Genomic DNA, 144,179 nt, shown 5'->3' with positions numbered 1-144,179 from the left:
ACTGTGTAGCCCATAATTTTATTATCATTCTCTCAACACTTATATTATATATTTTCTGGTTTAAACAATGTCTGAAATATTAAATTAGAAGCCAATAAATTCTTTTGACTCAATTTCTATCAGTGGTCGATTACCTTCTACGAATCTGGGCTACGATAGTATCCATAATTGGTTTGAACATAATATGGAACTGCACCTACATCAGTAATGAAGGAGATCTGTATTAAATACGTTGTAATTGTAAGAGAGTGTGAGATGATGATGATATCTATGTGGGGTTGATTGTTGCTAATTGGAGGCAGCTGCGTTTGCTTTCATCATCACGGGATGCAGAAATAGTGTGCATTGCATAATTGAACTATTAAGTTGAGTCCAGACCGTGATGAGCGACCCTTCGTTTGCGTGATCCTTGCTGTGGAAGTGTTTTTGTGAGTGGATGTAGTGAATAATGGATTATCTTGAATATTTGGATTATTACGAACCAATCGAACCGATCAAGTCGGCCAGTACGGTGTCCGAATTTAAAATTGAAGAGAAGTGCTGATTGCTCTCAGATTTTTTGCTGATGTTAGTCCACAGAGAGACTGGCGATTTATGTGAGTACTGCAGCATCATGTCGCCTTGTACATAGTGTTGCGGCTATAGCTATTATTTTTTAGTAAAAATATTACAATGAAAAAATATTACATTGAATTCCTAGCTGGACAATACGCTAGAAAAAATACTAAATTTATGAAATAAATGAAAATGAATTACAAATGAACACCAAAAAGGTGAGGAGTTGTTCATGTGTTCACTGTAACGACATTCTAAATAGTTTAGAAGATTATCTAATCGCAGATGATCATAACGACAGTCAAGAAAGGATCGAAATGAAAAAGAGAGAGAATGGGAGTAAATGGGGGAAAGAGAGAGAGAGAGAGAGAGAGAGAGAGAGAGAGAGAGAGAGAGAGAGAGAGAGAGAGAGAGAATGAGATTGATTGGTTTATTTTCTTCTTCCCCTCTCTCACTCTCTCTCTCTCTCTTAGTGGGGAGGATATGTTTAATATTCTTTCCGAAGAATGGACATTGATATGTCCAAAGCTCCGCCAATTTATGTAGATGCATAACAATATAATTATTATCTATAGTTATTATATTACAAATTGATTTTTCATATCATATACAATTCAATAATTATTTTCTTAGTCTATATTATGTAAATTCTCTATAATTTTGCTGTATTGTATGCTATTGTATATAAGTGTATAAACCAGTATATATATTGTAATCTACATAAATAGAGTACTCAATCAATCAATCTCTTTCTCATTAGGGCATATTATAGAGAGATTGATTGATTGATTGAGTACTTTATTTATGTAGATTACAATATATACTGGCTTATACACTTATATACAATAGCTCACAATACAGCAAAATTATAGATGAATTTACATAATATAGACTAAGAAAATAATTATTGAAAGTATATGATATGAAAAAGTAATTTGTAATATAATAACTATAGATAATTATATTGTTATGCATCTACATAAATTGGCGGAGCTTTGGACATATCAATGTCCATTCTTCGGAAAGAATATTAAAAATATCCTCCCCACTAACTCTCTTCCAAAAGAGAGAGACAGAGAATAAGAAGAAAAAAACAAGAAACAAACGAATGATGGGAGTGTGAGTGAGTGAGTGTAAAAGCAATACACAAAGACAGCGTGTGAGAGCCAAAGTAGCAATAATTCCCCGTGGATTCCTCCAGTTGCGCCTCGGTCTGGCTAAACTTGAGCGTCGGTCTGGCTAAGCCCGCGGATCAAAGTTGCTCTCGATCACGAGATGACCGACGGCTAAACTCGATCTCAGCAAATCGATTTTTTAACCAAGACCAAAGTTGCGCTAGACCAACGTTGCGCCGGGGTTAGCCAGACCCGATCTCAGCAATCGCCCCTGAGTGCCGGTTTTCGAGCTCGGTATTTAGCTAAGTTCTAGACTTTAAACAGCTGGAGTCAGAAAAGAGGATTTTCGGAACGGGGCGTAGTCGCAGTTTTCATGATAATCTTTATTTTCTCATTTTTACAATTTGAAACGTTTTCCCTTGACAAAATGAAACATTCCTAAATAATTCAAAATAGTTGAAACTTTACACTATTTAATCTTTATTTTGTGTTTAATTTTATAGTTTTTCGAAATTCAATTAAAACGTGGAGTGCGTCTACGCCCCGTTTCGGAAAGTCAATTTTCTGACTCCAGCTGTTTAAAGTCTAGAACTTAGCTAAATCCCGAGCTCGGAAACCGGCCCTAAATGTTTTCTTAGGTCTAAGAAAGTAATTCAAATTTAAAATATTGCTGTTCAGAAGAGATGTCATTTCACAAGAATTATTCATAGGATTGGCTCTGGTAAATTTCATCATAACAGCAAACTTATTGGGTCAGTCCAACTTCATCAACGAGTTTGAAAAGTTTTCATTTAACAATTCTGCATTTTCATACTATAGCCCTATTTGTAAAACTTATCAAATTTTAATCTGTATAGATAATTCACTAGGCTATTGGAATAATATCCACTCTCAACACTTTTATGAATAAATAAATAATAATTTCAAAATTTAGTTTGCATTTAGAAGATTTAAATGTAGGCTGGATGACTTGTTTTTGGTTATCACCTGTATAATTGGTTTTAACACGAAATTATTCAATTCTTATCATTGTATTATTTATAAGAAGCATTACTATAATATTTATTATATAGGTATATATTTTTTCCATTTTTCAGTATTGCTAGTAGTACTTCGTACTGTTTGCTTTATGAACTCACAGCTAGCGCACAAGTTTAACTTTGCTGGATGTGCCAAATTATTTAGATCTATTATAATTTACATTTTTATTATGCATTTTGTATGTATCATTCATGTTTTGTAACTATGTAATTTTGGCGAAATAAACATTCTTATCTTATCTTATATAAATAAATTTGTCAATTCTGTAGCTCAGATTCCAGTTAATTTCACATTAATTATTCATAGGATTGGCTCTGGTAACTATAATCATCATGGCAAACAGAAAAATCACTTTCGAATTCCAATTTTCAAAATTGAAGTCTTTCTATAGCAAATGGGAAGAATAGGAATCAATGGTCACAATGCTGAGATATAGATAGTGATGTGGATCGGGAATATTCCCAGTGGGAAGGAACTTATGATTTGGCAATATTTCCGAGGCCAAGAAATTTAGGGAATTTATAAAGTTGTTCTAAAAATGATTGAAATTGATCAATCCCACTCATATTTCACATCAATGAATTATCATTCTATTTGATAATGATCAAGCTCAGCCACATTTTACATTGATATAATCAATAAATCAGCATTCTTTGAGCCTGTTTATGCTCACTCACTCACGTCTTTTAAATACTCGTATAGTCCAGTCAATGAAAGATTATAGAGGGAAAGTTTTGGAACACAATTTTTGACCCCGTAGCCCTTTTAAGGGTAGTAAGGGGTAAACATATCAAAAGTCCTCACTCCTACCCCCTGTGCTAAGGTGGTGGGGGTGGTTTGAATGTGCCACATTTTGTTTTTGCATATCTCTCGAACAATATGTGCCTTTCAAAAATTTTTGTCGAACACAGTCAAGCTAACAAAATTTAATTATTCACCTTTTGGCAAACTAGTTTATTGTAATAATTCCACAAAAATATCATATCTTATTGTGATACATTATACAATATATATGAAATATTGAACGAGCGTTAGCGAAGTTCTTACTTTTGACTTACTAAAGGCCAAAGTAGCTTTTTATCTGTTTGTAAGTTCATAAAGTTCGACAAGAACTTTACAGAGAGTTGATCAAACAGCTTCAAATTTTGTACACGAATTCATCGAACCTTTCTTTTTACAGGTCAAGTTCGTTGGACAACAAAATTGACTCACTCCGTCGTCCTTTTTCAGGATATAAAAATAACATTGAAAGTGCATAAAGAAAAAATTGTTTTGATTTATCATTTATCAGTCAGCTGGAATTATTTGCATGCTATTTTTGTAATTTTTTCATTCATTAAAAAAAAACTGGTGCTATTTGGGAGATAGCACAGACTGTCGTCAGACAGACAGACTTTATGCGTCGACACATGATTTCAGCTGAATAATACACAACTTTAATTTATAAGTTATATATTGACTCGCTTCCGTTAACGTCTGCCTGCCTGTCTGTAACATACACTTAATCCATAATACTACTTTCGATAGCAGTTACTATGAAAATTTTTTTGTTCCAAGTGTTGAATTTGTGAGTAGAAGCTCCTATTAGTGTTCATCAACACTTGATTATTCAATGTATTTAATTTTAATTTAATGTACTCATTCATTTAATTTTTGTATAATTTATTAGTATCTTCAAATGTTGAGATCATTGAAACGGTTTGAGATGTGCGGGTTTCACCATTAATTTTCCTTTGAAATTCTTTATCGAAACCATCATATTTGGATTCAAAATGAAGCTAGATTCGAAATGAAATTGGATCCTTATGACGGAAAAAAGTTTTGAAGAGTAGAAAGTATTTTTCTTCAATTCGAATAGGATCCCCATGGATCCTACTACTGTAATATCATACATGTAAGATATATTTAGCTGTTTCCATAATAATTTCACCAACTCTGTATAATTACAGGTTGCGGATCTCAGAGATCAATACAACATTTTATGAGTGAGTTCTTCAACCCAGGGGGATTCTAGTTAATGTATAATGAATATATTGAATTTCATGAAAATTATTTAGGTTGTTCAAAGTTTTTTTTGCATTTTCTGATGATAGTGTTAGAGATGAGTGAAAAAATAATATGGCTTAGAGGGTAATTAAATTGTTCAGAATTCAAAGACGATCCCTAATATAACATCAACTTTTGTCAAAAACGAAACAATAAAAGAGTTATTGACTTAATCCCGAACTTAAACCTGCCCTCTAGCAGGTCTACGTTGAAGTCTAAAACATCATTTTTCTGCCCAATATTATCTGATTTAAGCTCGGACTTCGGCTAATAAGCCCACCGATATTATCTTTTAGACCGGGGTTAAACCGTCGTTCTCATAAGCCAAACTTTCTAATCCTGGGGTTTATCCATGCGATAATTGCCTTTTACGCCTCAGCTCAGCCAGACCCGAGCTCATAAAGCCGATTTTAGACCGCAGCGCAAAAACCAGTTATTAATCCTGGACTACGCCTCGGCTCAGCCAGACCCGAGCTCATAAAGCCGAATTTTAGACCGCAGCGCAAAAACCGGTTTTTAATCCTGGACTAGAGATAACCCGGAGCTCATAAACCGGCCCTTAATGTATTCAATTTTAATTAAGATACAGTTGTTCTAATTGAGAATGATATACTTATAAAATGATTGCACTTGTCTTTCTGCAGCTCAGATACCATTTCATTTCACTTTGATAACATTCATAGGATTGGCTCTGGTAATCATCATCATAGCTAACAGAAGTTCAAATTCTTGTGTATAGAACCTTGAAATAAAATTAAGTTATTTTTTCTAATTATTCCCAAAGTACAAATATTTCAAAAACTCAATTGATAAATTTTTTGATTACCGCGATCATATAAAATATAACTAGTAATATTATCTCCCTAGCAGAGATAGTAATAATCATATTATTAGAATCTGTTACATTAATCACTTTCTGAAGCTCAGATCTCAGATAGAATGGAAATGATTATACATGTAGGCTAATAATCATAGGATTGGCTCTTTGATAAATCATAGCAAGAATGAATAAATTCATTAGAATTTAAAAAATTCTATTCAGATGAATAAATTAATGTGAAAGAGACTCTTAATTGTTAAAATATAAATTAAAAAAACAACTAGACATTTCATAAATTCATATTACCTCAAATTAAGAAAATTTGTATGAATTTAAATAAATAGGAAGTGAATAAAAATAGGCCTACCTGTCTGCTTGTCAAGGGACTGTTGGAACTGGTTGATTGGAGGGGGAACCTTCAAACGCTTCTGAAGTACAGCCTTCTGCCGTTGAATCCTGATGTATTTGGGCCATTTTACAAAACGACTGAGATCACGTTTGGGTTGGATGTCCTGACCTAAAGAGATAAAATTCATTTTATAAAATACAATTGATGAATAGGCTACATAATGCATTTACCTGATTTGTATCTATTGTCTAAGAATAAATGATAGAAAGAATACTGCTTCTAAAAGCCATTCAACAAACATGAGGCGAATAGTTATGAATACTCATAACAAACCCGTTAAATTGACTAAGTTATAAAATCAAATTTGAAAAACTAGGAAAAAAAATCAACTAAATCTAAATAATATCAGCAAATGAATAACATTATTGAACTTTATGATGTCAATAACTATCTTACTGAAAGTTATTTAATAATTAAAAAATAAGAATAACTTACAAGCAATTATTAAATTTTTTAGAAAGAATGAAAATGAAATAAATATCCGCTCAGTATGTCAAGTTACATCAACAATATCAGGTGAAGAAATTCAAGATTATTCTTGCATCATAGCGGAATAAAAACTCCAAATAATTAATCAATGAAGAAAACTTGACTAGAGTTGCCGAAGCGAAAATGGGTCTCTCAAGGTCACAGTTTCCTCTTGACACCAACACCCGTCTCTACCAACACTGTTGCCACTTTGTACTAGGGGTGGCTAGTAAGAGAGTAAGTGAATGTGTGTGACAGTGAAGTATTGTTCTTGTGAGGAGTATTGTTTGTCTTCTCTGGATTGTTGACTATGACGAGGACAATATAGTTCACGTTTTTACAAATGTATTGAAAATAATGATTATATATTATATATAATACATATAGCTTCCAACAGCTGTGCTGGTGTTAGAATGAGAAATGATCAAATGAGAATTCATGCTAATTGAAAAATGCAGAGGGAAGTGGACACTACAAGAATATTGAATAAAATAAATAAAATTACATCACTCCACTTGGGTCTTCAAGTAACCTTTATGAAGTAATCTCTCAGTTTATAAATAGTTGCATTTATAAAGAAAAATCTAATCATGATTATAAAATTGGATTTCTTGATGTCATGACTCAAGAAAGAGTTATACATTATACATAACAATATTCTTTCCTCCATTTCATGATGTTGTAGAAGATAGACTAGGTAGCGGGGGATGTTATTGTTCTAACTTCAAAGAATGACACAATAAAACTTTTGGAACCTGACGTGCTTAATAGAATTTGTGACAGGTAGTGACGGAAAAGAGGAAGAGGGAAGGTATGAGAAGTAAAGAGCGATCTTCAGGGTGTAGAAATATAGTCAATGTATATAGACTGGTCGAGTGAGGGGTGGTCACCAGTGGCAACATTGCAGTGGCCTTGAGAGATCCATTTTTGCTTGGGCTACTATATAAACAAGTCAAGTTTGTGAATTACCTTCAAATAACTTTTGAATAGTTTCTCATGAAATATTCGCTCAGTTTGTCAATTCACATCAACAAAATCAGGTGAAGAAATTCAAAATAATTCTTGCATCACAGCGAAATATAATTCAAGAGCAAAATATCAAAGAACAATAACGTATAACTTGATGTATTTCAAACTGAAGTCATCGTGGATAATTCAAGACACACAGAATTTGAATATCAATTCAGTGTTCAGGAATTGTTTCCAAATACCTTCTATTGTTAATGTGTAATCAGCATTATTATTGTTATATTTATCAATTTTTAGAAGCTCGCTGTCAGTGAGTCAAGTTACAGTGACTGAATAACCTATAAATTCATCTCTCAAACACACAATAAAAAACGTGGACCGCTCAGTATGCCAATTACATCAATGAAATCAGGTGAAGAAATTCAAGATAATGTATTACTTGCATCATTGCGGAGGTAGGTTTTGAAGTTTTATAATCCATTATACCTAAATGAATGTGTTAAATGTTGACGATAATATGCATTCCATTGAGATATCGATCAGTTTGTTGTTTCGTAGACTTGCACATTAATCTATAAAAAATGTTGTTGGGCAACCGCTGCTATCTCAGATATTAGGCTATTAAAGATATCGACTCGATTAGTTTTCAAACCGGTATTTCTAACGTTGAAATTAAATTGTATCAGAACAGGCTAGCAGCGCGCATCTATCATCATCATCTTTTCATTGAAAAAAGAAAAGATGATATCTTTAAGGCTGTGCAAAAGGCTAGAACAACTTTTTACTTGAGATATTTTTCAACGTTTTTTTATTTTTATACTATCAAGCTTATCAAAATAAGAGTTATCTAAGGAAAATTTTTTTTCCGATCATCACCCTTTCAAGTTATGAGCGCATAAGTTAAAATTTTTGAGACAGAAAATTACAAATTCGGTAAGAGATAAATCCATGAAATTTTGAGGATAAATTCTTCATGGTATTTTTAATTGAATAAAACAATTTTTTTTTTTTGAAAATATAAATTTTGATTTATTCAATTTAACAAAAATAACTCAACTAAAAGTTATCTTTAGTAAATTGAATAAATTTTTCAAAAATTGATAATTTCATGGATTAACCTCTTACCAAATTTGAAATGATGTCCTAAATAGTTCAACTTTATGTGCTAGGCTATCTCAAAAAGTAATATCGGAAAAAAATCACTGTGAGAAAACTTTTCCATTTCAAGTATTGATAGCTTGATAGAATAAAAATCGAAAAACTTTGAAAAATATCACCAGTGGAAAGTTTTTTATGGCCTTTGCACAACCTTAATAATAAGAGCTTAGATAACAGCGGTCGTCCAGCTATTGCACTAAAGCCTAATCCGCATATTATAAGCCAAAATATCCACAACTATAACAATACCTACGTTTGTAGGTATAGTGATGCCCAAAGACATTTACTTTCAACTTACAGTAAGTTATCAAGGTGAAATTAATATATACATTTGTTCAGAAAAAATACTTTACCAATGCCAAAGTTTCTAGGCCGCTTTTCAAAAAGAGGATTTACCACCTTCTTAACTTCCTGCTTTTTTACAACCAAAGGAGCTGCTGCTACCTTCTTTCCAACCTTCTTCTTGGGCTATAAAAAAATAGAAACAATGAGACTACAAAAACACACGGAGAATTCATTTCTATTATTCTGTAGAATAATTACTAATAGTTAAATTAAGATACGGTATTATGCAAAAATTGTAAAAGAAGACACAATCAATTAGGGTGTAAGTGCACGTCCAGTGCCAACATACGTATTATCAAATTTTTGGTTTCGATTTAGTATGTTATTTTGAGCACACAAAAATTAAACGGCGCTCACTATTGTTTTTAAATAAACTTAGTTCAAAGTAGCACAATTTTACATGCAGTTAACCTATGAGTAGCAGTCATTTTGATTATTTAAATCATCAAATTATGATATTCCTAATCTGAATTTTCCCAACCCAAAGCTTTCCCTAACCTAAGCTCTCCTAACCTAAAGCTTTTCCTAACCTACAGCTTTTCCTAACCTTAGCTACTTATGGTTGCTACTTACAGGTTAAATGCATGTAAAGTTCTGCTACTTTGAACTTAGTTTATTTTAAAAACAATAGTGAGCGCCGTTTAATTTTTGTGATTTTGTGCTCAAAATAACATACTAAATCGATCCCAACCAAAAATTTGATGACAGGTATGTTGGCACTGGACGTGCACTTTAGCCTCAATTAGGTTTACTTATAATAGCACTTATTGACAAATTCTTTACGTAAGACAAATTAAAATGTGTTCTAGAATCAAATGTGAGGTTAGAAAAGTGTCACAAGAAAACTACATTTATTCAAGCCTATATCTTTGAATACATTATGATCATATCAAGTGGAAATAGATTCTAATCAACTAAAAGAGCTATGCTCAAGAATTGAGAGAAATTTGATAGCCTGCATCTACATTACTAGCCTAATCAAGGTGCAATGGTGCACTGTCTAGCTGTTTTGATTAAATTGGCTTGATTCCTAACAAAAGAGTTGAAAACAATGTTATACTTTGAATTAGTAATTATAAACAAAAATAAAACATTGTTAATAATAATTGAAAAATAGCATTGTGATTTACAACCACATGTGTATGTAAATCATTCATTGAGATCGAGACACGAGGATAGCCTACAATATTATACAGCAGGAATTCTTCTTGGAGTGAGATAATCAATTAATATTAAATTGATAGATAAGTTCAATTAAAAAATAGTTTTAAAAACATACCTTTTTCTGAACCATGTTTTTAGTTTAATAAATCCTAAAATAAATTCACTACAAAATAACTTGCCAACACCGATGAACGGGAGGTTGGTTTCAAAAAGGAAATGACCAGCTTGATACTGCCAACCTAAGAAAAATATACTGTTTCAGTAAAAATTTGAATTTGATTATAATTTTCTAATATCTCTCAAACAAATACGTTATGTTGATTAAAATTGATCTTTTATTACAAATTATTTGAATCGAGGCGAATCAACAAATGAGTTTTTCCGACAGAGCCTTCCTCTACGCGGTTTCTTTGAACAAAATGGAACTATTGATTCTAAGTTGTTGACTTTTACCGTAACTATATATTCTCGAAGGCTCATTATGTTTACATACAGAGCTGTGCTGTATAGTGAGGTCCACGTTATAATGGCAATGAAGAAAGATATATAGTGAGGTCCACGTTATAATAACAGTGGATGAAGATATTATAGAAGAATAGCAATGCCGATTCTCTGCATTGATTATTTATATTTCTATACTGTCAAAAACATAATTAGCATCGTTGTGGACCTAGAAAAGGATAGTACCACCGGCTTTGTCGAATGATAGACAAGGATAGCAATGTCATAGTTGAGCAAATACTGTCATTATAACGTGGACCTCACTATTATAGTGAGGTCCACATTATAAGGCAGTGTACGGTTGACAATACTGTTGCTGTCCTTCTCTATCATACAACAAAACAGATAGCACTATCTCTCTCTCGCTTTGCAATGTTGTCTGTTTGCCAGAATATTTTATATTCACTTTCAACAGTGACTGTACAAAACTAAACAAAAAATTCTCAGCCGCCATTTTTTTTCTTCATTCTATCAAAATACTTGAGTACACAAGTCTTATAATTGATTAAAAATGTATTTTTGAAACGATGAAATAATTTTTAAACATTACCGTAGAAACACAAATTAAAATACTTGAAATTACATTTTAAAATTTGATAACTAACCATCTTAGGCCTCATCCATGCTTCAGTTAGCCTACCCATATAATATGGGTAACCTATATAGTTTTACTAATATGGTTATCTTCTTCTTCTTCTCTATACTTATAAAAGGCTAAGCCCCGACAGAATGAAATCACACCACAGCCCAAACTACTGAGCCTAAAAGCTTGAAATTTTGCACGATTGTTTATGGTAGCCTGAAAACATCCACTAAGAAAGGATTTTCAGAAATTTGCCCCCCTGAGGGAGCTGGGGCCCCCCCAAAATTTTGTACTTTTGAACCACTCATTTCACAGCAAAGTCATGAGGAACTTTTTTGTTCAGCTACGAAAAAAAATTAGATCTATGCAGAAAAATTTCGATCTGGAGCACAGGCGGGTCCAGGAGAGGGCATTTTTCGAAAATTTTGATGTAAAATCACACTACAGCTCAAACTAATTGTCCTACAGACTTGAAACTTTGCACAAATATTCTTCAAACATACTAGACGCGCACTAAGAACGGATTTTGAGATATTTTGCCTCTAAGGGTTTCAAAGGATGGAAAAGGATCCTATTAAGTAAGGTTATGAACATGGTAAGGTGAGTGCCATATGGAAATGAGATAATTTATTTATTGGCATGTGATATTCTAACATATGTTGTAATCATTGGAAATAACAAAATAATATGATAGAAATTCAAAAAAGAACTGCTTTCTACCGAACGATCTTAACGACAGAGAAAACGCAAATAGACCAAAGGCAACCCCACGTGACCTCACTACCAACATAACGGTTTAAAACTTCTACTGATCATTTTTTAGGTTATGTTTAGCGGAATTGTAAGGATATTAGCTTATATTTTATCAACAAACTGAACAGTCAACATGTTTAAGATGTAACAAAGTACAGTAGATACAAAATTATTCATTACTTGGTAGGTTTATTCTTATAAATAAGACCTTCTTTAGCAGAAGGCTAATCAAACACAAAGACATAACATTGATGAATTCGTTTAAAACAGAAAGTTGAAACGGTTAATAGTATGATTAGGCTATTCATCACTGTACCAGGTAAGATAATATTGCCTAGGCCCTATTTGAAATAATTTTTAGATTTTAACATTTAAAATGTACATTCAAAACAAGTATTGCTAATTATACAGAACAGTCACTTTTAGTTTTAATAAAACCATACGATTCCCCGATCTATGGACCGTGGCGATTAACTTACACTGGATAAGTAATAACGTAAATGCTTGTCACTTATAATTTTTGCCTGTCCATACTCAGGTAGGCTACAACAAATCGGGACCTGATTAGGAAACTTAGATACTTTAATCTTAAATATTGAATAGGCTACCTACCCACTGAAAAATGTTATTGATAAAACATGTAAAAACAATAATTAGGATTATTAGAATCTGCTGTATTTTCAGCCTAAAGAAAGAACGGTAGAGTTAGGAATACAGTAGTTATTAGTCAATCTAAAGGAAAACAAAATTAATACGAACATATTTAATAGCCATTGAACAAGATCAAAATGTAATCTATGTGCATCTTCTATTTTTTCAATAGAGTTTATTGAAATAGGACAAGTAGCCTATTGCATTTTAGGAGTTGATGGAGGACTATAAAGTTGGTCAGAATATTGACAATAATACACGTTAGGCTACCTATGATCTAAGTTACCTATTATCTTGTAGTGAACAACTACAAGACTTAACCTATTTTGGACTACGTGTCTAACCTTACCTTATCTGGGAGAGGAATAGCACAAGGTTGACTTATTTTCTCTTCTATCATTTTGATAATGTACTTAGTGTATCAATCAATAAATAATCAATCTTTTCTTTTTTTCTTGTTATAGGTTTTGCATTATATAGCATGCTTTAGGTTGCATATAAAGCTTCACGTTATAACACCTGACTCCTGCCTCACTCAGGATTGAACGACACCTCAAAACCAAATCCAAAAAATAGGTTTTAAAAACCGATTTTTTAAAAGAATCATTGAAATACGCATGATACAGGTAGCCTACTGTATTGTCATATAAACTCTTAGCAGGTCTAGAAACAGTTATTTTTTCTTTTTTCAGAGAATAACAGGCTGATTGAGCTATGGTTGAAACTTGCTCTTGGGTTTATCTTGCTAGTTTATGGCTGGTGATCACAGTATCAAGTATCTGGTGAGCTTTCTTGTAATTATTTATTGAAAACAAGAATATGTGGAAGCAACAGATCAATGATCCATTTTGCTTCCATTACATTAATCGTTTGAAAAACAAAGAAAATTTGAAGTACAACTAAACAAATATTAATATTGGAAATAAGAAATTAAATGTAGAAACATTTATGATGATGACTATAAATACATTAATATAAAATGCAATTACATCAAGTGATTATACAATCCTAAGTTCTGCACCAAATACTAAAATGAAAAATGAGTGAAATGAAATAATACTTGAATAATTAAAGAAAATTTGAAGTACAACTAAACAAATCAATATTGGAAATAAGAAATTAAATGTAGAAACATTTATGATGATGATTATAAATACATTAATATAAAATGCTATTACATCAAGTGATTATACAATCTTGAGTTCTCAACATATTCTATCAAATCATGTTGATGTATAAAAATCTTGTCGATGCTGTATAAAAATTACAAATTGTTTTCAATACCAATAATAATAGAGTTTCGCATTATCGTGTTATCAGATGGGCACGCTAAACTGTCGGTCCCGGCTGAAGTATGACAGTCGTAAGGCCCATTGATGGCTTGAATATATTCAGGCGGTGAGACCTTCCCGCAAGAGACTCCCCACCGACAAAAGCCACACGAATTTACTTTTTTTTTAAGTTTTGCATTCTAACATTACAATACTGCCTTGATCTCCTATTGGAGGCCGCCCGGAACATTCATATTGTTGGTGTTTCCAAAACAAATTTTTGAGACAGAACCGTTCTCCATTGGTTGGGTTCTGTAGATGTTCCCTACTAATTGTTTGTTAGCCTGGGTACACACGGGCCAATAGGCCATTAATTTCGATTAGTTCCACGACTTCCATTTCGTGAAGTCAATATTATAAACCACACCTAACAACTAAGAAGACATTTATCAGCTATAGACTTAGAAAAACGTTCATTGTACAACTACTAACAGCTATGTATCATTCTTTTAATTGATATATAAGAAAATGTTTCTTTGGAGTACCTGGTTACGACATACCATGGCCTCTTCCACAGCTATATCAATTATGGCATAGTGCATGGGGTCATGCAGTAGGCTGTAGAAGCATCTTGCTTCTGCAAAAGAAGGTTCTCCGGATCATCACCTCATCGGCTGGAGCATTGTGCGCCAATCTTTAGGAGGCTAAGGATTATGACGGTCTATAGCCAGTATCTCTTTAGTTCACTGTTACTGTTGAGAAGATCAACAGATGTACTGTTGAGGACATCATACCTTTCAGCAGAGAGGACATGCACATAGTCACAACACACAACACAAGGAGGAGGAATGACATCAATTTGTCTCAGGCCAGACTGACTCGATCTCATAATAGCTTCCCTGTCCGTGCATTTGAGATTTACAACAGGATGCCGGTGTATTTCCGTGAACAGGATAAAAAATCTTCAAGAAGGCACTTCGTGAGAAGCTTGTGAGTCTGGCTCTCCACTTCCTGGATGAAGAGTCAACCCAATGTTTTCTGAGATTTATGACTGACCTCCCATCTTTCTCAGTTTAGTTATCAAGTATAAGTTTTATTTTTTATGACGCAATCTATCCAGCAAGTGCTGATCATGGATTGAGACTACTGAATTACTGAATGTCACATGGGACGGTAGGTGATGCGAATTTCCACCAAACGTGTTCCATTATATAGTTTTTTTTTAATTTCCTTGCCCTATTACCATAGGTAAGGAAAGTATTGCTTTCAAAAAAATTAAGGTACCTCAATTTCCACATTTCTATACTTTTCAAAGTCCCCTGAGTCCAAAAATAGTGGTTTTTTAAACTGAAAAATAAAACAAATTAAAATTAAATCATTTCAACCAAAAAATAATGAATAAGTCATAAATCATACGAAAATAAGCATATGAACATATATTATATAATATCAACTTGTTTATTATTGCATTTAAACTTGAAAATGACCAATGTAGGCCGAAACTAGTTGTTGAAATGTTTTAATTAAAAAGTGTACTCCATGTTTTTATATTGTGTTTATTAATTTCAGTTTTTGGTATCAGATTGAAACAATTCATGAAAACAAAAAACTTCACTATTCACCTCTACAAATAAAAAGTGGGTTACTCACCATATACTGTAAAACGAGATTCATCTCTTGAAAGTCAGGTCAATCCTACCCTATTCATACCCTAATCCTACAACTATTCAGAGCAGCAAACCGACTATATCTTATGAACCATCTATCATCCTAGCTTCAGCCTCCTTTAAGGCTTTTTACATGTCTTGATGATACCAGCAAGTGCTTCAGACTTGCATTCTGTATGAGCTATTTTACTTTGATAAATTCAATGTAAATTATCTTTTCAGGTCACAGTCAACTTCAAATCAGGTAGAAAGATTCAAGAAGTCCAATCGCCTTATGATGATTAGTTTGATCATGAGGTTCTCTACCTGGGGATGAACAACTTGCCCGTGAGAGAGAGAGAGGCCAGTAACCATTGCAGAGCGGATGATCAAGCTGGTTAAGAAAATCCACCACAAGCCCAATAGTGCTCTAATTAACATGTGCATCATTCTGCCAAGGAGTGAGAACAGTTTCAAAATTGCCGGAAGTGATGAAGAAAGAATAGACTTCTGGAATGGCAAAGCAACCTCGACGAAAGTCATGTATCGACAATATTGTGTAAAAGGTATTAGTTTCAAGCTTTCAATTTCAATAATTTAATCTATACCACTATGAAAATGAGATGGCGTCTGCACGTTTGTCTGGGTGTTCGTTACGCCTAAATGGTATGTGACATTTTGCCGAAAGATGGTTTATATAACCGATGACTGTCATTGACCTATTTTTATTGAGAAAATCCTTAAGCCGTGTCTACACTGAACAGTCGGCAAACATGTTTGTTGAGGAGCTCAGGGACAAACATTTTAAAAAGTTTGGACAATCATTGTTTGTCAAACAAAAAAGTTACTGTTTTTCCAAACATTTTCAGTGTTGACATATGTAAAACATGAAACCTGTTCTCCTCACTTACAAATATTTTGTTCGGTGACGCGTCCACACTGGCCACCAACAAACATTGTTTGTCAAATAACATAATAAAATTTGCCCAAAATTTTTCAACAAACATGTTTGTAAAACATTTGTTCAGTGTGGACACGGCTTAAAGGATAAGCCCTACTGTCCTTCAATGTGTACATGCTATTCTCATGGAGGAAGCTTTTATTTTGTTTCTTATGTCACATGTGTGTATTTAACAAATTAGCTGTTCTAATTATTACATCTAAAACCCTTAGGTAGTCATCATGTTAAACATCCACATGTTTACTTGAACAGGTAATTTTGGTAACATTGGTTTTAAAAGTATCAAAATCAATGGACGCTCGCTAATATCTAAAGCCGGTCACTCACTACCCGGTAGACCGGACAGGTACCGATCTACCTGTCCAGTCTGTAAGCCTAGCCCCCTATTGAGCCGCGACTAGCGCTTGTGGCGCGACGCGAGTTTTTGTAACTCTTGTAAAGGAGTAGATCAGCGCAAATTGGCAACACGACGTGACGCTGCGCGTCTCCTATCCTTTGCATGAGTTACAAAAAACGCGTCGCGCGCTGGTCGCGCTCAAATTCAAATTTTAGGCCTATTTATTCCCAATACACATTATATAAAATATTGTACAGGCACTGTAAATTTACATAAAAATTTCAACTTAACACTTAACATAAAAAATTAACACATCATTCTATGCTGTTCAACCTAATGCAAAAATATTGTTCAAGACTATAAAAACATTTCTCCAATAGGACCTTTTTAATTTTTCTCTTGTATTCCTTCTCAGGTAATTCCCTAACGGTAGGTGGTTATAAAATATGCTTGCTCAGGCCTTAAAACTAGTATGACTAGATCTATAATAGTAAAATTCATTTAAGATATTTAATCAATTCAGTGTGTAATGACTAATGAGAGTGGACATTATTATGACTGTAAAATACATTTAAATTAGACTTCACAAACAACAAGCATGTGTATATGAAAATACATGGTAAATTCATAATTCCCAGTCTTATGAATAAAAGCTTGCAATGAGTGAGAGGTGGTTCATTTCAAATTGTTCTATATGCTCTTTTTTGCAATAAAAGATAGAAATTGGCCTTTTTTGTGTATTGGAATATGGGCTAGGTACTCTCAACAGAATTTTTTTCATTTCTCAACCGAATTTGACTTATGATGCATGATTTTGGACCGCCTTGACGAGTCGAGAAGAATGAAGTGTAGTAATATGAAATCTGAGCATTGTGTCAAAAGTTATAAGAGTTTGAAATTTTGATCCATGAGGTGTCCTTATGCGCGCCTCTCCACCAGGAAATGGTGAAATGAAGTGCATCTAACGGATGATTCTCATAGAACATAATCTCATGAACTTCTGTCATTGTGCAGGACAATGTAGTTGGTGATGATGGATTAAGCTGAAAATTAGGTGTTTTTCACAATACAAGGAGTATTGTTGTCAGGTGTACCTGGAAATCTATTTGAGATGAAGCGCTCTACCTGATCTTAGATTGTAAAGCACAAAAATGCTCCTAGATGGATTTTGAATTATACATGTAAATGGTAACAATCGGAAGATATTGTTGATCAAAAACTAAAATTCATCAGAATTGATTTTTTCTTTGAATCTTATACATTTTTGAAAAATCATAACTCAGTTATGATCTATCTCATTGGAGATAGAGAGTTCCGAATGATCTCATTTTATCTGTAAAAAGGCGAGGGCCAATTTTTCTGTCTGATTACTGAAATTGTCGGATTTGGCAGAAATAGCTAAAAACTGGAAAATGAACCGAAAATACGAGGTTCTTGGGCCGTTCTGTATCTAGCAGAAGAAAATTTTGCATGAAGTAATTGGCTTTGGACTTCTCTCATGTATCCAAATGATACGTTATATTAAAAAATCAGAACTACAATATTAATTGCAAGCACCAATGTATATAGTGACTGGACTATTGTGTGATAACATTTCTGTATAACTCATTACTTTTGTTATTAAGTGGTATTCCTTTCATTCCAATCAATTGCAGATTTTGAAAATAATGTTGTTTTTTTTTCATTTCAGGCACCAAAATATATCACAAAGGCCGCAAAGACAGTTCATCGTGTGTGTTGTATCTCATTCTGCAAAGACAGTGAACATGTAATCATATAGTTTGACACCATACACAACGTTTTATCATTACCATAGTATAATATACCACTCTCATTGTATAATTTTGTACATTACGAAACATATGTTCTGTCATGAATAATAATGTGTTTATGTAAATTAACAATTTACTGTTACTTTCGCAATTTTTCATATGTTTTGAAAAAAAAATTAAAAGGTATTATGTACTTCATTGGATAATTATCTTATACTAGCTTTGATCAGTCTGGCACGTAGCCAGGATTTGATTTCGGGTGGGGCAAATTATATTTTATTGCCATCGAGATTTAACAAGAAAAATCAACTTACGCCTAAAATATGCATTTTCCTACAGGTACCTTGGAAAGTGACCTTTTCTGCACTGATTGCAGGCCGCAAAGAACCACTTTTCCGCTCTAGAGCGCAAAGTATTACTTTGCGTAGGTACTCTTAATACTTAGCGTATTATCTTGCAGCTATCCCAATCAGCTGTAGACATTGTTGGCGTGTATTTTGAATGCGGACTTGTTCTATGTATTTTTTTCTGATTTTCAAATAAATAAAAATGAGAACCCATTAAATTATACATTTTGTATATTATTAATTATTCATTATTTCAAATAAATTTTTTTTTCATTCATAAATTGATTGGTTGAAAAATATTAAATTAAGATTGACACAAAATTATTCAAATTTTCAAATTCATTGGATTAATTCAATTTTTAATTTGAATGAATGATCGATTATTGATTTTCAATTGGATTATCAGGTTTAAAATAAATTAAAGTTGTTATTAATAACAAAATTATACAGACAAACATTTGATGGATTTCAGCCATCATTTTACCCATAATTAACCACTTTTCATATTCGATGGTAACTGTAGGAAAAATTTAATGTGAAACACGTGCGCAAAGTTCCTCTGCTGCACTCAAGAAACCATTCCGCCCTCGCCTATGGCTCGTGCGTAAAAGTTTCTTTCGGTGCAGCAAACTGTCACTTTGCGCACTAGTTGCACAAATAACTATTTTCTGCGTTTTCTAAGCTATTCATACACCTGTATATACATGACAATCTCTAGAACCTTGGAGAAGACAGGTACTATTTGGATGGGTCTATAACTGGAAGGTTCCTCTTTTGAGCCCTTCTTATGAACGGGAACAACTTTGGAGACTTTTAATACATCGGGGAAAACACCCTGTGTAATACACCTGTTTATACAAATGGTCAGTACTGGCACTACAGAGTGAGCAATAGTTTTGAGAAGACAGCTTGATAGACCATAGAAATCTTCACTCTTCGAAACTTTAAGATTATGAACCACTTTAAAAATCATCTCTTGACTCACCTCATGAAAAAAGAATAAGCTATTTTGCACTTTATTTACATTATCATTGAGCAATGCACTGGTTGTAATTAATCTATTATTTTCTATTTTTTATTTTTCATAGAAAGGGTAACTTACTATAATTTCATTTTATGAAATGAGCTTCTATATTTGGTTTTGAATAAACAATATATACTTACTAATGTAATCATTGATAAGGTGAGTTTCATTTCTAAATGAATATAAATTAAGTTTATTGATGTTGTTATAGAGAGCATTTGCAATAACATTTAGTTATTCAATAACTGAGCTGTTTTATTTACAGTTACCCATAATCTATATAAATAAAAATCGAACCTCAAATTTTGACATTCAATAACTTTTATTATAGAATTTTACAATAACTCTTTGTAGGTATAGAATTTACTGATGATTTAAATAAAAACTCTAATCTATAATAATAATTGAGTTTCACAAACCCCATTACTTTTATTGACAAAGATATGAAGAGTATCACAATGAACCTTGCATATTGACTAGCCTTCGTAGGTACTGCTGTACTTGATTGTTTATAATGTCGTTTTCACAAAACATTTTGCATTGCGCACTTGGAGTAGATAAGGCTTTATGTAAACTTTAAAGAAGAAATCTTTTTAAAACTCATGTTAGTGACGACCGTTTCGTTGTGTGCTGCATCATCAAACTAAATTATGTTCAAACAGTAGACTCTCAAAATTTGAGGGTTATTGTGGTGGGGGAATTAAACTCAGCTATATCAATGAGTTTTAAAAATACGGTATTTATACTTTAAAGTTTACATTTGTGATATATTCAACGAGTGAAAAAATAATGGATATTCAATAAAGAAAAACAAAAATAATTGATTAAAATAGAAACAAATGAATACGCATAAAATTGTGAACTGTATAAATGTTACAATAATCAAGAATTATTTGAATCATACAAGGATTCAAATAAAAATCTGAAGAAATTATTGGTATTTAATTAACCAGTCCCATGAACACTAAGCAGCGTTCAAAGAAAATTTCATTTTTTTTTACTCCATTATTTCAATTTAATCAAGCGTGTTTCAAAAAAACACAGAATATTATTGCGTGCTGTCACAAAATATGTGGCAAACCTAACACTATTCATACAGTAGCATTTTATAGAAATTTTCATAAAAATCTCTGATGGTGTTAAAAAAAGGCGTGTGAATGATCATTGCCAATAATATAGCTCAAGCCTACAGTATAGGTAATAACCATCAAATTTATGTTAAGTTAGTTTGGTTTGCTTCAGGCAGGATTTATAATATTATGCTGATGCAGTATTTTGTAGATAGAAACACTATTTTGATGACTATATCGTCATGAACGTTAATAATTATTACAGAAATTAAAAAGATTGAATCATTGTTCTTACATTTTCTTGTTTTCAAAGTTATTTTTAAGAAATATCAACACAGTAGGCTATAGATATGATATTTTATTTGAATATTAAGGTACGGTACCCACCACACTAAGTATCGATAAAAAATGTGCTATAAGACAAGAATAGAGCGTATTCAACAATCAAAACTCAAGCATTATTTGCATGTGAAATATATGATTAATTTTAATGTGAAATACTAAAACAATCTTATTCGAAGTGAAGTTCATAATTGGCGGTTAGCGTGTGCAGTGCATGTCATGGTTGGAAACCTTATAAATAGCTAAGGTATTTAACACCAGTTCTGGTGTTTTTTTTTTTTTAAATCATAACGAAATAAGAGTTAATTTATTTATTCAAGTGAGTAAATCATTGCTTCATAGTTATTGGTTTTAGTATGAACGATGTCATCGTTGCGTTCACTTGATATTGGGTAGGATATGTGGTTGCAATAAAAATACGTGAAAGATAGACATTCCAACTCTAAATATTATAAAAATATTATTAAATAGATTTTATCAAGAAAAATAGAATTAAAATCGAATAATTTATTTTCATAATCTGAAAATACATGAAAATAGCTAATCCGTTGGGTTGGTCAAGCTGGTTATCAATGGTCTATTTGGTTTTTCTCTGTATTGAGGTAAAGTCGTTAGGACATTGGTTTTTCTTGCACGGCCTCATGTGGTTGTATTTTTCATTAGTGATGATTTCTTGGGCTCTAAAATTAGGTGTCTTATTCTTGATATTTCTTGTTTCTGAACATGCTTTGTTCCAAATAATGATCAAATTTATGTATTATTTCCATTTTATAATTCATCAAGAAGTGTTATAAGAATGAATATAATTCAGTTTCCATGAATGAGAAATTTTCATTTTTGTATAATTTTCAAGTGACAATTTATTATTGTTGTACTACAGAACAATAACATTTTGAAAATCCAGTACGTTTTCAAACTTGAATAAAAAAACTAATTTCAATCTAGATTCAAAGTACAAAAGCCATACATTCATTATACCTATCTTTTTTGACAATTTTTTTGTTGAAAGTTTGGACAATTACGTTGTCCCATACACGATTCCTTTTTATCCTCTTCAGTCTGAATTTTTCCTAGCAATTCGAGCATTACTGTATTTCACAAGTTTTATTTGGTTCTTTTTATGTGTTTCATTCCACAATTTTAAAACAATTTCAAATTCTATTTCCAAGTATGGTTGTCACAATGAATTGTGATAATAATTGTCAATTATAAGAATAACTTTTATTATAATTATATTACTAAATCAATTCAGTTCAGAAGCAAGAAATTTGTGGTAGGTTTTGGTAGCATGTAGTCAGAAATCTTTTCTAAAGAAAAACCTCTTGGATACATTCTTATATATAACACACATCTCTCTATTCATCAATTCATTTACATTCCGTGTGGATTCACACAATTCATCTTGTTTTTCTTGTGTGAATTTTGTCATTACCTCAGTCTTCGTCTTTATTTTCTAGCCATTATTGTTTTCTTCATAGTTTCAGTATACTTTTTATCATACAAAACCAAATGCTCTACAAAGGGAAAACATTGGAACTTATTACTAATTACCAGCAGATTGGAACCATAATTAGCAAATATGATTTGAGATTCAAGATTCAAATGAAAGTGGTTTAAAGGTTATAAGATGTAATTTCTTATCGCATTGATTCCGGATTAGTAGAACAAACTTAGTGAAAGAACTACACTATCCGGTGTGGTTCTGTGCTTTAAAACTTGTTTCAATGATCCTTCGTTTTTAACACAGGAAATGTGGTTGATTCAATGAAGCTCCCTCATTGAACTGTTCATTGCCTGTAAAATAGAAACGTTTTAAATGTGATTTGATGTTTCTTTTCTAGGATCAAGTATGTTTAAAAAATTAAACCAAAAATGACATTTATTTCTTGGAAATCAATTTAAATTACAAGTAAAATAAATTATTAACTAATATTAGCCAGTTGCTGTGGCTCAAAGAAAAAATGCTTATCATCTTGTTTTTTCCAGTTTCTTTTTCTACATTTAATCATGATTTCACTGTCTCTACTGAACGTTAAATAATATATTGTTCTGATAATTGATAAATACGTTTAATAATATTATAATTATTGATATAATAAAAGTATTGTTTTGATAATTAATTATTATCATTAATATAATAATAGTATTGTTTTGGTAATCAATAAATATTTTTATTTTCACAAACTCTGTATAATTTATAATGGTGAATGTGGAACAGCTGCATCAAAGAAATTATCTCAAAAACATATGTTTAAACGGTGTACACACGTACGTTTGCCTCGGGTGAGCATACGTGTATGGGCTTGCATTCGCACGTGTGGACACTGTTCGCTGAGGCATGTGGGCGAACCGGAACCCTGTCGGTATTTTGGCGTGCTCAAAGGCGCCTCGGGCGAGCATTGAATGTACGTGTGGACGCGATTTTGCCATACGGGTGAGGCAAAATGTAAACATTGAAGGCGTCATAACCTAATTCCAATGAATTAGGTTAATGAATGACAAATCAAATTGTGATCCAATAACTAATTGTAAATTGTAGGATTTTTGTAATTTTGTAGGATATGTGGATTGTCAAATATTTAAATAGAAACATGCATGGAATATATAATTTGTATCATGATTAACAAATTTAGAACTGCATAATTTAAGTGAAAAAAGCTTCTCTAAAGGGTTCCTACAAGAAAGTACAGCTCAAATATTATTTTACTGTGGCTATCATCAAATCATCTTGTGTTTGTTTCATGTTATCAATCAGAGTTGTTAATTAAAATTGTAATCTTCAATATGATATTATATGTTTTAGATAGCTAGGCTATCTATAGAGAGATTTATTCAAACTTTGAACTAGTATTCCCTTAAAGGTAAATCTTGTTTCGTCATGTGTATGAGCAGAGTTAGTTTAAAATGGGCAGCAATTTAGTATTTGATTCAATTTATGGCTAATTTCCTTAAAGAAGACTGTCAATTTTGTGAGACAGTGTTAAGTGCTTTGATTAGGTCATCAAGACTTCTGGAATTATTGTAGAAATTTTCTTTTTTTGAGATTCAGAATAGATATTGGAAACCAACAAATGAATCGCCTAATGTCAAGAATCTCAAAGTTAGAGCCAATCGTTCTTGTGGAGTTATTGATTCCCTCATGATGATATCATTATTGTTTAGATAACTAGTTGAATTAGATTCAGTAACTTATATTAACAAGATAATGTTTTGACAACCTAATAAAGTTTGAACTGTCAATCTTATGTCATTTAGCAATTTATTTCCTTACTTCAACCTACAATCGTTCAACCCACCAACATCGTTTGTCAAGTTTTATTTTTGATTTTATTATATAAGTCATTGAAATAAAATGATACTGCTGCAATTTGTGATAACTATCTTCAATGATGGAATGACGCCTTTGTTGTCATGTGGAAAATCTACATCTACCATGTCTTCGTGTCGTCTGCAAATCAGATAGCTTTTTGAATGCCGAGGCAAACGTGGATCGCGTCCACAAGGACGTACAGTGAATGTTGAGGCATATGTACATACGATTGTTCGCGCGAATCTGTACGGACGTGTGTACAAGGCTATTGAAACTTAAGAACTAGGTTATGTTTGAATGCATGTAGTAATGTCAGCACAAGCTGACAGGAAAGCCATAGTTTTGAACTTTTACATACCAATGCCACCAATGCCTTTGTGATCTATTGTATTACAAATATATATAGATATAATATCTCGTGCTAAAATACCCCAATGGCGGCCTTCAATTTCAAGTAAGAGCTATCATTGGGAAGGCATAGGCATTGTGGGTCTATATCTCTTTAAGGTCTTTGCCAATAACTATGAAGCAATGATTTACTCACTTGAATAAATAAATTAACTCTTATTTCGTTATAATTTTTGAAAAATAACACCAGACTTGGTAATAGCTAATACCTTAGCTATTTATAAGGTTTCCAACCATGGCATGTATTATTAATTTTTCAGCTAGAAAAGTTTTTTGAGACTGCTAAATAAACGTCTACAGTTTTATCAATGCTGTATCGGCAATATGAAAACGCATGCAGTTAATATGTCTTTAAATAAAGGTGTTGATATCTACATGATAATTATTCTCTACCATTTTTATTTAATTAAAATTTCAAAATTATTCAAGCCTTGATACTGTAGAATGATTGACTCACTGTACAGTCAGTCGAAAATTTTAATATTGAAATGAGGGGTATTTTGGCAAGCTGAACAAAAAAGTAAGGTCCTATGCACCTTTTTGATATTATTTCTTCAAATGAAAAATGAGTTTTGTGGGTTGTCAAAACTCCCCCTGAAAGAGAACTATTCATTTTATCCTATCTTTTAGTAAAATAACAATGATTTCTGCATTGAATAACATCTATCTTGCCAACAAGAATCGAGCTCTTTGTGAATTTAGATATGACCTACACTTTAGATTTATATAATTCATTACGTCAAGTTTTCATTTTGTCAAGTTTTAAAATAGACCCTTGCGAAGCACGGGTTCTTGCTAGTATACCTATAATAGGTTAGACCTACTCGTACCGGTATAAATAATATTGAAAGGTTATTTCAGAATTAATCCATTGAAATTATTTATTTTTCAATAGGATTTCTATTTTTCTATTATTTAAAAATAATTTGGAATAAAATGCCTACCAAATAACTCAATTTCTTTGAATTTCAGATCGGTGTATTACAGCCTTTTAAATTAGCCGCCATTTCAGGTTTGTATAAAAATAAAAATCTGATCTCAGTTATGAAAGCAAATTTTCAATAAAATTATGAAAAAATATATTTTCTTGATCAATTTGACATTAAATTAATTATTTTTTTTAGAGGAGATGATTACTATTATTGGATTAAATTTAATGGGATGAATTGAGTAAAAGCTGTGTACAGTGGCAAAATGGAGAGAATTGGCAACGTTTTTCTCCTATCTTTCTTCACTGCCATTATAACGTGGACCTCACTATGGGATAAAACGTTGCCAAGTCTCTCCATTTCCCCACTGAGTATACACAATGTTACTCAATTCACCCCATTAATTTGATCCAATAATAATTATCATTTCCTTGATGAAATAATCAATTTAATCGAGAAAATATATTTTTTCATAATTTGATTCAAAAATTTGCTTCCTTACTGAGATCAGATTAAACCTGAAATGGCGGCTCATTTAAAAAGCTGTGATACACCAATCTGAATTTCAAAATAACAGAAATAAAGTTATTTGGAAGGTATTCTATTCCAATTACTTTTAAAAATAATAGAAAAGTAGAAATTCTATTTAAAATAAGTAATTTCAACAGAAATAATTTTGAAATAAGCAAATAACCTTTCAACATTATTTATACCGGTACGAGTAGGTCTAACCTATATGTGTACAGTAGGCTAACTGAAGCATAAATGAAGTTAGTCTAGGATGGTTAGTTATCAACTTTTAAAATGTCATTTCAATATTATCAATGTATGTTTTGAAGTTAGTCACAGTGTATTATTGTCACTAGCCGACAGACTTGCTTCGATCATCTAATCAGCATTTCTAATGCACTCGCTTCGCTCGCCTGCATTTGAGCTTACGTCCTCCAGTCAAATGCAGATTTTTCGCCTATATTGGCGTATTTTTGTCGTTATTTTGTCCTCTCAGACACGCAAATCCATTGGAAAAAGCCTATAAACCTTTTTCCTGTACTAGCAAATATTATTTGCTGTTTTCACTGTGGAAATCCCTATTTTCCCAAGATCGCAGTTCCAGATTAGCGATCGTCCTAATTGTGGTTGGTTCTACAGACACACAATTCCTTTGGAAAAGTCCTAGCAATCCTTTTCATGAAGTAGCAACTATTTTTCCTGAAGAAAAATCCTATCTTATCCCGACAACGACATACCGTACTGTTGTCTCCCGGAGAAATCCTATAATTATATCTTATCCCGACAAAGACATACTACTGTTGTCTCCCGGAAAAATCCTATGACAACGATGTAGAGAAATCCTTTCTTTCCCTTACAACTACACACTGTTGTATTCAGATATAATCCCACAGATTTGTGCCTGTGAAGATCCGCTCACTCTCTAATAGTAGGTCTACGGGCTATCTATTGAATTAAGACTTTAAGTGCACTTTGGGCATGTGAGAGAATTGGATAGTTACCCAATCAGTTCTCAGATTGGCTGTTAATATACAGTACATCACACAGTTGTCAGACTGCTGTGGAAAACCTAATTAGCAGTAACAGATTCGCTAATTATCATCACGCAATCACAGATTCGAATTTCAGAGATGAAACACCCTATAATCTGATACATCTCATACCCATACCCTGTACTATGCTAGCAGGAGCAGCTTGCTAGCTGACAAGATGCAGTTGTCAGAATGCATGTTACCTTACAAACCATTGTTTGTTGTAGAGATAATTAATCCTATATTAATTCTCTGTACCTTGTATCGGGCTTGCAGGTCCAGTCTGCTAACCGTCATTACACAGTTGCAGATTGCATACCTACTACCTTTTGAAACATACTTTTTTGAAGGGATTTTATATCCGTATCCTTTTTCCTGTATAATATTTTTCCAAACCCACCCGTCACCCATCCTGAAACCCCAGGGTTGAGGGCCTACTCGGCCGACAGTATCACGCCAGAGCGCACCTCCCGTTCATCTGAAAATATTGCGTCCTCACCCTACCCGGCTGAGGATAGTCCGCGTAGTAGCAATACTTCGCATTTATTAGATCACCAAGAGGGCGTAGGTAGACCTAATAGAACCATCTACGTTCAACGTTAAACCACATTTACTTGTAAATATTATGGTTCCATTCATAATAATGTGTTTCATTCAGGTTTTAAACGAACAACTGACATTACCCCGTTTAAACCGAGCATCTGCATAAGGTGCCAAGTGAGAAAGCATGTTTCAGATAAACGTTTAATAAAATTATTAGCTATCTTAACGTGAACACAACATTCAATACTATTTATAACGATTCTAAATAACAATAAGTCAATACTGAAGACATTTCAACACATTTAAAGCTTATTAATAAAGTATTGGTACCGTGCTTCAGTTAGGTATTTTGCCTATCTAAATTTATCTATGATGTTCAAATACTGTGAGAAGCACATAGGAGCCACAAATTCTTCTATGCCAAGAAAGGACAATTTTGAACCATAGTCCTGATAGCACGAAATTAATGAATGTGCAAATAACGTATATACATCATTATTAAAAGGTTTTAGACGGTCACAAATTTTCAATACTTATGACATAAGTAAGACTATCATTGACTAACAAGACTTACATTGTAAGACTAACAATTTTTATAAGATATATTACCAGGTAACAATATCATTCAAATCTAAAACAAATAGTATGAAATATAATAATTTTCAATTATATAAGATATTTATATACCTAAAATAACTATATATTTTTCATTTCAATTAAATTATCACTAAAACACTATATTTATAATGTGAAAATACAATAGACAACAATATATTAATTCAATTATATATTTATTTCATCTATTTATTATTTTACAAAGGCGACTTTCTAGAAGTATAGCCTAGATACGGTATTTATTTTCAACCAACTAGATAATAATTATCAAAACTCATGAATCTATTTCATGATGAGAATAAACTACAATATTGATATAGATTTATATATTATTAATATTCATCAATAATATTTTATGCTTATAAAAATTTATATAAAACATTATTTATTTGTTGTGGACCTATAGGGTGAATTTATTCCAACAATTTTGTTTTGCAGTGTTAATTATTCTCATGCCAATCAGAACAGAGTAACTATATAGATGACAAATAGGGCATAAATTTAACACTATGAAATTATTTACAATAGGCTACACAAATTCGACTATAAAATTGTCAAGTCTGAAAAAATCTAGTCTTATTCGGGGCGAATTTCTTTCAGTCCAAATTATTGAAGTTGAAATTAATTTTAAAATTCTACCAGCAGCCTAGCCCATGTTCACAATATCTAATACCTACCTAACTACAGACTAAAAACAAGTCAAGGTTTATTGTTTACATCAGTTTAGAAAAAAATACACCAACAGTTACAATAGTATCAATGTCTTTATACACTGCCGTCGAATCTAATAATTATTATAATCCGATACAGATGATTAGTTCCTGTCAAAATAGTCAGTTCAACGAAGTTCACTCCAATCTCAGAAAAGTTTTTGAGTACCAGGCCTAATAACTCAAAACTACGATTATTCAAATAAACAATGAAATTATTTGTAAAGAAATATTAGTAAACGATTATCTCACCAACATAGTGCCAAATAAATATATTATAATGAAGTTTATAATAATTTGCTGAATAATAATTACATTAATAAGAAAGTTGATTTTTTAAATATTGGGATTTGGAAATATCATTAAAATGAAAAATATCGATGACTCAGTAGCCTAGCTGAGGTACTCTAAGCAAAACAGAAAATAATATTCTACTGTATTTTTAGGCTACCAGTACTAACTACTGTACCTGATATCTTGATGTTATTGAAATGTACACTTACATATTAACGAGAATGCTTCTGTTCTGTGTGACATAGCCTACCTACTTACTACACAAATAGACTATAAAGTCAAAACACAAAATAACATTAAATTGTATTAGAATAACTACCGGTACCTATTAATTTTGGTATTTTTCAATGGTCTTGAATTTTTTAATCGTTGCACAAAACCGGTTAAAAGTTACCGTTAAAATACTAGATTATTAAATCAATTCAGTATTCCTACAAACTTAGTACATTAATTTATTAAATTCAACTATGCTAGAAGTAGAAACTAGAGTAAAGTATGGCACATATTTTCTTCAAGTCACAGATTCAAAGTAAGATGATCCTTTATCAATAGCAGGCCCGGAACTAGGAGTTTTTTGAGGGGTGGCAAAGATTTGTCTGCCCCCCCCCACCGTTGTATTATTAGCAATTTAATATATAACATATTAGGAGGTGAAAACGTGACTTTATGAATTTATGTAGATTGAATTTACATTGTACATAGAAGGATTATGTACATTGAATTTATGAAAAACTTACATTTATTTTAACTACAACTCTTTGCATTACACATTAGATTACAACATATTAATAAAAATGATTATAAATATTATTTATTGTAACTTTTTTGTAATTTTCTGTCTAATTTTATACTTGACAATTTTTTTAAATTTAGAGTAAAGAATAAAGTTATTAAAGTAGAATAAAGTTATTGTTATTCTATATTTTGCTCAAAACAGCAACTCGTGTCTACGCACAGGTTTTACACCTATGTAGGCACATTTCCATGTGAAATTACAACTGAAATTGTAATATATTATAACAGTTACATTGTAAATCATTAGGTATGATAGTATAATAAACACGTTTGTATCATTTTTGATTTGTATATTGTTTAATTTTAAGCTCTGTATGTAACATTTATAATCTTAGAAAGATTTGGAAATAAACTTATTTTTGACTTGACTTTTTTTGACTTGTGTATTCCACAAAAATACTCGCTTAACTACGATGCAAATAATAGTGAGACTGTTTCAAGAAAAACTATTCAATAAGCCACACTTTAATAATCTCAGTTCTTGAGTTGAATTTTGCGAGATTTTCTTGATGAAAAAATATTTATTATGTCATCATAATTGATCAAAGCAGCTCGCTTATGTTCTATTGATATAATGCTAAGGTTTGTTAGCCTCTCCTGCCGCATTGTACTTCTTAGGTAGATTTTATCAGTTTTAATTTGCTAAAACTTCTTTCTCCAGAGGCAACAGAAACTGGAATGGCTAGGAACAGCGTCAGTGCTGTGGTTATGTTTGGATAAGCTTCTGGAAGTTTATGTTTGTAAATCAGATTCAACATCAACAAGGGTGTAGCATCCTTTAAATATGGGCTCTACTACAAGTGCGTGATACTTGAAACTTTCAATTTCAAACATGATATCTTCCTTATTTAATTCCTTATCGTAAATGCTGGCCAAAGCTTCTGACTTACTCTTAAAATTATTTACTTCTATTTCACAAATATTAACATCAGTTAAAAATCCAAATTTTTCATTTATACTCTCCAAAGTCACGAACCTTGTAATTAATTCCATGTTCAACCTGTTAATAACTTCTGAAAGATTTATTCTAAACAAGTCTTCAGCATGTGACTTCATCATCTTCACACATCTCACCAGGCATTTTTTTCTTCTTCCTTTTTCTTTTATCTGAGAACTCCTTCAGCACGTCGTTCTTCTCAGCTATCAATTTGGCTTCAGCAATTGCATCACATGGAGAATAGTCCCTTGACGAAATAATAAATTCCAGAAGGCCCTTGATGTTTCTGGCAGCCTTGTCTACAGTGAGGTCTTCTTTTTGCAGTACTTGGTTGACATGGTTTATCTTTTTTATAATTTTCCAATACCGTTTTCACATTTTACTTAGTTTTTTATTTATTACTTTTACTTTTTGTCGCTCCCCAAATTCTGCCGCCCGGGGCAGCTGCCCCCTTTGCCCCTCCCCTAGTTCCGGGCCTGATCAATAGTCTTAAAGTCTTGAAGTTGAATGACACTAGCTTAAGTCACAGATTTTATGTAGGATTACAAAATTTATCAATAACATAATTTTTATAAATTTATCAATCTATCATTGATGAATATTTTTCTATTAATAGATATTTATCAATATCTTCTATATAGATAAATTTGTCAATTTATGTAACTTATATTTAGTTCAATTTAGCATAAATTTGAACTAGACATCATGCCAATAAAACATTATATTTTTATACCACATATAAATACTACATCAATGAATCAAACTTGTTTAATCAATAGTATTTTTATTACGGTACTGAAGGTAAGTACTATCTGATGTTAATATTCACTTTGATAATATTAGTTTTCGAAGACAATATTTGAATAAATTCAACTTTTCAATTGAGTCTCACTGAGTAGGCCTAAGTACTATCAATGTCATCATTCATGGTCCTTATTATTAATTTGAACAAAACCATTATCATATGTCGATAACAGTAAGATTTAGATTCTATGTCAAATACATGCAATGTTAATAAATAGCTACTTTTTTTCAATAAGACTAATTTTTCTATCAATCGCATTCTAATTACCACAGTGGGGGTGAGTACTGTCTAATTTTATTATACACGTTGAAGATAAATAATAGATCTTCAAGTGACAGATACTATCAGTGATGAATGAAAGAATTTCACTCTTTGTAATATCTTTAAGCCACTGTCATTCAACTATTCATAGTGCCTCTCATTCTACTACAGCGTCAGGCGCTCTCTCTCCTGCCGACCATCAAGCTATCGCACTTATTGTGAAACAGATGATACACTCAGAGATTTCTCCCTCTTTCAAAGAAGACTTCAATTCAATAAAAGACTCTATGGAATTTATATCAAACGAATTTGACGACTTTAAAAAAGAAATCATTTTGTATAAAAAGGAAATACAAAATCTTAAGAGTGAAATTAGTGTATTGAAGACTGAAAATGAAAAATTGAAAACTGAAGTTTGTAATATGCTAGAGTATTCTCGTAGAGATAATTTGGTCGTAACAGGGATCACCGAGACGCCTAATGAGTCTGTCTTCCAGATTTTCAATAGCATTTCTTCGGTAATCAATAGTGATATAACGGCCCAAAGCCTGAGTACTGCACATAGACTGCCGTCGAGAGTCAAGGGCAGTATTAGGCCTATTGAGTTTCGTTTTCTGCGTCGACAAGACAAGGAAGCTTGGCATTCCAGTTTCAGATCATCTGCTATTAAAGATAATAGAGGCCCGGGAATATCATCGAAATGCATTTCGCAGGCTCTTCCTGAGAGCAGGGTGCTCGCTTTCCAACATCATTCGCCATCGGTCATGCAACTTTTCCGAGAAGTTAAAAAATGCGCAATGGAAAAGAAATATGATTTTGTATGGATTCGGGACAGCAACGTTCTAGTGAAAAAGGATGAAGCGAGCAAGAGTGTGGTGGTGATGAAAAATGAAAGCGATATTTCAAAGCTGTAAGGTAATCATAAATCACTGGTAACTCAACCTTTTATTTCTATAAGTTTGTAATGGATATTTGTGATTTACTTGATGACTTAGAAAATATGAATAGTAATGAATCAATTAATCTATGTGATTTGAACGAAGTGAAAGTTTTTTTTTTGCAATGATTCGAATTTAAAACTTTTTCATTTAAATATTAGGAGTATAAGGAAAAATTTTGATGAATTGTGTATTTTGTTGTCTGGTCTTGATGTCGCGTTTGATATTATAGTATTAACTGAGTCTTGGCTCACACACGATATAACTGGATTTGATATCTCTGGCTATAACAAAATCATAAAGCCAACAAAATTTAATAAATGTGATGGCATTGTAGTATACATAAAGAATGAGCTTAATTATAATATTTTGGAAGTAGATATAGATTATGCCAATGTTTTGAATTTTAAATTAGTGTATGATGAATTGGAGTTTTATTGCACAGCTTTATATAGGTCACCAGAAACTGATGTAGCGTGTTTTGTGGATGCTCTAGAGATTTTTCTGAATGAGACAGCACATTCGAAAATAGGTTAATTGTTGGTGACTCTAATATTGATATTCTTGATAAAAATTTGTCTCTTGTGGGTAATAGATTTTTGGATAATCTTCTTGAATATGGCTTTATAAATTATCTCTATGGCAGTACTAGATGTACTGTTTTAAGTGAATCGTGTATCGATCAGATCTTTTTGAAAAGTAAGCATTGTCTATTCAAATCAGCTATATATAATTGTGCAATCACAGATCACAATGCAGTGATGTGTTGTGTAGAACGTAAGAGCCGGTTGTCATATGGCAGAGATGTTGAATCTGATTCCCAGGATGTTCAGGCTTTATTATTTAATGAAGATGTTTTTCAATCAAAAATTAAAACAGAAACATGGAACGATGTTCTTCAGGAGAACGATCCCAGACTAGCTTTCTCTTTGTTTTATGATAGACTTCATTATTTGACTCTGCAAAAACTGTTAGGAGAAGGATTAGTAATAATACAAAGAAAATCAAACCTTGGGTGACTAATGGTATTCTTCGATGTATGAGGCGAACAGACAAAATGTCTCTTAAGGTTCGTAAACAACCATTTAATGTACAGCTGATGGATTGTTTTAAATCATATAATCGAACACTGAAGTCGGCATTGTGAACTCTAAAGGAACAGTATTTCAAGAATATCAAGAATAAATTAGTTGAATGTGGAAATAATCTAAGGGCTGTATGGAAGGTTGTGAATGAAGCAACAGATACCCCTTGTAAAACTAATTGTTCTATTAAAGAGTTGGTTACCAAGGATAATCGCATTTTGAGATCTTATCAAGTAAATGAAATAGCAGAGGAGCTTAATGAACATTTTGTGAGTGTTGGTAGAAGAATTTCTGAAAAAATTACTAAGGTAAAGAACAAGATTTTTAGGGAAAAAACTAATAGATTGTTTTGTAATTCGTTTTTATTTTTTCCTGTCATAGCAGAGGAAATTGATATGTGTATTAAAAACTTGAAGAAAGGGGTAGCCCAGGATTTGATGGATTTTTTTCTAAATGTCTGAGTTCAAATTCTCGCATAATTTCAGTTCCTCTGGCTCATGTAATAAATTTATGATTTTTGAATGGTGTTTTCCCCGACGAGTTGAAAAAGGCCACTGTTATTCCTTTGCATAAGAATGGTAACAAAAGTGATCCAGGGAACTATCGCCCAATTTCTCTGCTTTCATGTTTGTCAAAGGTGATTGAGAAATGTGTTAAGACTCGTTTGGTCGAATTCTTGGAAAAATATGAAATTTTATCTAATTGCCAATTTGGTTTTCGTAAGGGTGTAATATAATGATACTGTATATAATGTTACTAAGAGAATTATTGAAACACTGGACAGGGAAGAAAAATGTATAGCTGTGTTTTTTGATCTCCAGAAGGCTTTTGATACAGTGGACCACAATATTTTATTTAGAAAGTTAGAAGGTATTGGGATTAGAGGTGTTGCTTTGGGTTTCTTCAAAAGCTATCTCAGTTGTAGATCACAGGTGGTTGGTGTTGATGGTATAATGAGCTCAGAATTAGAAATTACGATGGGTGTGCCACAGGGAACAGTTCTGGGTCCAATATTATTTTTGATTTACATTAATGACTTACTCAAGATAGAGCTTGAGAGCTGTTCTTTGTTTTCTTTTGCTGACGACACTGTTGCTAGTTTCTGTGCATCAAAATGGGAAGATGTTTTTTGTAGAGCTAATGAGGGTTTGAAAGTTATAAAAAAACTGGTTAGATTTCAACTTAGTTTAAATATAGCAAAAACTACTGCAGTGTCATTTTCTTTGACCTCAGCAGGTCAGCCAGATAACCAGGGGAGTTTGATTTATGTTCTAGGTTGAGGAAGACGCTGTATAAGTTTGTTCAACTGAGAAATATTTTTACAGTTGAGCAAATTAAAATGGTTTTCTTTGCGCTTGTGCAGTCAGTCAGTTGTGCGATATGGTATAATTGGCTGGGGTGGTTGTGGTGTTACCGTTCTTAAGCCTCTTATAGTATTGTATAAGAAAATTATTAAAATATGCTTGAAAAAACCGGTTAGATATCCAACAAATTTGCTCTATAGAGAATTCAATGTTCTCAGTATTGAGCACTTGTATGATCTTGACCTAGCTAGTTTTGTCTATTCGTGGCCCAATAGATTCCCTATAGCCCCTCATGGCGGCTATGTTACTCGTAGACAATCTGAGAAATTTTTGCTAGAACCACCTTGTAGAACAGCGGCTGCCAGTGCTCATGCAGCGTATTATGGTCCTAGACTTTTAAACCGTCTGTTGCTTGAAGTTTCAGGAGCATCCCAATGTATACCAATTTGTTATTATTCTTTCACTTTCAAAACTTTTAGACAGTATCTTCAACACTACTTATTAGGGAGACAAAATGAAGACTAATTTTGATTTATTTCTCAAATCTGTTTGTAAATCTCAATTCTATTCTTAAAATACATATCTTACTTAGTATGACAGAGCAGAAGAGAATTTGTTGTTTTATTTTTAAATATTGGTGATCTTTATCTTTGATGTAGAACATATAGTTGAATCTCAATTAGGCCTATACTGATTACAAGAGCAACATTTGTATGAAAATAGCATAAGAGAATGGAATTTTCTTTTTTTCTTGATATTGTAATGTAAAATTATAAAATCTAATTATGTTATTAATATTACGATGTATATTAGTATCTTATTATGCTATCCAACATTCTAGAGATACACCATCCCTCATCACAAGCTTTGCTTAAAGAGGGATGCAACAATATTATTCATATGAATATATATTATATATTCACATGTAAATATTCATTATTTTATAAAGAATTTGTATTTTATGTTTGTAAGTATGAATTGTATATTAATTTTTTGTTGACATTAATAAATTGAATTGAAAAAAAATTGAAAACTGGGGACTTAATCTTACTGTATGTACAATAAAACTAATTTTTCTATCATTTGCATTCTAATTCCTGTACTGGAGGTGAGTACTCTCTAATTTGATCATTCACGTTGAAGATAATATCTTCAAGTCATAGATACTATCAGTGATGAATGAAAGAGTGTCACTCTTTGTAATATCATTGGGGACTTAATCTTTAAGACTTATCCCTTAGGCTACTTATATTATTAGTAATAAAATGTGAACTTTCACATTCACTGTTCTAAAACCTATTCTAAACAGTACTTCATCATGTGAACATTCACTTTCACTATTGTACTACTTTAGTACGGTAGTTCATTTACATGTTTACTATCTTTATACTTGATAGTCTGACGAGTATATTCACTTTCACTATTGGAATATTTGATTAACCTATTAATTTATTTTAGCAGTTTATATAGTCTTATGTGAGCAGCATTTTCGCATTCACAAATGTAATAATTGATTCACCTATCATAGACTTTTATGATAGTGTCTAGATACTATCATAGGGAGTAGAAAGTTGTAGCGACAGAAGACTGCAGTTCGATTTGGCCCATCTTGAACTGCAGCCTCTGCAGCCAGCGCAGCAGCAGGATGTTGTTGGCCGGCTGCTTCGCAGTGCCACCGATTCCATTCACCTCGGCCACCGGTGGCTGGTTGCAGCAAGCTTGCAGGCGCACCAACATATGAGCGGGCATTTGCACCTGGTTCGAGAGCAGAATCGGCTTCCACACTGGCATCAGTTTACTCAGAACGGTTGAATTGCATTCGATCAACGCTTCCAGTAGATTCAAAAAGTGCAAATTCACCATTTCGGCCAGCACTTTTGTGTACTGAATTAGTTGCAGAATGCTCGGTGTCACCTTACCCCAGAAGTCAAACAGTATGCCCATTGTTGTCGAATGAAGTTCACTGCTAGGCAGGTTGTTGGCGGCTGCATGCTCCAAGTACACCGTCCACAGTTGACAGAGGACAAACGCGTGGTAAAGAGCCGACATGTGCAGTACGGATGCCTTTGACTGCTCGGCAAAACCAGACATTATAACTTGAACATGATCTGCTATATTGCAGGAAGCGTCCTGGGGTATGGGCAGACATGTACTTGTATGCAACGAAGTGTGTGTTAGTGCACCCAGTAACAACCAAGACAACATTCTCACATGACAAACACAGTCTAGAAACTCGCGAGGGCCTTGTTGAGCTGAAGAAGGTATATTATAAAGCCATGGCAAATTGCGTGCTACAGCTCTGTTATCTCTTCCATTACCTCTCATCATTTCCAGTGCCACATACTGGGCGACACCACTTTTCAGCATTCCACCGATTGTATCTTCGTTGAGTCCAATCCCATCAACATTTTTTGTACAGATACTTTTAATCTTGCTCAACGTATGGAAGTCTGACAAGAACTCGACGGCGTCACCCAGATGATGGCGCATTGCTTCTGCAGCTGATGTTGCAAACACCGGACCATCGGGAAACATTGGAGGATTGTCTTCCATTGCCACAGCAAGCGGCAATAAACCGCCAGCATCTTGCAGGATAAAATTAATCAACAGTAGGAAATTGGAATCTGGTATTGAGGTTTTAAATTTCAATACTTGAACCAATTCAAACACTACTGTCCGTGTCAATACCTGCTTCTCACGTTCTCTTGTGAACGCCTTATTGCACAGATAGCATAGATCTACAACAAAGTGATACTTCAGTATATGATGTTGAATAGCATGACTGAGAACTTTTGAGAATGGCTCCAATATCCCTTTACAATTTGCTATTCCAGGAACTCTTAGAACAGATATCATAATTCTTAAGAGAGGGACAATATCATGTAGAGAAGATAGTTGGAGAGCTAAACGTCTAAAAAGCAACTCGAGTTGAACCAACAGGACATTCCAGGTTCCAGAACCAGGGCCCAGGCCAGCCTCAAGCGGTAAACAATCTAGGTAACAAGCCATGTTGAAAAGAATTAACGGCATACCTTCCAGACATTTCTTACTATTCAATGACTCTAGAAGTAGTTGTAGAGGGGCTATCGGATTCAGTTCATTGAAATCAAGAAGAGCTTGAGATACACTTCGGAAAAATTGCATTCTAGCCGTCTCGTGAACATGAGTTTGAAACATCTGAACAAACACGCCGTTGGGAGCTAGTTGATGCAGAACACAACGCAGGAATTGATGGGCAACACTGATTGCACCACCCGGAAGATAGACATTACTCTCACTCTGCCAAGGATAAGTGGCACTGAGTGCTAACTTTGCAATGATGGTCAAAATATCGGGCAACATTTGGGCGGCTAGTGCCGGCTCTCTATGAATGAATGTGCCGATGATAACAATACACAAGCCGAGCTCCTCATCACTGTACTCCTCTTTTGGAGCTCCACACTCGCCACAACGATCGATTAAACAATCATCACCTATTCTGTAGGAGCTTTGTTTCAAGTCTAGAGATGCATGACAAGCCGTCTGAGTGGCTAGATCAGTTTTGGACTGTTGAGAGCCAGCGCACCAATTACCAGGCCGGCGGGGGTGGTCGGTAAAGTGGCTTCCAATCGAAAACAAGCCTCCCTTCTTGCATTTCTGGCGCTGACCTCGTGCGCCATCTTCCCCATGCAGAGTTCTTCTGAAAGGATCGATCATGTCTGGCGGGGGATGACTGGCGGGGGGCGAATCCAACATCACGGGCGACTGCTTGAGTAAACGTCGAGGACTAACACTCCTCAAACAATGAGGGGTATCCGACTTTTCGAAACTCTCTTGCTTGGTGTAGGACAACGAATCAACATCACTGGGAGACTGAGTAGTAACACCTGTATCGCCGTACTTGTGAGAGCGATCGCATTTAACACCGAGAGCCTGGTGGACGTGTTGAACTAGGCTGGGGATGGATGTGTTTCCAAATACTAATAGACGTTCTTGAAGTGGAATTTCTAGTTGAGAGACACTGTGCAATGAGGTTTGATCGGAGTGAGAGAGATTGTTTTCACTGTCGACTTCGTTGGGGGATCCGATTGGTGGCATGAGCATCATCTTGGACATGGGGGACTCCGGGGAGCCGGTTGTCTCCTCGTAGCTCCGGGTGCAGGCGCGTGCGAGAGTGGGCCTGGCGATCATGCGGTGGTTGCTGCCGCCACCGATGGGCAGCAGTCGTTCCTGTGGGGGTGGTGGGGGCGGTGCTACGTGCTGCTGTTGTAGTTGCTGCTGAGCTCTGAGGTGCGAAATGGGTGTTTCGATCTGCCAGGGCGGATGCGCGGTGGGTGTGGGGGTGGGGGTGGACGACGAGGTCGAGGTGGGTGTCTGGTTGCCCTCTGCCAGCCTCCTCTGTTGGCGCGGGATTGGCGAGCCGTGCTGTGAGCAGCTGTCCCCCTCTTTTTCTGATGAATGCTCTTTCTCAAGTGATCTGGAAAACATTGAACCAGTCAAAAACAAAACAGTATCATTACAACAATAGAGCTTGAAAGTATACATGAGAACTCAATTTGAAAATATCAAATGTGCTATATAAAATAAGCACAAACACAAAATATATTTCATCAGACAGTTTACTTTTTGCCCTATGTGGTGAGTATAAAACGTTTTAACCTTTTCAGTCATGTCAAGTTTTGTAGCTGGCATCTACATAAAATTATAGCTGGTATTTTATAATATTAATCATTGAACTAGTTTGATTTTTTCTTTTTAAATTTTCTGTTTCATCTTCTCAAATTATTATTTTTCTTTTGGTTTTACTTGATTTGTCATTTAATATTGTTTTATTGTTTACTCCTTCTGATTGAATCAAGTTATTAAATCTCCTCAGAATAAGTTTTTTAATATTTTTCCAAACTGGTTTCATGTTTTACATGAAAATCAACCAAGATGTATGAGCTTTAACTTTATGATGATGGACCTAACCAAGATTAATATGAAAGGCAAGGCTAAACAAGCAAAGACAGGATTTAACAATCACATATAGCAATAAAAATTCAAGAATTAATACTTCTCAGGTAAAATCTTCATTATTCTATATTTCAATGTTTCTTCTATTTTTCATCAAAATTATTTACGGCGATTTGCTTCACGACGTCTACTAAGGACACTTTAAAAATTTAATAGGCTACTGGATTTAATATTTCGCATCATGTAATTTTTCTTATTTTACATTCTGTTTTCTATGTTTTGTAAACGAATAATATATTATTTTGTGGTGACTATTTATAGAGAACTTTTTAATGTTTTTTCCTCAAGCTTATTAATAATAATAATAATACTAACATTTTATTGTCAGAAAGCCATATTATATAGCATGGACAAAGTCGTATACTAGATTACAGTTTTATAACTAACTAGCCGTCAGGCTCGCTTCACTCGCCATATCCGTCTAGCCAGGAGGCTCAGCCCCCTAGACCCCCGACTGGATCGTCCAAAAATGAGATCTGTGGACTCGCTTCGCTCGCCTGCATTTTTCATTTGAGCATGCTTCATTCCATCAGGAAGTCTAAGTACTGAGAAAAACGTTGGGAAAACGCTGATTTTAAGCGTATCTTTGATGAAATATTAAAGTCACCTATCACAAATTTTTAGACCCTAGCTAAACCTCTTTACCAAATTTGAACATTTTCTGTCTATTACTTGATGAAAGAGCTGAGAAAACGCAAAAAACGCTAATTTTTGGCGTATATTTGTCGTTATTGCAAATTCCTTCTAACACAACATTATTACACCCTAGGTTAGTTTCTGTACTAAATTTGAACAATTTCTGTTCATTTGTTCTCGATAAATCTGAGAAAAAGCAAAAAAAAAAACGCTAATTTTGGGCGAATCTTTGACGTTATTGCAAATTCCTTCTAACACAACATTATTACACCATAGCTGAGCTTCTGTACTAAATTTGAACATTTTCTGTTCATTTGTTCTCGATAAAGCTGAGAAAACGCTGGAAAAACGCAGATTTTGGGCGTATCTTTGGAAATTTTTCCAAATCGTTCTTAGTGCCCCTGTAAAGGGCCAACTGAACATACCTACCAAATTTAACGTTTTTGGTCCGGTAGATTTTTAGTTCTGCGAGTGAGTCAGTCAGTCAGTGAGTGAGTGCCATTTCGCTTTTTTAAATATAGATTATAGTTAAGTCACAAGCTAGGATTTGTTATCACAATATGTTCATAAATTATGACACTCAAAAAATTCAGTCAATTTATAAAAATCTGGTGTGGCACATTCACACAACTTTCCTTGCCGTTACGAAAATTGATCACCTGACGCTAGTGTTGTCGCGCATCTCAAGTCTACTTATAAACAAAGATCCGAGACAGCTGTTGACGGGACAATAACGCTGGAGACATACGAGGTCTGCTATCTCTTCATAGTGAATCATTTAATAGAATCAACAGTTGCCCATAGTTTGCAATATTGGATTTAATCACATTTTCTCAAATTTCGAGCTTATTTTCAATTTTAGGTGAAAATGTTACCGTACTGAACATTAATTGTGAAAATTTTCATGGTCAATCATTTTCACTCGATATTTTTTGTTTAAATTGTATCTGAAGCCTGATAATTGGGAATCTAAAATCAAACTTTGCATAGATGGGGTGGAGCTCCTGAAATTTTTACAGATATGGGACTTGTGGCAGTTGATAGAGCTTATCAATGACTATTTTAGGTATGAATTTAATGAAAATCGTTGGAGCCGTTTTTGAGAAAATCGCGAAAACCCCTGTTTTTGACAACATTTTTGCCATTTTAGCCGCCATCTTGAATTGCATTTAATCGAAATTGTTCGTGTCGGATCCTTATATTGTAAGGACCTTAAGTTCCAAATTTCAAGTCATTCTGTTAATTGGGAGATGAGATATCGTGTACACAGACGCACATACACTCATACACACACACATACAGACCAATACCCAAAAACTACTTTTTTGGACACAAGGGACCTTGAAACGTATAGAAATTTGGGTACCTTAATATTTTTCGGAAAGCAATACTTTCCTTAACTATGGTAATAGGGCAAGGAAAGTAAAAAGGATTTGAAATCAACCATCCGTACATCTTTTTTTCAAATATTTTTTGAGACATATTACACATATGAGGAGGCAGTTTATTAAACAGTTTCTGCCCTGTGATTTCAAAACTGTTGTGAGACTGTTAATATAGTGTAAAAACTGTTACTATAGTGTTAAAAGAATGGACGTCACTTCTAAACTGCAGACTACTCACATTTTTCCGGGTATGAATGAGGACATAAATATATATATATATATAAATTAATCACAATTTTTTCAGTGATGAACAATGGTCTGCAATGCTCAAGATGAGATGAGCCTGTAATAATTCTCAGAGCTTTCTAGAAGTAGAACATCATTTATAAGAGAGGCATTACCCCATAAGATCAGACCATAAGACATAATACTATAAAAAAAAATGAAAAGTAAGCCGTTCTCAAATACTTTTTTGGCTCAAAACCAGTGAGACTTTCAAGCAAATATATATTACTCTGCTAATTTTTAAGCTGACATACTTCAAGTGTGGCTCCCATGTAAGCTTCGAATCCATATGGATGCCTAAAAATTTCACACTTGCAGGATGTTCAACTGGGAAATTGAAAATCAAAAAATTGAAATTCAATCGAACCCCGGACTCGACCTTTAACATAGATGACTTGTTACCATTTCTACCCAAAGTGAAAGTTGACTTCGATCCACCAAGTAAGACTTCAACAATTTGAGGGCATTTTTACCTGTTGCATAATATCGTAGGTTATCTTAAAGAATTCCATGGTCAACCGATTCGAAGGCTCTACTCAAGTCACAGAAGGTGGCGAGAGCATAGTTCCCCTGTTTATAGTCTCCAATATTTTCTTTGTTAGTTTTAGAAGAGCGTCTACAGTGGAGTTATTTTTCCTAAAGCCAAAATGAGAAGCCATATTGCAATGCATGTTGCAAAATATCATGATGGCCTGTTGCAATCTGGGGCCTGTTGCAATCTGGGGCCTGTTGCAATCTGGGGTCTGTTGCAATCTGGGGCCTGTTGCAATTTGGGGCCTGTTGCAATTGATAGAGCTTATCAATGACTATTTTAGGTATGAATTTAATGAAAATCGTTGGAGCCGTTTTTGAGAAAATCGCGAAAACCCCTGTTTTTGACAACATTTTCGCCATTTTAGCCGCCATCTTGAATTGCATTTAATCGAAATTGTTCGTGTCGGATCCTTATATTGTAAGGACCTTAAGTTCCAAATTTCAAGTCATTCTGTTAATTGGGAGATGAGATATCGTGTACACAGACGCACATACACTCATACACACACGCATACAGACCAATACCCAAAAACTACTTTTTTGGACACAAGGGACCTTGAAACGTATAGAAATTTGGGTACCTTAATATTTTTCGGAAAGCAATACTTTCCTTAACTATGGTAATAGGGCAAGGAAAGTAAAAAGGATTTGAAATCAACCATCCGTACATCTTTTTTTCAAATATTTTTTGAGACATATTACACATATGAGGAGGCAGTTTATTAAACAGTTTCTGCCCTGTGATTTCAAAACTGTTGTGAGACTGTTAATATAGTGTAAAAACTGTTACTATAGTGTTAAAAGAATGGACGTCACTTCTAAACTGCAGACTACTCACATTTTTCCGGGTATGAATGAGGACATAAATATATATATATATATAAATTAATCACAATTTTTTCAGTGATGAACAATGGTCTGCAATGCTCAAGATGAGATGAGCCTGTAATAATTCTCAGAGCTTTCTAGAAGTAGAACATCATTTATAAGAGAGGCATTACCCCATAAGATCAGACCATAAGACATAATACTATAAAAAAAAATGAAAAGTAAGCCGTTCTCAAATACTTTTTTGGCTCAAAACCAGTGAGACTTTCAAGCAAATATATATTACTCTGCTAATTTTTAAGCTGACATACTTCAAGTGTGGCTCCCATGTAAGCTTCGAATCCATATGGATGCCTAAAAATTTCACACTTGCAGGATGTTCAACTGGGAAATTGAAATTCAAAAAATTGAAATTCAATCGAACCCCGAACTCGACCTTTAACATAGATGACTTGTTACCATTTCTACCCAAAGTGAAAGTTGACTTCGATCCACCAAGTAAGACTTCAACAATTTGAGGGCATTTTTACCTGTTGCATAATATCGTAGGTTATCTTAAAGAATTCCATGGTCAACCGATTCGAAGGCTCTACTCAAGTCACAGAAGGTGGCGAGAGCATAGTTCCCCTGTTTATAGTCTCCAATATTTTCTTTGTTAGTTTTAGAAGAGCGTCTACAGTGGAGTTATTTTTCCTAAAGCCAAAATGAGAAGCCATATTGCAATGCATGTTGCAAAATATCATGATGGCCTGTTGCAATCTGGGGCCTGTTGCAATCTGGGGCCTGTTGCAATCTGGGGTCTGTTGCAATCTGGGGCCTGTTGCAATTTGGGGCCTGTTGCAATCTGGAGCCTGTTGCAATCTAGGGCCTTTTGCAATCTGAGGTCTGTTGCAATCTGGGGCCTGTTGCAAACTGTCATGATGGCCTGTTGCAATCTGGGGCCTGTTGCAATCTGGGGCCTGTTGCAATCCTGGGCCTGTTGCAATCTGGGGCCTGTTGCAATCTGGGGCCTGTTGCAATCTGGGACCTGTTGCAAACTATCATGATGGCCTGTTGCAATCTGAGGCCTGTTGCAATCTGAGGCCTGTTGCAATCTGGGGCCTGTTGCAATCTGGGGTCTGTTGCAATCTGGGGCCTGTTGCAATTTGGGGCCTGTTGCAATCTGGAGCCTGTTGCAATCTAGGGCCTTTTGCAATCTGGGGTCTGTTGCAATCTGGGGCCTGTTGCAAACTGTCATGATGGCCTGTTGCAATCTGGGGCCTGTTGCAATCTGGGGCCTGTTGCAATCCTGGGCCTGTTGCAATCTGGGGCCTGTTGCAATCTGGGACCTGTTGCAAACTATCATGATGGCCTGTTGCAATCCTGGGCCTGTTGCAATCTGGGGCCTGTTGCAATCTGGTGCCTGTTGCAATCTGGGGCCTGTTGCAATCTGGGGTCTAGTGCGATCCTTAGCTCCTTTTATTGGCCAATACCAAAGTAAATGTGTTACAAGATGTAACCGGGCTTAGTGGAGCACATAAAAATGAATGCATTTATCGTATGTTGTGATGAAGGTAATGCTTTTGAAAACCTCAGAAGCGGTTACAATAAAACATATTCTACTCAACTCTAATAAACAGTACTCTAACAAGAGTAAAATGAAAAATGAAAACAAATAGAAACGGAAAAAAATATCAATTGTTATTGACCTTTGTGGTGTGACAGAGTGCTGTATACTATCCTGAGCGAGGAGTTGCGCCTGAGGAGCTGCAACAGGAATAGGAATGGGATTGGAGGGTGGCAGGTGGGTGGTTGGGGGCGGTGGATGGAGTATGGCGGGGGCGGCAGCTACCATCACAGTGGTGGGGAGGGGAGGCGGCAGCCTAGGACCGCCCCCACTGAACAGAGATGAAGTCACCAGCATCTTCATGCCTTCTTTGATGCCTAGCTTCTGGCAGTTGCTGCTGGCTACCTTCTGAAATTACAAAACAGAATATCTTGTTAAATTAATGATACATTTTATGTGAGTCACATGAATATTTTTATTTGACTTGTATATATAGATGTATCTTTATATAAATATACTGTTAAAATTTTGTTTTTTTTTTCATTGGAATACTTAATAGTTCATTGAAAAAAAGATGTGTCTTAAAGTGCAAATCCTTAGCGGCGACTCGTCGTTACAGCCGTGACGGCTGGAGCACATAACTTATAAATTCATTAGATTCGATGACCTATTGAATGTTTATGTTGTAGCCATTGGACTTTATGGCGACAGATGAATTACAAGTGTTGGTTCTTTACTCTATTGATTTTAGGATTCACATCCAATGAATCATTGCATCTTATGAATTTATAGGTTATGTGATCTAACCGTGATGGCGTCTCAAGACGCCTGTTTATAGCAGAGATTATCGAGCAAAGGAATTGCACCTTTAGGGAGTTTGCATATTGAGGAGGTAGAGGTCGAGAAAGAGGTACCTTAATTTAACACAAATACATGTGTTATGGAGCATCCGCATGGGTAGGCAGCTGGGTAAATCTCTACATCGACCTTCTAACTGTGCGGACGCCCCTTAAAAAAACATTTATCTATGTTACATTGAGGTACCTCTATCTCGACCTGTCAATCCTCTCTCTAGACAAAGAGGTCTTAGTCTACAAGAGCTTCTCACTATGTGAGCTCCATTAGAAAAAAAACAGGAAGATTGTGATTGTAAAAACGTTTCAAAAAGGGTACTATGATGTTAGTAAACATTTTCATATATTTTCTTAACATTCAACTGTTGGTGATAGTAACTATGACACTATTTAATATACAGTACAAAGTAATGAAAGGATATAGTAGTTAATAGAACAATTTTATAATGAGGGACTCTAATACGAGTTAGATGTAGAACTAAGACACAAGTGAGCGAGCATAGCGAGCGAACGCGTGTCTTAAACATCTTACGAGTGCTTCAAAATTTACCATAAAAAATATGAAATCAAAAAAGAATTGTTGAGTATCACATAACTTTCCATCAACCCTAATTTGTAGACAAAATATGTGCTTTCAAAGAAATATATTACAATATAATTGTATAATAATATTATAAAAGATACTGTATTCTGAGATAATTAGAACGACGTTTTTTGTATCTTCAATGGCGAATGTATTTTGTAATAAAACATGCCTACTGTAGTACATTATTAATGAAATCAATAAAGCATTATCAAAAATCAGAGATATTTTTTCATTGAAGGTTAGTAGAATATGATTGTGGAGAAGATGCTGTGTTTGGTATTTATTGATCACTGGAAACATTACGATACCTAAAATAGCATGATACGCATGCTATATAGCTTGACAAAAATAGAAGGCATTATAAACATGCTATAACGGACTATCGAATTAATAATTGGCTAATCTATAAAATCAAGTAGAACCCGTGCCTCAGTAATGAGCTAAATTGTTGTAAAATTAATCTTGCTTTTAAAATTTGAAGTTAATGAATTTCATTCCTAAATCCTGGAAACCCATGCATAAGGTGCAGCTACTGCTTCAAATTGAGTATAAAATGATTCTGCAATAATTACAATACTTAGCATCAAGCTATACTAAAATTTTGATTGTAAGTACGGTACCTATAAGTCAAGTCAGACAATGCATTTCTAATAAGTTAATTTCATAGAGTGCAATGATAGAGACTTAATTCCTACTTTTTTGGAAGAAATAAATTATTAGAATAATGTAAATTAAGATAATTCTATTTTTGGAAATATTATTGCTTAAGAAATATTCTTTGTTATAATAAAAAGTCTGTCTGAGAAAAATTTGAAAAGACTCACACATGGCTTACTTGGTCCCTCTTAGGCACAAAAGTAACTGGAGAATTCCAGCCAGGCTATTTGGCTGACTACATGTACAGTACAAAAAGTAAAATGCATTTCGAAAAATAAAATTTGATAAGAATTATTAACGATACATCATGTAGAAATGATGTAATTATACTAAATATTGTGAAACAAATTTTTTATTGAAAGAAAAACAGGAAGATATAGATTGTAATTGTTAATAAAGATGAACTATGAAGAGGATTGATGAAGTAATGAGATATCAGGCGTTATTAATTGAGTACCTACAAAAATGAAATTTATACATGGAAAAACAAATTTGTGAGTTACTGGATGGTGATGATGATGTTGATTTTGAGTTCTATTTATAATGTTGAAACAAATTAAGATGTTGGTAAAATCGAAAAAAGTAACCAAAGATCATGGAAGATTAACTATAGAATAAATATTTCTAGGTGATGATTCAATTATTATGGTAATAAACTAATGAATAACAATGCTAATCATGAGGAGACAATAAATAAAATAATAGATAGTGCGATAAAATTGATAGTTAGTAACGTAACTGAAACCAATGAAAATGAAATTAATGAGCTAATCAAAATCAAAATGATTGATTAACTAATAAGACTTTTAAGAATTGAAAGTCTGATAATTTCACGGTATTCTGTTTCAATTGAAAAGTTTTCCCTGCACATTTTTTTCTGAACAGCATTGAAAGATGATATGTAAGCATTTATATGAAGCAGTGAAGTTCATCACAGTACATTTTATAATACAATATTTTTTTCACGTCTCATATCGACTTAGAACGATGTTTGTAGCCATTACCAGCTAGCTATAAGCATCGAGCAACGATTTAATTTTTCTTAGCATCGTTAATACTTGATGAAGAAGTGTTGTGTACCTCGGTTACCTCATTTGTGGACTCATCACTACCCAAGATCCAAACAGGACGGCTGTATTTCACACTGCAATCCCCAATTTTCTTTTTGTCAGCATCATCATCATCCAGTGATCCCTGGTAGAATTTTTCAAGGGAAAATCAAAGAAATGATAATCAGAATATAAAACTATTGTTAATAATAGAACAATTCAGAAAACTCAACTATTGGACAAAAAGAGACGATTAGTTAATTATTCAATAACTTTCTGGAACCAATTAAGGATTACTCCAATCTCCAATTATTCAAGAATGAGAGTAAAGTAACGAGTCCTACCTGAACTACACAATAATAAAACCACGAGTGGTCGTTATTTGAATATTTTTACTTTAAGTTCCTGTCCTGTCGAAATAAGCAAACTGGAAAATCTAATGAGATCATGCTTTAAATTACATGCAATATTTGCATGATATGATCATCTAGCAAAAACTTTCAAAATTATAAAGCTATTGGAGATGCAAGCTATTCCAAAATTTAAATACTGCTATATTTTGGCTGATTGTAAATTCACATTAAATTAACCAGTCGAAAATTGTGTGATTTTGAATTTTTCATTGAAAAGAAGATTTCTAATGTGCTCCTATATCACATAAAGTACCTATATCATTTCATAATTATTTAAAAGAGTGAATGATTGAACTTATAAATGAAGTGTAATCGTAAGAATATCACTGAATTACAGAGATGATTTTTTTGACCTCTAGAAAACGTCAAATATCATTTATAACTGAGCAATCTACCTATTTCAATATATTTTGTAATCATTTCAACTTCTCTTGGTCTAATCAAATCTTAATTTTTCCATCCAGAGTTCGTGCTTGTACGAAAGTATAGTGACTCTCTATCTACAGTAAATTCTCTACTAGTCCAAAAAATAAAAGTATTTGATTGTTCTAGATGTTAGAATAACAAACTTCTAAAAAGTCTAGGAGAAATTCTAACAATTTCTTTCCATAATGCACGTTATAATTTAATTATAAAATATCTGAAAAGCTATCACACAATAAACTACAACAGGCAATGAATCACCCAAGCACTTATGAAGCTGAACGTTTTTCAGTTTCTAAGCAAAATTTTACTACCGAACCTTCAAGCCAATGCAATCAAGTTGATATGCTACTGATAGAAACAAATAGAGGCTTGAAACTAGTGTGAGACTAAAGTAGGCTACCTACTGAGAACGTTCATTATAAATTAAAAAGTACAATAATTCCAGTACTTACGGAAACTAGTTTTCTAAAGTGTTAACTGCAGTTTCTAGTGAAAGTCTACAGAAATTTAAAATCATCATCACAGTTTGAGTTGCAATTTGTAATATAAATCTATAAAACCCGGTTAATATAAGAGCTGTACCCAATGCCAGAGATAATAAAACAATAGCCTAATCGGAAAAAATTGTCAGTATTAAAACTATTGAAGTAATTACTAAAATAAGTTTCAAAACCAATATTTTAGATATAGTAGTCATAACAAAGTAATTTAAAATTCATTTTAAAAACTTATCGAAATAAATTCGTTATTAATTAATGATTTTCTTCGATGAAATAATATGAATTGGTCAATCCCTAAAGAATTGCAGTGAAAAAACTAACGAGATTAATGTTTCTTCATTTGAATAATTGCAAACTTGGCAAGATGATTATAAATCAGTAAGTTTGAGCATCAAATTTGCAATGCGATTTACCGGTGAGCTTCCATGTATTGTACTGTCAGATTTTCCACAACTCTCTGGAATAGCCGCTAGTTCAGATTCGGTCTCATCAGCTTCAGTTGAATGACTGTAAAAATATATTTGGAGGTAAGTATAATAGAACTATTCAATTTCAGATTTTTACATACTGTATTCAGAATAGCAACATAATAATATAGCACCGTTTGGAATGGACTGTTTTTAAAAATAGGAAATGTGCTGAAAATACTAGGTACCGTATGCAAAAGATTAGAATAATTCAATTCACTTTTACTTTTCGGCAAACTACTCAAAACATACATTTGATGTCGTAAGTTGCGACATGAGGCTGAATTTTGGGGGGGATTTTGCGACATGGACCATGGGGGGGATGGTCACCCCCCCCCCTGTCGCAGATTAACAAACAGAGTGATCGAAACGTCAAGCAGCCCAAATTACAAAAAATCTGAGGTTTGAGCTACACAGAAATTTTAAAACCTATTTCAATACTGTAGTATTGTTACAAGTGAAAGCATGACCCTGATACTTTTTTGAACATTTTAATGATTAAAACTTGGGAGATATAGCTGGGGAGAAAGTCAAAACTTTTTTCACCTTGAAATTGTATTTTGAAATATCTACTTAGAATGAAGCTTGTATGATGACATTTGGAGCTTGTCTTCAGATTCCTGTAATATAACAGTGTAGTCAGAAAATAATAAATAATTCAAGTATGATTCTTGGGCAAGATGAATGCCCGTGACAACTGGCTGTAGTCACATAGTCATAAGCTCATTAACATAAATACTGTATATTGAATAAAGCAGGAGATATTGGACAACCCTGTTCAACTCCTTTATTTGTGGTAATTGGCTTGGACAATCTTCCGCTTTCAACTTCAATTATTATTGTTGAGTTATTGTACAAGCTTCTTATGCTACTGATCAAGTGCTTGGGGTAGCTTGTTCTTCCGTTATTTTCCAGCGCTTTAGTGCTTTTTAAATATTTAGGTAGAATCACAGTGTCTAGACTACAAAAAATTTAAACATTTTCCACATCAAATTTTTCATAAATACAGTATAATATTTATACTGCTGTATAAAGCAGCTGGATTTCCATATATCAATATATCAGAGTCTGTGTTGGATTAATTGAAAATATTGTTCTAAGGGGACTATTCATACTCGCCGACTGTGCTGACTGGGATTAGTCCCAATAGAATTCATTAAAAGGATATTTCCACTGATAGGCCTACTGATATGTGGGAATCCAGTTTTAATTAGAAGGTGCAATACGCACGTGGATCCCTGCGCGCGCATAGCCGCGGTCAAGTGGATGGAGTCCTCCTCCCAGTGCGTCTCCATGGAGCCGGGAGACTTCTGGTGGTACATGGCGGTGGTCTTGCCCTTCGGCGCATGCGCTCCATCGCCCGAGTACATGGGCGAGAGGGGCGGAGTCTCCATCTTGTCCCCGCCCCCGCCTCCTTCCCCATCAACGCCCAGTGAAGGCTGGCTCACATCTGCTTCACAAAAATCAATTATTTATTAAATTAGCAATTACACAATTAAAAATGTGATGGTTGGTACCTATGTGATCGTATTTTAATTTCGTTACACATTTAAATGTCTACTCAACTTTCGGTATGCCTATACATTTAAAATCACAAATGAATACTAGTAGTTCTGTGAACAGTAGACCTCGCGCAGTTATAAACCACAGCCTCCTCTGATCCAGTCTATCAGAATAAATTCTGCCATTTCGGGTCGGCGAGATATCGGTGTAAAAACATACAATTGTTGATTGCAACATCAGCAATGTCGATCGGGTTGGCGTATCGACAATGCAAATCATATGTTGTAAAACAACTATAATTATCACCAAAAGCTAATTTACTAACAAGACATACTGTCAACCAAAGACCTTAAAGATGCATAGACTCACATGCAGCGCTAGTGTCGTACTTGGAATTGAAATCCGCCATTGAGGGGGCAACCCATAAGATTATTACATACCAATGCCACCAATGCCTTTGTGATCCATAGTATTACAAATAAATAATAAATAATATCTCGTGCTAAAATACCCCAATGGCGGCCTTCAATTTCAAGTAAGAGCTATCATTGGGAAACCATAGGCATTGTGGGTCTATATATCTTTAAGGTCTTTGCTGTCAACTAACTGGTCAGCCCGAGTTGAAACCAGGGAAAATACTTGCTCACTCGACACATCATTAATCATGAATATTAATAACAATTCTTTTAACGGAAGGAAGCAAACTGAAATGAAAAATGCAGGCAAGCGAAGCGAACCTGCTGAATCTTTTTTGGATGATCCAGCTGAGGATAAGGCGAGCGAAGCCAGCCTGCCGGCTAGTACATAAATACATACATAAAGAGAAATGAAAAACCGTCGACTTGAATCTTAGGCTGGGCGAACACTAGTCAAGACAAGACTAGTCACGTTTGGTCACAATACTTCACATAGTTGCTTATGAAGACATGTCTAATTGCAATGACTAATCAGTGTGAGTTGCGTCATAAGCAACAATGTTAAATATTGTGACTTAAAGTGTCTGATTATGTCTTGTCTTGTCTTGACTAACTGGTGTGCGCCTAACCTAGACTTCACTTCGCTCGGTCAATAAAGATTTAATTTTTTTTTAATTTTTAGTGAATTGAGTGTGAATAAATGAATGAATGGGAGAAAAAGAATGCTTGAATATGAGTGACCTCTAGATCGCGATGGTGGGCCTCCAACGTAGACAGTTGGTGGAATGTGTTTGCAAACGTGATGTTGTGAATCCAATGTATTGATCACAATGCGAACTAGAGTTTGCATTTGCTGGCTCAACGGTGACGTACTGTATTGATACTGCAATAAAAATACGGTAAATTAGAATCGAATTAGGCTTAAAAGCAACTCAACCTAAACCAAAACTCAACACACACACACACACACACACACACACACACACACACACACACACACATACAATAATAGGCTATATGGAAATAAAATTCAATTCAAAACAATTAATATTTTTACAGTTGGACTTTTTTTCAGAAGTATAACTTCATTTTTTCACCGGTTTGATTGACTAACTACAAAGGTTTTTTCAAAATTTGAAAGTGAAATAGAGTTCTATACTGCAATTCAAAAATTAATTAATATTTATTCAATCAATATATATTATATATTCTATACACTCCTTCTTCTGTGAGAGACTATATGCTCCTATCCCGTTGGCTGATAATTTATCGAATCAGGTCTTCAAATTCGACCTGTTCGACCCCGTTTTTTCTGATGGCGATCTTATCTTGAAGGATTTATTTCAAAAGTTCATTAATCGGGCTATAAATTCTTATTTTACAGTACATTCCAACCAAACTTCAGTTGGGTTACACACACAAGATACAATATACAATTGAATACATGCAAATAATATATCAACAACCATACTACAATAATTAGGAAATGTGGTGCAAAAATAGGGGAGATTCGACAGGTTTACCAACTATGTTTATCCATGTACCATATAGAAAATCCTTCAATCCTTGAGTGGGTGAAAAAAGTTATCAGGAAAAGTGAAGAGAAGGTAGATATGAAAGGATGAGATGAAGGAAGATAATGATGGGATGGAGAATGTTAGGACCACGTGGTGGAAATAGAAAAGAAAATAATTTGAAAGACTAGACTGAATTAAATCTGAAGATCCACTCATTTCTCAGCATCATCATTCTCATCTTCCACGCTCAAGCCAAAGCCTGAAAATTACTTGATAGCACAGTAAACTTGAAACTACAAATTCTACTATCAAGTAAGGAAGATTCATCAGAAATTGCAGATGACCAACTGCTGGAATATTATTACTCTATAATAATTATATCAAATATGTTTTTGGGAGGTAAAATTCTTCAAATTTCCTTCTGCTATTTGGTTCTTCGGTCAATATTTGCAGTAGCAGTCCTTAGTTCTATTTATAATAATTTCATTTGAAATAATTGATAAAACAACATTAAACTTGTAGTACCGTTTTTATTTGAAACATTTTAAAAACTTTAAAACATTTCAACGACTAATTTCGACCTAGTTTGGTCATTTTCAAGTTAAAATTCAAAAATAAACAATTTTAGAAAGATATTTAAACTCAATTTCACCTTATATAAAATTTACTAAGGAAGTTCAAAAAGAGAAAATAATTTTTTTAGATTTGGAAATAAGTAAGAGAAATGAGAAACATAATTTTAATATATTTAGGAAACCCATAAATAAAAATTCTCTAATTCCAAAAGGCTCTAACCATCCATGGCAACAAAAAACAGCAGCATTCAGATAAATGATTTATAGATTAATAAATATTCTCATGTCAAAAAAAATTATGGAAAAGAAGTGAAAATTATAAAACATTTTGCAATAACAAATGTATATGATATCAAAATTATTATTGATAAGATAATATAAGCAGAAATATACACAAGTTAATTCACAAAATGATAATAATTCAGAAAATAAGGAATATTGTCTTTTTTCTTTAGGGCTACTTTTAAATAAATGAAAATATAAATCTGAGTACCCTTTTAAATTGTTTTGTCACAAAATTTAAAAGGGTACTTAGATTTATATTTTTATTTATTTAATAAGGAATATGTTTGTGTTCCATACAACACAATAAAGCTGCATTTACACCAAAGTTATTAACAAAATGTTAATAACTTAATCCTTATAGATTCTTTTAGATTGAAAGGAACTTGATAAACACATATGTTCATCATGTGTATGATATGGTATGTTCAATCTAGCTGGTGTAAACGCAGGTTTAGTCAATTAGGAAGACTTTCACAAAAAATAAAATTGATTTAAGATACAAAACAACAAATAATGCTTTTGATCTAATAAGGAAGTTTTCTAATAGAAAAATAAAACAAGAACGTTTAAAAAAATCAGAGGTTTAGCGTTTTATAAACTGGAATGTAAGTTAGTAACTTTGGTCTAACATGTAGATGTTTTCAAAAAAGGTTCAATAAACATAATCAAGCTTTAAAATAAAAAAATACTACTCAAAAATCAACGTTTGCCGAACATTTAATTGTAACTAATCATAATTCTGGTATTTTTACTGACAAAAACAACTTTTGGCCTATTTCTCTTTTAAGTTTTTTTCTAAGGTTCTTGAAAGAATTGTAAAAGATCAACTTGTTAGTTAGCTTGCGACTAACGGCATTCTGGCAGACTGCCAATACGGTTTTAGAGGTGAAAAAAATGTTTCGTATATATTGTTTGATGTAAACAAGCAGCTACATTATTCTCTATCTAATAATACGCATCCAATCTTGGTCTTCCTTGACCTCAAAAAAGCTTTTGATAGTATTGATCGGAGGAACCTTATCAGAAAATTGTCAGCTTTGGGTGTCACTGAGAATGCGCTTGCATGGTTTACTAGTTATTTTTTGGGGTGGTACAGGGTAGCACTCTCGGGCCCTTACTATTTCTCATATATATATATATATATATATATATATATATATATATATATATATATAATAGATAAATAAATAAATGTTTATTCTCAGTCAAAGAAAATACATAACATAAAACATCTTCATACAAATAGAAACAAGTTTTCAACTGAAAAATAATACACATATGCAAAGCTCAAGGAGCTTGTCCGCATATGGGAGCACAGTACTAATGATATTACACTGATTATATTTAAATTAAAACTAGCCGTCAGGCTCGCTTCGCTCGCCATATCCGTCTAGCCAGGGGGCTCCGCCCCCTGGACCCCCGACTGGATCGTCCAAGAATGAGATCAGCAGGCTCGCTTCGCTCGCCTGCATTTTTCATTTGAGCATTTTTATCATATGTTAGGACAATCCAGTCGGGGGTCCAGACTAAACGTCTGGCTAAACGGATATGGCAAGCGAAGCGAGCCTGACGGCTAGTAATATTCCCAGGATTGAAGTAGCAGTGCCCAATCAATTTTTCCGCGATAAATGCATTTAAATCTTCAACTTGGTGCCAACCTAACAAAGTCAACTCAACTTAATGCCAACCTGACAAAATTATTAATTTAGTTGCCAGTTAACAACTGTTTCGAAGAGGTACTCTATCTAGATTATAGTTCTATAGTAACATATGATATGGAAATTTTTATTATATTGGGAGAAGAAGAATATACATGCTAAAAGACAAACTTTAAACCCTTAAAAACAACCCTTATGCCCGGTTTCTCAGTCGTTCCATAAACTGTTTATCCATTCAATAACTTATTGAATCGATAAACATGAGAAATGCGTTTCTAGAACGCTCCCTAAACTTATTGAATCCTTAAATCTCTCGATAAACACTATATGCCTGGTTTATCAGTCGTTCCATAAGCTGTTTATCCATTCAATAACTTTATTGAACCGATAAATATGAAAATTGCGTTTCTAGAACGTTCCTTAACCTTATTGAATCTATAAATCTATCGATAAACTATAGTGCCAAAATCCAGCCTATAAATATTTATGGAATGGATAAATTTCTCAAATTTTTGGTGGCAATCAAAAAATTAAGTTAGAAAAATTAAATTACAAAATAAAATTAAAATTAGTGTAGATCACCAGTATTTTAAAAACAAAACAGAATCAAAGTTGCACTATGTTTAGCATTGATAGCCCTCATTTGGTGTCAGCCATCTTGTTTTGGAGACATCAGCCAAAAGATGTCAGTACTGTAGGAAATTACCTCACAACAGGAAGCATGGAATAAACATCCAAGATTAGGTTGGTTACCATAGGAACCATGTATAAAGTTTGTTTACGAAAGTGCTAGTTTTGGATCATGCCATGTTGCCAGATTCATTGAACAGATAAATCGTTCCATAGCTATGGATTCTATAAATATGTTTGAGAAACCAATAAAAATTTATTGATTGGATAAAGTTATTGAATCAATAGCTATAGCGTTGTTTCTTCTTCTTCTTTGACTACCGTACGCCTAATCACAATCATATGGGATAAGCTATAGATTTGTTTATTGAACGAAATAATGCCAAAATCCAGCCTATAATAATAATTATTTATATCGAATCGATAATTTTGTTTAAAGGTTATGTTGGAATGTTTTGTGTTCGATGTTCTGTTATTTTAATATATTGAAATGGATCTAGATATAATTAGGTACAGTAGCAGTTCAGATGATGGAGTGTTTGAGTTCGATTTGAATAGAATTATATTCTTCTCTCACTGCATCCCATGCCTTGCTTTTATCTTTTATTGAATATTTATGTGTCTTTTATTTTCTATCACATTTTTATACTTTAGGCAGATCTCTAGACCTACTAATTGTTCTTTTTCAACCTCTGCAAGATTCTTGCCCCGGTCTCGTTTCTCTGCCATAATTATAATAATAACTTGAAAAAATATCATTAACATAGGAAAAAACCTTCAACTTGAACTTCACAACAAGCAGCAAGGAATAAACAAACAGGATTTAGTTGGTTACCATGGCTACCATATAAAGTTTGTTTACGAAAGTGGTCGGTTTGGAATCATGCCATGCTGCCAGATTCATTGAACAGATGAATTGCTATGGATTCTATAAATATGTTTAAGGAACCAATAAAAATTTATTGAATTGATAAAGTTATTGAATCAATAGCTATAGCGTTGTTTATTGAACGACTGAGAAACCGGGCATTAGAGTTAAAATATTGCCAAAAGATTTCTTAGTGCGCCTCTAAAGTGCCAACTGAACATACTTACCAAATTTGAACGATTTTGGTCCGGTAGATTTTTAGTTATGCGAGTGAGTGAGTGAGTGAGTGAGTGAGTCAGTCAGTGAGTGAGTGCCATTTCGCTTTTATATATATATATATATATATATATAATATATATATATATATATATATATATATATAGATAGATATAGAATAGAATAGATAAGAAGTAATAGATTCAAAAAACCGAACAATCAACTAACTTATCAAGAAACAACTGAACTATCCTTGTTAATACATTATAATTAAATCTTTTAATGACAATATTCAATTAATAAGAAATAAAATAAATGAATGAAAAAAATGAATCGAATAACAAAACAAAATGAAATTTCACATCACTCAATGACACAAAAAGGAAAAAATTAAAATACCGTAATGAAACATTTTTTCTCCTTTCTCAACCAAATGCAGCTCTATACACTGCACAGAAACTCTTTGAATGAACAACCCAAGAATTAAGAGTTAAGAATTAATATAGTAGCCTACCATTTACCATCCTTATTTTTCAAACTGGATGAAAAAGATGAGAAAAAGAATAAGGATTCAAATTATTACAAAATACATTCTTTCAATTTCATCCTCAGTTAATGACATAATGTATTTTTAACAGATCTCTTAAATAGAGAGAATGAGTCACAGTGTTTAATTTCATCTGGCAAACTATTATGAAATTTACCCTCAAGAAACAGGAACGACTTCTGGAAAAAAGTGCTTCTAGGTCTGGGCAACCTGACTCTCTCCATGAAGCGTGTGGCAGGCCTAAGCACCTGTGCATCTACTGTATTGCCCAGGTTACCACTTGCTTGATAAAATTGAGTGAGCACTTTGTAACAGAACATTGATCTTAATGGGAGAATATTCAATACTGCAAAAATATTTTCTCTACCTACATGTCTTTCAGCTCCAATAGTAAGAACTAATGATTTCTGTAATCTAATTAGAGGTTTCATATGGGTAATATATGTGCAACCCCAGCAAGCAACTCCATAAGAGAGCCTAGAGTGTGCCAAAGAGAAGTAGATCTCTCTCAAAACTGACCTGGGACATACTTTTTTCAAATAATAAAATCTATGACGCAGTTGCCTCAGTCCATGCCTGAGTATGTTGATATGGGCCCTCCATAAGAGATCCCTCTCCACTACAACTCCCAGATACTTCACAGTATCTGTCTGCTGGATTGTACTACAAAGGCAATTCTCGGAGCTTACACAGTCAATGGAATGGTACTTGAGTGGGCTATGAAAAGTATAAGATTGGGTAAGGCCAAAGTTGACAAATGTTGTCTTTTCAGAATTTAATCTTAGTTTATTAAAGGAGAACCATAGAGATAGTAAATTGAGATCTGCTTGCATACTAGACTGAAGATTCTGCAAATTGGACTCACCATATGTGAAAGCGGTGTCATCGGCAAATGCTGTTATTTTCCCTTTAAAGGGTCCACCAAAAAGGTCATTAATGAATATAAGGAACAGCACCGGGCCCAAAACTGATCCCTGGGGTACACCTCCTTGAATCAATTGATTTGTACTCACAGCACCATCAATACATACAAATTGATTCCTTTCATGGAGGTATGATCGGAACCAATCCAAAGCCAACCCACGGACTCCAGCTAACTCCAACTTTTTAATCAGGATATCATGATCAACTGTATCAAATGCTTTTTTGATATCAAGGAAAAGACCCGAGACCCTGGACACTTTCCCCTGATTCAGATTGGCGTGAATTTCAGAGATGAACTTTCTCAGTGCTAGCTCTGTGCTCAGACCCTCTCTAAATCCGAATTGATTTGACACGAAAAAATCAGACACATTCAGAAACGAAATAAGACGTGATTTAACTATTTTCTCTAAAATTTTTGAAAATATAGATAACAAGGAAATAGGTCGAAACTCTTCAACAGTTGTGCTATTACGCTTTTTTGGGATTGGTATAATCTTTGCAATTTTCAATTTAGATGGAAACTTACCATCCAATAAGCTTTTGTTGAAAAGGTAAGCTAACACAATATGTATCCTAGAGGAGATACTCTTTATGAGCGCTGATGGAAACCCATCCATTCCTGGAGCCTTGGAACCATGCAGTCCAGCAATAATACTGGTCACTTGCTCTGGACAAACAGGTCTCCAAAACTAGGATTGAGTGTTGCTGTCGACCTTGAAAGATCCTATATAGCTTTCAATCACTTCTTCTGAAGGAAGCTGACCCCGTTGTGACCTCACCCCTGATACATCAATAAAATAATTGTTGAAAATTTCAGCAATCTCAGTTTTATCTGTAACTTCTACATTATTTGATACAAGACGTAATGAAGAATTTTTAGCTTTCTGTCTTCCAACTAGACTATTTATAATTTGCCATTGTTTTTTACTATTACCCCTATTTTCATTAAAAAGTGTTTTATAATATAATTCTTTTGCACGTTTAATCCATACTCTAACCTTCCTCTTGAATGAAATGTAATTTTGTTTAGCCGACTCATCACCCCGATTTCTATTCATTATCTTAAATAATTTATCTCTTGTGTTGATGGCATTACAGAGACCCTGATTCATCCACGGTTTAAGCATTCTAGATCTATGATTTCCGCTGTTTCTTATAGACTTAGTGGTTGCAAACTGAATGTGAGCGTGTAATACTCTCTCAAAATTTGAATATGCTAAATCAAGATCATCACACCCATAAACAGAATCCCACTCTTCCTCAGCAAGTAAATCATTCAATCTATCATAGTCAACTACAATGCGCTCAGTGCAAGCACGGTGATCATTGACTGCCTTAGTGCAGGGCATAGAGACACATACAGCACGGTGGTCAGTTATACCAGCCTCCACGACGGCAGAGAAAACATCTGAAGAGGACCGTCCTCTGTATAGAATATGGTCTATACAAGTAGAAGAATTATCAGTAACTCTAGTATCGACATCTATCAGACTCTCTAAGCCATTTGTAGCACAAATCTCAAAATATTGATCCACAAGAGGGTTGGTAAGATTAATGTTAATATTGAAGTCTCCAACACAAACAACTTCTTCATGATCTATCCCAGAAAGAAGTTCAGAAAATGACTCAAGAAATGACGGAATATTGCTGTTTGTATGCCATCTGTAAACCCCAACAAGTACAAAGCTCAACTGCCCATATTTAAAATTCAAAACGATGGAATCAGCTCCAGCCAGTGAGCTCTCAATTAAATTACAATGAAATAACTGCTTGTAAAATACCACAAGACCACCGCATCTGTTATCAGTACAAGAAGTCGTCTTATCATACCCATTAATATTAAATAAGTTCATGTTATCATCAGGCTTTATCCATGCTTCAGACAGAACAATAATATGAGGCTTGTTCCTCATACCATTTATGTATAGTAATAAATTATCAAAATTACAGTTAATACTATGGATGCTCATTTGAAAAACAACTACACTATCAAGCGAGAAAAAAGTGTCATTAAAATCATCAAGTGATGTAATATATCTACATTCATTAAGGGAAGTGAAATTTTCCATAAATATTTAAATTTTGTTTTTTATGAAGTTATTATCTTTGAAATTGTTTTCTTAAATATAGATAAAAAGAAAAAAAATTGTTACTGTATTCAGTCCATTTTTGGACTGCCATGCAAGACAATAAAATATTTATTCGTTTATCTTATTAAATGAGAAGTAAACCTAAATATCTCGGAACTATAAATATAGTATATTATATGAATGATGAAATTCATTGAATCCGAAGTGCCTCGACCAAAACTAATCTACTAGTATTACTCAATATCAATATTCAAATATCCATTGAAATAAATATATATACAGGGTGTTTCAGAAGTAGTGTCGAGAATTTTAGGGTATTGTACCTGGATGCTGGGAGACTACAAATGTCATATTTGAAGTGTCCAAAACTCAGCGGTTATCCTTATAGCTGCCATTTTGTTTTTTTCACTTAAAAATTTTTATCTCAAGAATGAAATGTTGTATTGATCTGAAATTTGGCATGAATATTTATGCTATAAAGACTCAACTATAAAAAAATAAAAATAAAATTTTTCGTTGAAATTTTTCAAAATGGCGGCCATTTTAAATTTTTGATGGCGAATATCTCGAAAACCGTCCATTTTACAGAAAATTTACAAGAGACAAAAAAGTTAGCAAATTTTTTCACGATTCCAATAATACCTAATTTATTAAGATTGGTCGAAGAATAACAGAGAAATTAATTTTTTTCGTACTGCATGCATGACCACTTTTCACCATTTAAAGATCAATATTAATTTTTTTTATAATTTCATGAAAACCGTTCTTATTACAGAAATATACAAGAATAACTTTCCTCCAAATTTTATTTTACATTGAAAAATATTAATTTCACTCAAATCGGTTCACTGATACTAATGCAGCAATTGCTCAAAATGCCGTCCTTCAACTTGATTACACAGTCTGCACCTTTCAATCATGGACCGTCGAACTGCTATAAAAGCATTTTCATCATCTTGAATGGCACCTGCTGCAGCAACCACTCTTGCCACAAGGTCTTCTTCGTTTTCTACTGGCGTGCTGTAAACAAGGTCTTTCATATGGCCCCAGAAAAAAAATCTAAAGGGTTGAGGTCAGGTGAACGTGCGGGCCACGGTACTGGTCCACCCCGCCCAATCCACCGCTGACGATAGGTCATGTTCAGAAAGTCCGTAACAACATTTCCGAAATGAGCAGGGGCACCATCATGTTGAAACCAAATATTATATCTGTTTGCAAGAGGCACATCTTCCAAAAGTTCTGGTAGTATGTCTCTTAAAAAAGTAATGTACGTGGGAGAATTCAGACGATTAGGAAGAATGTATGGTCCAATCACGCGATTACCTAAGATACCCGTCCAAACATTCAGCGAAAATCTATGCTGATAACCACGCACTTTGACCTCATGAGGATTGTCTAAGGCCCAGACGTGACTGTTGCGAGAGTTGAAGATTCCTTCTCTTGTAAAGCTGGACTCATCGGTAAATAACACATTTTCTAGAAAATTTGGTTGGATAATGTCTTGCTGAAGAAACCAACGGGCACAGTTTACTCTTGGCTCATAGTCGCGTTCAACCAATGAGTGAACTTTTTGAAAGCGGAAGGGGTGAAGTCTTTCCTTGTTTAGTACACGCCACACAGAAGAAGCACTTGAATTGATTTGCTTTGCAACTGCTCTCGTACTCGTTCTAGGATTGAAATCGAATTTCTGCAATACTTCCTCTTCAAAAGCAACATTTCGAACTGCTCGAGGCCTACCAGCAATTACCCTGTTCCGTTCAAATGAACCAACTTCTCTCAGCCGATTGTGAGTTCTTGTGAACACCTTGTCGGAAGGGAGACGGCGGTTTGGAAATGCAGCTGCATACATTCTTCTTGCTTCGGTCGCATTGCCAAGAGCTGCTCCATACATGAAGTGAATATCGGTGTACTCCAGCGAACTAAATTCCATTACAATAATTAAATATTTGTGTAGAAGCAACGTAAGAAAATATTGAAACTGGAAATTTAAGATAGAAATAAGACCTAGGAAACGTGAGACTAAGAAATAGGAAGCACTACATCTGGTTCTTTACTTTTAATGAAACAACAATACTTTTACAAGACAAACATTATCATCTGAAAACCATTGTAAAATCATCTGTTTGCCCATATGGAGCCATACCGAGTTTCAAAGCTTCATCTTAAATACATCTGGAATTAAAAAATTAATATTGATCTTTAAATGGTGAAAAGTGGTCATGCATGCAGTACGAAAAAAATTAATTTCTCTGTTATTCTTCGACCAATCTTAATAAATTAGGTATCATTGGAATCGTGAAAAAATTTGCTAACTTTTTTGTCTCTTGTAAATTTTCTGTAAAATGGACGGTTTTCGAGATATTCGCCATCAAAAATTTAAAATGGCCGCCATTTTGAAAAATTTCAACGAAAAAATTTTTTTTTATTTTTCATAGTTGAGTCTTTATTGCATAAATATTCATGCCAAATTTCAGATCAATACAACATTTCGTTCTTGAGATAAAAATTTTTAAGTGAAAAAAACAAAATGGCAGCTATAAGGATAACCGCTGAGTTTTGGACACTTCAAATATGACATTTGTAGTCTTCTAGCATCCAGGTACAATACCCTAAAATTCTCGACACTACTTCTGAAACACCCTGTATATATCAATAACATTTCCAGATTAAATTTACATAGGAGGCTATTTCTTTTTGCAGATGTCACTTTAATTTTTGTTGAAGGGAGAACTTGGGTGGAGGCTCGTGATAGAGCTGAGTCTGACCTAAGATCTATCAAGAATGGTTGGATCAGAATACCCTCTCTCTTAATATTGCAAAAACCAAGTTTATGCCCATTAGTCTAAGTAATAACTCAGATTCCAATTTACATCCATTGAGAATTCACGAATGTGGAGTTGATGAGAGGAATGCTTGTTCTTGTTAAGTGATACAAAGAGTTTCTTCTTATAAGTATCTGGGGGTGGTGTTTGATTCGAGAGTGAGATGGGCAGAACATACCAAGTTTTATTGTCGAAATTAAGAAAAAAATATATATGCATTCAGGTGTCTCAGTGATGTTTTAAATGCTAGGGAAATTAGACAGATGTATCATGCCTTCGTCCAGTCATTGTTATCATATGGTATACTGGCCTGGGGTGCTGCCTACCAGGTGCACATTAGCAGATTGGCGACTGTTCAGAAATCAATTCTTAAGGCAGGTTTAAAAAAGAATAGAAGATATTCCTCTGCGTTACTTTTTAGTGAGTCCAGAGTTTTGTCACTGAGAAAACTTTTCATAAAAGATCTGTTGATCTACATCTATAATAACTCCCATTCAATATTTACTCCTACAGAACATTCATATAATACAAGATATGCATCAGCAGTAGGTGTAAACACAATTCAACAAAGAAGATCCTTTTCAATGAAAAATTGCTTTTACATTTCTCATATTTTATTGCGAAATTTCCTTCTCCGTTCCAACCAGAATAGATTGTTGGATGTAGTTTCTACCTCTGCGTTCAAGTGGCACTTGAAAAACTGGCTGTTTGATATCAGTGAGGATAATGCCGTCTCACTCATTGTTACTGGGGGTGCGCGTGTTTAATTCAATTTGGGCGCCTTCAGAGAGATTTTTTTCTGTTCTGTCATGCTTGTCTGTTCTGCTTTTCCTGACTCTTGTATTTGTTATTTAAATTGTAGCCTTCCTCGCTATTCCTTGGTTTATCCATAAATTTAAAGTTATTTATCATTTAGTTTTCCCCTTTTTTATCCCTTCTTAATGCATGGGAATTATAGATTCATCATTGAAAATTATTTTAATGTAGTTTAGATCTCTAATAAAAATTGAGATCTCTCTTTATAATTATAGATGTAACGCATATTGTTATGATAACTCGAGCTTACGCACAGGCCTTTGTTGCCTATGTAAACTCTTTCCTATCTGATACAAGAATAAAATTGTGATAGCTCAAGAGTTTTATTGTTTAGTATAGTTCTATATTTTGTTGTTTGATTTTAGTAAGTATATTATATCGTTTTTTGAATTGTATAAACTTTATTGCTTAAGATTCTATGTAATTGCTTTGAATTGTATTCAGAAGGAAAAAATAAATTGAATTGAATAATTATATCTATATTAATAGTTCTAATGTGAAAATATTAAGCTTTGACAATGAAAGTAATAAAGTGAATGTAAAAGAAGAATTTTATATCTATAAAACTGCAAAATTAAATAGGAATAATTTAATAAATATAATTCAATTTGTCCTGAATAGTCAACATTTTTTTCTAAAATTTTCCTTTTTTTTGATAAAATTAAAAGTAAATATGATTGAAATTAAATAACTTCAACCAAAAATAATGAATAAAGCTGCGTTTACACCAAAGTTATTAAAACAATGCTAATAACTTAATTATTAGCATAATAGATTCTATTAGATTGAACATAACTTATCATACACATGATGTGTTTGTCAAGTTCCGTTCAATCTAATAGAATCTATACCGTAAGGATTAAGTTATTAACAAAATGTTAATAATTAAGTTACTAAAATTTTGTAACTTGGTGTAAACGCAGCTTAAGAAATAAATAAATCTTTTTTCTGTATAGGGCTACTTGTAATATAAATATAAAGAAAATAAAAATCTCAGTACCCTTTTTTTGAAATATTTTATCACTACATGTTTCGGACATTTATGCCATTTTCAAGTCCGTAAATGTCACTTGAAAATGGCATAAATGTCCGAAACATGTAGTGATAAAATATTTCAAAAAAAGGGGTTCTGAGATTTTTATTTTCTTTATAATAAATAAATCATATGAAAATAAGCATATGATCATATATTATCTAGCAATGTACCTAGAATACATTGAATTCTAGGTACCTTGTTATCTAGTATCAACTTGTTTATTTTTACTTTCCTTGCCCTATTACCATAGGTAAGGAAAGTATTGCTTTCCGAGAAAAAATTAAGATACCCCAATTTGTAATTATTGTCTATACGTATCGAGGTCCCCTGAGTCCAAAAAAGTGGTTTTTGGGTATTGGTCTGCTGTGTGCACGATATCTCATCTCCCAATTAACGGAATGACTTGAAATTTGGAACTTGAGGTCCTTCCCCTTTACGGATCCGACACGAACAATTTCGATCTAATGCAATTCAAGATGGCGGCTAAAATGGCGGAAATGTTGTCGAAAACAGGGTTTTTCGCGATTTCCTCAAAAATGGCTCCAACGATTTTGATCAAATTCATACCTAAAATAGTCATTGTTAAGCTCCATCAACTGCAACAAGTCCCATATCTGTAAAAATTTCAGGAGCTCCGCCCCATCTAGGTAAAGTTTGATTTTTTATTCCCAATTATCAGGCTTCAGATACAATTTAAACAAAAAATTCCAAATGGAGAAGATTGAGCATGAAAATCTCTAAAATTAATGTTCAGTAACATTTTCACCTAAAATTCAAAATAAGCTCGAAATTCGAGAAAATGTTATTATTACAATAATTGCAAACTGTTGGCAACTGTTGATTCTATTAAATCATTCACTATGAAGAGATAGCAGATTTCGTGTGTCTCCAGTGTTATAGTCCTGTCACCAGCTGGCTTAGATCTTTGAATAGTAGACTTGAGATGCGCGGGAACACTAGCATCAGGTGATAAATTTTCATAACGACAAGGAAAGTTGTGTGAGTGCGCCACACCAGATTTTTGCATTTTAACTTGAAAATGGCCAAAGTAGGTCGAAACTACAGTAACTATATTACCCTATATTGGGTAATGTAGTTACTTTAGTCAAAACTAGTCATTGAAATGTTTTAAAGTTTTTTAAATGTTTTAAATAAAAAGGGTACTACAAGTTTCATATAGTTTTTATTAATTTGAATAAAGTATCCCATATAAGTTTTTTGAAATAATTACTACGATTTTTGAAATAATTATTATACATTATAGCATATTTACGCAAGTTGAGCCACAATATGAATATATTCTTAAGTATTTTGACATTTTGCAAACTCCACTTTCATTCTTGTTTGTAATATGGTGTTTCAGGAAAATTGTGATTGATCAAAAATGTACGAGTATGTACATATTTGTATCTTTATTACATTCTGACTATTATCAACTAGTCTACAATCATAGAGAAAAGATAGCTTATCTCATGGTACAATGAGATAATCATGAAATTACATTTCGAAATTTATATTCGAAATTTCAAGCCAATTACTGTCGACTACTGCCTATTGTTTCTGGTTTGATCGGGGAGTGTAATAACGGCACAGTATGAGGGACTACTAGCGTCGCATAGCTTCAAAAAGTTACTAGGACTATCGGCTTGAGTTACCAGTGAAATTTGGAACATAAACGCCCTATACCATGGGCTATGTTGTTATGCTACAATAAATCTCGACTATGATAACCTTGTAGAGGAGGACAAGCAGCGCCATGAGCCAGGAGTGTCGCACGTGTGGCTCGAGGAGCCAGAGGCTGTAGGTGGGGTTGGGCTGGCAGGGGTCGCTGAGGTGGGGGGGCGCCGGACAGAAGTGCAGCAGGTTGGCCACCAGAGCGCAATGCGGAGCCACCAACATGCCACCCATCAGGTGGTTCTGGTCCAACAGTTGTGGCAGGTTCGAAATGAACACATTGAACACCGGCGAACTCCTGAACAGCATACAACAATCAACCAATCAATTCAACACGAAATACACAAAAGAAAACAAACTACAAAACAACACAATCAAAATACAAATACAAAAAACAGACTTTGAACTGTGAAAAATGTTGTGTTGTAAAATGCAATCTTCCTATGTCCAGGGACCATAAAAAAATTTAACAATTATTTATGATTCTGTCAGAATTAAGTGAATAATCTTCATCAGAGTTAAACATTCCCAGCAAAAAGGAAGAGTTTGACTAGACTCGAACTCGCAACCTTTGGAGTCATGAGTCGCGCGCGCTAGTTAAGCTGAAGAGTCACTTGGAGATAGTTACGTGAGCTTTGAATCACAAATTGGATATTTTTTAAAATTACAATTAATTGATTAATAGCAATGAAAATTAGCCTATACTCAACCTCGGTAAATTCAGAATCTTTATGTAAAATTGCAAGTTAATCAGTTCATTAGTTCACAAGCGATAATGAATCATTCGTGTATCTCCTATCCCGTACATGTCTAAGCCAATTCTTTCCTTTATAATATTAAAGAAGATAGATAGATATTACGTCTGGTTGGCCTAAAAACGGTGTCAGGAAGGTCAAAGTGCTAGCAAAGATGCAAGAGATCATTAATGTTACATGAAATTTACATTTAGTATCTAGGCCTAGTTATTTGTCTTTGACTCTATTACAGTAGTCAAATAGTCCTTCAGACTATACAAGCACTCCTCCTTTTTAGACTATAATACTCCAAGTTAAATGATGTTACACAAATATTAAATACGTTTTATTATATATATTTTCCAATATTCATCATACTGCATACTGCAGCTTACATTCTAGACCTACTATTACAGCGTTGCCAAATTGTTGGGCTTTGATTTCTATAAGAGGAGGATGTGATGAAACATTTCCCATTCCATTCCATCTGATTCTACTTCAACCATGTTTATAGAACTGGTTGAGCATCCAGCGGCACAAACAATCTTGAAAGCTCGTGTGATTATTTTTGACCGAGCGAAGTGAGGTCTAAGATTCAGGTCGACGGTTTGGCATTTCTTTTAATGTTTAAATGTTTGAATGTTTAAATGTTTATATGTTGCGCATTTACGGCGAAACGCGGTAATAGATTTTCCTGAAATTTGACAGGTATGTCCCTTTTTAAATTGCGCGTCGACTTATATACAAGGTTTTTGGAAATTTTGCATTTCAAGGATAATATATAAGGAAAAAGGAGCCTCCTTCATACGCCAATATTAGAGGAAAAATCAGACTATAGAATTATTCATCAAAAATCAGCTGTCGATTGGATTATAAATCGCATGCCATGACGCATGCAATTCAATATCTCAATGTAGCTTGGTAAAAAATCAGCAACTGTGTAGACTATAAATTGCATGCCTCATTGAATGCAATTTTTATGCACTATTAAATAGGATGCAAAGGACTTATAACAGCTTGTCTGGGCGCCTAGATTTCTTCTGTTTTTCTCGCACTAAATTCCGGAAACCGTTATAATTGTGATAATTAAATTTTGTGTAAGCATGATCTGATCAAATAAATAGTTGGTGTATCAGTGTGGATGTGGTTTGAGACATCGTTCAGTTATAAATGTTATTTATTCTATTGATAAAATTTTTGTTCATTATTTGTTATTAAATTCTTTAATTTTTATAAGTTTTGGAATTTTGAATTCTCAATTTGTTTTATTTTTACTTTTTTTCATAAGTATTTGAAATATTTGTACTTTTCATTTTTGAATTAGGTGGTATTTTTGTAGTTTGTATTATTTATTATTGCATAAGTTCGTATTATTTTTATCATTATTTTTCTTTTTTCATTTGTATCGGTACAATTTTTATTGTTAAGGAGACATATTTGGGGAAACCCGTTGTCTCCATTGTGAATAAATAAATGAATAAATGAGCTATTGATTGCGTGCAATAGCGCATGCAATTAATAACTGAAATAACATAGTATTGTCTCTCGAACTTTCTCTGCTTTGAATTTGGGCTGTCCTGTTGCCAGTATGTCTTGAAGATGATTAGCTTTTGATGTTAGCATTTTTGATACACCAACCCCAACAGCCATTAGCCGTTTTCACACCGATATCTCGCCGACACGACATACAGACAGGATTTACTCTGATGGACAGTATAAGAGGAGGCTGAGGTTTATAACTGCGCGAGGTCTACTGTTCACAGAACTACTAGTAATTTGGAATGAACAGTCGTTATTCGACTTGGAGGTTGCAAATTTATTGAGTTGCGCCTTGAAACCTCTGACACCAGGCCCAAGTCAGCCAAGTCACATAATATTATTGCAAAACATTTTAGCATAAATTGTTGAATTACCTTAGACGGGTAGGTGTGATATGGAATTTATTCTCACTTAGATTATATCCCAATAGCAGATAGAAATGCCTCAAAACGATGTGTTGATGTTTAGCCATTATCTTTTCATCACTTGGGTATGCCTGTGGAAATAGAAACATCACAATTACAATAAGAATAAACATAATCTCTTCTTCTTCTTTTGTAAGTTACATGACAGCTATCCTTATCTGTATGGAAATTAATAAGTACATAAAACCATACAGTAAATTTCATATTTGTATAATTTTTTATTTAAATCTGCTGACACAAAGATCTTGTCGTTTAATTGGTCAGATTTTGGATTTCATCGAGTAAAGCACACTGTAGGCTACAATGGTTAAACTTGCATGACTGATTATATTTGAAACATACATTTTTTAAATCTCAGATCAAAGAAGTATTTTTATTGTTGTTATTCTTGGATGAATGGCTCTGATATTATAAGACAATTTACAATATCTACAATTATTCCAACAAGGTAAATAGAAAAAAAAAATGAATATCGATAGGACAGATTGAAAAGAGATTGATTGTTGTTCACCAGCTAGACTTCAAGTTGAATCTAATCAATTGAGTGTAAGAGCATGTCCATTCTGGAATGGGCAAGTGCAAATATTATTGTTGTATAATAGAATAGGTCAATACCCAAAATCTTGCTCATGCATGATTTTTTCATTTAAAAATTACATCTTTTGATGGACACCATACAATTTTCATGAAAATTTACCTGATCAGATCTTGACAAAAATTGCATCAATAAAAATACCAACAAATGGATAGTTTCTCTATCGGCTTCTTCCAAATCAATAACTCTGTGTAAAAATGCGGTCAAATTTACATCATCATTTGCATTTATCGAATGTATATGCCCATCTGCAAACAGAATTTTACTATTAGTTGCATATCAATAAAAATGTTACAAAAGATACAATTTATTATCCTACTCACAGCGTTTTATGTACAAGAGTTCACAGCTTATTATACACTATGATCTGAAAAATATCTTAGAAGAAAGCTTACACTAAGTAAGTGCTGTAACTGAAAAATTTAATATAACCTCTATTAAAGATTTTATAATGAAATATTGCAACATTTGAATTTTAGAAATTGGTTTAGGATGAGACGTGGAATGTGGACAGTCAAATTATTTTATCAAGATTTGTCAAAACAAATTGATTTAATAATGAAGAGTAAAGTAAAGATGAATTTCACAAAATGATCCACAAATAGTTCGTTCCAAAGCCACTAATTATGCATCAATAACATGATAAGTATATACATTTCATGAAGTTATTAAAATAATATGAATAATTTTTGTAGATCCAAAATTCCAAAAGTTATTATTCACAAATTTGTTGAAACATTAGTGTGTTAATATTGTGGAAAATATTAAAAAGAGAATTGCTTCATATCATTACGACAAGAAAAACATTACATAATTTATAGAATGAATAAGAGTAAATCTGCAAGCTATATCATGCTTTAGAGTGCAATGCTCTTGCAAAAAGTAATCGAACTGATAGAAGCAACAACAGATTCAAAACAAATTTATTCAATAATGAAGAGTAAAGTAAAGATGAATTTCACAAAATGATCCACAAATAGTTCGTTCCAAAGCCACTAATTATGCATCAAAATAACATTATAAGCTCAATCGCAAACAAGAACTTCAAAAATTGTTTGTTTTCTGAGATTAAAAGAAAATGTTTTTCATAGAGTGACAAATTTTTTTATTGGATTTTAATGTTGTGTAAGCGTTTTGTAGCGTAGCTCTTGAATTTCATCAATCATATAAATTTGAAGCAATAGCTAGTATTTATTCGTTAGGATTATTTATTCCAAATGAAGGATTATTCTATGAATTATGTACAGATGCATAAGATGGAGATGCTATTGGCCGAGTACTGATTAGTTTGTTATGATAATGGATAGAGCTTACAATGCTCATAGTTGATGAATTGTGAAATTTATCTATAATAGGCAGAGTGATTTTCTCACACCGCTGAACCAGTTTCCTACATTCTCATGCTTATTTTATCTAGAATTTATTGTAATCCTTCATTTTATAATCCATTTACGAGATTTCATCGTAGTCCTATTATTTCGCTGATTGTAATAAGTACAAAATTCATATCAATACTTAACACTATTACTCAGTCTGCAAAAAAAACAAACAAAAGGAGTAGTCAGTAGAAAACAACAGTTTTTTTTAAGCCGATATGAATGTAACTGAAGACTATTTTAGTTTGTGATAGGAAAATAATAAATAAAGTACAGATAGTACCTTCTTTATTTAGGGGCTCCACACATGACTTGAAGCATAAACCAACTGGAATACTGTACTCATTTGTGATTAATCCTACAGGAGAAGATTGTAGATTGCAACAGTGGATCATTATTTCTGAGGTGTAAATTCAGCTGATGAATAATCAAGGTTCAGTTTGATTCAGAAAGGTTTTAACTGTTGTAACAATAGTACATTATATGGTTACTGTAAGACTGGATCTTCACACAATATCTAAAATACATTTTATAATAGGTGAAAGCACATTTTCTATTTTCTCACATGTTGTCTGAAAAGTGTTCAATTACATACAATTAAAATCAAACAATAAACACATTCTCAGAGCAAAATTATTTATAAATAATCAATGTTAAAGAATAATTGGCAACATGCAAAAATAAGCAGAGCAAATCAATAAAAAAGTCAATCCAAAATCGCAGTAACACTCAACCTTTCAAAATGAAGAATTTGCATTCAACAGACACAGATTATTGTTATTGGGCTTTCGAAGACTGATGAAGAGTTGATGAAGAAGAAGGAGGAGAACAAGAAGAAGAATAACAACATAAATACACCGCCGATTAACAAAAGAAGACACCGATAAAACATCGAATATGGGTAAAGTTACTGATCTACCTGGCATCACATTCGAACTATTGGGAGTCATTGTACCAACAAACCCACCTAGTCCGAAACGGGAGCTTTTCCGCTTCAGAATGGGAGCCGAATATTGCCGGCTGTAGATCTTCTCGCGCTCTGTCCAAAATAACAATTGTTCAACAACAACAATTATTCGCTCACAACTAGCAAAGCATCTATACAACAACACAGTAGCCTATGTCGAGGCCTATGTATGCTCTCTACACTATACTTTCCACAATAATTATTGTGGCATAACATTATCCGGATATATACAATAATACAGTATTCAATATATCATAATTTAATCAAGAAACAAGCATAACGAGAAATATCTTGTATATTACTGTATATATATATGAGTTGCTAACTAATAAGCATATTAGTCGAGTTGATGTATAATCAATTTTGCGACAAGTTTGTGAGTGATTCAGGAATGTAGAAAGAGCTTTTCATATTAAGTTAAAATCAATTAATTAGATAAAAAGTACGATAAATATGAAAGGTTATTAGAAAATCCTTTTTACTATTTTTACTAGTTTTAACGTTGATCAATCATCTCTTCGATATAAAGAAAACTCAGAACGTGTCACCAGATTTTCATTACGGTGCCAGCGTCTTGGAAGTAATCCTTACTTGCAAAAGCACGCATGTACGTGCTTGGTGTGTAAATTTGTAATACTTTTTAACGTAAAAGAGAATCTTAATTTAAATATACAACGTGTATTAATTGTACTTATAGAATTTCACTACGAGAAGCGAATTAAATGAAATTCTATCAACTTCCAAGTATTTATAACAAGTAGTGGAAGTTAATACACATTTTTCTACAAGTAAAATGTGCAGAACGTTTGAATGTACACTGTGTCAATTTACAATCAAAGAGCTCCTAGCTGTCCACAAATACTATTTGTGAAGAGGACTTGAGTATACAAAAATGTTTTTTTTCATGAGCAGTAAAATTACCTTATTTTAGATTATGAAGCACAAAAATATAAAAATCGGTTCACTGAACTCAGATTATTATTTTTCTAAAAAAAGGGATTATATTTATTAATCTTAATCAGCATTATACATTAAAGTATGGGGAAGGAAGAACAGATGTAGTCAAAGATACAGGTTTTTTAACGCAAATCTGAATGATTTATTTAACAGCCATATTCTCACTGGAATAAAAAATTTTTGCTAAATTGATAATTTATTTCTCATGACATTGTAACTGCCGAAACTGCCAGCTTTTTAGCATCGATTTAGCACTAACTTCGATGTACATAATAAAATATTAAGTTTGTACACCAGCTGGAAACGCTGCTTAGGCACAAGCAGAGCTGCAAATAATTAGTTTGTTTTTTTTATTTCAAGACGAAAAATTGAAGCCAGACATTAGATTGTAGTGGGAACATACAAACATACCTTTGATTAGTTTTAGCGATTCATCAGCCTGGCCTTGGCCTTGCCGTGGCACCATGGAGGCGGGAGCCGACATTGTTCTCTTGTAGGGCCACTTCTGGCCAAAGCTGGCACTCAACGTCTTGGCCGAGCTTCCGTCCGACAGCGAGAGTGCTTCCTGTGCTCTGTGCAGTTTCCTCACAAACAACTCACTGTTCACTTCATTGTTTCTTAGATCTGAAGTTGTTCAGAAAAAATGTATTTTTATATTGTCTGCACATAATAGTATCAAAACTGTATCGAATAAGCTTACTGTTTGTCACATTTTTCCAGGATTTCTCAGAGAAATTCAAATTGGAAAGGCACATTTGTGAGCATGAGCCTGTTGTGTCTTTCCTTCAGAATAGTGACCGCACATGACGATCAAATTAATAAATAATTGTGTCACTGGTCACTGATAGTTATCACAAAACAATAATTGGTTGTTTCTTTAAACAATTGGTATGGTACAAACATCCTGTACGAGTATGGTGCATTAAAGAAAGCAACACTATGGAAGGAAAAGCAAGGCTCTACTAGACGGCAAGGCGTCTAATGGCTGAACAGCCAAAGACGGGCGTTGGATATAAGAAGAAGAAGTATGGTGCATTAGCCGGCCAGGATGGCCGAGACGACTAAAAAATCAGTTCCATAAAAAAGAATTAGATTTATCAATATCAGGAATAAATGGAATGTATGATCAATGATTAGAATATTATTCTAGTGACAGGATGTCGTTTTTTAACTAGTTTTGCAGACTTCTTCTTCTATCTTTGTAGAGTAGCCTATACAGTGGCTATAGCTTTTTTGGACGTATTTGTTTGTTTATTTATTTGGATAAAGAAATTTGAATTCATAGTATTTGATTAACATACTGGAATTATACCAACATATCCTCAATCTTAAAACATATTATGAGCTGCAATAATAAATTCATCAATATTGTAACTCACCTCTTAGGTATGCAATATCTCCAGATTTTTCTAGACTTATTTGTGCTTCAATGAAAAGAGCATCAAATCGATTGAGAAAGAACTCCCAAGTCAGTATTTTTCGATCGCTGAGACAATTATGCAGCTGATACAATGACTGCAGAACCATTGGTCTGTCCACTATAACGCTGTCAAACTGCGTTTCTAAGCACATTATCAGCGACTGTCAACACACAAAATCATTCAAAGCTCAAATTAATTTTGAATGTTCACTCTACACAAACTCCAACGAGTAAACTCCAATTTCTATGCGAAAATATAAACTTTGCTCACATATCCAACACACAATTGAATAAGATACATTAAAATGAAAACCAATAAGAAAAATAGATCAAATGTTCCAGTGTAAGTATCATATTTTCTCTCTTACAAAAGAAGGTAGGCTACACATAAGCACAGATTAAAAGAAATGTATTTTTATTAGTTCTTCTCCCCAATCTGTGACATATTAAATTCAGTTCTTCCTGTGAACTGAAGATGGAGTAGCCTAGTGAATTGAAACGCGTCTGCAATTCACAATACAATAGTAATTCCTCTGTAGAAGATTTCAATATATTGAATTATTTTCAAAAATAAATCATCTTAAAAAAATTGATCGAGAACATTGAACATTAATAAGCGGTTGGCCTCATAGTATCTACGCTAGTATCTTACAGCTCAGACCTAGCTTGAGTAACCTGCATCTGCTACTCCCGTTGAGCAGGTGATCATTTGAGGGCCGCACTCCGCTAAATATATTTTTAAATTTTTCATTCATTGCGGATGATGCCACATAATTTTTTTTACGACCAAACGTCCATGCCCCGTCGGGATTCGAACCCAAGAGCAAGGTGGTGTTAGTAGACTGAAATTTGTAATGCTCCAGACTACTAGATCAACCCGGCCGGCAAAGTCGCTTAAAAATTAAAATTAAACTACATAGATATCATCATCGACCTTCACAAAACTCACGCACAAGCCTGAAGGCACCCTCAGCAAACATAGTAGTATGGAAGAAAATAGGCGACATTTGAACTTACTTTTATGGCCGTGTCATGGATAGTGCCAAGATATAGAGTAGCTCTCTGTGCCACTTGCACATTCAAATCGTCCATACTTGATATGAGATAGCAGAAGGCATTGGCCAATGCTGCCTGTAGCTGGAGGTTTGTTCGCAGCGGCGTCGAGTCCATGAATCTAGCAATCACTGCCACTCTCCCAACTGAAAACATCATCATTAAATTATAAAATAATCATTTTGCCAAAAAAATATATAAATTAATGAACAACGTGTCCTGTTGGCAACCCTAGACCTTTAGTTACTTTTTTGGTTTATTTCATCGTCTATTTTGTAGAATTTCTTCTTCGTACTGTTTTTAATTGGTTTTAATGCCGTTGGATGAATGCTTTTTGACTACAAATTCAGTCATCTTTATTTGTTCTGTTATTATTATCCCATCGATTGTTTGGTTTTTGGTACCACCTTGAACTGTGGGCTCATTATCTTTTGTCAACATTCCTCCCAACTCCCATTACTTACTTCTACTTACTCCAATCCAATTAGGACTTTACGTATTATAGCAAAGGCCTATTGGCGTTTAAAGGCATATTATCATAGATAAAAGACATATTATCATAGATAAAAGACAGCATAAGAAGATATTATCCCATGGTATAAGTTGTTCTGTTGCATATTTCAAGCCGATGTTTTGTTATCGCAAACTGATTACAGTCGACTACTGTCTATATTACTATTTATTTTGGCCGGGTGAGAGTGTATTTAAGAACGGTACAGTATGAGAGACTACCAGCGTCCCTTAGCTTCACGAAGAAGGACTACTAGGACTAAAGGCTTGAGTTAACAGTGAAATTTAAAACATAATAAACGCCCTATATCATGGGTATCTTCTTATGCTATCTTTTCTCTATGGTATTATACTTGACGCAAGCCTATTAGTGGAGTAGAGTTTTAATAATATTATATTAATAGTTAATAACGTATACAGCGTTAATTGTAATAGAAACGAAATGAAATTATAAGTATCACCTGCATCAAAGCGCACTTTCCAATCGGTGGTGTGGAATTCTTCTTTGATGACTCGCCAGAAAACATCGGAGCCGGATGGCAGAGTGATGCAGTGCAGCAGAATTGGCACACAAACTTCGCAAATGTGAGAGTATTCGGCATTGCACAGGTCCCAAAGACTGACAAACAAATGCTAAGTCGTTAAACTCCAAACAATACAAACTAAAATAAGCGAAACAGAACTGTCAAAGATAAGTGATTGGAATTTCGGATATGGGCTTAAAATTTTCCAATAGAATCTCTAAAAGTTTAAAGAATGCTTGAAAATAGTTCAATCTTTCAAATGTACTTGACCTTTCAGTCAGTATAGGATCCTTATCAAGATGTACAGATATAAGAATTATGGGATATCATTCTTAAAAAAATGTTTCCTCTTCAAGCGCATCTAACTTTTTTCAAGCACAATTTTTTGACTAGCATGACTCACTAATATAGAGTAAATAGCTTCAACCAGTCTAGTTGATGATTTAATCTAGTAGGAGTATGGTTACTCCAGCACACTTCACAACTAGGCCTACCATCTAGTCAACGGGGTAACAGCACCAGTCTACTAGCATTAACTAAGTAGGATATTCACTAGCACTGGGGTGAACGAGACATCACTAAACCCATACTTATCTCATAAGAATGAGCTAAATTAAAAAAAAACATTACAAACAAAAGTTTACTTAAGCGGCATTCAATTAATATATAATTTTTTATTAAACTTAAAGCAAACCATTAACAACGGTTTTTAAGAGACTACTTATATTAATCTAGAGAAGAGGAGCAGCGAAATTATCAGAGAAATAAATCTTGTATATCTAAAATATTTTTTTTTAAATCACGAGTAGCCTTCTATTACAGCCAAATCAATCAGGATGAAGTAGTTTGAATAGATTATATAGTATAATTCAAATTAAAATACATAATTCACTTGACTAATTCATAAAACTTTATAAAAAAATGTATTGATAAAATATTAAATAAACAATATGATTTTACTTCTTGATAAGCAAAGTCTCTTGACACCAAATAATGAAGCCTCTATGGTCTTTGGTAGCTTTGTTGAGAGCATCACCATGCAGTACCATAAGATGCAGACTTTGAACCAGATAGTAGAGAACCACAGGCGATTCAGTCTTCGATAGTTCCTGTCAACATATCAAACAGCACAATTATAGTCTGTCCAAAATGCCATGAGCCCTGAAAGTTTAAGCCGACCCTCGCTCCCCCACGCGGAGGCAAACACGCCCGGCCTACCTGCGCCATTGATATACTATGTAGTATACAGGTAGGCAGACCGTCCCTTTACTCACACACACATAAAAGGAGACTGCGCTTGTGTGTGTGAGTAGTAGGAGGGTCGGCCTAATCTTCCAGAGCTCATGCCTGTTTGGACAGAGTATAATTTTCCACAAATTATTCAATTTACTGTTGTGATTCCTTTTTAATTGAAATTTGGTTCTTATATTGTTGACTTTTATAATTAATATTTTTTCCTAAAAGAGTGCATTTTATAATACATTTCCCTAAAAACTACTCCTTTAATATAGAACAAGTCCATGTTTAGAGGAGAGGTCAATACAACAATAGGTACCGTACAGTACAAGAAAAGAAGGAGTTGACTTTCTACAGCTGTAGATTACAAGTAGTAGTTAGTAGTTTTACAAGCTGTAGTTTAGATTAATTTAGATTCAAGCGCTTGCTATTCCCGTTGTGAGGATGACCACTTGAAGAGTCGACTCGACAGAATATCATCTATAAGTTTAAAAATCGCTTCCCGGTAGTTCGGAACCCACTTGAAGCAGTAGGTTCACTCATCTCTCATCACCATCCATCTCATTGAAGAGCCAGAGCTCAGGCGCCACTCTCACAAGAAAAAGCTCTAATTTGCATATTGGTTTGACCTTGAGGTGAAATGTATTAGAGAAAAGGAAATGCTAGAGAAACGGTGGCCATTACCTTGAGAACCTGATGTATGAACTGAAGTTGCTGTGGAAGTTCTTCGATAGAAAACTTAAACTTGCCAACTGAAGTCGGCCAGAAATCATCCATGTCTTCGTCCAGCGAGTCGACAGGTTGGTCGTTCTCCCCAACCACAGCGTGCCGCTGAACACATACTTTGGCTGTGGCTGTGTGAAACAAATAGAAGAAACAACTTCAATAGCGTGATTTGGGATGCCAGTCTTGCCCAGATATCCATTCAAACATTACATCTTTATAATAATTGATAAATTTTGCAAAAATTGACGCAAACGATAAAACAATGTGAGTGAAAAGCAAGGAAAACAAAAATATTGTGCATATATTCAAATAAATATAAGTGATAAAACTTGGGTGATGGAAATTATAGAATTGAAACTTTTAAACATTTTATCAGTATGCATGGAGTTGCAAATTGTCTTTCAAAGCATTAATTTTGATAGTTTATTCTTCAATAGTTTTGAATGTTGCATTAAAAAACTCCAATGGCATGATTGCCGGCCAGGATAGCTGAGTCGACAAAGGCGTTGCGCCCATCAGTCTGCTAGTGCTACCTGGTCGCGGGTTCGAATCCCTTCGAATAGGCATGGACGTTCGATCATATCATAAATCACCCTCGCACTTCCCATTACTCAGGCACAAGCAAAAAAGCTCATGTGGGCTATATCTCAGTAGTAATAATCATAAATTATTACAGTATCAATAAGCGTGAAATAGCAAAAAATCCTTACTAACGTACGTGATTGGTATTCGATTTTATTAATTGAATTAAAATGAATATAAGAATAATTTATACTAATGAAAAAGTTATTTTAAACATTAACGATCCCTAAAATGAGGAAATTTGCATTAAATTATCTCATAAACATGAAAATGTAAGTTGTGGCATATTTAAAACGTACCAACATCTGCATCAGTGAGAGTGACAGCTCTTGCAATTTGAGGAATTGGAATTCTCTCAGCCATGATTATTGGGGCCAGGTCCAATTGCTCAACCACAGTTTCCACTGTGGCAGTCATAATCTGTTAATGAAAAATAAGCCAATATCAGAAGTAGTACAGCGAAGAAGAATCACAGTAGGCTAATTGTGAAAAATAGTATTGTAAAAATTGCAATTTATTCTATTTCTGATAAAAGGGATTTCAAGTAACTGGATAAGTATAAATATAATATGATAATTAAACTTTCAAAATATATGTTTCAGTCAGAATATAGAGTGATATGACAGTAGGCTACTAGTCATACTAGTATGTATACAATTGATTTTGAATAGTTCAGTCCCCAATTCCAATTCCAAAAATATGATTCCTTTTTATTATTAATTGATTTTGAACGATGAATGTATTATTTCTTATTAAAATTTCAAAAAATCTTACTAACAATATTAATAATAGAGCAAACAAATCGTATGAGCAACACATAATATATTTTAATACCACTGTTAGTTTCCGACGTTTGAAGATTAATCTAAATCACAACTTTGTAAAATTATGCTTGTAAATCGTACGTTGATTTGGTTGAAAATTTAGTAATTATTATTTTACACTAAAAATGATAGATTATAACGCACTTTTCATATATTCTCTATTTGATTTATTATTTAGGTATTAATTTTGTTGCTTTATTGGAATTGTAATTGATATTTTGGTTTCATTGTAAAATGTTGTAAGAATAAGGTTTATTATTATATTTTTTTACCAATAACATCGTGGGTTAAGTGGAAGAGGGGGCTCTTATTGCCTCAACTTCGCCCACATCACTTTTGTAATGTTGTAAAGTGAAAATAAAAGACATTGATCTATCTATCTATCTATCTATATGATCATTTCTGACTAAGGCATTTTTTGTGATACATTAAAGAAGCTGTTAGCAATGAGGTGATTTCAGCAGAGCTACTAGCAGCTACTGAAAATAGCTAGAAGCATAGACATTCTCTAGGCTAGAATTTATAGACACGTCTAATGCTAAGTGAGGTATGTTAAGTACTAAACAATGGAGCCTATGTTATTATAATAATATGAAAAAGTCCATTAAAAACTGATTCCAGAATCAGAGACACTGCATTATCTTTGCAGGCTTTACTTTCGAAATGTGAAAGTTGATTTGTCCTACTGTGGAAAAAAGGTTTTCAAAAGTTAAAATTTTCTAAATAGTTTTGTTTTGGTAGTATTATCTGTATCAACAGGTTAATACAGATATTCTCTAAGGAGAATAATTGAATGCTCTTGAAAGTATCAACAAAGTTAGATAATGTTTACATCCTAATATTGTATATAATGAAATTGATATTTAACATGGATTCTCTAGGATACCTTAGAAACTTCTAGAGAATCTTGACGAATAATTTAAAAATGTACTTATAATTTAATAACTATCACAGAAGATGCTCAAGTTTTCACAATAGGCATTCACCGAAAAACTCATTCCATAAATAAGAAAAGTTGCCTGCTTAATAATGATGCATACACAGATATATACAAAAATATTTGTAGTTCAGTTGGATAGTAGAATAGATGTTATTATTTCCAGTTAGTCATTCATTAAGAGAAAACCAACATAGCTAGCTTGAAATTATCAACTGTGCTGAAGTATTTCATAACAAATGAAAGCTCATGCAATGTTTTTCATATTAGGATGAGATAAAATTAATGATAGTTTGCCATTAGGTCTACATTTATTTGAAATGAGAGGTCATTATAACCTGGAAGAAGGGATGTAACATGTGATAGACCGCTTGTATAGAATAAAGGAGTGAGAAATATTGTCATATTTGTATCATAGAGTGGATAAAAATGAAATAAAAATACAGAAAACACCAATGAACACAACATATACATACAACAACGATTGATGAAGAGTTTTCAACTGAGTTGAATCATTATGTACATTGAGTGTGCGCCAATGTTACGTGTATGTGAATGAGGAGAGAAAGCTAAACTATTGGAAAGTATATACAGGATGCAAACCTATATGATAAACATCGAGAGTCGAATGGAAGAAAATTATTGTTTTTGCCACTTTTGTTTCAGTTCACAAGAGTTTCTAAAAATAAAATTCTGCTACCTTGAGAAATGATATGACAATAGAAAAATATATTAGTCGTACAAATTACGGTGGACCTTGAATAATAAAAAACTTCCACGAAAAATTTAATCACGAGGATATGCCTATAAAGGTTGTTCTCGATTGAACATACATTTGTATTATCACAAAAAAAGGAATGGATACACTGTAATAGGAGTAAGCTTATAGAAACAACGGGAATGTTTAAAAGCTGGATAAGATATATATTTGTTTTCAGTGGATCTAGGAGATATTGATGATACATTCTTGTGATTTCAAGAGAATAGGATAGAATATATGGACTTTTTATATCTTGAAATGTCTTATTTTTTACAGTTACGTCCACTCTACCAATGTGCTATTTATCTTAAAATAAATACATAATAATTACTTTCATTTTTTATTCAAGGGTGATCGAAATTTAATTAAAAAATATTTCGTTTCAATTTACTCTTCACACTATCTTACATGATAGGATTTTGGGATTATTTTGCAATGATTATAAATATTATTGTGAACCACAAACTAAAAGAGGCTAAACCAATGACAATCTTCTAAAGTGTGCAAGCAAACATCGAATGAAGTGCGATTACATTACCCATTTTGTAAGTTTGCACCCCTATGTTGTATAAAAACTGTAAAAGATGTCATAAGAAAAGTACTGTTTGTCATAATAAGGAATAATAATGACAAAAATAAATGAGTTGCTAATAATAACTCAACGTTTCACAATTTGGCATGTGCATACTGAAGGCCTACATTAGTATTTGAAAAAAATTAAAATTATTTATCTTTATTAGAAAACATAATTAATTACGAATTTGTTACAGCCGTGTCCATCACAAATATAGGAAAAACTAAAATATTAGAATCACAAACATACCTACAGTCTCAATGAAAGATTTTTGTCAAATTTCAAAATAATATACAATAACTTTCAGAATTATCAATGAACACAATTAATTCATCAACGACACATATGACTAGTTTATCACTGGCTATCCGCTACCGGTCGAGATAAATGTCACTGTGGTAGAGTAAAACTGCCCAGCTTACTTTAGTGACTACAGGAGATTTTAGCTAACAAATCTGAGTTTTTTCTTTTGCACTCAAGATACTAAAAGGATCGTCCCAGAATTGAGTTACACTGTTTTTTAATAGCTTTTATAGCTCTGTACATAGCAGGAAAAAACTTAAATTTTCAGGGAACTTTGTTCCAGGTTTACAGGTAGGGTGCTGTAAAATTTTCATGTGGGTGCCATGATTCTTGAGCTAGAAATATTTTGTATAATAGTAAAAAATGTTAATTGAAGTAACTTTAAATTTTATTAAAATATTTTTTAAATATTAAAAGCCTTCATAATTACTTCCTGAAACCTGTTGTCAAAAAATTAATTAATTGAAAAATTAATCCTGAAACACATTGTCATGTAATGCATTAGAAAACTGCTGCACACTGGACGTACACAATGCAGCCTGCTATGTAATAAATTACACTAGCTTGTAAACAGCTTCTCCTGAACTGAAGAACTTCTACGTTACTATGAAAAACCCTCGGTGAGATGACTACACTAGTCGTGTATGTTAGTTATCAAGAACATGTTTTTGTTCTCACCAAGGACGTGATAACACATATATATCCTCCCACAAGCGGACAAGCTCTTTGAGCTTTGCATATGAGTATTATTTTCAGTCTGAATTTACTGTGTTTGTGTATTTATCAGTTATTGTATATTTTTTGTATGACTGACAATAAAAATTATTAATTATTTAAAATTATTATTGTATCATTATTTAATTTGTGCACATCTAGAGATGGTCAACTATTATGGAATTCCAACATTTTTATCCAAGAGGACCATGATGATATTTTGAATGAACAGTTTTAGCATGTTTCTCATGGATCTTGAAATAAAGTGTGTTCTTTCCATATTGTTTTTCAGTGTTTTTCAAAAACAGTTGAAGAGGGTAGCTTTATAATTATAATATAATTTGTGAATAATTATATTTGGGCCATGATTTGTGAATAGCGGCTGATTTCAATGAATCTTGGAATACGAAAAAGATAATGAAAAATACTTGTTACACTTAAATCTCCTAATCAAATGATAAGCAAAAAACTTTCTTAACAAAGTCGTTTTTCACGACGTAAAATGAATATTATATGAACTGCATAGCAATTCAATTGAGTTCCTAAGGGAATAGAAATGCATTTTGAATAAAGATAATTTTTTCTATTCACAGTTAAAGTATTCTCCAATTAAAATTATGAGCAAACAGATTTTACAATCAACAATTTTTACACACATAAAATTGCTTACTGTGTGAACCATGTTGATTCCAGAAAATTGAATTCTATTATCCTATTATATTAATTAAGCGAGCAATTTCTGTATATATTTATTAATTTATGTGGGTATTTATTTATGTCCAACGGATCTTGAAAACGGCTCTAACGATTTTCACGAAATTTGGAACATAGTAGGTTTATGATATAAAAATTCGATAGCACTAGAATCTTATGATTCCCATCCCTGGGAAAACTCACTGAAGGACATGAAAAGGATAATAATAAATTATTCATCCTTGGAGAAACAGCTGCTAATTTCGTCGTCTGTTGATAATGGAAGATGGGAGTGCATGTGTGGGAGTGAGACAGAATTATGTTCAGATGTTGAACTATTGCAATTAATCAGCTTAACTCACGACAAAAATTATCTAGAAATTTTAATTGACTTGATCATAGCATTTGTTTTGTTGTCATGACCAACGATATGATTTTATTCAAGATTCATTATTTTTCAATTTATATTAACAACTATTGTAGCAAACATAGTATATCATTCTAAATTAAAGTTCATCAAAATTTTCAAAGTTAATAATTATTTTACAGTTTCAAGTGTTATTTTGTTATTCAATTTGCTTTTAAAACAATCTAAATTCAAACTTTTCTGTTTTCAAATGTTTGGACTGAAAATTGGACCTGAATTCAAGTGTATAGAACATAACCTACTTTTTGGACTATTTTAAGTGTATAAATTAAAATTCGCGAAAGAAACAGTCTTGGGCTGTACCTGTTAGCCATTCCCCAATCATTTTAAAGAATTGTGTTTCGTTTATCAATAAATGAATGAATATATATAAACTATGCTTTTATGTTTCTATAGTTTTGTACTTCGGAGCGAAGCTCGGTGCCCTGAGATTACATACATTATGTGCGAATACCTTGAAATAGTTTGCAATCCATTGAATTACATATTGCCTTAAATGTATTGCAATGATAAATTGTTGAATGGCATTTGAGTTCTCATTGATAGAAGAAAATTATTATTAGTTTATACATTCCATGTTACATAAATCGTATGATTAATAATAAATAATATAGAGTGATGTGGCTGGCTGAGGTCTGGTGTCAGAGTTTGCAGGTGGCACCTGATCAATTTGAGGGCCTCTGACTCTGACATGACCAAGCGACTGTTATTAGACTTGTTATTAGTTATCAATAAATGATTGAGCAAGTAACAACAGGCTGCTCGGCCAATAACTGTTCCTATTCCAAATTTTGATGGACGATCAATGGTAATGTTTTTCACTCATGATCAAATAAACGACTGTGTAATACATTGAATTGCACATGGCAATAGTTTTTGTATGGCAATATGATTGAGTTAAAAAAGAGTGCAAACTACAAATTGGGTGGAGGCGGTGACGGTTACATGAGGCATGTTGACAAGTACACCTCCGACGGAGTGGATCTCCATGAGCGGCATGTTGATGACAACATCCGGCTTCGGCTCCGACTTCCGTTCCGAGTCCGGCGGACTCTTGCGACCGTGGCCACCCTCCTCCAGGCTCGAGTCTTCCACAGGTGGCTGCAACAAGTCACTAAATTATATAAAAAATCGATTAAAAATATCTGAGTACTGTCATAGAAAAAATATAGAAAAAGTGAATATCCCATGGTATAGGCATAGAGAAACAATAGCGTAAGTAGATATCCTATAGTATAGGGCGTTTATGTCGCAACTTTTCCTGTTATCTCAAGCCGATAGTCCACGTAGTTCTTTCCCGTGAAGCTTTATGACGCTGGTAGTCTCTCATATTGTCCGTTCACACACTCTTACCCGGTCAAAATAGTAAAAATCGACAATAATCGACAGTAATCGGCTTGAGATAACAGTAAAAGTTGCGACATAAACGTCCTATACCATGGGATATCTACTTACGCTATTGTTTCTCTATGGTATAGGTCATTTATTTTCCAAATTTTAAACTCAAGCGGATTACTGTCGTCTCCTGTCTATTATTAATGTTTTGGCGGGATAAGAGTGAAAGAACGGCACAGTATGAGAGACTACCATCGTCACATACCTTCACAAAAAAGAACTACTAGGACTATCAGCTTGAGTTGACAGTGAAATTTTATACATAAACGCATGGGTTATCTTCTTATGCTATTTTTTCTCTACGGTACTATTGAAAAAAATTAAATGAAGAAAGTTGTCCGAATGTCAGTAATCAATAATCTCTGTTACATATCCTTGAACAACATCAATGATATCATAATAGACAATTGCTAATTTATGTTAATTATTTTTTGAAAGCATATAGATCGTCAGTATTGTGGTAAGTTGAAATTTGATACTGGAATTGTATTTTATTTTTCTTTGTTTACAGTGCACAACAAATATTTACAATAAAAGAAGATTGTATTAGAAACTGCAGTTAACCAACTGCTCATTGACGAGGCACCTGTTCCAACAGTGTATGCTGTAATTGATATAGAATGTAAATGCTGATAAATAAAATCAAATGAAATGGGAAATTATAACTGTATAATAACAATTATTTCAAATATCCAATGAAAGCTATAGAAATAGAACTAAGGAAAATTTTTTAATAGTTTCATTCTTCAAATTTCCTTCTGTTTTTGTACAAAATACAGATATAATCAGCTGGTGAGAAGTGAAATGCGCATGTTCGTGGTGCTTAAAACTGTACGCACCTTTAGATATCAGAAGTGAACTTTGTATTCACTCATCTTAAACGTACAACCAGAAGTGTAGCCTAAGACGTTTTCAACTTCAACTTTTAGGGCCGTTTGTTCACTGAAAGCTATCATTCGAGTCAGCTGGTGGCTTAAACTCAAGATGAACCACATTATAACAGAAGCGAATTGAGATGCATTTAATCCAGCTTAAATTTATTTTTGGTTTGAACTGGCACTGTGCAAACGGCACCAATGCAGCTATTAGGTTTGGTTTAATTGAATTTAAATTTATGCTTATATACACAAACATTTATACACAGTCTTTTTTAACAACTATGTACAGGAAATTCTATCTTATTTGAATATACCTGAATAACTTGAATCACAGTAGTAACAGGAAATCGGCAACTTATTTAGTTACTTAAAGTAAAGAAGATTGTTTTTTATTTTCGGGCCAAAAATTTTCAAATAACCAATATTTTACTGATTTTAATGTTAAATGAGAGGAGTTGTGTTATTAATTCAATATTTTTAAATTCAAAATTTCTTGTTCCAAGTGTTTGGTCAGAAAATTAGACAACATTTTATAAAGTGGAGAAAACAACCTTTTTTATGAATTATTTAATGAATCAAAATTTTGGGAAGGAACATTTTTGGGCTGTGCCTGTTGATCCTCTACCAAATTAAAAAAAAAATATTGTGTATCTATCTTCTTCTATACTTATAAAATTCTTATCTCACTGACTCCCTGATCACGATTTCTGGAAAACTACTGGATGGATTGCAACAAAACTTGGAATATAGATTCCTTATACGTCCTAGGTGCTCACTAAGAAATATTTTGGCGATATCTCAACTCTAAGGGTGGTTTTTAAGGGTTTGAAGTTCGTCTTTTAGCATGTATATTCTTCTTCTCCTAATCTCTTAATTATAATTGAAATTTCCATATCATATGTTACCATAGAACTATAATCTAGAGAGAGTACCTCTTCGAAACAGTTGTTAACTGGCAATTAAATCAATAATTCTGTCAGGTTGGCATTGAGTTGAGATGACTTCATTAGGTTGGCACCAAGTTGAAGAATTAATTAAAATGCATTTATCGATAACAAATTGATTGGGCACTGCTGCTTCAATCAGAGCTATTCCTGGGAGTGTAGATGATTTTTATTTTTCATAAAACAAACTTTTATGACGGGAGTTGCTTCTATCAATTGATCCTATTCTATCAAGACTAATTTTGTTTGTATATCCGACAGATCGCGAAAACTACTTAAACAATTTCGATGAAATTTAAATAATTCAGTATGATATATGGAGGGTATTTTTAAAACTTCAGAAGAGTCCGTTGTGGAATCTGCTTGCATAGAATGAAGAAATTCCGCCAAAATTCAACTTAGGCGAAAGAAAGGGGTTATTTATTAAAACGGTCAAATAGCTGTTGTTGCTTTTCCCAATGTAAAAATATCTCCCATAGAAGTAAGGCGCTTTTCCCATGAATCAATTATTCTCAAACATTGATTGTTCTACCGAAGAAAATAGATGAAGGTAGCTTTAGATAAAAATATTGGAGAATATGCATAACAGTTCGTTGACTGTCAGTATTCCTCATTAATAGCATCAATGCTCCCCATTCAAACAATTCTGACAAATTGATGTGAATCTTACTATAATCTGGTTACTTTAGATCAGATGAAGATAATGATCGTAACTGTTTCAATTCTAATCATGTTTGACATTTTTGCTTTTGATGCCAGCTGTTATAATTATGTGAAATAAGCTCTCCTTGAATGAAATCATAATCATTGAAGTCAATTATACTAAGAAAGCAATTTCTGTTTGAATATGTGTGTTTGTGGATATGTATGTATGTCGGACGGATCTCGAAAACGGCTCTAACGATTTTGATTAAATCAAGAATATAGTGGATTTGCGACAAAAAAAATTATTTTGGAAAAGGTCTCGATTCTGGGAAAACTCGCTTGAGTTCCTTGAGAAGGATTATTGGTCTCTCAAGTAGCAGCTGATCAGAAAAAAGTTCTCCATAGTCTGTTGAAAACGTAAGAGAGTGTGAGCAAATGAAAAAGATTATATTAGCTGTAGTTGAGTTACCAATTTTGGCGACCTTATTTTAAAACAATGGAGGTATTCATGCCAAAACAAAGTATTCATGGAACATCTGGAAGAATAGATTCAGAAATTGACCGGATGATAGTAAAAGAAATTTAAAATCGGTTTCTCCAAACATATGGTAGTTGAATGTGGTGTTCATTGTGAGGTGATAAAAATGCGACTATTTTTCAGCTTCTATTGTATTGGTTCCTATGTTGCTCTATGTTTGTACGCAGCCATGGCCTTGAGAGAGCCAGTTGCACTGTCTGTTAATTCATAATCCGGACTAAATACCACAAGAACCAATCAGAGAAGCCTTCTATTGAAAAAAAACCCTGCTCTGATTAATTCTCATGGAATTTAATCCTGATTGAACAGGCTTTTGTGCTACCACTGAGCCTGATATTTTCATGTTTCAAAATCAACTAAAAACTAAATCGAAAAAAAACATAATATTCCATCAGCTGCTCCTATTTCCTTTCGTGATGTCATTGCTTGGCACAAGACAAACCTATTGATTTTGATAGATCACAAGTAAATACTAAAGTTGTCAATTTAGATAGAAATTAGATTGAGTTACATGTTAGTTTACATCCAAATTTTCATCCCTAAGCTATCAGTTTTAAGCTGAGATCAGAGAAAGAAATCATACAATGGTAGTCAATTATCAAAGTGATTGAATACACTCTATTTAGATTTATGCAAATTAACATTAAAATGATCCCACTTTAATATTTATTATAGTAAATTTAGGACATAAGAAATCAGCCACAATATGTTATACTAACTATTATGAATGAACTCTCATGTATGAATGAACTTCCATGGGAGAAAGAATCAGTGGATGGGCTGATTTTACACTATTGGATAAGTGAAACGAAAAGTAAGCGACAAGCTATTCTGAAAATTCGAGAATAAGCAAGAGATCCATGTTCCACCACCAGATGCTACCAGAGTCATCAAATTCCGAATCAACTTAATTTGGAATTTAATGTTCAATTGCATCAAGCAAAAACAAAAATAACATGATCACTGCTAATTTGATAACTGTCAACGGGAAATATTAATTATCAATGAATAAAGTCGAGGTCGGCTCTTAAGCCCCGCCCAATATTCTACAAAATTCGCTTCAATTAGACTACTCTTCTACAGAGCACTTCCAACACATTAATTAATTATTCGAATGATTTGACTCAATTATTTTCATGCCAAGTTGTGGCGTAATCTCAAAAACGATTAAAACAATTTTGGTAGGATTTAGATTATAAATGTTTCACAAAAATAATTTTATCTTTTAATTCCCGTAGCGAAGCAGGGGTGCCCTGCTAGTCATCTATAGAGAGAGTAGGGTTGTGTTTGTTCATTTGTTCGCATCAAAACAAGTAAACTTGTGGATTGCATACCGGAAAAACAGGAATGATTTAGATCTCCAAATTTTGAACATAGATTCTAAAAATATCAATCTTGTGGACCTGGAAGCCCACATTTTAATTTTCCTTCTAGATTTTTCAAAATTAATGTTCAAACTTGTAAAAATCACCAAATCATATGGTCGAAATTAAAAAAGGAACATCTGTTTCTATTATTGCTTAACCTCAATAATATTGTTTTGATAATAATATGGTGAATGTGAAACAGCTGCATCAAATTTATCTCAAAAACATCTGTTTAGAAAAAACATTCCCCCAGTTGCACGTGCATCGGTTAACGTTTAATCGCGATAAAATGCTATACTTCAATTGAGATTAACACTAACTGATGCATTTTGGTTGCACAAAAAAGAAATTTCAAGCGATAACGCCAAAGCAATAAAAAAAATTTTAACAGGCCATTCACGGGGAATCTAATCCAACCAACGCCGATTAGGTACCTACTGATAGCTGTCTTTTAAAATTAGTTTTTGGTAAAAAAAATACAGAATTCAAAGTATGAGCTAAATATATGAATGAATTTCATCTGTTAATAAAATAGAAAAGAGTATTTAGCTGATATTAGCATTCAAAATTGGATTCTAATTTTTGAGGTTAGATTTCGATCTTCTTTGTTTGCAGACTCCCTCTGAAAGGGAATGAATAGTCACTGCTTCAATAACATAACCTCACTTTTTTGCCATTTGTTTAGAATAATAATTTTAATAACATCACTGTCGGATAAATTACAGTGTTGCCGAATTGTGAAACCATTAAAATCTTGGTTAGTTAACTGGAAAACTTTTTTTCAACTCGGTTAGTTAACTGAAAACTAACCGATCTTTGTGGAACAGAAATGAATCCTTAAAACTAATGCTGATTTGTTAATATTAACAATGTCCATATTTAACAGACGTATGTGCAACTCACCCATAGTTTTGAAACTTCGTTTTCCTGATGCAATGTTTAGGCCAACACGTGGCATACATTATTGATTTTTCAGCTAGAACAGCTTTTTGAGAAAAAGTGCTAAATAAACGTCTACAGTTTCATCAATGCTGTATCGGCAATATGGAAACGCATGCAGTTAATATGTCTTTGAATAAAGGTGCTGATATTTACATAAAGAAATTATTCTCTTCCATTTTTGTTTAATTAAAATTAAAAAATTATTCGAGCCCTGATAGAATGACTGACTCACTGTAAAGTCAGTCGAAAATTTTAATATTGGAATGAGGGGTATTTTGGCAAGCTGAGCAAAAAAATAAGGTCATATGCACCTTTTCGTTATATTTTCAAATGAAAAATGAGTTTTGTGGGTTGTCAAAACTCCCTCTGAAAGGGAAACTATTCAACTTATTCTATCTTTTAGTAAAATAACAATGATCATCAATCCATCTATTATCTCCTATACTATAATAAGGAAAAAACTGGATTATGCACATATAAAGGTGTGAAGTATAGGAAAATTATGTTTGACGCATCATCACGTCTGAACTACTGGACTGATTAACTTGAAATTTTGCATATAGATTCTTGCTTAACCGAGGATGGTTATAAACCTATTTCAAATTCTTCAATATTTGATTACATCAAGTTTTCAGTTTGTCAAGTTTTCAATTATTTGTCATGCTTTCAGTTGTAAGGAAGCAGCAGAACATTTCTCTTAAAAGGGGAATTAGAAGATAGGTATGATTAGGGATCCTTTTCGAATGATAAAAACAGGTTTTGAAAGGTGGTCATATGATACATGATTCCCATACAGGATTTCCAGAGAAAACCGCACATCGATATCTCAAACCTTTCAAAATTTATTCTCATTCATTTCCATGATATATCCATCTATCTATCGTCTTCTATACTATAATAGAGAAAATAACTGGCTTAAACACGTATACACGTGTAGAGGATAGGAAAATTATGTTTGACGCATCATCACGTCTGAACTACTGGACTGATTTACTTGAAATGCTGCTTATAAATTCTTAATCAACCGAGGATTCTTATAGGCCTATTTTCAATTATTCTGGATTTCATTACGTCAAGTAAGTAAAATAGACCCTTGCGAAGCACGGTCTACTAGTTACCTACTAGTTGAATCAATAGAAGAATAAAGAATAAAAATAAATACTCTGCCGTCTTATAACTCCCACACTCTATAACGTGAACCTGACTATATTTACAAATATTATGAACTAGGAAATATGTAGAGGTAATGTGAATTGTGCTTCTTACATCGGGTGGATGTGCAAGGTTTTCGGGCGCAATGTACTCGACCAGATGCAGCGCCAGCTGATGCCAGATGATGGAGAGATCGCAGCGTGGACATGAGTGCAGTGGTGGCGCGTGCGACTGTGAGTGCGAGTGCGCGTGGGTGCCACTGGCACTACTCAGCCAAGGCAGGCACAGCATCGACTGCAGCAAGCGGCTCACATCCTGCGCCACCACCGTGTGCATGCCCGTGTACCGCTCCACCTCGTGACGCTCCATCTCATCAAACAAACACAATCCTATTACAACACCTATGCCATGCTATTACTCAACTACTACTATTTTAAATAATTATTTTATATCTAGAGTGAAGAATATAGCTTTATTTCCTCGAGGGGAAAGTTAAATGCCCGAGAAAGTTGCTTTTACTCCCTAGGGAGTTATTTCAGTTTTTTAGTCCCGAGGGAAAAGAAGTGACTACTATTATCATAGAGAAAAGATAACTCAAGTAGATATCCCATGGTATAGGTAGTTTATGTTCCAAATTACAAGCCGATTTTTTGGTTAACTTAAGCCGATTACTGTCGTCTAGTGTCTATTATTAGTGATTTGTTGAGAGTTGAGGGGTGAGAGTGTGAGAACGGCACAGTATGAGAGACTACTAGCGTCACATAGCTTCACCAAGAACAACTACTAGGGCTGTCGTCTTGAGTTAACATTGGAAATTGGAACGAAAAAACCCTATACCATGGGGTATGTTCTTATGCTATATTTTTTTTCTCTTTGCTATCATGTTCCAGGGAGTGAAGTTAGTACTTTAGACAATAGGTGGAGGAGGAATATATTGGCCCGGTTGCATAAACGCCTCTTGAATTTTAATAATGATTAAATGCCACGAGAGCCAATCAAGAAGCTTTTTTAAAAAGAAGGCTTCTTAGGCATTTAATAACGATTCAAATTTGACAGGAATTTTAATCACGATTAAATGCCACGAGAACCAATCAGAGGAAGCTTTTTTCTTTAAAAGGAGGATTTTCTGGCATTTAAATTTAACAGCCTTTTGTGCTATCGGGCCATTGTTTTTTTAGGGTGTGATCACATTGAACGTGTATATGCGGAAGTGCAAGCTTGGTTATGCACCAAGCGTGTTGATGAGAAACAAAATCTGGAAAGAGCAATAGGAACACTCACACTGAACTCAACCAGCAAGTGCAAGCGTTCAGTGTGAGCAGCTACATGCAAGTCACAACGTGTTTCAATGGCACTTTTCAAATTTTGTTTTTCGGCTCATGTATGATCTGACGTGCACTTGCACATAAATTATATACATTAAATGTGATCACACCCTCAGATCAATCGTTCAAAATTAAACATCATACCAAAAGAAACACACTCAGTTTAACATTGAAGATCCTGTTGAATCGTTCCCAGCCTTCTGTGGCTACGATACGTTTAGTCTTTACAGGATCTTTGAATAGCCAAATGAATTGATCCCCAAATTTATCAAATCGTTGGATATTGATTCTATATACTGAATGTTATTAAGATTAGTATTTTTCAAACTTATGATGTGAGTTTTGATAGTAAAAAATATGATTTTAGAATTATTTCCCATATTAAATTGGATGAATCTGAACTACTGTGAAAGAACTTCTGTTGGGTTAATACGCAACCACTATTGCACATCAACTAAGAGTTTTTTGATAAGAAAAAATGTGGTCAGCGTTTCTGTTAAAAATGAGTACATTCTGTGATTGAATGGCTTGAGCACCATGCCAACAATTTCTGAGAAAAAGAATGTTTTCCTCTTCTTGATTTGTTGCCTACTATTAAAAAATACAAATTGAATTTTTCAATTATTGATTCGTTTACTATTTGAAACTATTCATTGAAAATGTAGTATTCATCATATAACTATTTAAACCATATTAGCTTATCAAACTGAATAAAGAATTTATATTTACAAAATATACATTTAAATAATGCCCAATTTCATATTAACAATTTATTGAAAATAATAAATTACGAGCTTCGAGATGAACCAACAGGAATTAGCCCAAAACTGTTTCTATTCCCAATTTAAAATAATAAAAGCAGTCTAGAGGTCATTTTATTTATATATTTATTTATTTATTCGTGGAAAGAATCACAAATCATATAAATATGATTAGGAAGGAACAACAATGATATGATAAACCATATGTTTTCGTTGTCATTGATTCATTCATAAATATCAAATGTTGTTGATCCGTTACTAGTAGAAAGTCATGTTCAATTTTATTTGATTAAAGCTCTACAAATAAAGAGTTTACTTATTTCAATTTAATCAAATAAAATGCCGACAAAGAAAAAGACAAAAACGATTAAAAACCGTAACTACGAAGAAGATAAGATGGAATCACATATTGACAAGTTTCTCAAGCCAAAGGAATTATCTATCGACCCAGATTCGCCTACGGCAGAGAGAGAGTGGAAACATTGGAAAAAGACGTTCGAAAATTTCTTGGAAGGAACGACAACCAAAGACAAAATGAAAATATTGGTAAACTTCTTATCACCTGCTTTATACGAAATTGTGGAAAGCTATACTTCATATGAAGAAACTATATCCATGTTGGAAGATATGTTCGTTAAACCAAAGAACGAAATTTATGCACGATACTGCCTTGCTAATGCAAAACAACAAATAGGTGAGTCCATTGATCACTACTATTCTGAACTAAAAAGATTAAGCTTATCATGTAACTTCACTAGAGTGTCAGCCGAAGAAAACAAAAACGAGCATATTAGAGATGCTCTTGTTTCAGGGTTATGTTCTATTGAAATTAAAGAGAAACTTTTTCAACAAGGAGATTTGAGTCTACAAGAAACCGTTTCCCAAGCACGTGTTCTTGAATCCGCAAAAACATATGCCGACTCCTTTAAAAGTACTTGTTATACAAACTCTGTTGAAGAAAATAAAAACATAAGCTTGAGTGAATCTTTCTCAGATGTTAATGCTGTAACCCAAAATCGACAGGCAATTGTAGAGAAATCCGTTCAATGCCAACGTTGCGGATATAAAAAACACTCAAATTCTCAAGAATGTCCTGCAATAGGAAAGACTTGTCATAAATGTTCCCGAATTGGACACTTTTCCCATGTGTGTAAAAGTAAAACGCTCAAAGAAAAACTAACTACGTCAACTAATACTGCAGCTGGTATAGCCAGTAATCTTTCTAAAGCTACAATTATTGTTTCGGTGAATGGAATAAATACACCAGCTCTTATTGATACCGGAAGTGTTGCCAGTTTTATTGATGAAAAATTTGCAAAAACAAATAAATTTAAAACTGCATCAGATTCTTGTTTTATAAGATTTGCATCTGTTCAACATAACACCGCTACAAAAGCATGTGTTTATAGCAATATTGTGTACAAAGGAAATGAATACAACAATATTAAACTCTTGGTATTAAAAGAATGCTGTTGCAATGTGATACTTGGTCACGATTTTTTGATGAATCACTCTACAATAAGTTTAGCATTCAATGGTAATAAACAGCCTCTTGTAATAGATAATAATTCTACAACCACACCACCCTTGAAAGATTGCCTCTTGGTGGAGGCCATGATAAAACCATGTTCCCTTTTCAATGACTTGACTCCCGATTGCCACCCAATAACTACCCGATCCAGAAGACACCCACAAGATGACTATGAATTCATGAAGAATGAGGTCAATCGCCTCCTTACAGAAGGAATAATTGAGGAAAGCCAGTCCAGTTGGCGTGCCCAGCCTTTCATTGTAACCAATGGACAGAAGAAACGAATGGTCATAGACTATTCACAGACTATTAATAAATTCACAAATTTAGACGCATACCCTCTCCCATTGATCGAAGATCTTGTAAACACAATTGCCAAGTACAACATTTTTAGTACTGTAGATTTCAAGTCAGCTTACCATCAAATACCGATTCTTGAGAATGAACGACATTACACTGCCTTTGAAGTAGGCCGAAAACTTTATCAGTTCAAACGATTACCATTCGGAGTAACCAATGGAGTAGCTGCCTTCCAACGTACAATAAACGGACTTATAGAAAGAGAGAATTTGAACGACTGCTTTGCCTATTTGGATGATGTTGTCATTTGCGGTTCAGATCAAGAAGAACATGACAGAAATCTTAAGAAATTTCAACAAGTAATTGAATTGTATGGCTTGACTATAAATGAAGAAAAATGTAAATTTTCAAAAAAATCATTGAAGTTCCTTGGGTATGAGATAAAACATGGAGAAATTAAACCTGACCCAGAACGCCTTGCACCACTCATGAACTTTCCACCCCCAAGAAATGCTAAAGAAATGAAACGACTCATGGGATTACTGGCTCATTACTCCCGATGGATTAAAAACTTTTCTCAAAAGATTCACCCCCTTGTCCACATACAGAAATTCCCTCTATCTCAAGATCAGATGGAAACTTTGGAATTGTTGAAAAATGAAATTGCTTCCGCGGTACTGCTCTTTGTTGATGAAAATGTACCATTCATAATTGAGACAGATGCATCAGATTTTGCAATTGGTGCAACATTAACACAAAATTCTCGACCAGTAGCCTTTTTCTCACGAACTTTGTCCCAAAGTGAAACCATGCATTCAGCTGTTGAGAAAGAAGCCTATGCCATTGTGGAGTCTATAAGAAAATGGAGACACTATTTACTACGAAAACAATTCACTTTGATCACTGACCAAAAATCAGTCACATTCATGTTTGTCACTCAACACAATAGAAAAATAAAAAATGAAAAGATACAAAGGTGGCGCCTAGAATTATCTGAATACAAATTCAACATAGTCTACAGACCTGGAAAAGAAAATGCACCAGCTGATGCACTCTCTCGTATATGTATTACAGCTGGTTGTTCAACATTGAACTCAGCTTTGGCAAAATACCATGATGAACTTTGTCACCCTGGTGTAACTCGTTTCTACCACTGGCTCAGAATGAAAAATCTCCCCTATACTGTAGATGATGTAAGGAAAATTTGCTCTAATTGTGCAATTTGCTCTGAAATAAAACCACAGTATATGAAGACAAAAGGAAATCTCATAAAGGCAACAAAACCTTTTGAACGAATTAATATGGACTTCAAAGGACCCGTACAATCAAAAACAAGAAATAAATACCTACTGGTGATGGTTGATGAGTACTCAAGATTCCCTTTTGTATTTCCTTGTCCAGACATGACTGCGAGAACAGTCATAAATTGCCTGGTCTCATTAATATCAATGTTTGGCCTTCCAAGCTATATTCACACAGACAGAGGAACATCCTTCATGTCAACTGAGTTGAAGAGCTTTCTTGGCTCAAAAGGGATAGCAACTAGTAGATCAAGGCCTTACAATCCGAGAGGGAATGGTCAAGTAGAGCGATATAATGGAATTATATGGAAAGCAATAACACTAGCTCTAAGATCACGAGGACTTGATTCAAATCGATGGGAGGAAGTGTTGCCTGATGCACTTCACTCTATTCGATCTCTTTTGTGTACTACAACAAATTGCACCCCTCATGAACGAATGTTCCTACACATGAGATCCTCAACAAATGGACAGTCACTACCATCTTGGCTAATGAGCCCAGGACCAGTTTGGCTGAAGAAAATGAACCGAAATTCAAAGCAAGATTCATCAGTAGAAGAAGTTGAATTGATTGAGGCAAACCCAGAGTATGCTCACATTCGTCGCCCTGATGGACAAGAGTCCACTGTGTCGCTCCGTCATCTTGCCCCTAAGATAACACGAAAATCTAGCCGGGTAGAATGATATGATAAACCATATGTTTTCGATGTCATTGATTCATTCATAAATATCAAATGTTGTTGATCCGTTACTAGTAGAAAGTCATGTTCAATTTTATTTGATTAAAGCTCTACAAATGAAGAGTTTACTTATTTCAAACAGGCTTGGCCCAAATCTATTCCATTCCCAAATTTTGATAAATTAATAAAATGTCCAAAAAATAGGTTATATTTCTACTGTAAAACGTTCAAGTTCAATTTTCGTCCAAATATATATATAAGCTAAACATTTTGAATTTAGAGAAATTAAAACACCAAACTATATTTAAATATAACACTTAATTATCACTTCATATTGAATTAATCAAGTTATTTTTATAAAATTTTGAACCCAAAAATAAAGGTGTTAGGGAAACCGGGCATTAGTGTTTTAAAATATTAGGATGTAATAAAATATGTTGCATACCTGCTTGAGTACAATGTCTAGCATGAGAACACAGCAAGATAGCTTCAGCTCAATGTCGTCATATCTCATTCCAGATCTGGTCGTTTTCGCCTCATCATCAGAAAGGCCACCATTTCCACCACCCTCATCTTCAACAACAGGAGCTAGAAAATAATAAGTTAAACTTAAACTTCAAATGTATTCGGAGAAATTGTAATTTTAAAAATAGTACTAAAACAAAGAATGTTTTGCGCACAAAAATACTTTATTGCTTCATCTTCATGTCACATACAATAATTGTCTTTGATAGGCATATATGTTATCATAAAATATAAATTTTCCATCAACTCTGTTGTTTCTATAAAATTTGATGGGAAACGTTTCAACAGTAATCGAAAAATTTCTAGTAAGTTAGGTAGGTTACTATCTTTTGTTTCTTCTACTTCCCCCAAGTATTGTACCATAGAAACATACAAACAAGATGAAGATAATAGAAAATTGATCGATTTTTACAAGTAAAGTAATATTCTATCAGGATGTAAATGAAGAAGCTCTATAATATGAATTTGGGGCTGTTGATTTTCCAATCGAAGTCCATGATAGAAACTGGTAATGTAAAGATTCAGAAAAGCAAATCTCCTAAAGCCTTGCACAGGACTGACGCAGGACGATTGTACAGTAATTACTATATTATTAACGACGCATTTCTACATCTCAGCATCAGAGTCAGTGCAAACAAATTCAAACATAATTCCCATTAGTTTATTTCATAAAATAACATCATAGTACCCTTTTTTTATTTTTAAAAAATATAAATAACAAATTTAAAACACAAATTTATTTATATTGAAAACTTTCAAAAAAGGGTACTATGATGTTATTTTATAAATAAAAAATAAGTAGCCCTGAATACATTTTAAGGAAAAAATCCCATTAGTTCTATAGTGAGGTCCATGTTATAATGGTAGTATTTGATTAGCATAAGTGCTGCTATCTTTGTCTATCCTCCGATAAAGCAGATAGCACTATCCTCTTCTAGTTCCACAACGCTGCCAGACCGTTTTTAAACAATGTAGAAATATTATTAATGAAAAAATATATTTAACATCAATTATGAAAATGTATATTATTGAACCATTGAAAAATATAAAAATTGAAAAATATATTTTATTGACGTATAAAATACAATTGATTATTTCAAACAATGAATATTACATTAGCTATAACAGTATCAGCTATCTTCTACAGAAGGCAGTGGCAAGGCAGAGAATTAGCCACGCTGTTCTCCTAGCTTTCTCCACTGCCATTATAACGTGGACCTCACTATAATGGGTCTATTTCCAAATAGCCTGGCCGAGCAAATATGAATAGTGCCATTAGAAATTAAGGGAATAATATTCTCACTGAACTGGACACTTACAGCGAACAGAGTAGGCCTACTCTGTTATGCAGTGTAATATTACATTTTTTCTCACATTTGAATCGAATCTTCAATTCGAGATCTATGGAACTTTATAGTAAATATCAGAGTCATCAATAGACGGACAAACTTTTTGACGGAGAATTTATTATCGTAAATGTTTGTTGCATTGTTCCATGGTGTCACCGAGGCAGGGTTAACAAAATTACTAGATAAATGGTTTATTTAAATCGAGATATATATAAAAATTTAAAATAATAGTTTCAAAATAAAGTTTTATTGAGAACAGATGTAGAATGTGAATTCTAAACTTGTAAGTTATAATTTTTTGGTGACGTGTCTGTAAAAATCGATACTGAACAAGGCGTTGGCTTTGTGACTTGCAACTTAGGTTTTTCCTGTTCTGCCCTCTCTAGAAAAATGGCTGGCTACGAGTGTTGTTGTGGAATTTTGCTCTGAATCATTTTCGTTTATTAATGTTTTAAATTGAGTTTTATACAAATTTTTGTGTTCTATTTTGTTAAGATTTAGCTGTTTGTATCTTCAAACCAATAGCCACTGTTTTTCAACTGTAAACTAGATAAGTATTTTAGTTCGTAGTTACTCTAAAAATAATTAGGCTTAAGATATAGTTCTTTGTGTATTTGTATAAATTCATCTGAAGATTATAAGTTAATTTGCTCTGAAAGCTGGATTTCTCATTCATAGGCAATAGATCCATTCACAATTTATCAAGAATCTATTTCATTGGAGCCGACAACTATCCTTAGGTTGATAGGTGTTAAATGCTATTCCAACCGTTTAAGGAAAAATTGGTAGCACGGCAAATGTTACCCCTGTGGTGGGACAGAATTACAAAATAAATATGTCCCAAATGGTACACCATGAAATCCCTGGTTATAGAAATTATTAGTGGATAGATATCTTGATAGGTTATGAATGGTTTGTTGCTGAGTGGGAAGTCGGTTCAAGAGAGATCAAGTTTTAATGAATCAGTGCATATTACAAAATGGCAAACATTAAAAATGATCTGAATCTTATAGCATTCTTAACACAAAAGTTTGATGAGCAAAATGCTAGGTTTGATGAGTTAAATGCCAGATTTGATGAGCAAAATGCTAAATTTGATAAGCAAAATGCTAAGTTAGACCAAATGTTTAAAAATCAAAATGCTAGGTTTGATGAGATGAAGCAAGAATGTACTAGCATTAGACTAGAGCAGGCTAGTATAAACCTTCTATTGAAAAATGCACATGAAACATTGAAAGATAATCATGAAGATGAAAACAAATTGAAGCAGGATGATAGTAGTGTTAAGTTACAAGATCAACTCATTCAAGTTTCTGACAATGTAGGCCTAGTTACTGTTCTTGAAAAAGTCAACCCTAATGAGATAGTAGAAGTGAGTAAAGAAGTAGGTAGGGAGTTGTCTTCACTGAAAGTCAACTATCATGAAAGTAATATTGCTACATTGAAGGTTAGGAAAACTATGAACAAAGTGAATGTTTACATGAGAAAGGTTTCTGTGGAGGTTAGGAATAATGTCAACAAAATGAATGTTGCTTTGAGTCAAGTTGATGAGTTCAACTTTCAACTGAGAATTGAAAAGGTGTATGCTATGCATTCTCAAGTGAACATGACCAACTTTTGCAAGCAAAATGGCTTTGTTAAAACAAATGAACCCATGAATAAAATCATGTTCTTGAAGAAAACAAAGCACAAAGTCTCCATTGATGTGTTAGTATTCAAAGGTTGTTTCAAGTTGCTTACTTACAAGATGATGACAATGAATCACATGATGAAAGGGTATTCCCCAACACACAATGATTAGGAATCCTGTGTTATGCCGGGATTCAGAATAGCATAATCGCTACACAGTGTATGGTAAGAGTCCATAATTGTGTCTTTTTTCTTTCCTGTAGCCTATTTTTCTTGGCCCTTAATCTTTTCAATTTTCGATTCTTTCCTGTCTTTGTGTAATATTCAGTAAATTTCTTCTATGAAGCATATCTTAACCAATCTTGTCCATAGTCATTTAAATTTGTATTTTTTTCTGAAATAATATTAGAAGTTAAAATAGTAGCTTATTTTCCTAATCTTTAAATTGTTGATAAAACTTAACTTTTCCAAAATCTATCCATTGTAGTGTAAAGAATTGTGTGCTTGTGATATATTTTTTTATCATGTATCACTTATGTGAAGTGTATCAATTTTGTGTGTGTTGTTTTAGGGAATTTATTTACCCAGTTTTCTATTTCTCTTTTTTGTATTTTTTAGGGAACTTATTTACCCATTATTCATCTTGATCATCTTTGTATTATAATCTTGAAATGTTTGTACTTATTATACAGTCTTTAAATTTTAAATTATTTTAAAAAATAAATGGTTCAATTTAAAACGTTTTGTTATATTATTAATTGAAATAAGTTTTTTGTGATTGATATCTTTTTCAAAATTTTAAAACTGTTTGTTCTATAAATTTTGATATGATTGATTATCGTTTGAAATGGATGCTGGAGTGTATGTAGAATTTTTAGTGGGGTTTGTTGATTAGAATTTTGCTGGTATGTGATTGTTTTTTGAGATGGAAACCCATTATTGCCTAACAGAGGTTATGACTTAGAGAGGCAGTAATGAGATAATATTTTTGTGTTGATTACTTATGTTGATTGCCATAGATGCAAAATGATGATTAATTATGAATATTGATTGCCTTTGAAGCAAAATATTATTGATGTTTTGAATGGTTTCTTGTTTAATGATTGATAGTAAAGTTTTGTCATGAAATGTAGTTTGTGTTTAGAACATTGAAGAGTCGAAATAAACTATAGTATCCAACAAACGATGATTAACAATATTAAATAATTTGCTTTTTATACAATTTTTGAACAAAATTAAAACTAAATAATTTTGAAACCCTGAATGATAAATAATAAATGTGAAATGAACTTGCTATAAATGAAATGTTATATTAAATGATAATGAAATGCAGATATATTATGAAATGATTGTGAATAGAAGACCAATTGTCTGAAATTATTGAAATATGTATTGAAATTAATTTTTGTTGTGATGATCTGATGTTTTTTACAATTTTGATAATGATACAGGGTGTTATGAAATTCTATTTCTATTTTGAAGAATGGATTAAATTTTGATAATTGAACAGTGAATAGATGAAAATGAATTTTTTAAATTTATCATTGATATGTCCATATTTCACAATTTATGTATTGCTGACTGTATAATAAGATGTTAACAAATTTCAATTTCATAAATATTTAAAAATAATTTTCATGTGTATTAGATTGTATTGATAGCCTAATCAAGTTTTTCTTTTAGTTTATAAGCATTTTAAGATAACAGGTACAGCACAGACATTAACATTGAAATAGTTATCATGTGAATCTCGAAATCAGCAACAAGTGAACGCCATGAAGAGTGTTAAGAACATTTGGGTGATTTTCGAACTAGTGTGACTCATCTACGCTGCGGCCTACGCCAAAATGCCAAAATCAACGCCTACGCCAATGTCAACACCAATAACTGCGCCAATGCCAATAGCTACGCCAATGCCTGCGCCAATGCCAATAGCTACGCCAATGCCTGCGCCAATGCCAATGCCTGCGCCAATGCTGATGCCACCGCCAATATCTACGCCGATGCCTGCGCCAATGCCAATGCCTGTGCCAAAGCCAATAACTATGCCAATGTCAACACCAATATCAACACCAATAACTACGCCAAAATCAAATCAATGCTGATGCCTACACTAATAACTACGCCAATATCAACACTAATAACTACGCCAAAATGCCAAAATCTACGCCGATGCCTGTGCTGATGTCAATGCCTGCGCCAATGCCAAAATCTGCGCCAATGCTGATGCCAATGCCAATAGCTACGCCAATGCTGATGCCAACAACAAAAATCAACGCCGATGCCTGCGCCAATGCCAATATCTGCGCCAATGCTGATACCAATGCCTATGCCTGCGCCAATGCTGATGCCAAAATCAATGCCGACACCAAAGCATACGCCAATAACGATGTCAACGCTTATTGCTGACTTTGTATCTCAAACTTCAACACTACTACATTACCTGGAGGTAATTGCCATCCATGTTCACATTCACAACTTTGAATTCAGAATAACAGTCACAGTATCATGAAAGAATTGATTCAAAAATCCTCTCCTAAATTATTCCTGTATGCAGAACTCTAAACCTTGAAAGCTGAAAATATCAAAAAACCAAACCTTACCTAAATTAATCCTCACCTAAATTAATCCTGTATGCAGCGTCTATCTCTTTTCCAAAAAACAAATTACATTGTCATTTCAAGCCTGAAATGTACATTGTATAATTACAAATATGATACAAAATTTACGTGACTCTGTATTGAATTTGGAATGCAGCCGTCTACTACAAGCATGAGGCAATGCTAACTGAGATGTCACCTGTATCGAGTTTGATATGCATCAGTCGACTACAAGTATCAGCCCAACACTACGTGCATCCAGATCAGCCCAACACTTAACGTCATCACATTGGAGTCACACTTAACTGAAAATCATACTGAGTGCCTTAACGGACTGTTTTCCAAAATGTGCATCAATAAAATCAACTGCGTCAATAGTGAAAGAAATGAACATTTTTTGATTTATTGAAATTTTATGTGAAAATTAAATGTAACAATTCATCAATTCATTTAAAAAAAAAAAAAAATAATAATAATAATAATAAATTTTTCATTCAACATACTAAATTTTTTTTATGCAATAAAAATTAAATTTTTCTATCTATTAAATTTATGTGCAATTTCAAAAAACTATTCTTTACATATTAAACTTTCTGTTGAGATATTTTTCTTTAAATTATAAAGCTAAATCAAAAGTAATATTGATATTCTATATTTTGAGATATTGTTTGGAAACATATAACAAACGCTATTGATGAATTTTTATAATAATTTTCAATATTATTGGATGACATGTAATGTTTTTCTAGAAAAAATTGTTACTGTTCTCAATTTAAATTTCAACAATTTTCATTAGGGTCAATGTAAATTTTTTCTTTAAATTTTCAAACAGTAAAATTTTTTTATGTCAAGAGGGGGGTATTTGTAATATTACATTTTTTCTCACATTTGAATCGAATCTTCAATTCGAGATCTATGGAACTTTATAGTAAATATCAGAGTCATCAATAGACGGACAAACTTTTTGACGGAGAATTTATTATCGTAAATGTTTGTTGCATTGTTCCATGGTGTCACCGAGGCAGGGTTAACAAAATTACTAGATAAATGGTTTATTTAAATCGAGATATATATAAAAATTTAAAATAATAGTTTCAAAATAAAGTTTTATTGAGAACAGATGTAGAATGTGAATTCTAAACTTGTAAGTTATAATTTTTTGGTGACGTGTCTGTAAAAATCGATACTGAACAAGGCGTTGGCTTTGTGACTTGCAACTTAGGTTTTTCCTGTTCTGCCCTCTCTAGAAAAATGGCTGGCTACGAGTGTTGTTGTGGAATTTTGCTCTGAATCATTTTCGTTTATTAATGTTTTAAATTGAGTTTTATACAAATTTTTGTGTTCTATTTTGTTAAGATTTAGCTGTTTGTATCTTCAAACCAATAGCCACTGTTTTTCAACTGTAAACTAGATAAGTATTTTAGTTCGTAGTTACTCTAAAAATAATTAGGCTTAAGATATAGTTCTTTGTGTATTTGTATAAATTCATCTGAAGATTATAAGTTAATTTGCTCTGAAAGCTGGATTTCTCATTCATAGGCAATAGATCCATTCACAATTTATCAAGAATCTATTTCATTGGAGCCGACAACTATCCTTAGGTTGATAGGTGTTAAATGCTATTCCAACCGTTTAAGGAAAAATTGGTAGCACGGCAGCAGTAATAACTCAAAACTCAAATATAAATAATATTATTGTTTTATCATCATGTGTTGAAAGTGTAATTGTGAAATAAATAGTCAATATAATATTGTGGATTCTGCTGCAAAAAATTTAAAGGTTATTTCCATTTCATCTTTCATCCAAATTGGAGCGATTCAATTTGCTAAATTTGCATTAAAGATGAAAAAAGTGAATTTTTCAAAAAGTTTGTTTCTAGCTGAGCAACTGTTGTAGTGGCTCCTAATTCTGCCGGTATATGGCACCCCTACTCACTCCAGTACTTACTGCGTTTCAACGTCGATTTTGGAAACTTATTCAGTAATCTAGAATGTTGAAATAATACACTATTATCTCATCTAAAAATGAACCTTCTAAATATGCATTGATTCATTACAAAAGTTTGGCATTTAAGATATTGGACATACAGTAACAGTAATAAAATCTCGAAACTCAAATATAAAAGTTATTTCAGTACCTTAGGCGTGTAGTGAGATCCACGTTATAATGGCAGTGGAGAAAGATAGAAGATAGCGTTGCCAATTCTCTGCCTTGCCACTTCTCTCTACAGATGATAAATGATATATAAATTGTAAAATATTTAATTTGGATTGATAAATAAAAATCCCTAGTTGAAATATTCATAGGTCTAAGTGAAGTAATTGGCTAATATCGCCAAAGAGATAACGTAAAGATTAGATAATATCAGACATCCTGGCTGAACTGTACAACAGCCGAAGAGGAATGGAAATAATTTTTGCTACTATATAATATTGAAAATTGAGGTTAGGCATAAACATTTACTGATCGGCGACCTAACGATCGACCGAGCCATACAACGTAGAATCTGACCAAGCACCTTGGCAGAAATTCATTGTGGCAAAACAGTATGCAATTTGAGGAACTAAAAGTCTCACGTGGCTAATTATTGTAATGTATGAAACAACTAATAATCTATAAAAAATTACTTAGCATGTAAAGAGCATATTTGAAAACCCAACAAAAATAATTAAATGTATTAAGGAAGTAGGAGGTTACTGGGCGCATGAATAATTTGCATGCACCAATCAAATAGTGGCAATTGATAGGCGGCAATAGTGAGCCGATTCAAAAATATTTGTATATATTTCTACAAATAATAAGAATTTATAAAAAAAAATGTTGTATAGTCTATGTTTTGGATATGGCCCGAAGGCAAAGAAATTATTAAATATATAACATAAGTAATAATTTAATAATTTAGTACGGTCTATTTGAGCCTTGAATGGCAGAGGAATAGAATATTCAAATTTTATGCAAATTTAGAAATCGGAAATGAAAATTGTAAAATTGAGAAACCACACTCGCCTGCCAACTACCACCATGAGAGGTCACCAAAAATTATAGAGCGTAATACCTTGCTATATCTTGTAATAATTTAAAGTTAAATTGAATTACTAAATTTCTCATAAGACTTTGTGATGCTCATATAAAGCAAGTCATTTTTAAATATTTTTTTAACCCCTTGGAAGAGACGACTCCGGCTACAATAATCCAGGACCACCAGGAGTTGGATCGACATCAGCAGCTCATAAGAAAATTCCGGCACGTGAGTGAAAAATATTGAAATAGTGATAGGGCGCCCTCAGTGCTTCGAAATTACATAAGAATCAAAGCTAGCTTGTCGAAAGGGTTTCTTATAAATTAAGAATTTGGTAAAAATACTTGCGCAAGTAAATGTAGTATAAAAGGTATTTTATTAGAAAGTAACAAATCAATCCACAAATCAAAAGATCTATCAATCAAAGGAGTCTAAGATCTAGGCTATTAATACAATATTCATATGATCATTAATTTCTGCAATATAATTTGCGACAATTTAATGTAGCTCTGATTCACTAGATGAATTGCTCTATTTATTCCTTCAGGTGCCGAATCTCACACCCTGAGATAAAATATATATTTACTAGCCGTCAGGCTCGCTTCGCTCGCCATATCCGTCTACCCAGGGGGCTCCGCCCCCTGGACCCCTGACTGGATCGTCCAAGAATGAGATCAGCAGGCTCGCTTCGCTCGCCTGCATTTTTCATTTGAGCATTTTTATCATATGTTAGAACAATCTAGTCGGGGGTCCAGACTAAACGTCTGGCTAAACGGATATGGCGAGCGAAGCGAGCCTAACGGCTAGTAATATAATATTCGCAGGATTGAAGTAGCAGTGCCCAATCAATTTTTCAGCGATGAATGCATTTAAATCTTCAACTTGGTGCCAACCTAACAAAGTCAACTCAACTTAATGCCAACCTGACAAAATTATTAATTTAGTTGCCAGTTAACAACTATTTCGAAGAGGTAATCTATCTAGATTATAGTTCTATAGTAACATATGATATGAATTTCAATTATAATTAAGAGATTGGGAGAAGAAGAATATACATGCTAAAAGACAAACTTTAAACCCTTAAAAACAACCCTTAGAGTTAAAATATTGCCAAAAGATTTCTTAGTGCGCCTCTAAAGGGCCAACTGAACATACCTACCAAATTTGAACGTTTTTGGTCCGGTAGATTTTCAGTTATGCGAGTGAGTGAGTGAGTGAGTGAGTGAGTGAGTGAGTGCCATTTCGCTTTTATATATATATATAGAAGATTACAAAGAAATCTATTAGAAACTATAGAATTTAATATATATATTGGGATTACTAGTCTGTCAATTTATCATGCTGACCTAAGAATTTAGTATAAATAGAATTGTACAAGTCGACAAGTATTAGCAAGCTGATATCGCAGCTACATGCAAATAAATGCATATGATCATAAAAATGAAAGCACATGGTAACGTTTCGTGCTATAAAATTTAAAGAATAGTATTAGCCTGTGATATTTTATTGATTTCGATTATTATTTTTATCTTATATTATAAATATTTCTGTCGCTCTATATATTTTTGCTCTGATTTATTTTTTGAGGTATTTGTTAATATATGTATCAAATTGTTTATGGTGTACGATTTATTTTTATTTCTCAATACTATATTATAAATATTTCTGTCGCTCTATATATTTTTGCTCTGATTTATTTTTTGAGGTATTTGTTAATATATGCATCAAATTGTTTATGGTGTACGATTTATTTTTATTCCTCAATACTACAGGATAAGTATTATATATTTTTTTTAATGAATTATCAGAATTATTGTGGAAGCTCATATCTGGGCCTATAAAGATTTTTATGAGACTATATCCTATAAAAAACCACGACCTGATTTTTATAATATTATTAAAATATTTCATGCTCTACCAATTGATGCCAAGCAGGAGGCTAATCGTTATTTAACTATAAAAAATAACGTGATAAAATATAGTGGACCTCACTATAGTGAACCAACGATCAATATATACCAACTGGATAGCGAACTGCATGCTGAAAGAACCGGTCCGGCTGGGCTGAGCGCTCTCCCCACCACAAAGGGGCAAGAAAGGCACAGCGCTGGAAGGCACCCTTACTTTTCTATCAAACACTTTTTGACAAAAATTCGCTTTATATTCTCAATAATCTTACTTATCAATAAAAATTAAACTTTTTACACACAAAGAATGTAAAAACAAAATATTAAATAGTATACTGATTTAATATATTTATTTATAAAGCAACATTCAACACGTTAATCAGTCAAATGAATTGATATTTTCCTAGATATTTATAGAAATGGTAATGGAAATACAAAGCTCAAGTCAATGTTGAAAATAGATTGGATGTTTCATTCTTTCCTGGAACTGTTCTAGTAATAGAAGGAAAGAATTGTATATCAACGGTAACGGAATTAACGTTCTAATTTGAGAATTTACAATTATAACACCGGTACGGTAAGATTGCATTGACAAGTGAACACCTTTGTGGTTTGGAAATACCCAAAATAAATTATTTAGATAATATACTCGGTGTAGAAAAATGATTATTTGAAAGCAGTTTGGAGGATTGGAAGATTAACTTGTGTTACTATGTAACTTCTGTCAGGAAATAAATATTTGTAGTTTGGCTCAATACAAATTGGAAATTAATGTTTTCCAAGTGCATATTATCAAAATATTGTTATGAAAGAACCTATTAAATGCTATAGAAGTGTTATAGATGTATGTTTAAGGTATCCTATATTAAGAATAAAAACAATTTTCCAGTAATTAATGGAACTCAATACAATTTTAAACTGAATATAAGCTATAAATGCAAAGTTTATCGAACATTGACTATGATTAAGTGTAGTTGGAAGGCAGTTAATTTATATGTGCAGCAAGTAACTAGTTACAGAATATACCCGGTGTAGAAAAAAAATGATAGCAGAATAATAAGAATGTTTTCTTAATAATAATAATTATATGAAACGTAGTAATATGGAATGAATAGTAAGAATAATATGGTATTTTAATCTACATAAAAGAATAAATATATTCGACTTACTGATAAAATGAATTATCACTTCCTTTTTTGAATCTGGTAGTGCAATAATTGTACACAGAACATGAAACAACCATTGTGTAAGGTTCTCGACTTATGGAGCATTAATGAAAGTTATTAATGGTGCATAGGCCTCCGGATGGCAGTAGGCTATTCGTGTTGCCAATTTGTGGAGGGGATGGCTGTAAAGGTGCCGGACCGTTTCTCGGCTGGCGAAGCCTACTCTGTTCGCTATTCAATTAGTATATATATCGTTGAAGTGAACTATCCAATGACGATAAACTTTCAAGCAAGCATGCTCTGCTGGTGGAAAAATGAATAAATTTTCTTATTCTTCAAATTTAAAATGATATTTCCAAAATGAATGTGATCGAAATAAAATATACAAGCAAACGTTCATGAGATAGGCCTACTTTATACTCCAATCTCTAAAAAGCTTATCATAGTCTATCTAACCATCTATTCTACAGAGTTGATGAAAATTACGGTATGGAAACAACTTAACATTTTTTTACAAGGATAATTTTGACAGTAGGTTTCATTGGTTTTCTATTCGTACTATTCTCCCTTAGCATGCTCGGAGAATTATTGATCGACCGTGCTGGTTGAATAGGTTTTACTACCACACCACACTTGATTTTATGAATTTACAGCAGAAAGCCAACCTAAATCGTATTGATTCTTAACCGCTTAATGTATTCAATGAAAATAAGTAATCCAGAAGCCAAAAATTTGATTGATGTGAGATATTGGTGCTTCTACTCACAGATGCTAGTTTTCCGTCCGTCTCTCTTCTCTTCTTCATTGGAAGAACCAGTCTGCTTCAAACTATTTATACCTTCTTCGAAAAATGAGAAGAGAAGATGAAGAGGAATTACAATTTCCAAAGCAGTCAATACCTAGAATTTAATAAAAATAACTGTTGAAATTTGAAGTTATATAATTAACTTAAATAATTAAGTAAATATTTTTTTGAAAATCTTAAAGTACGGTAATCAAGAAGGATTCGTTAGATGTAAGACACACTTATTTTAAATATTCAAAATAAATGTAATTACATTCTATTATTGATATTGTATTAGTAGAGGATACAGAAGAAAAACTCCAGAATGCAATAATGGAATGGAAAGAGGAGCTGGAGAGAAAAGGTATGCAACTAAATGTGGAAAAGAGCAAGGTCATGCATGTTGGAAGAACAGATGAACAGATATTGGAAATCCAGTGTAATGATAGGAGAATGGACCAGGTCAGTGAGTATGAGTACCTTGGAGTCATTATAGATAGAAATGGACGAATAGACCAGGAGGTGCTCAATAGAGTCAAGAAGGCAAACCAAGTGTACTACTCGATATGCAATACAATTGTGGGTAAGAGAGAGGTTAGTAGACGCGCAAAGCTGCAAATATTTAAAACTGTGTTCTTGCCCACAATGCTGTATGGAGCAGAAAGCTGGACCACTTTGGATAAGCACATGAGCAGGGTCACAGCAGCGGAAATGCGATACCTCAGGAGAATAGTGGGTAAAAATAGGAGGGACCGTATAAGAAATGAAACTGTGAGGCAGGACTTGGAAGTAAGGCCGGTGAGCGGGATTCTGGAAGAGAGACAGTTGAAGTGGCTGGGGCATGCAAGTAGGGCGGACGAAACAAAGAAGATAAGACAGTTCCTTGAAGCCAAACCGGAGGGAAAAAGACCAAGAGGCAGACCACGACTGGCATACCAGGAGTATATGGTGAGGTTGGGGGAGGTGCGAGGAAGTAGCTGGCGGGAGATGCGGAGAATGATGGGGGATAGACTGGTGTGGAGAAGATGGACCGAGGCTCAAAACCACCCGACGCTGAGAGGCAGAAGGGTTCGCTAAAGAAGAAGAAGAAGAACATTCTATTATCTGGATATTGTGTTCCTGGTTACAAGGATTTTCTTTGTAAGGGTTACACAATATTACGCAGACTGCTGAAAATACAGATTGATAACAGTTATGACTATTAAATAAATAGTTATAAATAATTGTGGTGATCCCATTATGCAAGTTTTTGACGTGACAACGTCTTATAAATTGGTTTGCCGGTTGACACTTCAAGAAACTGCGTTACGTTCCCACGTTATGCGCTCACAATGAGAGCGAGTGAGAGCGTTAGTTTCGGTTCACGGTCGTCTGGAAAGAGCACGAATAGGAGCAGTGGCGACCAGCAACCCAAAGGCGAGAGTGAAACGGAGCAATCTCCTGCGACTGCGCCACTACTTAGTGAATAGGTTATGTGAATAAGTATAAGTGAATAGGTATAAGTGTAAGTATAATAGGTATAAATGAATAGGTTATGTTGTAGTAATCACAATGTTGTGGTAGTTTTCAATCACAAAAGTAGTATAAATCGTTTCTCAGCCAATAATAATTTGTTTAACTTGAAAAAATGAGCGTGACTTGCTATGTAAAAAATTGAATCGAGCACAGTTAGCCCGCCTAAGAGCGAGAGAGACAGAATGATTTTCTTGAGGATGTGTGAAGGTAAAAATAAAATTTTGTTAATATGAAATTCAGTGCGAGATTCTTTGTATAAATTAATGTTTTGAATATAATTCTTTGTATAAATAAATGTTTTAAATTGTTACTATTATTTCATCCTTCTTCCTACTATAGGAATGAATATTCACATTAAAATTATTTTACCACTCAAAGTCGTTGTCACGTAAAACTTTCGCCCGTATACCAACTTTATTTATTTGAAAAAAGCAGTTTTATTTTAGTCACATCCACATATAAATTTGGATAATGTGGAAATAGATGTGGATGTGACAAAAATATTTTTTTAATTATGGAGAAATGCCACAATACCAATTCTTATTCAACAAAGTTTTGTAATTATTTGGAAGTAGGCCTATAACTGCAAGTATTTTTCGGAAGTCTTAATTCAAGGAATATCATCGGAATTTTACGAGAATTTTGAATGTGGATAAAAATTTAGGTTTACTATTAGGCTGATTGAGGTGGAATGAGTCCTATATGTTTTTATTCGTAAGGAATATAACATTTTCATAATTGAACTGGCGAAGTGAGTCCTTACTGATGTCTATGAAGCCTCGAGTCGTTCTCCATTTGTGGGTTTGTATGTTTGAAGATTAGACTATCGCTTTCATCAATCAACTTCAAATTTTTAAGAGATATTCTTTGAACGATTATACAAATAAAGTTCGTTGGTCACAAAATTTTTTTCATTCCTCCATCCAAAGGATAACATTGAAAAAAAATTGTACGTAGTGACTTATCATCCCGCTCACATTCTTTTTTGATTTCTAATTTTAAATCTCCGCTTTTCTATCAATTCATAAGCTACACCTTTCCTTATTCATAACTCACTCAAATCTTAAATATCCCGTTTGTAACCGGCACCTAAACACCCCATAATGTCTCCTGAATCTGTACCCTTTTTCTCTCCATCCGTCTGCACCGCGTAATCTGTGGTTTCTACTGCTAAAATTGAGGCTCCGTGCGTACTCTGTGGTCACACAACCGTTGGATTCAAAACTGCAGTCTTCTCGGTTGAGAAAGGAGACACAGTCTCCGAAAATTTCCCCCATTTCTAATGTAAGTTTTCAAGTGTTTTCAATCTATTTATATCGTGTCTCCTGTTTTAATTTATATATATATATAATATATATATATATATATATATATATATATATATATATATATATATATAAGAATATAGATAATTAAACAATATAAAATCTTATAGTACCCTTTATTTTTGAAATACTTTGAAATAGTTTAACTTTTAATAGTTTATTTTTACTTAAAAAAAGGGTGCTATAAGATTTTATATTGTTTTTTAATTTTAAAAAGTAGTCCATACATGTCAATGAAGTGTTTTTTAAGAATATAGATACCTATAAATAAATATGGATTGTCAATATTAGGTACCTGTAGCCAATTCAAAGCTTGCTCTTGAACTTTTGGCGTCGTTTGTTTGAATCTGATTGAGACGAATTGGTAGAGTTTTTTTGCGTCAAACCCCAAAGGACTCATATCTGGATCCAAGATTTTACTGCAAAATTAATATTCATTGGCTGTATGAGTTATAGTTTGAAATTTACTTACAATAGAATATTATTGCCAAATATGGTAGTAGATTGAATAGGAAATCTTGAGGTCAGATTCTTGATGAAAATGAGGTTTAAAAAAATAATTAAATATTTAAAACTGAAAAGACACACTTTTAATGACCACTTTTAATGAAGTTATGTTTCATAGTCTTGAAAAAATTATTGGTACATCATACATGTAATTAGTAATATACAGGCTTTTTCAGAAGTAGTGTCGATTTTAGGGTATTGTTCCAAGATTATAGGAGACTACAAATGTCGTATTTGAAGTGTCTAAAACTCAGCGGTTATCCTTATAGCTGCCATTTTGTTTTTTTCACTTAGGAATTTTTATCTGAAGAACGAATTGTTGTATTGATCTGAAATTTAGCATGAATATTTATGCTATAAAGCTTCAACTTTAAAAAATAATATAAAAAACTTTCGATTTAAATTTTCAAAATGGCGGCCATTTAAAATTTTTGATAGCGAATATCACGAAAACCGTTCACTTTACAGACAATATTTACAAGAGACAAAAAAGTTAGAAAATTTTATCAAGATTTCAAGGATAACTTATTTATTAAGATTGTCGAAGAATAACAGAGAAATTAATTATTTTTGTACTACATGCATGACCATGAACAAACAAGATCATCTGAAAAACATTGTAAAATGGGGAGCCGTCCAGGTGTCACCCCGACTACTTGACACCTGGTCATTTTGGCCATAGGCGATTACTTGTACCCTCGTAATAATATACCATTGCCGTCAAGTTGTCCCCCCGACTACTTGACACCTACTGGACCAAAGATGCCAACTAGTCATGACCGTAAACGACAACTTGACACCTCGCACACTCGCGTCAGGTTGTCCCCCCGACTAGTTGTCACCTCCTTAGAAAGGAGACAAGATGTATCATGCTCTAGTCGAGTCAATTTTGCAGTATGGCATAGTTGTTTGGGGAGGCTGTTTCAACTGTCATATTGCTGAATTATTTGTAGCACAAAAACTGATAATTAAAACTATATTAAGCAAACCCAGGCTCTATCCAACGGATATGGTTTTTAGTGATTTTGAGGTCATGACTATACGTCAATTATACATAAAAACCGTAATTGAGTACTTAATAAAATATAGATCCGATTTTCCTCTCACAATAAACTCTACTCTTAATTATTATAATCTAAGGGCCACTGCTAACAAATATGTAATCTATAACACTGATATTGAATGTATAAGGAGGCAATTAATTTACATAGGTACTAAAATAATAAACCTCATTCCAAATCACTTTCTCATGGACAATAAGATCAGTGGAAAAATTAAACTGGATATAAAAAACTGGACATACAGTAATTTCTTCTTCCATTTAGATATATGACTCGAGATTTCTGCTCCAGCATTGTTTTTTCATCAGTATTTTTCTTTTTTCAGTGGACTCGCTTACCTTTATTTTGAGTACCTATTCCTCTGTTTTCTTCCTTCCCCCCATTTCTCCCTTCCTTTTTTTCCTCATTACTTCTCTTCTCTTCTTTGCCTGCCTATTACATGGGAAACCATAGTTGGCTAGGTACCTTCCTCTCTTTTTTTCTCTTCTCCAACACACCCAAACACTAAGCCCATTGTTTTTTTATATTTGTAACATTTTATTGTGTTTTATTTGTTTCGTAAATCTTTGTAATTTTGTTTTGTCTTGTTTTGTGTGTTTTTAATAAATTGAAATTGAAATTGAAATTGAAGTAGACGGGGATGGCTCAAGTCAACATGACACCTTGCACCCTAACTACTTGTCACCTACAGAGCACCAGTAGGCACAACTTACACCCCCGCGGCGTAGGGAGGAGGGTTCAAGCAATTTTTATTACTGATTATGTAGAATTGAATTTTAAGCACTTTTGGTTCAGTAACATTTTCCCGTCAAACGCACGGTTCGGGAGATATTCGCCGTCTCTGCTATTTTTAGGACAAATTTTTTCGAGTTGAATGAAAACAGAAAAAAATGAACAATAAGCCCTTTTGATGACTGAACCAGATGTGAACCAGATGAACACAATTCTAATCACATCTTGTTCACTTATATTTTCCTATCAGACGCACCGTTTATGAGAAAATTGAGCCTAATGCTAGGATATGGTAGATGAAGCCTGTTATCAGTCTGGTTATCAACTGAGGTATTACAAGTCTGGTAATTAATATGAGGATAAATAATAGTTATTTATATACACTTGCGCTCAGATGGCAATCAGACCATAGGAAGGCCATTGAGAATCTTCAAGTTGTGTCAGTGTCTTCTACACTCACACAAACAAATTTTTGTTCAAACAAATTTTATGAGTATGATTATTAAGAAGATTGGCGTATTGACATATCTACCACTGCAAATATTAAAGGAAAGAAATTATTTCTTGAATTCCTGGACATATTATAGTATATAAGTGGCAATGAGAGTAAATATGAGATAGAATTGAGGCAATAAAAATGAGACAAGAAATTTCTTTTTTAAATAATCAAAATAATTTATTGAAGACTCTTTCAATATCCAGTCTGTTTCTATACTTATTCTTGATTGCACCATGGTTGAAAAGGCTCACTCACAAAGACATGATGTTGAAAATACAATATTAGGAATCTTAATGCCTTTTCATATAAAACTTGATAGTTTGGCTTCATTTTCTAACTTTCAAATGAAGAGCCAGCCAGAATGGTGATTTGTTGTGGAGTGGAATTGAGGTGATAGGTTGTCACCTCCTTAGAAAGTGGACAAGTAGTCGGGGTGGCACCTGGTCGCGTTCCCTATAAAATCAGCTGGATGGCCATATGGAGCCATACCGAGTTTCAAAGCTTCATCTTAAATAAAATTGGAATTAAAAATGTAATATTGATGTTTAAATTGTGAAAAGCGATCATGCATGCAGTACGAAAACTAATTTTTCTCTTATTCTTCGATCAATCTTAATAATCCTTGAAATCTTGATAACATTTTCTAACTTTTTTGTCTGTTGTAAATTTTCTGTAAAATGAACGGTTTTCGTGAATTTCGCTATCAAAAATTTAAAACGGCCGCCATTTTGAAAATTTACATAGAATTTTTTCATTTTATTTTTCAAATTTGAAGCTTTATAGCATAAAAATATTCATGCCAAATTTCAGATCAATACAACATTTCGTTCTTGAGATAGAAATTCCTAAGAGAAAAAAAAACAAAATGACAGCTATAAGGAAAACCGCTGAGTTTTGGACACTTCAAATACGACATTTGTAGTCTCCTATAATCCAGGAACAATACCCTGAAATGTTCGACACTACTTCTGAAACACCCTGTATATTAATTGATTATGGGAGATTATTGATTATTAATAGACTTATTAGATAAATTACATCATTATTGTAAGATAAATAGATTTGAGATTTCATGATTGAAAAAAAACAGATGTATAAGCCTATTTCAAAAACAAAAACTACTAATACAAAGTAAAAATAATCAATTTCTACACAACTGATAAAAATGCTATTACAATATTTTCTCCATCATATATAAATTTATAAACTGTTGTCGAAAATAAGTGTACATGCAACACGCGTGACGTCGATGATGACAATAATAATTTCATCCACCTAATAACAGCACAAACATTCTACCGCTTTGGCGCCGATTTGCGCAAGGCTTAATTCACTTGCACATTCGTCATTAGAATGTAATCGAGATTTGGTGAGTAATTTTTATTAAAAAAAAGTATGGTATATAGAGTTAGTATGGTACACAGTTGATTGACTCCAACTGCGAGAATATCTATTTATTGATATTAAATAAGTATCAACTCAACTATAACTTATTCAATGAAATAATTAAAACTTATGAAATAAAAAGAGTTGAGTTATGAATAATCAACTTACAATTCCTCAAGATAAATGTTTGATGCCTTTGTTAACTCCAAAAAGTTCATAAGCTGAATCCAACAAAACAAAATCTGAATAGGAAAAAAATACCGTATAATTGATTAATCAATTAAAGTAGAAAAAATTACAATTAATCTAACGAGCCTATTATTCTAAAAGGAATTATTATACTGAAGGAGCCTATTATTATAGAAAAGGAAAATTCTAGATTTTCCAATAGCAAATGAAAATATTCAACAAAGACCAACCTCCACACACTTCTTTCTTCTATCCTTACACACCCACTTCTCATAACTTACAAAAATATTTAAAAAACAACATAATTATTATTAGTAAATGTGTATTCAAATGCATATTTGTAAAGATCATGGTGAAAATTTAAGTACAACACAACAAAGGGAAATTATTACTCTCGAAAACTGTTAATTTTTTCAACTCAGTAAATAACATATTGGTAAATTAATTAAATATAAAATAATATTAGTAGAAGAGAACATGGAATCTTTAGACAACATTTCCTCATCCTAATACCACAATAATTATCATAGTAACATAGTTACTATCATTATAATATTCATCGCCATAATAGTTCCATGAAAGATTCTATGGAAGAAACATTCATTGAATAATTATAACCTGATTAATACTATTTTGATAATACTTTTACTTTTGAAGTACTGGTTTCATGTATTCTTGAACAACGTTGGAGCTAAACCAAATCCTACAGTTTTCAAATAAAGATCATTTGAATAAAAATTGACATTATAAACTAGTCATTACAAATTATAAATTAATTCAAATTTATTACAGACATAATTATATAATAAATATTGTTCTAATTATGTTTAAGCAGATTCAAGAATGATTTTTACCTCAACAGCATTTTCAGTTCTGGTAATTCGTTCTCGGGTACATCTTTGACAATAGCCTCCAGCCAATGGGGCATCACATCATCCCAGATGTTAGTAGTGATCACTTCATAAGGTACCAGACAGAATAATCGGTTGAGACCATTTTTCAAATGCGATGTTCTTGAAACAAGCATATCCCTGTTGAAAATCGATGGATCAGATTTTATGCAAATAATAAAAATTAGGTACCTAATGAAAAGAGTTGCTGTTACTCCAACGCTCTCAAGTTGAACAATCGTTCGCTACCGTAAGTACAGATACATTCAATAAGTATTATAATAAGTAGTTTTAGTAGTATTATTTAACTACTATAAGTATTTTTATAGCAACAACTTGAATTTCCTGTCATAGAAGTTTTATGGTTTGTCAGCCAGAAAAAATACTGACATACTATATACAAGTCTGAAGTAATAATGTTATAACTGTGTTTATCAGCTTTAACATAATATGTTTGAAGTTTAAGAAAGGGGGTTTCCAGCTCAAAATTTCCAAGTTTATTAAATTTTTCGTTATGATTATTATTAGTTATTTATAAATTCAAAATTTGTTTGTTTTCAAGTGTGAATTGGTCGATTAAAAATGATAACGGTTTTGGGATTGAACCTATTGTTTTTTTCCGCAAGTGATTGTACTTGATGCAATAGTAAAATTTTCAGAATTTGATCTATTATAATCTTCTGACTATTATATATCTAAAGATTATATACATATTATATTATAATCTGACTATTATAATCCTTCCCTTCATTTTGAAGGGAATGAATTTTTGAAACTGAAATGTATAGATTGAAAAACGAAACAACAAAACATTTTGAAGCAACTAGCCGAGTTATTATTTACTAGTTCATCGTGATATGATATGCAATTACTGTACTATGGGATCATGGATTTGTGATGAGGTGAGATTATAACTAGGTGTATTATACCGCATCTAAGATTAATCTTTTTTTAATTTGAGATTATTCTCGTTGTCGGTTATCCATCTTGTTTTCACTATTATTATTACTATCGTATTTCATAAAACTTTTCACTATTATTATTACTATCGTATTTCATAAAAATTTCAAGTGAAAAATCTGGTGTGGCGCACTCACACAACTTTCCTTGCCGTTATGAAAATTGATCACCTGAGGCTAGTGTTCCCGCGCATTTCAAGTCTACTATTCAAAGATTTGAGTCAGCTGGTGACAGGACTATAACGCTGGAGACACACGAGGTCTGCTATCTCTTCATAGTGAATGATTCAATAAAATCAACAGTTGCCAACAGTTTGCAATTATTGTAATAATAACATTTTCTCGAATTTCGAGCTTATTTTGAATTTTAGGTGAAAATGTTACTGAACATTAATTTTAGAGATTTTCATGCTCAATCTTCTCCATTTGGAATTTTTTGTTTAAATTGTATCTGAAGCCTGATAATTGGGAATAAAAAATCAAACTTTACCTAGATGGGGCGGAGCTTCTGAAATTTTTACAGATATAGGACTTGCGGCAGTTGATAGAGCTTATTAATGACTATTTTAGGTATAAATTTGATCAAAATCGTTGGAGCCGTTTTCGAGAAAATCGCAAAAAACCCTGTTTTTGACAACATTTCCGCCATTTTAGCCGCCATCTTGAATTGCATTTGGTCGAAATTGTTCGTGTCGGATCCTTATAGGGGAAGGACCTTGAGTTGTGTTGTGTAATTTCAAGTCATTCCGTTAATTGGGAGATGAGATATCGTGTACACAGACGCACTTACACTCATACACACACACACACACACACACACACACACACACACACACACACACAAATGATTGTTTCTAATTCGACAATCGTTTGTGAAAATTGATAGTATTGTCGACCGGAATGCTAGTTGCAAGCATTTGTATTTATGACTATTTGTTTAAGACTTTATTAATATTGACAAATACCAAGAACCAATTTAGCGAATTCATCGAACTGTTCACCATGGTTACAAGTTATTTTTAGAACGTTGAACTGTCTGGTTACTAATAATTATTTCAGTTGTCTGGAAAGCGTAGTGCCAACACGTTGCTCTTGTATTGTGTTTTTGTTTCTGTTCAGTGCATTATTATTATTATTATTATTGACGATTATGAGCATATTTTATTGATTATTTTCATGGGACACAAATTTACAAATGAAATATTATATATTATTCACGGTAGTATGTTATTTTTTATTTCAATGTGTCCATGGGATACTTATGAATGCAAAGAACACTTGTGTAAAGCAATAATAGATCTTAATTATAATTTAAATACGTCAACTAATTATAACTTCAAATAATATAACATCAATTATTCATGGAATGCTTCAACTACCTTATAGTACAGTAGTGTAATGCGCTTTTATTTCTTGATAAAATAACAGCATTAAAGTCATTAAAAGTCGTGATTATCTATTTTTTTTATAATAATTATAAAAAATAGAAATCTTCATATTGTTTAAAAGATGTTCATACATTCTTAGGGCAATTACGCATAGGCGCCGACTCCATGGGGCCCAAGGGGCTCGAGCCCCCCCAAAAATTTAGTTGAGGGGGCGGAGCCCCCCCAATAATTTGTTGAGAAGGATAATTACATTTTGCTTGTAAGTTTAAAGCATCGCGTGATACGCTACTATAAACTCTTTAAACAGTACTAAACCAATTACTCTCAACACAATGTCATACTGTGTTGTGCTTTTACGAACTTAATACGATGTAAAACTGAGTAAGTTTAGCCAAAGAGATGAGTGTTGAAGCATGAGGGTAAGGGGAGTCATAGATAGTTATAAGAATTTGGAACTGTGCTGCGACGCGAACCACTGTTATTGTTATTGTCTACTTGTTATTGTTATTGTCTAGAAGGCGTAGAGGGCGACGACCCGGTAAGTCAAACAACCCACCCCTCCCCGCACACTCATGCCAAAAATTGCGCCACTGCTCCTGCACTCACTCTAGCAGTGTGTCCAGCCGTAGTACATTTTGCGAGGGATATTTTGATAATTAGTACTTAATTTTTCCCGGGCTGGACACACTGCATTCTAGTCTGTCTTGTGTTGTGTAGTTGTGATAGTTGGCTAGTTGCTTCTTGCTTGTCAAGTGAGTTATGACACGGTCGCGTTCGCGTATAACCTAATTTCATGTGTTGACGTGTTGTTAGGGCTGCAATTGTTAGAATTGTGCACAGTATGTAGTGTTTTTAGAGTAAGTGTTTATTTTGTCGGCTTCTGCATTAGTGATTTTTTTTGTAGCCTATAATGGATAAATTCATCACTAAGAAGCCTCGCATTGACACTGCAACCCCGGCAAATGTCGAAACAACTGCTTCAACATCAGGCGTGAGCTTTTCACAGCAAAATACAAAACCTAATGACAAGCCTATTGGAGGAAGATCGTTCCAGAAGTCTTGGGTGACTAAATATAAATGGTTACAATATGACGCAACAATGGATAAAGTTTTTGTCAGACCTGCAAAGAGGCAGAGGCCAAGGGCCTTCTCCAATTGACTACCAAGAAAGAAGATGCGTTTACTACTGTTGGTTTTTCTAACTGGAAAAAGGGATTGGACAAATTTCGTACTCATGAAAATACGTCTGTGCATAAGGAAGGAGTTTTAAAACTTTCATCTTTAGCAAAACCAAGTGTAGCCGCTCAATTAAATGATCAATTGAACAGTGACATGAAGAAAGCCCGTTTGGCTCTTGAAATTATTTTTACAACAGTTAAGTACCTTTGCCGGCAAGGTTTGGCCATAAGAGGACATGAAGATATTAACTCAAATTTTTTGCAATTGCTAGAACTTAGGAAAAAAGACGTTCCTGAGTTAAAAGACTGGTTGGGGCGTTCTGGGTATAAATGGATCTCACATGACGTTCAAAATGAGATAATTGATATATGGGCAAATCTGTTGTGCGCTCAGTGCTAGATAAAATCAAGAATAGTGAACACTTTTCAATTATTGTGGACGAAACAAGTGATATATCGATTCATGAGCAAGTGTCATTTTGTGTTCGAACTGTAAGTGACGATTTAATAATCAATGAAGACTTTATTGGTTTATATGAGACTCCTAATACCGAAGCACAAACTCTTTTCAAAATTGTTAAGGACATTTTTGCGCGGCTTAATTTACCTATTGAAAAATTGAGAGGACAGTGCTATGATGGAGCGGCAAACATGAGAGGAAGATTTAAAGGCCTGCAAAAGTTACTTTTGGATATTCAGCCCCAGGCACACTACGTGCACTGTACAGCCCATAGTTTGAACTTAGCAGTGCAGGACAGCCTTTCTTGCCTCCCATGCATGAGGGATGTTATGGCCTTAGCCAAAGATCTAATAAATACAGTTAAGGAATCTAACAAAAGAATCAATTTATTTAGAAACATACGCCTCGAAAGTGAAAATGATCAAGCCAATCTTCGACCACTTTGCCCGACCCGATGGACAATGCGAGCTTCAAGTATACAGAGGATTTTGAAAAACTATGAAGATCTCCTACAGTTTTTTGAGATATTTTCCTCAACAGACAAAACTGAAGCAGGTTATAAATGTGCGGGTTTTCTTGAATCTATGATACTGTTCAGGACTTATTTATTTTTGAATTTATATTGCCATGTAATGAACGTAGTAGAAGAAGTTAACGAAAACATTCAGAGCCCTCATCTAAGTGTAACTGAAGTGGAAGGCATGTTTAAAGGATTGATTAGCATTTTAGATGATAAGCGAGATGGCTTTGAGGAGTTTTGGAAGTCGTGCTTAAAAAACAAATTTTCACAAGTAGAAGAGCCTGTGATTCCAAGGAAACGGCGCGTTCCAAATAGATATGAAAACGACGGAGCCAGCTCACCACATAACTTCAACACCCCAAAGGACTACTTCAAAGCTCTCTACATCGAGGTGTGTGAAACGGTGCGATCTTGCATCAAAGAACGCTTTGAGTCCACGGGCTTGTCGCGGCTCGTTGCGGTCGAAAAAGAGTTTTTGAGTGTGTTAGTGGCGAACGAAGAAGGTTCAAGTTTCGAACAGTCGAAAGATTTTTTTAAAAATGACCTGGATGTTGAAAGGTTGCAAATACATCTAAACATGTTAGCCGATATTAATAGGCAAAATAATTTAAAAATGAAATCAATGCGTGATGTAAGGAAATATCTTTCACAAGAGCCAGCCATTAAAAAAATGCTGTCAGAAGTGGTTAAAGTGATCAAGCTTCTTCAAGTAGTGCCAATTTCGTCGGCAACGGCAGAACGCTCTTTTAGTGCACTCCGTCGACTGAAGACGTATCTGAGATCAACAATGGGACAGAAACGGCTGAACAATTTAGCAGTCCTTCACGCCCACCGTGATGTCCTGGACGAAGTTCACTTGAGCACGGTGATGAACGAGTTTATAAGCAGCAATGAACTCAGAAGGCATACTTTTTCAATGGTATAAGGAGAAGGACATTGGCCAATCAATGGATATGTATGTAAGTTAAACTGAATTAAATACAGTAATTATTTTATTCTTCATACTCTCTGTATTTTAAGTAAGTAGACCTAGGCTTTTTATCTTCTGAAAATTTGGCTTTTCGAGTAATATTAGATATTCTTTATGCTATTTTTAGTTCATTAATTTTGCTCATTTTTATTTTATTTTAGTGTGAAAGAGTAAAATGTGATTTGTTTCTGCCTATATTCTTTATACTGCATAATTAAATACAGCGTTTTAGGTCTTATAAATTCAAAATTGGTCCATGATTTAGGGACATTGGCCAACCAATCAATATGTATATATACATATTGGGTTAAATACAGTAATTTATTCTTCATACTCTCTGTATTTTTAATAAATAGAAAGAAGTAAGCTTTTTTCTTCCATAAATTTGACTTTTTGAAAAATATTTTATACCAGTAGTTAAATAAAGCATTTCTAGGCCTCGTTAAGCCGGGCCGAGAGGTCGCAGCATGACGTCACACCATAGCCGGCTGCGTTCTCCACGCGTCTTATGTGATCAAGGCAACCTACTATATACTATTCTTGAGTCGCCACAACAAAGAACGTGAGTGTTTTTTCACTTCAAAGTTTTATGAAATACGATAGAGATTATTCAGTAGAATATTAAGATAGTTTATGGAGATTGATAAAGTATGTATGTGTGGAAGGAGGTTAACCCAAGGAGGATACAGAACATCATCAGAGGATTGAAGAACTCCAAAACACAGGACATTTATGGCCTGTCAACATTTGTCTTGAAATCTACAGCACACTTAATAGCAAGACCAATGGCAAGGGCAATAAATGATTGTCTCAGTGTGGGTAAGTTCCCGGATCTACTGAAGATTTCAAGAACAATACCGATTCACAAGAAAGGTGACACCAGCATCCCATCTAATTTTCGACCAATATCAATAGTCCCAATTTTGTCCAAGGTCATTGAGACAGAAATGAAGGTGCAAATCACAGAATTTCTGGAGGGGAACGAAATCCTGGCAAAATCCCAACATGGCTTCAGAAATGGGCGCTCAACTACAAGTGCATTGCTCACCCTGACCAGCAAGATACAAAGTGCCTTTGAGGGTGGTGAAGCCCTGGCCCTCACAATGTGCGACCTGAGTAAGGCTTTTGATTGTGTGCCGCATGACTTACTCAGCAAAAAGCTTGAAATGTATGGCATGAAAGGGACCGTGCTGAAAACAATTGTCAATTACTTGCAAAATAGAATGCAAGCTACTTCAATAAAGGGAGCGACTTCAAGAATCAGGAGAGTGGAGCATGGTGTACCACAGGGTTCAGTGTTGGGACCCTTGCTGTTTATTCTCCTCATGAATGATTTCACAGCAAACGAGGAAGCAGTGATTTTTGCAGATGACACTACAATAGCAGCGAGAGGTCCAACAAGTGATGAGGCTATTTCAAGATCTGCAGAACTGTTATGCAGTGCAAAAAAGTGGTTCTCAGCAAACAAACTAAAGCTGAATGAGGACAAAACAAATACCCTCATTTGCTCACTGCGACGGCAGGAGGCAGAACCGGTTAAGTTGCTAGGCTTCTGGCTGGATGGAAGGCTGAGATGGAGTCACCATGTGTCAGAAGTGTGTCGAAAGCTTTCCAGGGTAATATACCTGCTAAAAAAGCTCAGACATGTGGTAGGCAGGGATAGTTTGGTGATGGCATACCACTCACTCTTTCACAGCCACATCATGTATGGACTGATCCTGTGGGGACATGTACCAGCAGCAAAGGATGTGCTGCTCCTCCAAAAAAGAGCAGTCCGATCAATCACATTCTCGGGAAGTAGGGACCACTGTAAACCTCTCTTCAAGGGTATGGGGATCCTCACCATCTACAGTCAGTACGTGTTCTGCTCACTATCACACCTGATGGACAACCAGGAAGACTGGACGAGAAGAGGCGAAATCCACAGCCACAATACACGCCGAGCTGCTGACCTTGAGGCATCCCACACACGATTGAGCAACACCTACAACAGCTACCCAGCAGCAGCCATTCGAATGTTCAACAGGCTGCCCAGCGAAGTGAGAAATCTACCAAGAGATAAACTGCTTAGCACAGTGAAACTGAAGCTGAACGACAGGCCACTCTACTCATTTGCTGAGCTTGAGGACGAGCCCCTTTTTTGAATCAGTTCTACTTCAACGACTAGCCAAAATGGCTACCAACCAACCTTGTCTATGACACAGTCTATCTGGAATCCCCAGCCTTCGACAACGACAACAAGTATCAAGTATCAAGTAATGAAAAAATGATTTACCAATGGCCTCCAACTCGAGCATACTCAGCTGGGTGGGGGAGGAGGCAGGAGACGAATGTGTCGTGATGGGACTCCAACACTTCGGACAACCAACCACAAACATAGTCTGTTTTCAGACGTTCAAGTGTGCATTCCGCTTGGTCTGAAAACCAACAAACACAGTTTACATAAGAATAGATAACTATTTTTTGAAATACAGAATAAATAATGATATTTTGTTGCATATCCATTTTTCCACTATTAATATCAAACTTAAATTTGAAAACACTTATGAAGTGAAAGGTGCACTAAAGGTGCACTAGCAGTGACGATCGGTTTGACCTGGTGTATTCAATCTATATATCTGGTCTATTATCATGACTTCATCATTAGACCTAATGACTATAGGTCATCACTAGACTAAATAAACTAACTCAGATCAACTAACCAAGACTAGAGTCTTGAAACTAACTGTAGAGTTAGTCTAATGATGACCTATAGTCAGTAGATATAATGATGAAGTCACGATAATAGACTAGATAATAGTCAGATAAATAGATTGAATAGATAATAGTCATTATCTAGTCAAATAGACTAGATACGGTAATGACTATGATAATAGTCATTAGGTCTTCTTCAGTCTAACAATGGCCTACAACAGGTTGAAACGATCGTCAATGCTAATAGTAAGTGCATTTTTCACTTCATAAGTGTTATAAAATTTAAGTTTGACATAATGATATATAAACTTTATTTATCTCTCACAACATGTTTCGACTTATAATTTTATATTAATTTTTATTTTTACATAAAAACGAGTAGCTCTTACCAAGAAAATGAATAGTGAAGATGGGTTTTAAAATAATTATATAAAAATTGAATGTCATCTAAATTCTGATTTTATAATAATTATGGCAGACTAGCAGGTAGCAGGCCTATAAGACAGATTCTTCTATTTAAATAAATTTCAATAGAATATTAAAATTGAGCATAATTGAATAGGATAATAGCATAATAGTTATTAGCATAGGAACGAGTAATTTGTGAGATAAAGAAGGAATAAAATGTAGAATTAAATTTAAAAGCTTAAATATTGTATTATTTTTTTATGGAATCAACATGACTAAAAACATACAGTATAGGTACGGCAATGAAACATAATTAACTGGTAAAAATGTTGAGGAGCAAATTAAACTTTAATAAAAAATGTGTTCTACATTTTTCGTACACAAAGAATTAATTAATCACAGAAAAATCTTCAATGATTTAAAATTGAATTAGACTACACTGAAATCTTAGTTTAAAGTTTTAGAACAACAGACAAAGCTGCATAATATTTTATCAATTTGAAAAAAATGGAATTAATGCTAATCTATTGCATCTCAGTTTTCAATCGGATAGATGTCATTACATGGTTACCAAGGAAGCAGAGTAAATAACAAACTAAAAAGTTATTCCTAATGGACTTGATACACACTAAATAAATTCCAGTATAAAATACACATTTCTTTGAATATTGACAAAATTCCAGTATGAATACTTCAATAGCTTCCCCTGCAATGAATATTTTGAAAAATTGTGTAAATACATCTTTTCGAGTGAGTACTGGAATACTAAATTGGAATTTTGCTGCTAACTTACCGTACCTAGAAAATATGTACAGCCTAAATATACGTTAACAACTCACATTGAATACTAAAGATTACCTAATATAGTATTTACACTTTTGATATGTGTATTATCCATTTTTAATTAATGCATGTATTACAATATTATAATAATATTAATATTACTTTTGTATAAACAGTTTATCATAAAAAAATTCATTCTTTGTCTATTGAATGACTTAAAAACTTGCAGAGAATATTTTTAAGCTGCGTTTACATTAAAGTTATTAACAAAATGTTCATTTTTCCGTCCTTATAGATTCTATTAGATTAAATGGAGCTTGACAAATAAATAATATGTAAATCATGTGTATGAGAAGTTATGTTGAATCTAATAGAATCTATAAGGATGGGAAAATAAACATTTTGTTAATAACTTTGGTGTAAAAGCAGCTAAACAATTTAAATTTACTTTAATAATTCAATTAAAAAAATGTATGCTTCAGTTGGGACAGTTTGTTGTGTTACTATTATCGATATTGAAAATATCGAATTTAGCACCAATATACTATATATTTTGAATAATACCAAAATATTGTCATAAGCAAAAACCTAACCCCCTCCTAATCCATTTACCTTTAAAAAATTAATAAAGAAAACCTTTAAGTTACTGAATAGATGTGCTTTTTGATAATTTTATATAACGATGCTTTTAATAGGGATACCAGATAAGGTACCAGATAGGGTACAGAACTGTACCCCTTTAATTTTAAACTGATAGAATCAATTTTGCGGGAAAATGCCCTGATGCAACTTAATCAGTATTGAAAATAAGAATAAATCATTTTCTTGTTTAGGATAAACTTCTAATAGTCTTTTTCTTATTCTGTTAACGTTTTCTATAATTTTTTTTTAAAGTCCTCATTAACTAGATAAATATCATACATGTTGTTAATTTATATATGGAATCATGAAATACTGTTTCTTTTTCCAGAACTCAAAAACTCGATTATTAAAGCTGAAAGTTACTAAATCTTGTCACGAAATAGGAGAGACGGTGGATAAGAGATTTTACAGTAGATTAAATTCAACTCAAGAGTCAACAAATATAAAAAACGACAGAATCAACAAAAATTCTACCCAGCTTGTAACTCCAAAAAAATATTCACCAAGTCTAGACATTTTGGAAATTCTCAGTAAATCTAAAAGAAATTTTAAAGAAGATTTAGATGTAAGGAAAGATAAGAACATGCTTGGTGCCTCACCCTCACTCAATTCAAACAATGAATACAATTACAATGATAGCCAGGGATTATTATCTTCCAGCGATTTATCAGATGAGATGCTAAGAATGCGTCTTAATTATGATAAATTGAAGTTTAACCCTGATGAGAATTCCGAAGTGAAAAATGTACTGTACAAACGGTTCAAATTTAATATAAAACACGATAAGCATCCACTTAACCAGTCATACAAGGCAGGTCAGAAAACAAAAATGCAGTCCAAAAATCCTTACGCGGAAGAGATTCAATCTATACAAAATAAGAGATTATTAATGGATATGATGAACACAAATCAAATGAATTATAATTTAAATCGCAATAGATCAAAATCATTGGAATCTTTACATAAAAAGTTACCAATTGATGTGAGAGACCTTCTTTTAACCAAAGAAAAACACAAATCACAATTAATTTCTGAACTGCAAAAAAGTAAACAACATTTCTCCAGAAAAGTTGCAAAAGATCACTGGCCGGTAAATTATAAGATGTTGAACAAGCGAAAAACAAATGTAGGAGAATTTGTACAATTTAAAAAAACCTTGGACAGGAAATTTTTTAGGAATATATTCTTCAAAGAAGATTCAAATAGGGAAAATACAAAAGGTTTAATAAAAAATAGACATCAGTTTCACAATAAACATAGGTATTTAAATACCAATAAGAATTCTTCAACTATTTATTGGAAACACAATACCCAAAGATCGAAATCTTTGGATAGCTTAGCTACGCGTTCACAACGCCTAACTGAAAAGTCAGATTTTTTCAAAAAGTTTCAATTAAAAGAAGTGGATGGAAGAAAGAGCGATATGATAAAATATTTTATGAACCATCAAGGAAAAGGAGAAAAACTCACTGAAAAAGTGAACGCTTATTGCGACTTTCCCGCATCTGTTCCAAGATTAACGCACAGAAATACTTTAGAACCAAGCTCGAACATTGACAATACAGTTCAGAGAAACATTGATACGATGAACGCCAGTAGAATATTGAAATTCAGAAACTACGAAGACTTTGATCACACAATTGAAGAGCCACAATACATACTTTGCATTAAAGATTAGAAAAATGAGAGAAAATAACTAGAATTGGATAGATAAATTTACTTTGGAATTAACGTTGTATTTGCATGTATAGTCCAACTTTTAGGTGTACATTTTACGATAAAACAGTGAGAAAGGGTTACCTAAATAGAGTAAGGGTATGAAAAACTTGAGAAATCCTGAATGATTTGTAATATTATTTGAAAACATTTGTCCTTGTTTTGTAATAAAAATTCACTTTGAAACTTAATATTGTGGTTATCTATAGAATAATAAAGGAAAGAATTGGCTTATACACGTACGGAATAGGAAATTCACAAATTACGCATAATCACGTCTGAACTACTGGACTAATTAATTTGAAATTTAGCATATAGATTCTTAATTTATCATTGATGGTTATAGAACTATTTTTAATTCTTCAAGATTTCAATTAGACCCTTGCGGAGCATGGGTTACCTGCTAGTCTATGATATAATAAAGCTAGTCTCTCTATAAGAAAATGAAAGAAAGAGTAGGCTCACACACGTACGGGATAGGAAATTTACGAATGACGCATCATCACGTCTGAACCAATGAACTGATTAACTTCGAATTTTACATAGAGATTATTAATTTACCGAGGATGGTTATAGGCCTATTTTAAATTCTCCAAGATTTCAGTGGGCCAAGTTTTTAATTAGAACCTAACAGAGCACGGGTTACCTGCTAGTCATTGATATTTCAATTTTTTTATTATAATATGAATTTATACCAACTGCTGGAATATAATTACTGTATAATAATATTATATTTGAAATATTTATTATACGTCTACAGTATAATAGGTATAATATAGTGTAGGTATATTTTCATTATACCTACAACAAGGTAAGACAGAAGACTGACCATCGAAGGTGTAAGCGGTGACATGGAACCAGTGGAAGAGCATGGAGAGGAGCCGACCGATGATTTCGGAGGGCGTTTTGGGGTTGGGCGTGCAGAGGCCGACGAGCAGCCAGACGCCGAAGCGACCCATCAGCTGACGCTCCTCCAGCGAGATGTTGGGCAGAGGGTTGATGTTGATCACATTCAACATGGCCGCCTTGGCCTGGATGTCGGTCAGGTCGCGCTGCAGGTCGGGCGTCGAAGGTCGCGCCTCCTTCAACAAACTACCAACAACACTAAAATATTATAGCTTTTTTCAATATTGTGAACAGAGATGTGGTAGAATTGTTCCAAAATGAAATAAGTTAAAAGCGATTAGATAACGCTCCTCAAGTTGAAAGCAGTCATATTTGATCAGTTGAAAAAGCAGAGAGATTTTAACAATAGATACCGTAGAGAGTGATAGAATACAAAAACATAAAAACATCATCGTACCCTTTTTTATCACTAAATTGATAACAAATTAATTTGTTCATTCACTTGAAACTGGCTTTATATGTAGCCAAAACATGTCATGAATAATGCAAACATGTTAATAACAGGGTACTTTGATTTTATAACGATAGATATTCGTATTCATTACTGTAACGTGTTCGTATTCATTTTATACGACATACAATTTTATACCAAATTAATTCGTTGATTCACTTGAAAATGGCTTTAAAAACATTATGCTGATAACATGGTACTTTGATATTTATTTTTATGTAAATACAAGTAGCACTGAAAAAGAAAGTGGGCAGTGATAGAATAGGATGTCCAAAATTTGTGGTAGAAAGTGATTACTCACTGTCTAACTTACTAACGATCTTTCCATCATGTACTGGTATCCTCACAATTACTAACCACCTCTACAATGAGATTCACCTTATAAAGTCAGTAGAATTGATAGGAAGGCATTGCTACCACTTTTCTTTTTCCACCGCAAACTATGTAGTAGATAGGTGTGATTCAAGTTATCTCGGTAATTGTGATCTATAATCAATTGTTGGTTCATGTAAAAATAATGATGAATTCTACTCAAATATATTTTATTAACCAAGAAAATATATTATTCCATGATTTGATCATAAATTTTTATAATTGAGATAAACTCGGTTTCCATTATTTGATCATGATAAATTTTCATGATTGAGATGAAATATTGTAGTAGTTCATAATATTTCTACATTTAGTCAGAGAAGTTTTATAGATTGTTTTATTCTATGATTTAGTCTAACTATAAATAATTTGGCAACGGTGCGGAGTTGAAAAAGCACAGAGATATCCGCCTTGTCTAATGTCAGGCATAGATGGCAAACCAGTGTTAATCAAATGCTGACTTAATCTCAATATAGGCTGATTATAATATTTAATTTGTATTTGCATAATACAGTATAATATTTTTATCTAATTTTATTTGTCGTCATCTATTGAGAACTTAATAAAGTAAGCATGCTTGGAGGTAAACGGATTAATTAAAGTAATTTACCAAGATGAACATGGAAATAATTCAAAATTTGAACAATAATTCTCCAACAAATCAAAGACATTCATGGATCTGTAGTGTATAAATTTTTCTTCTATTCATATGAATGAAGTGTGGAACAAAAACTAGTAATGCACCTGATGATGGCTTCAACGAGATAGGTGTGCATCTCATCATCCATTTGCCATGCTTTCGGGAGGCACTTGTGCACTATATGGTCTCCGCCACGCTTGTTGTTGTGTCTCAAGCCATGGCACTGCATGCAGTATCTGATCGGATGATTGCTGTTGTAGCTAGCACATTCCATTGTGAAGCAGATCGACACTACACTCTTATCTGATGAACGGCAATTCTGAAAAATATTGGAAAAATATCAATTTTGCCTCAATATATTTTTGGGGAAAGTTGGATAAGTTTGGGACAGTTTCCTATTCACAGAGTTGTTGAACTAAGGAAAGTTTTTTGCCACCTCTCCGTTTACGTACGAAATGAAATAGGCATCGTGCACTTGGATGCTCAGGATAGATCCATCTGGAGGTTTTTTGTTGATGGGGCCAAATGTCGACTTGAATATAGATAGTTCAGTCACCAGGTACTTTTTGCTGGAAAAAACTCCGAACACGTTAATTTTTCTGTGCAATAATTCTGGAGTATTGGACATTATAAATACAAAAAGTTGACCTTCTAGCCCTAGAGCTTTTTACAGGGTGCCCCAAAACCACGGATTTTTTACTCCTTTTCCAGTTCTTTGAGATTAACGCAGAATCGAGCCATCGGACAGGAAAATCTTTCCCTTTTTTTTAGATATAATTTTTGTGAAATTATAAGAATTGGTACCATAACCTCATTCAGACTGACTCATCAACTATCTAAATTTGGAAGAGAAATAGTTTTGGAATAATTCTGTTACTTCTCTCCCAATCATTGTTTTAATTTCGTGCATGTGTAAATGAAAAAAAAATGAGAAAACTTTTACATGAGATAGTAAGATACTTGAACGGTCACCTTGTTCTCGCAGGAGACGGACGCCTGCTGCATGGGATGCAGGATGTCGTGGAATTGCTGGTTGGGGTGGTCGCGGTGGATCTCGTTGGCGCACTCGATGCAGAGGTAGAGGGGTGGCGGCGACTCTGCCGCGTACGTGATGGAGATGCAGTGGTCATAGCACACCTTGGCCGCCTCCGCCATGCCCCCGCTAGTGCACGTGTCGCGCTGGCATGTGAATGGTGTCCAGTCGGCTGAAACAAACAATCAATGATGTTACATCAATATAATTTCTCTTAAACTTGGTAATTTGTATGAATGACTGACTGACCTTATTCGAATAAATCATTGCCTTTGTTTGTATAAATGAAAGCCTTCATTCATATTATACTGTGACTATCTTTAAAAATAAGTGCACAGAGGAGTGGCATTTTCAACAGCAATGCAAGGGCACAGCCATCTCTAATGAATGTCATGACCAACGAGTTGACAACATTACAGAAACGTAGGTTTAGAACCAGCTGACAGCTGCGGCATAGCCTATGCATAAATGTAATGCGATTCAACCTATCTTGGACTTTGAACTTGATTTTCACTGCTTTCAACTTGCCTCTGTTCACTCAATCAGTGTTACTCTGTTATACAATCAGTGTTGGTTTTCTAGCTCAACTCAGTGTGCAAAGTAGCCACTTCCAGCACTTGAAAATGGCTTTCTTTTTACAGATTTGAATAATATTATTAGTGACGAGATAACCAATTTGCCTATTTTATTATACTAATTTTACATCAGAAACTGATAAGAAATAACTATTAAGAATAGAAAAGATATACTTCATGGAAAATCAATTCAAGTACAGTACACGCATGAGTGTGCGAAAAGCTATATAAAATGTCCGGAAATGTTCAGATACCGTGGCTTAATGTTCAAGTCGTTGCATGAAGCTCACTTTACAGCATAGTTTTAAGAATCCACTGCGAAAAGACAGCTGTTATGGGTTATGGATTGATTGTAATGTTTACATCAAAACATGACTGTAGATAAAATATGTCCAAACTTCAAGGCTTGGTTGCACAAAACTTTAAATCAACATTTTTACAAAAATATTGCACAAAAAATATTTTCAAAAAAGTTGCACAAAAATATTTGGTTGCCTGTTAAATTTGAAACGTGATTAATTTTACGAGAACCAATTATAGAAGCCTTCATTTTGAAAAAGCCTTCTCTGATTGGTTTTTGTGAAATATTAACCACGATTGAAATTCAACCGGATTTTGAGCTATCGGGCCGAAGAATTGGTTGCACAAAAGCCTATTGAATATTAATCATGATTAAACGCAACGACAGCCAATAAGGAAAAATTTATTTACAAAAAAGCCATTTCTGATTGGTTCTCGTGGCATTTAATAATAATTGAAATTTAAAAGGCTTTTGTACAACTGGGCCTAAATGTTTAAATTTACAACTCCATTTACTGTTTATTTTTCCTTGAAATAAATTTGCATCAATCAATTTTTGTATCAAATTTTTATGCAAAAACAGGATCTAATGTTCTGGCAAGTTCTTTCAATGATGTTCTAAAAAATCAATATCGCACTCACAGAAACCTATTGAGTAGCCTATTAAAACAGACAAAAAGAGATTATTACCGATCACAATTTGATACAAACTATGGCAATCCAAAACTTTTTTGGAATACCGTCAATGAGATAGCAGGCCGTACAAAGAATAAAGAACAGTTCCCCCTACAAAAATTTCTAAATACGAGTACACAGAAGCTCTCCTTGAACTCCTAAAAAGGATGTATCCAATGAATTCAACAATTTCTTCTCTAGTGTAGGCAGGAGGTTGGCTAATACTATTGTTTCAGGTGATGAACCTTTAATAGATGACTATTTATACAGAAGTCATACTAATTTTGTCTTGAAGCCTGTCACAGAGCAAGTTATCTCGCGACACGTGTCCGGCTTAAGAGGAGGTTCTGCCCCTGGCTATGATAATTTCTCTGCATCCTCTCTTAAATATAACATTCATCTTTTATCAAAACCCCTTCTTCATCTCATTAATCTTAGTCTGTCATGTGGTGTATTCCCTGATCCTTTCAAATTAGCTAAAGTGATACCTCTATTTAAATCTGGAGCATGTAATGATATGGATAACTACCGTCCTATATCCCTCTTGAGTGTTTTCTCTAAAATATTAGAAAAATTGTGAAAGAACAACTGATGAGCTATCTTCTAGCAAACAATATTCTTAGTAAATCTCAGTATGGGTTTAGGCAAGATAGATCAATAACTGATGCCCTATTTGATATCAATGTAGAGATTAACAATTCTATATCTTCTAGCCAAAAATCCATGATGATCTTCTTAGACTTGAAAAAAGCTTTTGATTCTATAGATAGGAGAAAGCTCTTAAAAAAGTTAGAATACATAGGCATCCAAGGCACATCCTTGTCTTGGTTCAATAGTTTTCTTTCAAACAGGAGGCAATCTGTTTCCATAGCGGGTATAGTTGGTGATGAAGCTGACGTGGATTACGGGGTGATCCAGGGCAGTACTCTGGGTCCCCTGCTTTTCCTCGTCTACATTAACAATATTTCGAGACTTGCCCTGAATGGAAAGATTTTGCTATTTGCCGACGATACCCTGATTTTTCTGAGAGGTGCTTCTTGGGAGGAAGTAAAAGATAAAGCAACACATGATCTTGCACAGGTGAAAAAGTGGCTTGACCAGAACACCCTTTCTCTAAATGTAACAAAAACAAAGTTTATGCCAATATCTCTGCGCCCCATTACTGACTACAACCTTGAAGACATCAAAATACATAACTGTGATGATCCGCAAAGCAATGTATGTAACTGTGAGCGTATAGAAAGAGTACACTCATACAAATATCTAGGTATTGTTTTCGACAGACGTATGAGATGGTCAGAACACATCACCTACTTAAAATGCAGAATTCGTCGGCTGATTTATGCTTTTCGGATGTTGAGTGACATTCTCAATCCAAATGAGATTAAGATGGCCTATTATGCTTATATACAATCAATACTGGTTTTCGGCATCATTGCTTGGGGGGAGCTTATAAAACGAACCCGTTGCTGTGGTACAGAGAGAAGTCATAAAGGTAGCCTTCAAGAAATCAAGACTTCATCCGTCAGATTTATTATTTAATGAAACATCTATTCTTACAGTAAGACAAATTTTCATAAAAGTTCTTCTTATTCACATGAACAAACATCAAAACTCAATCTTTTCAGTAGTCTCACACTCTTATAACACCCGTTACTCACAGAATACAACTGTCTCATCCACTTATTTGCACAAAACTTACTCAACTACCAACCCTTCATATATTTCACAAATTCTTTATAGGAAAATTTCCAGTAGATTTGCCAACTTGAACTTATTTGAATCTTTGTCTATTGACACATTCAAAAAGAACACACACTGATTATTATCAGTCCTCGGTCAGGATGAATCAGAGGAACTTATAAACTCATCCTACAGATAGTTTTTTTTCATAATCTTTTTATGAGTTTAGTGTCTTGCATCAGACTTAAGGTAAATTTTGCTCCTCTTTCAATTTATAATTATTTATTAGAATTTCAATAAAGGTATCATTCCTATAATAGCTCTACAGTTTTTTTTCTAATTGAAATCCAACATCGTCGGGGTTTGTGCTTTGTTTCTCATTTCGAGTTTTCCCTGTCCTCCTCTCAATATCTTAGGATACGTCAACATCCTTTTCAATATAAATTAATGAATTTATATGTAAATTAATAATAAAATTTAATTCTCGTCAGGCTGACTGATGGGAGCTCATCCTTGCTCACAGACCTTAGGTCCATGCAAGGATTAATTCCTTTAAGTACGGCCTGTCAGCTTGCACTATTAGAAGAATAATAAACATTAATAGTAGAATAGAAAGTTTTTATGTTATTATGCTTTATTATTATTATTATTATTATTATGCTTTGTAAGTAACATTATTGTATTGTAAACATTTTTCTGATAGTGTGGGTGACAGAATTTATTTATATTTGTTGTATTGTTTTTTGGATGAGGAATAAAAGAATTTGAATTTGAAGTGTTTTCTGTTTTCTCAATAGGTAAATTGTAGAGACTATAGTGAATGATACTGACTGGTGAATTTGGGCGGCACTCCTTTGCGCTCGAACAGACTGGAATTGAAGGTGGGCCAATAGTAGAAGAGCAGCTTGGCAGCCGAGGCACGTGCACCCGACGTGCCGTATGCAATCACACACAGCATGTCCTTCACCAAGTTGCCTTTCATCATCATCAAACATTCCAGCAGCTGACAGTGGTGAGCTGCAAATAGATATAGATTCATTCATTTTCTATGCATTGTTGGAGAGTTATTTATTTATTTATTCATCCATCCATCTATTAATTAATTAATTTATTTATTTATTCAATTGTTTATTTATTTATCCATAATGAAGACAACGGGCTTCTCCAAATAAGTCTCCTTTACAATACGAATTGTACAAATACAAATGAAAAAAGTATACAAACTTATGCAGAAAGAAATAATGCACAAATCAAAAATAGTACCTAACTCAAAGAGGGAAAATACAAAGGTTTCAAATATTTATCAAAGACGTAAAAACAAATATGGAGAATTCAAAAATTCTAAAACTTATAAAATTGAAGAATATAGAAACAATAATAATTGATAAGCTTTCAAAGAGCAACAAATCCCATGAAAAATGATATTTCGAAAATTTAACACTTTCAAAAGCGGATTTCTCAAGACAAAAAATAACTGTTGCAGAAATCGTAAAACTCTTCAGGACAAAAACGTATTGAAAATATATCAAGCTTCATCTTTGCATTGTGAGTCATGTCGGTGGAACGCATTGTTCACGAAATATAAGGGGTGTACGCGAAAAATGAAAAAATGTAACTTTTAAGCCACCCTCATCCCTTTACCATAAGGAATAGGGTGGGAGAATTTCGATTTGTCCACCTCCCAACTAGTCCTTGCAAAGTCAAAAGTGTGTTCCAATCATTCCCTCCAAATTCATTTGTGAATTGATGTATTGTTGCAAAATTGAAGATTTCACACTGAACACTAAATCTTTTGAAACAGTCGTAGGAAAATGCATAAAATAGTGGAATCAAATTGTAGAAACTTTCGTGTTTTATAAGCTCATGAAAAGCATGGCTTTTTTCATGCACCGTTAAAAAATTAAAAGGCAAAAATAGCAAAAAATTGTAGGCATACGTGTTTTTTGTGTAAATTTCACAACTTCGAGGATATCTCGAGAACTGTAAAATATATGAAATGAGAAACGTTCAAGTTATGTAAGCTTTAATTTTATACAAAAGTTATATCTTAAAGAAGCATATTTTTTGAGATGTATGTGAAAACCCCAAAAATGGTACCTTTGAACCAATCCCACTCCCTTAGCATAGGAGGTGAAAGTGAGGATTTTTTATATTTTAAACACAACACAACGGGTTCAAAAATTGTCTTCCAAACATTACCCTCTTTTACCTGAGTTGAGTAGTGAACGCCGAGCAGGACAGACGTCTATCTTGTTTGCTCCGCTTATCTGATTTTTCGAGTCGAAGTTACTTAGTGCCGGTTTACTTGATCAGTCTTGAATTCAGTTAATAATTTAGTAAATCTGAACTTTTCGCGTATTCAGTTAAAGTTTTACGAGTTTCTATATAAATCGTGTTGACTAACGTGTGTATTGTGAATATATTGTGAGTATGCTGAATCTGTAGTGGTATGCAGACGGACATAAAAAGCTACTGTTCACCCACAGCTTCATCAAAGAGGATCCGGTCAACAAGTTCGCCCGAGGTCGAAGGACATTCTCATAAAAAGAAATCATCCAATTCAGCAATGGGGATCGATGAAGAGACCATGAAAAAATTATTAAAGGAGTTAGAAAGTCGCCTATCATCGGATATAGATGGTAAACTGAAAAAACTTAAAGAAGACTTTGAAAGCTCAGTGGCATCGATAAAAACAGTAGTGGATGAAGTGTTGAACGAAAATAAAAATCTGAAGCAACAAATTTCTCAGCTTTCGGACACAAACAAAGTGCTTTTGAAACGGGTAATTGGCTTGGAAGATAGAAGTAGACGGAACAATTTGATTTTTAAAGGACTAAAATTCAATGTGAATACATTCAATGCAGTAAACGTGGTGAAAAATTTCTGTATCCAGTTTTTGGGAGCGAGACCGGATGTGTGGATTAACCGGGCCCATCCTCTAGGTCCAGCGAGGGATGGAGGCCCACTCATCGCAAACTTTCCCGACAACGCCGATTTGACACATATTCTAAATAATGCGAAAAAGCTCAAGGGAACAGGGTTTTTTGTTCACAAGGATTTTTCCTCAGAGACCAGAAAAGCCAGGGCGAAACTGTTCGTAATGAAAAAGGAAATCATGAGGGTACGACCACAAGAAAAAGTATTTATAAATCATGACCGTCTTACTATCCGCAACGTCTCATTTGAAATTGATGGAGAAGGAACGTTGAAATCAGGGAACCAGGACGGGGAGGAAAAACTACGTGATGTTCTTGGAGAGGACGCAGATGCGGTCGTCAATGCGCTGAAGGGAGCCGATCAACGTCGTAGTGAAGCTGGGAGTGATCAAGGACACTGAGCCAATGCCGTCAGTCAGAAAATAAAGACGAAAAGTGAGATAGATTTTTTAGTTTATAATGTATGTGGGCTGCGTGGTAAGTTTCTGTTCGATTTTTTCAATTTCTTAAGAGATTATGATTGTTTTATTTTATTAGAAACATTTGTAGAGAACGGAGATCATGTTTTCTTTGAAAAGTATCTTGAAGGATATGATTATGTTTGGGATTTTGCGATAAGGGATTCAAGGTATGGAAGGCCAAAGAAGGGCCAATTAATAGCAGTTAGAAATGGGTTAAAACATAAAATAGAAAATTTAAATGGTAGAAATGTAGTTATATTATCTGATAAAAATGTGATAATTGTACCAGTTTATCTGAGTGGTGGGTCAGACGAGGAATGGGAATGGGACTACTGTGCGTTGTATGATTTTATGTCGACACTAGATAATACAGATAACATTATTCTTGCGGGAGATATGAATGGGCGAGTAGGAGAATCTCAGAATGTACCGTTAGAGTTAACGTTAAATCTCTCAAATATAATATCTCATGACCTTAACTCTAAGGATAAAATTGTTAATAGGAAGGGGAAAAAGTTAGTGAATTTCTGTGAAGAGTTTAATTTGGCTATTTTAAATGGTAAAACTATAGGTGATGAGGCGGGGGAGCTCACATTCGTAGGAAGTAGAGGGGCATCAGTTATTGATATATGCTGTGTAAGTTTGGAATGCTTGAATTTAGTAAAAAAACTGAATGTTATACCTGTAAGTTTCTCTGACCACTTGCCAATATGCGTTTGTCTATTGAGTGATTATCGTAACGATAACGAAAATAGTTTGATGCCACTTGCTCCGAAGTTATCGGTGAGTTGTCTAAATAATACTGGCTTTACGGAAAAGCTGGCTGCTAATTGTAGGAATGTCAATAATCTCCCTGACAGCATCAACGAGGCCGGTAGTATGTTGAGGCAACTCATTTACAACGCAGCTAATTTCAAAAATGTCCCTAAATCAATGAGGAATAGATTTAAAAAGAACGACTGGTACGATAGAGAATGTGAGAATATGAGAGCACGCATGTTCTCATTTCTTAGATTATTCCAGAAAACTAATTCCGTTGACGTTAGAGATGACTATGTGCGAATAACAAAAGAATATAAGGCTTTATGTAAAACTAAAAAGGAATATTACTGGAAAGATTTAAAAAATAAACTTGCTACTGTTAAAGATT

The 144,179-nt window shown here is 33.6% G+C and overlaps 3 protein-coding genes across 7 annotated transcripts in view; 1 reads left to right on the top strand and 2 right to left on the bottom strand.

Moving 5' to 3' along the window:
* LOC111048565 (60S ribosomal protein L7a) overlaps positions 1-10,522 on the bottom strand; it is a 15,203-nt gene extending 4,681 nt beyond the window's left edge. The window contains exons 1-3 of the mRNA XM_022334480.2: positions 10,206-10,522; positions 8,935-9,049; positions 5,945-6,094 (exon numbers count right to left, since the gene is read on the bottom strand). Coding sequence (XP_022190172.1) covers positions 5,945-6,094; positions 8,935-9,049; positions 10,206-10,220 — 280 coding nt within the window. The 5' untranslated portion in view covers positions 10,221-10,522. The remainder of the gene's footprint in view (positions 1-5,944; positions 6,095-8,934; positions 9,050-10,205) is intronic.
* A 24,524-nt stretch (positions 10,523-35,046) lies between these two features.
* Positions 35,047-140,647, bottom strand: LOC111048563 (protein unc-79 homolog). 5 transcript variants are annotated; one of them, XM_039432573.1, is made up of 28 exons: positions 140,464-140,647; positions 136,339-136,571; positions 135,471-135,685; positions 133,827-134,089; positions 129,030-129,171; positions 121,244-121,420; positions 116,311-116,434; positions 113,158-113,290; positions 100,642-100,784; positions 94,413-94,667; positions 87,383-87,538; positions 81,505-81,625; positions 80,582-80,751; positions 79,622-79,770; positions 78,599-78,756; positions 77,592-77,773; positions 76,534-76,735; positions 75,566-75,778; positions 74,150-74,269; positions 71,957-72,102; positions 71,209-71,330; positions 68,619-68,859; positions 53,645-53,786; positions 52,215-52,434; positions 50,931-51,024; positions 49,219-49,323; positions 46,175-46,440; positions 35,047-40,279 (listed from the first exon to the last, which is right to left on the bottom strand). In XM_039432573.1, the coding sequence occupies exons 1-28, from the start codon at positions 140,618-140,620 to the stop codon at positions 37,378-37,380; spliced, it is 7,551 nt and encodes a 2,516-aa protein (XP_039288507.1). In that variant the 5' UTR covers positions 140,621-140,647; the 3' UTR covers positions 35,047-37,377. The 5 variants fall into 5 exon arrangements, with proteins under 5 accessions (XP_039288507.1, XP_039288508.1, XP_039288509.1 ...); XM_039432574.1 differs by having other exon boundaries at positions 49,210-49,323; positions 87,404-87,538; XM_039432575.1 differs by lacking the exon at positions 49,219-49,323.
* Positions 130,390-133,195, top strand: LOC111048564. The gene is made up of 2 exons (XM_022334479.2): positions 130,390-130,606; positions 131,610-133,195. The coding sequence occupies exons 1-2, from the start codon at positions 130,541-130,543 to the stop codon at positions 132,957-132,959; spliced, it is 1,416 nt and encodes a 471-aa protein (XP_022190171.2). The 5' UTR covers positions 130,390-130,540; the 3' UTR covers positions 132,960-133,195.
* Positions 140,648-144,179: the final 3,532 nt, after the last annotated feature.

The sequence above is a fragment of the Nilaparvata lugens genome, chromosome 7, assembly GCF_014356525.2.
Source record: "Nilaparvata lugens isolate BPH chromosome 7, ASM1435652v1, whole genome shotgun sequence".
NCBI lineage: Eukaryota > Metazoa > Arthropoda > Insecta > Hemiptera > Delphacidae > Nilaparvata > Nilaparvata lugens.
Note: the sequence above shows the minus strand (reverse complement) of the source record. Positions and strands in the feature narration are given on the sequence as shown.

What these genes read in the sequence shown, in the direction of transcription:
- LOC111048564 (XM_022334479.2), top strand. Translation starts at nt 130,541, where the DNA reads ATGAATACTTCAATAGCTTCCCCTGCAATGAATATTTTGAAAAATTGT. An exon ending in GTGTAAATACATCTTTTCGA is followed by an intron (nt 130,607 to 131,609) that starts GTGAGTACTGGA and finishes TTCTTTTTCCAG; the next exon opens with AACTCAAAAACTCGATTATT.
- LOC111048563 (XM_039432573.1), bottom strand. Translation starts at nt 140,620, where the DNA reads ATGATGATGAAAGGCAACTTGGTGAAGGACATGCTGTGTGTGATTGCA. An exon ending in AAGCTTTGAATTGGCTACAG is followed by an intron (nt 113,291 to 116,310) that starts GTACCTAATATT and finishes ATTAAATTCTAG; the next exon opens with GTATTGACTGCTTTGGAAAT. An exon ending in GAGACTTTGCTTATCAAGAA is followed by an intron (nt 78,757 to 79,621) that starts GTAAAATCATAT and finishes TTTGTTTGTCAG; the next exon opens with TCTTTGGGACCTGTGCAATG.